Here is a 102927-nt window from a genome sequence, read left to right on the forward strand (position 1 = left end):
GTAAATCGTTGACTTGCGAAATCTTAAAAACCCACATAATTCGAAAATTGGCTAAAAAGCAATTTCCAATAACTTTTTTATATTCTAATTATCATATTTTTATTTTGTAGTATTTTTTAATCGACGTGCTATGCAATTCATCTCGAAACAGAACTAAATGAATCTACGCTAAATTAGAATGTACACCATACGTTTTGATTGACTTATTTATTTATCGCCGAGCTTCGATATATTGGATGTATTTATATATTTTTTATTTTTTTTTATTTTCATATTTTACGAAAATTGTTGGTATAGTTTATGCATGGTAATTGATAGGCACATAAATGGCCTAATTCAATATTGAATCCAAAAAACGAAACTCGTGAGATTGGACGCAAAAAATACGTATATTATGGGTGTCAAAAGGTAGAGGTGGTGCGACAACAGTTACAACTTGCAAGCAATGATTGTCGGATAAAGAATGAAAGTGAACTCAACTCATAAGTGCAAGTGATGAGTTGTTGCACCGTGAAGATGATAACAGTTCCAACATCGAATTTTAAGAAAATTTTTTGACCCTATAAATTGGAGGTATAATCGGTACGAATCTCAAAATTCCACTTGAATACATTACTCATTATTTTTTTGGTCATTAATCAGTTAGGTAGTCGCTATACGAGCATTCCCAATGGAGGTGGCGAATTCTCGGCGATAAATCGCCGGTTATCGCCGAATTATCGCCGGCCATTGTGGCGAAGTCGGCGATAATTCGGCGATAATGTTGCCGTTGCTTCGCCGAGTGGCGTTCTAACGCCGGATTATCGCCGAGCGATCGCCGGCCACTGTGGCGACGCTCGGCGATAATCGGCGATAATTAAAATTTTTTTTTTTTTTTTTTGAACCCAACGGCTATTTTACATTCCACCCCTATAAATATTTCCTCCACTTCCTCCATTCATCACCCACAATCTTCATTCTCTCCATTTTCAATCTCTTCTCCCAATCTTCAATTTTCATCAAAATTATGAGCTTTTGGAAGAAAAGTTCCCGATCGGGTAAGGATAAGGGTAAGGGGAAAGAGTCGAGTTCACAAATTCCCAACACGGATGAAGCAAACGAGCAGTGGATGCAGTCGTTGTTGGCGATGGGTTCTCCTCCCGGCCAACTTCCATACGGGGGTCCGTCTCCTTTGCAGACTCCTCCGGCGCGGAGACTTTCTCCGTACTTCAACTCTGCCGGCAGAATGCCCTTTCCAGCCGACGATGTGTATCGGCCCCAGTTCGACACCCCCGGATCAACCCCAGGCGACCAAGAATCTCAGGCCGCGACACTGAGCGCGGAGGACTTCGAGGTGGAAGAAACGCCCACCGAGCCGCCTTCTAGGAGCGGGAGGGGGAAGGCGCCGGCGTCGTCGGCTGCGACTGATACGGGTTCCGATGAGAGGCCGAAGCGGGTAAGGACTACTTACACTCTGCAAGAGTCCGAGCTGATAGCCGACTGCTGGGCGGACACGTCACAGGACGCGGAGCGCAGCAACTACCAGACTGAGATCATATTCTGGGAGCGGATTGCCGCGAAGTACAGGAGCCACAAGACTGCCTCAATGAAGGACCATGGCAGCGAGGCGATCCGTCGGCATTGGGAGCGCCTCATGAGGGACTGCGGGCACTTCAACGGTATTTATTCTAACTTGATGACTCACATGACGAGTGGCCAGAACGAGCACATGGTCCGAGATGAGGCCATCCGGATGTATAGTAGCCAGTACTTGTCGACGAAGGGCTTCAAGTATTGGAACATCTACGATAAGCTGAAGGATCTCCCCAAATTCCGGACGGGAATGCACGACGCGCTGCACGGGAAATCGGTGCGCTCGCGACTTAGCGTTTCGGAGAGCGAGGGGAGCGCGGCCCACATCGACTTGAGTGGGGATGGTCCGCACGAGCGCCCGGAGGGAGTGAAGAAGGCGAAGGGGAGGCGGAAGGGGAAGGGCGCAACGTCGGAAGTCGCGTCGGAATCCGTCATCGACTTAGAAAAAGCCACTTATTCGAGCAATGTCGCCAATCTGACCCAGATGTACACGCTGTACTTCACCGGCGGCGGGACCCCTGAAGAAAAGGCGGCCCTCTGGAAATGCATCCAACACCTGCAGAGTACGCTGGGGCTCGATCCCGACGCCCCTCCGGCCCCTCCGTCTTAGATTTTTTTTTTTTAAATCTTTGTTTATTTGCGTTTTTTATTTGTAGTTTTTTTTTTCTCGTTGTATTATATTTTCCAATGATTAATACAACGATGAATTGTTCATTATTAGTCTATTTATTAAATACATTTGTAGGGAAAATTAAATAATATAAAAAATAATGATGTAAAAATGAAATGTTGAGTTAGGGAGAAATAAGGGAGAAATAAGGGAGAAACCAATGTAGCACTTGGCTAAAAACTGGGGATAAATTTTGGTGCTGATGTGGCGCTGATGTGGCAGGAGTTAGGGAGAAATAAGGGAGTTTTTAGGGAACTCCATTGGGAGTGCTCTACTAGTTTTTATTCTTATAATTTTGTGAATAGTTAAAAGTTCTAGTGTTGACTTTATAATATTATAGAGAATTATTATATAATATGATGATGATGATTTACACGATGTGCCTAAACCAACAAATTGATTATATGTGATACATTATGTTGTTAACGTTGTTGTGTTTCTATTAGTAATATGCTGGACTACCTCTACATGTTCTATTATTTTCAAAAAGTTTGTAACAAGTGGGAAAATTACCAGTGTTGCTCTTGAATGCACATTATTGGTTAGCGTTGTTTTGTGCAAAAATATCTGCAGATGATATGAATTAAAACAAAGTTCAATAACTATGACGAATAATTTTTTTTTTTACAAATCACATAGTAGTAACTAATTTTTGTTATCAATGAACACAACTTAAGAGGTTAAGATGTATTAGCGAGATCTCAATGCAAAAATTCAACCAAACTCGTAATTTACTCGATATTGTGATCACCCAATATTAAAAATACATACATTTTGAGGCAAAACTATATCGATGTCACCACTAGTATCAATTTTAGGCATATAACTCCGTTTATTAGATATCTATTTATTAGAAAAACTATTTATTTTATGGCTTCCCATTTAAAGAAGGCATACTCCGTATAAATTTATTTCACATAGATATATCCCTTGTCATAGTAGTTCTACCAAATAAACATTCATAATTAAGTGATCGAGATTATATAGTACTCTTTAGTTACCAATTTGCCACTCCACCATCATATTGCTTCACAAGTAATTTAATTAGCTATTTCTATTCTATAATTTGATACTATTACCGACAAAATTCAAACATGTCAACGACATTAGAATAATCATTTACATCGCTTGTTTACAAATCCACATCCATTGAATCATTAATAAAGTATATATCACACGTTATAAAAGAAGGGGCGTCCGCATATCCATATAACTATAGTATAATCAAGAAGAGCAGTGATAAATTAACAAAATTTGTATATACAAAGTTGGACATTTAAGTGCTAGTGACACATAATATTTTTGTTCTATTAATTAGACATTCTAAATGAACTAAATAAAATAAATCATTACATAATTAAAAATAAAAAATATAGCACTACTATATAGTGACAATATGCTAAATAATTATAGATATAAAATTAAATAAATTTTAAATTAAACTAACATAAAAATATTTGTTAATTACGACACTTTTGGGTCTCTACAACGAAAAAAAAATCATCCGTTACAATTACTTAATTCAATACTAAAATACTATTAATATTAAATTGATATAAAATATAATATACAGCTAAAAGGATAATAATATCATCATATAAAGATAAAATGATGTATAAAACAAATAAAAAACACACACATATAAACATTAGAACAATAAAACAATAGTTCGTAAGATATGAAAAAACTTATATGTGAACAACCTTAATTGTACAATAATAAGAATAGCAAAATAAAGAAAAAATAAATAATAAAATACAAACTTCAATATCTCTTCTCAGCCTTATTTTCCCCCTTGATTCCCAAATAAATGATTTGTGCATATGCGCGAAAACAAATGTGATAGTTTATGATATTCGTCTTCTTTTCTTCCTTACGTCATTTTGTTACTGGGTGTTTGCATGAAAATTATGGAGTGACGAAGTTGACGACAAATGTGTAAAATTGTATCTTCAAAATATTATAGATAGTCAGAAGCTATATTTGTAAAATAAAGGATTATTATAGCCTGGATGGAAAAATTAAAACAAAACTAACAAAAAAATATGACAAACTAACAGAAAACATAAATATGAACTAACATATTTGTAGAAATATTTATAGATATAAAGTATTGAAAATTAATCATAATTGTGGCAGTTACAAATTACTCCTAATAAGGAACAATTAATAATTTTTAATTATAAAAAATGCTGCATTTAAGATGAAACGGTATTTTAAATTGTATTTATAATGAATCATTATTCTTAGGTCCAAAACTTTCCATTAAGCTCTTAAATGCAATGAATTTTAGACGTTTTTGAAAAGTAATGTAATGGCCATTGGGAAGGAATATGTTATTCCACAAATATTTAAATTGATCTCATAACTTATAAGTACTCTAAAATAAGCACAAAACTTATAAGTATTTTAAAAGAAGGCCAAAACTCACCTTTTATATATGTATAGATTTTACATTTTAAAATGTAATATATTACATATCTACCCTTTAATTGATTATTTAGGAAAGATTAAGTTTCGCATAATCAATATTTATGTATTTAAGGAATGATTAGTAATTGATTATGTATACTAACCGTTACATAATTTTTTCTTTCATTAACAAAAATGAGGATATTTCTTCTCCATTTAATAAAAATTTAAAATCTCCCCTACAAATTAGCTAGATTCATATGGTTCATGATTTCATAATTTTCGGATGAATATTTTGATTAGGAATAAATTAAAATAAATTTAATTAAAAATTTACAATATTTCTAGTAAGATATTATAGATTCATATCAAATTTGCAAAATACTACTACTATAAGGACTCGTTTGATAAAAAAGATAGGATATGAGAAGATATGTAAAACAAGATAAGAAATACGGGCTTCATGTCAAGATATGCAAAAATATTTTTTTTTTCCGTTGTTGTTTGATAGAAAAGAAATTATCTAAATTTGTATTGTATATTAAATAACATGGCTTAACTTGACAAATTGGTGAGATACATACACAAGGTTAATGTTATAATTTTGGTAAGATTAGATATGGCCCTGGTCTTATATTGGGCTTCGAGTTAAGCTTAACTATGATATCAAACAATTAGAAATGTCCATATATAATTCTCTATCTTGGTATTACTAACTTATCAAACATGCCCCTAAAAGGATTCCAAGTTGACTTGCATTCTAAAATGGAGAATTTTATTTAATATTCAAACAATAATATAAAAGTTTATATTCTCTCCGTCCCCAAAAAGTATGAACTTTAAGTTCGCCACGAGTTTTAATGCATTATTGGTAAAGTAAAAGAGAGATGGATAGAGAAAGTCTTTTTAAGTATTGTTAGTGGAGAATGAGTCCCACCTCATTAGAGAAGAGAATTTTCAAAATTGGAATGTTAATACTCTTTCGGGACGGACAAAAAAGAAAATAGTGCATATTCTTCAGAGACGGAGGGAGTATATCGTTTGAGTTTGCTTTAGAACTGTTTTAATTCACTCATCTAATAGTCATTAATACCAAATTACTCCCTCCGTCCCCGATTAAGAGTCACATTTTTCCATTTCGGTCCGTCTCCAATTAAGAGTCACACTTCATTTTTACCATAAATAGTAAGTAGGTCCCACATTCCACTAACTCAATTCACTCACATTTTATTATAAAACCAATATAAAAAAATGGGTCCCACAATCCACTAACTTTTTCAACCGACTTTTTTTTCATTTCTTAAAACCCGTGTCCGGTCAAAGTGTGACTCCTAATCGGGTACAGAGGGAGTATTTTATTATAAAATAATTTTAAAATTTAAAATTATAAAAGCGACTATATGTATATATATTCTTTATATTATCCTTGAACGAAAAAATGGTTATCATTAGCATCTAATTGTGTTGCTATTAAATAATCTTTAAAATTCTAAGTTTATAAAAACAAATACATGTATATATACTTCATTTCTTAGTATTATCATCCAACAAAATAATCATAGTCATACTCATCCAGTTATTTATAATTTTTAAAATTTTAAGTTATAAAACGATTGCATCTATATATACTTAATTTCTTAGTGTTATTATCCAACGAAATAATTATAATCATTCCCATCAAATTATTTTATTATAAAATTATCTATAAAAATTTCGAGTTATAAAAACAACTACATGTATATATACTTCATTTCTTAGTGTTGTTATCCAACGAAATGATCATAGTCATTCTTATTCAATTATTTTGTTTAAATTATTTAAAATTCTAAGTTATAAAACGACTACATGTATATATACTTAGTGTTATCATCCAACGAAATAATCATAGTCATCAAATAATTACTTTAATATTATGTAAAATTCTAAATTATAAAAAAACATATATTTAATTTCTTAGTGTTATCATTCAACATAATAATCATAGTCATTTACATCTAACCATTTTATTAATAAAAAAACATTATCTAAGTTATAAAAACGACATGTATATATAGTACTAATTTCTTATTGTTATCATCCAACGAAATAATATTAGTCATTCACATCTAATTATTTTTTGTTAAATAATTCTTAAACCTTAAAGTTATAAAATGATTACATGTATATATACTAGTGTTATCATCTAACGAAATAATATTAGTCATTCGCTTCCTAGAATATTGCTTATTAAATAATCAATAAAATTTTAAGTTATAAAAATGACTACGTGTATATTTAATTTGTTAGTGTCATCGTCTAAGGAAATAATCTTTAAAATTCTAAGTTAATAAAAACAACTACATGTACACATACTTTACTTTTAAGTGTTATCATCCAACGAAATAATAACAGTCATTCTCATCCAATTATATTATTTAAAAATTATTCTTATAATTCTAAGTCATACAAGCGATTGTATGTATATATACTTAATTTCTTAGTGTTATCATCCAACAAAAGTATTCCACCTCTTCTATTAAAAATGAAATATTTTTTTTGAACTGTCCCACAAAAATGACACATTTGCTAAAATAAAAATAAAATCATCTCTATTTTTTTTCTTTTTTAATTTTTTCTCTTTTTATTTAACTCAAAAAAAATAATAGTACCATCATCCTGTGAGGGAAATAAATATTTTATAATTTAATTAAACACAAAAATAATTATCATTCACATTTAATTATTTTATTATTAATTTATCACTAAAATTTTAAGCTATATAAACAACTAGATGTATATACATTTTCGAATATGATCATTCACTAAAATAATACTACTAATTTTTTTAGTCTTATTTTATTATTAATTTATCACTAAAATTTTAAGCTATATAAACAACTAGATGTATATACATTTTCGAATATGATTATTCACTAAAATAATACTAATTTTTTTAGTCTTTACTATTTTATTAGTATATAATTGATACTATATTGGAGCTTGGTTCTTGTAAACTTTTGTTTTTTCTCCCCTTAAATTTATACTACTATATAATATTGATTAAAAATTATAAAGTATTTTTTTTTTGTTTTCATCACTTTACTGTTAATACACAAGAAATAAGTATAACAATTTTATGATATGTAATCTTATAATTTTGAATTTAACTATAGATTAGTGCTAAATATTAGCAGTAGTATATTTATTTGTTTAAAACATACGTATAAGCATTAAGAAACAATCTTGGCTAGATAAATTTTAATTATCTTAATTTATGAAATTTTCCATAAATATTGTATTGATCTTCCATATATTCATAATTTTCCATATATATATAAAAAGGGTAAACTAGTAAGAAAATAATAAAACCGGTTTAAATAAAAACCGGTTTAAAATATAAGGGCATTTTCTATATTAATAAATCATTAACCCAATCAGAATTAACCGCAAAATTAAATAATGAATTTAATGATATGGTACATCTTTCTCAAATAAATATAGAATTTAATGATCGAATATTTGAATTTGTCGGTTCTAACGTAATTTTGGCAATCATACAATTCTATCCTAAAATTTCACTATTTAATTATATCACAATCTTTGCAACTTGTATTACTTTTTCAATCGCTTGAGATAATCATTTCCGAAAACTAAAACTAAAGGGAAAAATAATACTACCTTTGTCTCATAAGTGTCATATTTTATCATTTTAGTCTGTTTCATAATAAGAGTCACATTTTACTTTTACTATAAATGCTAGACTCCACGTTCTATCAACTAATTCTACTCACATTTTATTATAAAATTAATATATAAAAGTGAAATTCATAATCCATTAATTTATTAAACCCACTTTTGTTTCCAATAATAAAATTGGTGGAGTACTACTTATAAGTTCAAAAATTAGATAAATCATTGTGTAATTGTTAGAAACTAAAAATAAAATCGAGGAGTTACACAGATTAAAAGAAAATTGATAAAAACACTGAATCAAGTTACAATTGCTAGAAAAATTATACTAATAAATTGAGAAATTTCAAAGATTAAAAGAAAATTTATAAAATCACTTAAAATAGAGATTCTTAGTCCTTAAATATGGAAAAATCAGAAAACAGAAACGGATATAGAGACTCCCCCAGCGGTAAAGTGATGTATAAGTAGAAAATACAGCCGTTGTCAGTTATTCCGTATTCTACGCAGTATTCAATACTACACCGACGACGCCGACGTGGCCACGTGCCGCTTTCTCCCACGCATTCTTCAAACTAGCCAGGGGCACAAACGTCATTTCACTCCCCTCCCCCGGCCGCCCGATATCGACTTCCGTCACCAGTCACCACTCTCTTCATTCTCTCACTCCACACACTCTCTCTCACTACACTAGTGGTTAGCTGCAGCTTAATACTTATATAAATATACACACACTAATAAATATAGAGTGAGAGGGAGAGAGGGGGAGGTGTGAGAAGAAGTTGAGGAGTAATGCTGGTGCAGTTGCCGTTTGATTCGATGATTTTTTGCTGAGATCGTGTGAGGAGGTATGGTGTTTTCTCGAATGATTTGTTTACTATATATGTGGCGGTTTTGTTATTTTTTCGAGTTATGGCAGTTGAATTTGCTTTTTCGAATATTAAATAAAGTGTATCCACCTTTATAATTGATCTCGACTCTCGAGTGCTGTTTTTCAATCTTGCGTTTCACGCTTCAGCTTGTCTACTTTATCATGGTTGAAATGCAACTTTATAGGAAACATGAGCTAGAGTACTGTTTCGGAGTGTGGAAGCTTTTGACACATTTGTTAATTAGTGATTTGCTGCGTTTATTGCTCTAATTTTGTTTCTCAATTTGACTGTTAGATTGCAGTTATTCATAATGTGCGATCGGATCCTGCATTTAGTTTGTTGATTTTGGTAAGGATTGTGTTTCTTTGTTCGGGCATATTTGGAATCGAAGCTTCTCTGCCATACAATTACAAACCCTAACGCTGAGGTCTCAGTTGAATCCCTCTCAATGTAGTTGTTTGAAGTATATATATTTGTTTGTGTATGCATCTTTCTTCCTGTTAAATGGGGTTGTGGGGAGCCACTATTTTTGTTTTCAAGGGCCTTACCAGATTTGGTGTTTAAAATAATGAAGAATGGGCTACAGGGAAATATCATCATTACTTGGAGTCGAAGGATAGTTGGGGTCCCCATTAAACTAAACTTTCTGTTTACTTTTTGTTGATGCTGCCTAAAAAGATGGAACTCTTAGGTTTCTGGTTGGAGAAAGGGATTACCGAGGGCATTAAGCAAATTGGCCAATCACCACCAACTACTGATTAATACTGTTTTAGCATAAGCGATGTCATGTTAGTGGGTAAAATCATGTTTAACTAGCTTCATCAACTACTGGTGAAAACTGCATTAGAGTGTGGGTATTTCAAGCACAACTAACTTATCTCTAGTAACCTAACTGTCTTGCCTTTTTAAGTACGATGAAGGGTACGTCAAATATCTTTGTATTTATATATTGTTTGTTTGGGTTGCTGGTAGGTTCCTGAGTATGGACTTCTCATCTCTCGTGTGATTGAAGTAGATTTGAGGAGGTGGGAAAAACAATGGGGGCTATTGGTTCTGAGGAGTTGATCAATTGGGAGAAAATGCAGGGGTTTGGGAATGGGAAAGAAGAGAAGATATTGGTACTGGTGAGGTTAAGGCCGTTGAGTGAAAAAGAGAGTGCACGGGCTGAAGTTTCAGACTGGGAATGCATCAACTCAACCACCATTTTGTACCGGAACAGCCTTCAGGAGCGCTCTGGACTACCTACAGCTTACTCATTTGGTATTTCTGTTCGCATTGTCATTTACATTGGTCAAAATTCAAGCATATCATACGAAAACGAAACTGATTAATTCAGCAACATTTTATTATACACCTTTTTTTTAATCAAGAAATGGGATTTGGAGGTGTCTGATGTCTATAGTCTCCCCCATACTTCTGTTAATATTCACTATCTTAGGAAACCAAGCTATCACTACTATCTCCAAGTAGCACTGGAACATCCTAAATATATTAGAAGCATTTGAATACAACTTGCCATTTAGATCAATTTGTTAATTAACTTATTTGTGATACCTGTACCTTACTCTGTTTTTACTTTGTTTTGTTTTTCCATGTTCAATTTATGGTGGTAGATAGAGTATTTCGAGGTGACTGCACAACAAGGGAAGTTTATGATGAGGGTACAAAGGACATTGCTCTATCAGTTGTTGGTGGCATCAATTGTGAGAATTGTGTTTATACATTGCTGAATCCTTGTTCACTATGAGAGGTCTTTTTCCCTCTGCTTTCTACAGATTAACTCTTTTAACAGATTTCAACTAATTTTCATTCAGCAACTATCTTTGCATATGGTCAAACAAGCAGCGGAAAGACTTACACTATGAATGGTATAACTGATTATGCTGTGGCTGATATTTATGATAACATACAGAAGGTGTGTGAGTATAGTTAATTTTTCACTATCCTGGTGATACTAGACCAGACAAATGATTATTCTAGAAGTTCTCTTTCCACTTGGAAGCCATATTGAAAATTTTCTTCTGCCTGAACCAGCATGAAGAAAGAGCATTCGTCTTAAAGTTCTCTGCGATGGAGATTTACAATGAAGTTGTTAGAGACCTCCTTAGCACAGATAATTCTCCACTAAGACTCCTCGATGATCCGGAAGTGAGTTTTTCCTCAACTCTATTTCCCACCTTGTTTCATTTGTGTATGTATCATATATTTTATTTGTTCTGTAGAAGGGGACTATAATAGAGAAACTCACAGAAGAAACATTGAGAGACCGTGATCACCTCAAGGAGTTGTTATCCATATGTGAAGGTTAGATGAACTCCACCTTGATTTTGTCGTTATACTTCAACAATTCATTAGTTAACCATCATATATATTATTCGACTTTTTAATCTCTCTTTTAACTCATGTATAGCACAAAGGCAAATTGGAGAGACCTTATTGAATGAAACAAGCTCCAGATCCCATCAAATTCTCAGATTGGTTAGCTCCCCTAGCTCTTTGTCTTAGTCGATTTTTTCATTCTCCAGTGACATTCATGTTATATAAGCTCTTGTTGTGTGTCTTCTTGATCTAATTCCTCCAGACAATTGAAAGTTCTGCTCGTGAGTTTATAGGGAAGGGCAACTCAACCACCCTTGCTGCTAGTGTGGTATAGGAAATTTGAATTTGTCATGATTTTCCTAAATATTTAGTAGTATAATAAATCTGAAAGGTATTGGAACATGGCTCTGCAGAACTTTGTGGATCTGGCAGGAAGTGAGCGGGCATCTCAAGCTAACTCAGTTGGACAGAGGCTGAAAGAAGGCTGCCATATTAATCGTAGTTTGCTCACTCTGAGCACGGTGATTCGCAAGCTGAGGTTTGTGGATTCTTTTGGCCTGCTGAGTTTGTTAGCTGCTTGATTTCATTTTTGTGAAATAATGTGCTATAAGGGATTCATGAATCGGAGCTTTTTTTGGATCAATTTGTTAATTACTGGCTAAGGTTGATTGTATTTGTTAATTGAGAATTGATCTTTACTCTAATATAATCCACGTGTTTTTGGACAAGTAGGCAAGCTAGCAAGCATATGCATAGATGTCCTATCAGAATTTAATCTAATGAAGTAGCATGCAAGTGCTATTCACATCGTTTTATTGCAAGTTCCATTTGTATCAGCTTTTGAATAATATGATTTACTGCAGCAAAGGGCGAAATGGGCATGTTAATTACAGAGACTCAAAGCTTACACGTATACTACAGCCTGCTTTGGGAGGCAATGCAAGAACTGCAATCATTTGCAATTTGAGCCCTGCAAGAAGCCATGTTGAGCAATCTAGGAATACACTCTTATTTGCTTGCTGTGCAAAGGAAGTATCAACTAATGCACAGGTCAATGTAGTGATGTCAGATAAGGCATTGGTGAAACATCTTCAGAAAGAGGTAGCAAGGTTGGAGACTGAGTTAAAAATTCCAGCATCAATATGCGATCATGCGCCATCACTAAGAAAGAAAGATATGCAGATTGAAAAGGTAATGCCTTACTCATTAATTTAAATTGCATACTTTTGTCTTTTCCTACAGCTTCTGAATGCTGTGTTTATTGTCTTTAATAACCTAAATGTTATTCGTGTTGAGGTGAAATTGCAAAATTTATCATTTGATGTTGTCATAATGGGTTTTACCATTCTTTAATCAAACTGGCGAACTTAACCTTCCTCATTATGTTGCTTGCTCTGCAGTTGGAGAAAGAGGTCAGGGAGCTCAAGAGGCAACTAAATATTGCCAATTTGAAAATTGAGGACTTAATCCAAGAGGCTGAAAGTATCAAACGTTCAAAACAACTCAATGGGTCGTTTAATGAAAACCTTAGGTGTAATGGAGAATCGGACCTATTGCTTCCGGAAAACAGTGAGGATCAATATTTATCGGATGGTACATCTTATCTAAGTCATGTTATAAAGAGAAATCCTATCAAAGTTGAAGAAAATTGTGATGACATCAAGGAAGTTCGATGCATTGAGATGGATGAATCTTCTCAGAGTAGAGCATGCGAGTCTTTTGGCCAGTCGACTAGTAATAATGAACAAATGTTGCAAGCATGGATGGAGCCTGGTAGTAATGGTCACATTGGGGATCATGAGGTGCTATCGGCTTCACCTAGACAAGTGAGTGGTGCTGCAAATGGTTACTCATATGATGGAGAAGCACATAGAGTTCAAGATGTGAGGAATATCACTGATTCTGTTTTCCGCCCCTACCCTGATTCATCGTCTTCTGGTGCTCGATCAACTAGTCTAATGAGTTCTGGCAGCATAAAGTTAAGTAGAAGCCGAAGCTGTAGAGCTAGTTTAATGACTTGCTTATCTGATTTTGAGACTGCCGAAGAAAGTCAGAGCACACCTCCTCATGTCTTTGAAAATGATTTCACTGGAAGACCTGAAAGCGGCGCCCTCAGGAAGCACTGGAAACTTCCCCCAACAATCTATGGTGCAAATAATGCAAAATTGACGAGAAGCGATTCTCTAAACTCTGATTGTAGTAGTTTCATTGACGAAGCTAAAAATCAGAGCAGCTCCCATGGAGAAGAAGATATTCCAACTCTTGGTTCCTTTGTTGCAGGACTCAAGGAGATGGCAAAGCTTCAATATGAAAACGTAGTTATTTTCTTCTTACATGGTTTCTGTTTGTAGCCATCAAGCAGAGAACTCATTATTTGACCCTGCTTTGTTTCCTCAGGTTGAAGGAACAGGAACAGGAACAGGAACCGGAGATGAAAATGGCGCTAGAGATCTCGCTTTGGTCCAGATGCAAGATTGGCCCATGAAATTTGAGAAGCTGCAGAAACTGATTGTCGAACTATGGCACGATTGCAATGTTTCATTAGTCCACAGGACATACTTCATCCTCCTCATTAAAGAAGATTTCACAGATTCCATTTATATGGAGGTAGAGTATAGGAGACTATCCTTCCTAAAGGATACATTTTCCGGTGGCAACTCAGTCATACAGGACGGCCGTACACTCACGCTGGCCTCTAGGTATGTCTATATCCTCATTCACATTTCATTCATCAGTCACGAATTCGCCACTCTTTCGTTATGCAGAGTTAAATGGCCTTCAAATATGGCATCTAATTTCATTGAGTTTGATAATCTATACATATAATAAAGGAGCATTGTTCTACAAATTTTGGTTTGCCTATAATTTCATTGGATATAATTTTTATTTATACTGCTTTATGATATTGAATGAGTACTATATAATTTATTTATTGTGTGCATTATATATTTGTTCTATGAAAAGGGCATCGTTAGCTTACATGTTGGACTAACTTTTGTGAACTATGTGCTCTCAAATAAACAGCAAAAGAGCTCTTCATCGTGAGAGGGAAACGCTGAGCAGGCTTATGGGTAGAAGGTGTACGGAGGATGAGAGGAACATGCTTTACACGGATTGGGGCGTTGCTCTCGGCTCCAAGAGGAGGAGGCGGCAACTGGTTCATCTCTTGTACAGCGACACTCAAGACATGGGCCGCGTTAGCCGGAGCGCTGCTGTGGTGGCCAAGCTTATCGGATTCTCGGAGAATGGGGTGGCCCTGAAGGAAATGTTTGGACTCAGTTTCACACCTCCACGCATGACCAGAAGATCGTTTAGCTGGAAAAATAGTATGTCGTCCCTTTTGTGAGGTCGGCTCAACGAGAAGTTCTTACATGTTTAACGACGCCGTTGTGTGTTTAACGACGCCGTTTTCCTGGAAGTTTTAATTTTCATTCAAACTCTATCTTGATATCCTAGTTTAAAATTTAAATCTAACGAATAGCATGAATTTAGAAGATGGAATTTACTGTTCTAAATTTCAAACGATTAAGTTTATCACTTCATCTTCACTGGATAAAAGATTTGGAATATATTCCATTTAGTTTGTAATTTTGTAAAGAAAATTGTTGTAATGATATGATCTATTTAAACTTGGTATGAATTTAACAACTCCCTAAAATTTTGTAATCATTGGAGGGTTGATGTGAGTGACGCAACCTCAATATTTGTTCTTCAAATAATATCAAGTTGACATGCTAATAATCAGAATAAAACTATAGTGTCGTGTCAAGTTACAATAAATCAAAAGATGGTGATATTATTATAGTAATATTTTAAAAGTCAAGTTCAAATAAAAATTGGAAAAACCTTAAAAATTTGGAACATTAAAAGGCTTAACACTAAGAAAAAAGCTCCTATACATCTAAACAGAATGGGCCTTTATTGACACGTGATGCAGGCCCAAATGTTCCTTTTATTGAGGCCCAAATCATCGAAACGACGCCGTGCCATAAAGGACCAAAGTAGGAAAGGCGAGTCGCGATTCGAGTTTACTAGAAACTGGGTTGTATCAGAAATCAGAGAGATAGAGAGAGAGAGAGAATGAGCTTAAGTACGGCGTCGTATGTGGCTCGGCGAGCAGCGCAGAAGGAGAGGGTTCGCATCCTCTACCGGAAAGCTCTCAAGGAAACTCTCAATTGGGCGGTTCACCGCCATATCTTTTATTCCGATGTAATTTTTCTGTTTCTCTCCATTTCTTCATACATTCATTCGATCTCGGGTTTTGATCGGATAATTTTATGTGAACAATTCTTCGCTACTTAGACGAGATTAAATTTCTGCTGGATTTGGCTCTAACCGAGGTTTTTTTTTTGCTGTCTATTGGTTGTGCGTTTTTTTATCAGGCTGATGCTCTAAGAGAGAAATTCGAGGCGAATAAACACGTGGTTTGTTCTCTATTTTTATCATGTACTTTGAATTTGTTCGTTATGAATTAGAGATTTTTTCGCATTTCAGTGTAATGGTGGTTGCTTAATTTCATGAATTGAGCTGTTTGATTGAGTCTCCTATGTTCAATTAACTGTTAATAAGCTTATTTGACCTGGCTTTGGTAAGTTATTTCAATGCCATTACTATAATGTAAGGATTTTTGGTAAAAAAAGAAACTAAGAGAAATGTTGGATCTGGAAAAGAGCGATCAAGTATGTAATTCGACCGGAAACACAATGTTGGATTGATTGGGTTCCCCTCTGCTCATATTCCAGGAGGATATTGAACTGATTGATAGAATGATAGCAGCTGGTGAGGCGGAGCACAACAAATGGAGGCATCCCGATCCTTACATTGGTATGTTGATCTAAATGTTGAATTATTTTTTATCTAGGCATAGCGTGGAAAGTACATTGATGAGCACAAAAACTCCAAGTTGAAGAGGATGATATTTATGGTGGAATTTTACACTTCCATAATTTATTGTCTTTCATATAAACAGTTTTAGCATGAGAACAGATTGAGAAATTATATCTTACAATGCTATTTGTTCTTCACAGAGAGAAGGAACCAGTTGCATTAGATGTCTTTCTTGGAATGTTGATTTAATATAGTGTCATGTAAACCAGCTGCTAAAGATGATAATAGCATAGTACTAAATGTAATGGTTTGTATCAAATGGCAAAAAAATAGGAGCATTGGGGAAAATCCCAACCATGTTGAGTATCTAGGTGCAAGTTGAATTAGTCGGTGCATTCATATAACTTGTGAGCAATGTCTATTCCTTGTTAACTGAAGCTAGCATAATCTTTTGCCTTTTGGAGGGCTCAAGAAACTATTGGATGATACTAGTAAATTGTTATATCAGTCTGTTAAGTAGTAACTATCTTTTTTTGTTTAATTATTAGGCTGCTTACTTTTTGATGGTTCACAAATTTTTTTTCCTTTCTACAGTTCCTTGGGCACCTGGTGGCTCCAAATTCTGCAGGAATCCGGCACCACCTCCAGGGGTAATTGATCAAATACTGATTACTACTTGGCTTGATTTAGTTCATAGGCTATTTATTTAGTTTGCATTTTCTCTTTTCTTATCTTTTCTGCATTCAGAAAACTTATTTCCATTTCGGCATTTTCAGTTAACATTCGGTGCATTACTATGATTGATTAATAGTAGTGTTTACATAATAATAATAGTACATGTTTTCTTATTAACTTTTCACTGATCTTGACTGGTCTTAAAGGAAAACTAAGTTTTTAGTAGTATTAGTATTAGTATTATTATTATTTTTTATTTTATGCATTAGATTTCCTTTTTTTTCTGTTATAAGTGCACTGATGTCTGCCTGCTGAATGGATGAGATGATAGCTCATTATGATGCCTGGTTTGGCTCTATGCCCCCATATTCACTTGTATTGTTTGCATTATACCAAAAATTACAAACAAGAGTATGCAATTATTATACCATGTAATCGCAAGACTTACGCTCAAGTGATTAAGCAACTTGTGACATAATATTGCTGTATGGTTAATGCAGATTGAGATTATACACAACTATGGCATGGAAGAGCGTGAATGAAGAGGATCCATCATCCTCTGAAATAAATGAAGGTTGGTATTTTGATATCATTATTCTCATCAACTCTGTCATTCCTATTACTATGGTAGTAAGGTTGCAATAAACATGAATTAAACATCAGTAACATTCCTCCTTCTGTCTGGGCATTTGCTTTTATAAACCCCAACCCCATCCCCACCACGGCACCACCCACACCACCTATTCTTTCTTTGAGAGGCACACAAGAATGGCCGGGCCATAGTTATCATGATGTCCTGATGAGATCTTAATGACTAATGTTGCAGATTGGAGGTCCACAAATCATGATAGGAGGACGAGTTCTGTTCTAGTTTGTGGTCTGTGGTTTTCAATTTAAGATTTTTCTTTAGAAAGAGATGTTGGCGATCATTCTTGTATTTGAGTAGTTGTGACTCCCAAAATTGGACGTGGTTAAATTCTTGTTGGATAATCACTGCCTGTTTCTTTCCATGTTTGGAAAACTCACCGAAGCTTGCTGTCTGTAACTTTCAACCAGGACTCTTTCCTTGAAATCTGGATGACAGATGTTTATAACATGTGTTTTGCAATAATCATCTCATTTTTGTCATCAATGATGCATTTGACAGATGATTATAACATGTGTTTGCAATAAATTCTCAGTTTGTTATCAGTGATATGTTTTAGATTGCACTTGTTTTATTAATGTTAAAATGTACCCTTCCCTGGCAATTGTCAATTTTCCAATGCTTGTTGCTTGGGATGTCATATATTTCCAAGTTGCACCTCCGTTGCATATGCTCTGTAGACTGTAGCCTTCAATTTTTGGCGAATATTGGCCTTTTTCTTAAGGGAACTAGAGAAAGGGTATGTGCGTCAAAATTTGACCCTTTTCTTAATGGATGTTTGCCAACTGCAATGCACGCAAACTCGCTATGATTATGAATTTTAACATATGCATACCCTTTGTTTTTGTTAGATTGTTAATAATGATTTCTCATAGTGGAGCCCAAGTAGTGTTTGTTGTGTGGAAAAGTTTATATAAATGGAAATGGATTGTTTTTATGTGACAGACGAAACAAAAAGAAATATAGCCTAATTTTTCTATGGGGCAGAGGGAGTACATCTCCTTTTGTTTGCCAACGAAATTCTGTCGAAGCATTATATAGTATCACACTGATCTTCACACTAAATGGTTTTTCATGCGTGTTGCCATATTGCACAAGAAACAAATAGCCTAAGGAAATCCAACGTGCCTAAGCTTCTTAAGAGTAACAAAGCTTCAAACGCAAAATTAAAAGAAAGAGCAGATGGTAACATACCCCATATCCCATATGAAAACAAATCTACCTCCAAATAAGGAGTAGTACTAATTTAAATAAATAGTTAGTATGCATCATCTAACAACTTTCTTCCTCATAACTTATGAAAAGAACTGACAGCTGCAATAGATCAAATTTCTCTCAGCTGCAAATCAATGTTCAAACTTGACATCTCGTATATGCCACTTAAGTATAGCTACATGTGATAAGTAGACCAAGCTGCATAATCTTGAGGGCTATGGCAACAACTCCACAACTAACAGATGCTAAGTAGCTACATGTGATATCAAGACCAAATTGAATAATCTTAAGGGCTATGTCAACAACTCCACAACTAACTGAAGTTAAGTAGCTACATGTGATATCAAGACCAAGTTGAATAATCTTACGGGCTATGCCAACTCCCCAACTAATTGATGTTAAGTAGCTAAATGCTATATCCGGACCAAGCTAGGTACTTGCATTTTTTATTACTTTTGGCATATTCACAATAAGAAATCCATCCCAGTAAGATATAACCAGCCACAGCCCTAACTTCCCATGTGACTAGCTCCTAAGTTTCCACAGTATTTTGCAAAAGTAAAGTATGCAGCTAAAAAGGACATGGAATTGATACATTAGCACCATTGCAAGTTTTGCAACTAGTCTCAGTGAAGGCATTTTCTAAGTATTACTATCTAGTAACACACACTTGGCTCTTTCTTTCGAGATAAAAAAAGAAGCTAAAAACGTTTATGGGGAGACAAACCATCATATCATTCTCAATCAAGGAGATACTAGCAAGGATGCAGAACGCATAAAGAATCACACGCGAGAACTAGATGGTCTAACTTCTAAGCGTGTGCTAAGCCCAAATAATCCCAACACCTCAATATGTCCTTAACACTTCCTCACTAGGAAGCATCACATGCTATTCAGGTGATCAGGTTGCATATGATAAGTCGATAACTAGATGATCGAAGCACGTTCTACGCCCATATAACACAAACACCAGAGTCTCTCGCTAAAACTTCCTAAAGGAGCAGACTAGTATCAAACAATGACTAACCAAATCTATGATCTACCAACTCTCTAGCAAAATATCAGTGATAAAAATGCTAAATAAACGCAGAAATACAGCCATAAGAGCAATAATTGAAAGTTCAGAAACAATGAAAGTGGGCATATATGGTGCAGTATGCAGAAGCTTAAATAGTTTATTCCTCGTTCGTAAATTTTATTGAAGCTTAGCACATGGTCAGCTCATCAAGCAAAATAATGAATATCAATTACGAAATAGCTACTCAGGATGATGTTTGGTTCCAGTTGAATCATCGAATTATCAAATCAAACCAAAACACTAACAGAATCTAGATTCAATCATGAGCTTTTTTGAGTAAATCAGTTCAAATGAACACTAGATTTTTCCTTTTAGCTCATGGAAATGTACATTAACTTCGAAAACAACAGCGAAAAATTAAAGCGAGAATCTAGATGAGCTTGAAAGGGAGAGGCCAAGGAGTGGACCTCGGCACCTCGATCTTATCCTTGATCCTCTCGATTTTCTTCTCCTTTTTCGGCCTGCTGTTTCCGAACGAGCCTTTGAATCGCTTTCCTTTCTTCGTCTTCTTGTCTCCTCGGCCGCACACGACCGCATCCCCCGGCGGCGCCGATATGGACGACGCGAGGGAGGAAAATGCAATCCGGTGCTCAGCGGCCGACACAATTCGACTCGCTGCCGCTTTGAACGACTGTATCATCGCCATTTCTGCCGCCGATCGATCGATCTGATTTCTCGGTGGAATTTCTCAGCTCTTAAACCCTAGTGAGCTGTGGAACTCAGTATGCATTTGCCGGATTGATTGATATTTTTATGTTTTTACACGAAGGGCCTAATAATATTAACATTTTCTACTCTTAGCCCCTGAAAATTTGGAAATTTTAAAGTGGGACATTTGAGTTTCTTTATTTGATTTTGGACTATGTCTAGGCCCAAACCAAATTATCGGCCCAATATCTTGCACATTTAAATTGATTAAGTTTATTTATGGATTTTAAAAAAAGTACTTTAATTCAAGTTCCTAAAATAGCCATTGACGCATAGTAATTTACAGTATTAAATTTTAGTACTAATGTAGTAATGTATACAAAAAAGAATATGGAAGGAGTAGTAATTTTATACTTTAATACACCCTTAATTTTCATGAAACTGTATGAATTTTGGCTGCATGGGAAATTCGTAAAGTTATGTAAACGTGCAATTATTTCCATTTTATTTATCTATAAATAATTTATTTTTCATGTGTGAAAATTTCTAGAATTGGATATTGTCTTACTATTTACTAGACTTTTCAATGGTCGATTTTATGTTGTTCTAGTAGTAATTATTACTCCTAATTACTACTACTAGGTACGTAGGGAGTTTTTAAGCTTTTTTCTTTTTATGTCTTCCTTGCTTGAACACGTGATGATTTGCAGTTCTCAATTTCAATTTTCACATGTTTTAGTCCATTTGAATTTGATAAAAATATCTCAGTAAATAGTGTGGTCTAGAAATCATATTTCCCCACCTCACTCCTTTCGTAAACTTGATTTAAATTTTGGAATCATGCAATATAGTTATATTTTGCGTGGATGCCTCTTGATGTTCCAAACCAAATATCCACCAAATAACCTGCTAAAAAAGGTCACGAAGTTCTTGCACTTAAACTAATCCAACATAAAAAATTGAAACCATCACAAGATTTAAACCTGATAATCAGCTCGATGCTAGTGTTATATATACAACGGTAGCCTTGTTGTTACAATCTCCAAGTGAGTAAAAAAATTTGAAAATATTAAAAATCGATGGGAAGTGGTGAATTGTGTAAGAAATTTGATTCAAAAAAGGCCATAATTCTTGGTCTAGGCAAAGCCTTGCCTCACCAGCTAGTGCTTCAAGATTTCTTGGTCGATGCCTACTTCAAAATCACCAATCGCCACGATCCTGATCTCAAGCAGAAGCTTGTCCGCCTTTGTATAACCCTCTCTCTCTCTCCCTCTCATTATTAAGTGTGTTCGAGTAGTGTTCATTCATCAATTAAAAAAATGTATGTCTGTGATTATTATAAAAGAATATCAATTTTGGTGTGATGAATGATGTGACACTAGAGATATTATTTGGGAAATGGTGGGCCCTCAATAAAAACAAGTGTTGCTTTTTTCAGGCAAGACGACCTCGGTGAAGACGAGGTACGTGGTGATGTCGGAGGAGATCCTAGCGCAGTATCCCGAGCTGGCCATGGAAGGGGTTCCGACGGTGACGCAGCGCCTCGACATCTGCAACTCGGCCGTCACAGAGATGGCCATCGCTGCCTCCAAGTCTTGCATCGAGAAATGGGGCGGGGCGGCCTCTGACATCACCCACTTGGTCTACGTGTCCTCCAGCGAGGCCCGTTTGCCAGGTGGAGATCTCTTCCTGGCAAAGGGGCTGGGCCTCAGGCCCGACACCCAACGAGTCATGCTCTACTTCTCAGGCTGCTCTGGTGGGGTGGCGGGCCTGAGGGTGGCCAAGGATATCGCGGAGAACAATCCGGGTAGCCGTGTGCTCTTAGCAACCTCTGAGACCACCATCATAGGCTATCGGCCCCCTAATGCCGATAGGCCTTATGACTTAGTGGGAGTTGCTCTGTTTGGGGACGGAGCCGGAGCTGTCATAATAGGGACCAACCCTTGTGTGGGGAGTGAGACACCGTTGTTCGAGTTGCATTCGTCGTTGCAGCGCTTCTTGCCCGATACAGAGAAGATAATAGATGGGAGGCTAACAGAGGAAGGGATAAGCTTTAGGCTAGACAGGGAGCTGCCCCAAATCATTGAGGACAATGTGCAAGGTTTTTGTGATGAGTTGATGGGAGTCTCTAAGGTTAAAATGGACTATAATAAATTGTTTTGGGCCGTTCACCCCGGGGGCCCGGCTATTTTGAACCGGATGGAGAAAAAATTGGCGTTGTTGCCGGGGAAGTTGAGTGCTAGCAGGAAGGCATTGGCCGATTACGGCAATGCCAGTAGCAACACAATCGTTTACGTGTTGGAGTACGTTCTAGAGGAGGCGAAGCGACGGGGCGAGAAGGAGGGAGAAGAGCAGTGGGGATTGATCCTTGCGTTTGGGCCCGGCATCACCTTTGAAGGGATCCTTGCTAGGAGTCTCACTATATGAAGTGTGTGAAAAAAAATTAAAATTAAAAGGGTCATGATATTGTTGGGACACAGATTGAACAAGGTGCACAACAAATGTTGCTACACGCATGCATGTTCTTTATTTATTTATTTTATGTTACAATCAAATTACACACGATAGGAATATGAATACGATAAGAAGAGGAAAAAAAATACAAAATAAACATATTAATACAAGTGGAATTTCAAGATATAAAGAGAATTTTATCGTCGAGAACGACGTGATCAATTAAGGGCACTTGCGCTTGTTGCCGTGAGTGGTCAATGAAGCGTAGCACGGGCAGGCGTCGTAGTTCCCGTATGTGCCCGGAGGCACGCAGTTGCACCGGGCGCAACAAGTTCCGCACGCCCTCTTGCATAGATTTGGCCTGCTTGATAGCTTGCATCTCTCTGCACAAGCACTCTTGCAATCTGCAAAAGAAGTACAGAACAAATTTGATTTTTTGTAAAGGATATATGAACATCTTCTAATTGATTGGTAGACATAAAATTGTGCAAGAATAGTGAGAAAATGAGTATTTACCAATTTTTGAGGAAGATGCATCTTCTGGTGCAACTTTGCTAGTCTGCCAAGAGATTATAAAAACATATGATCAATAATTGATAAATATTTGGAAAATGGTCAAATGAGTCTTGATCAGCTTGTGCTTGTGTTGAGTGTTGGAGGTTGACTTTTAGTTGGGTGCTATGTTAAGATACAAGATAGATTGGGACTATGAGCGTGTTGTGTTGTACTCGTTATATTTCGTCTGAAGTAATATCAACCAAATTATAATAATGAAAGAAAATACTAGAGGAGTTTAACATGTTACCACTGACTATAATAATGAAAGAAAATACTAGAGGAGTTTAACGTGTTACCACTTGATTGGATTGGAGTGCTTGGACTCCATGGACTGCTAGAAGAGCAAGAAAGATTGAAGCTACAAGAAATTTGGGAATTGCCATCGAAGATTTTATGTGAAGAAGAGTTGTGTATTGTATTGGGTGTGTTTACTTGCATAGAAAATAGGGTATTTATAGGACTAAATTTATGATATAGAGAGAGGGGGGAGGGAGAGTTCATGCATGCAAATAAACTATTGGCCAAACTTAGCCTGTCGTTTTGCCCTACACACCTAAAAAAGATACTCCTATCATTCACCCTAAAAAGAATAAATTTAATGCAAGAAGTGTGAAAATGAAAAAAAGAGGTCTTTGCCAACATATAAATTATATAATAATCTTTCCTAACTACAAGATATGTGTGTGGATGATAATACATTCATTCATGTGAAAAAAACTAGCATTATCAACTTGATGCCTAATCTTAAAATCACACTTTCATTGTGGAAAAAAAATTCGCAATACTCTTATGTGACTCTCAGCATCAATTATCTTCTAGATACCATTCTCTTGTTTCTTTATTAAATGTCATTTTATTATTTTAGAATATCTTTTATAATATGTTTTATTTTATTTTATTATATTTGGTAAGAAGACAGTATACTTCATTAATTCATTCCATTCAGAGATTGAAAAAACAATATATAAAAATGAGTTTCACGATATATTAAATATGGATAACCCACTTTTCTATACTACAATGTCTAACCCACTTTTCTATAAATTTCTTAAAATTCATGCAGATCTTATATGGAGCAATTATACTGGCGGATGAGAAATAAATAGGAGATAGAGAGATAAATACTCCATGAAATACGTACTCCATAAGTAGTGAATTTAATTAATTATAAGTATAAGATTTATTTGGGGCGATTGTCCTGGATAACACTATTATCTTTCTTCTTAGATGACAAGTTGACAACCATGATACATTAAATTTTGCAAATAGCACCGTCCATCATTAAATGGCCCTATCCCTATATAGATAAAAGAGGTAAAAATTGAAACAATGATGATAGCCAATAGGAAGCTGGTGATAACATGATAAGAATCACTCATAATTAAAAATCATATATAAAAAAAAATCAGAAAATAGGAAAAGGCCAATATTTAAATTATTAGCATCAAGGGGTCCCTATTATAAACATCCATTTTGTAGAGCACTATAGAATAAAAAGTAACAGTAGCTCTGAAACTGACTTTTTGTATTTCTGCTTCACAACTCACAGCTGTATTCTTTCTGGAAATCTCGATTCTGCCAACCAACAATTATTTATTTTAAGAAAATATTTTTTTTTCGAATAAACTCATGGTTTTGATTATCAGATTAGGAAAATGTCTGAATAAAGAGGTGTGATTTTGATATGAATTTTAACGTAAATGAAAAGCTGGCAAAGGTATATTTACATATGTTGCTTTCTTCTAAATAGTTTTCAAGCCATTAGATTACAGCAATTATATGGCACACAATAGGCAATTGCAATCAAAGTTGTCTTATTACTAGTTTTGTATCCATTTTATTGGTTACATTTTTATAAATAAATTATGAAGTTGAATACAGGTGAATACAATAGTAGTATTTCTCAGATGTTATATAAAATACTCAATTTAAGGTGGCAAACCAACAAGTGTGATGCATATTTAATGATAACAGATTTTCTTTTTCAGATTGAATATAAAATTCACTGAGTATTTTTTTTATGCATAAAATGATGCACATTTCATGATAATAGATAACCATGATATACCCTTCCATCCCAACTAAATTAAGTTATACTTACTTACTTTTTTTTTTTTGAATGTCCTAACTAAGTTGAATTATTTCTTTTTTTTTTTATAAAAACAAAATATCAAAATATCCAATCACTATTATTTTATCAATTATATACTTACTCTCTCTCAATCTTTTTTACTCTATTCCTTTCTTTTCTTTTTCAGCAAAATTTCTTAATCATGCCAAAAGTTTTGACTCAACTTAGTTGTGAACTTGGGATGGAGGGAGTATTAAATTTTAGTAAACATTTTATGACCATTGTAAATCATACAAAAACCAATATTCTAGATTTGTGCCTATTTATTGAGAGGTAATGAATTTACTCAATCACCCACTTATATATGCATGTACTATTATAACTACTATAATAAGGTTATAAACATTTAGGGAAGTATAGGAATACGCATGCTAGATTTTAGGATCCTTTTGTGGTCATTATGTTCATGAAGTGGCAGTTTAATTTTCATTTCTTGATTTTCTTTTTTGTAAGTGTCACATAGAACATACGTGATGCAAATTTTATAAAATAAAAGAAGAGACTTGCTGGATATTCTTGGAATAGACGAGTACGGAATAAAATTTCAATATCAATTGTTTAAACAAAAAATCATCTTGGACTCAATTATTTGGTGCTACTAGTTAGTAGATTTTTTATTTTATTGTTTAGACTTTATAGCGCATATACGATAGACAAAGTGCAATACGACTGTACTAAACTAAAGTTTGTAATTGTTTTATCAAGACCAATTATGTTGCCATTAAATAAATGTTTAAATCATCATTACCTACCAACTCTCTTGTTGGAAAAGATAATTTGGAATCTAAGTAAAGTTCTATCAAGCAACTTTTTTAGGAGTGCAAAATTATCACCAATTAATATGACTGGGCCTGGGTCTGGTCAAATGAAGATGTGGAATTTATTGTGACTTTTTATATTTAATCCATCCCATCAAAATAAACATTCTGTCTATTTTGACACATCCTTAAAATTAGTCTATTTTTAGTTCTAGTGATTTTTTTTTAATTAGATGAACCCTCGTTCTTCGCTAATTATATTTCAATAATTTTTTATAGGGAGGAGGAAGTAGTTTGGATTTTTGATGACACACTTTCTGCACAAAGTTACTCTTTCTCAGGAAAATGAACAGATTTCTTGGATTTTTCAGGAAATAGCGAAAAATGTATTTTTTTTTTTTTATTAATCCTCTTCACCCTCCTTTTTTCTATGTACATATATAATATATTGATGAAAAACTAGATTTCTGAATTTAAAACTGCCAACCTATTAAGTCTACATATTCGACTAAAGTTCAAATTGATCATCTCTATTTGTCCGAAAAGCTTTTTGCACCATAATTAACAAGTTAATCATCATATCAGAAAAAAAAATTCAAAAAATATTTAATGTTCGTATATTTACAACATCTAAGCAAAAGCCTCCAATTTTCATGTAGGAATCCATCTCTTACAACTGAAAGCAAACAATGACACATAAATAGCTCGAGTCTAAATTTAATCCATTTTGCACAAATGAGAACAATCAAGAGCTAATAAAACAGAGAAAACAAGAAATCTACTAAACTAAACTTATGTAAAATTAAACTTACAAGGATAATTGTTAAATATGGACATTAATCTTTCTCCTTCCGCACAGTCACTCTACATTTTTCAGCTAAATATGGCACCGTTGACGAAGAACCGAAACATGCTTGCATCGTGATCGACTCTATAGAAAATTATGGTGTAACAAAAGAATCTGGTGAGTTAAGTCAATTTTGATATCCAGTTTGTTGCAACCTCTTGATTTCTGTTAACCAACCAGAACCCCCATAAGCAACACTAAGAGACAACGGGAGAAGCTTGCGTAGCAACTGGTTAGACCACTCCAGAAGGAAGGCGTAACACGAGCTGACCACCGAAAACGCTGCAGGGAACCAAGATTGGTGCATCAAATTTAAAGCACTTGGAGAAGATAAACACGCACGCACCAGCAATGATAGAAGGGATGCATACCTTTCGATATAGTAATAGCAAAAGTCGGCAAGAATGAAAGTTTGAACAATTTCAGAAATAAGAACCATTGATGGCCAAAGGCCGTAACCCAGTGCCACGAGGAGATGACCTCGACTGTCCAAAACCTGCCAAATACAATTGGGCAAATGTTATACTCCTACTGAAACCTTCGTAAACTATCCACATACTGAGAGAGGATTCTTGGAATCTGGGCGATGATGATGATGATGGAAATTGTCATAAAATACTGTGTTTTACTTCATGGAACACAAAAGGTTTAACTTTTAAGACAATATTAAAAACAAACGCTACACATATGAACTAAAGGTTCGAAGGCCAGGGATGTAATTATGTAACCGAATGAGTAATTAGGTAAGATTGGGCACGGATTTTGCTATATAAGAACCAAATGAAATACTTTGAACTAATGGCAAGTCTGAGCATCAAACCTGAAGGACCCAGTGAGCACAGCTCAAGAACCTCGCAACACCCAATGCAAAAACATAATGAGCAGTAAAGGGTTCAACAATCTGCAAACCAAACATTAGAGTGAGTCAATAGCTCATACATTCTATCTGTCCAAACTCACAACACAAATGCTAACAATGTGCCTACAGGAGTAGCATTTCCCAAGAAGATTCTACCTTTGTGTTTTGCATGACACGTAGCTGTGGTAACACGGAAACAGCTTCCAGATAGACACAGAAGGCCCAGAAAATCCTGTTAATGAGGTGGTGTGATGTAGTTGGGTGAATTACTAAAGCTAAAACAGCACAAGGGGCCAGCTGCACAAGCATGAGAATCTCTTTCAGAAGGTGAATGGTAAAAACTGAACAAACATGTAATTACATATAGACAGACATTGGATATGAATAATATGATAGTTTAATTTATACTCCTACTTAGCAATGTTCCATTTCTTAAGCTATGATCACTACAGTTTTTCTAGGCACTAAGTAGCTAAATATGAAACCATAAAGGAGTAAATATCAATGAGGAAACATGAAGCAACAAAAGAGGTGGGGAGGAAACTCCAAGTTGAATTGGAGCTGTCTCAATAGCTTCAAACTTATGCTAGGCTCATTAAGGCAGTGAAATATACGAGGAAGCTCAAAATACATCCATTTACATAATATTAGTAAGGAGGCCAAAGAAATATCCTGAGGACAGTCACAAATGACAAAAAAGGTTATTCTATCAGACATGTGAATCTCAATCTTATTTTAAGCTACAAACAAGAATTCTTCAAGAAAGAATCCTCTTCCTCATATACAAAACAACTCCCAAAGGACTAAGGACTAGGGAGTCAATGGTAAGATAAGCCTATAAAGACTAAAGAGGTCAGAATTGCTAACAGCTGCAGTAAAGAGCACACATGCAGATCTTCAGCTGAAACTAAATCAGCCAAAATTTCCTGAACAGAGAAATAGAAAGATTTCATGATCTCAATTAAAAAATAACTGGAAAAAGATAGCATCAACCACCATTGATTGGAGAGTGGAAAAACAAATGTAAAAATCTTTATTCTTGGTTTTGAAAGATTTCATGACTTCAATAAAAAAATTGGAGATAGTAACATTAACCACCATTGACTGAAGAGTGAAAAAACAAATGTAAAAATATGTTCTTGAAAATACGTAGAAAACTGGCTTTTCCATAAATATCACAAATGCTAAGATAAAGTTACTTAATGAAGTTACTAATGATAATCCCTGTAGAGTTATAGTACTAATCAAGCTGTTGATTGAACACATCAACAATTCTAGAAATGGCTTACCACATAGTATAGCAAAAAATTGTCTTTATCTTCCATATAACTTGACTTCAATTTAAATCTGATCATATAAATAACCCACAAGGTAGTAGCCAGCGTAGCCAGGTCGAGCACAGTATGTATGTCATATTCCATGACAAAGCTGCAATACAATCTAACAGCCAAAAAGATTGCTGTTAGCTCCTGTGATTTGAGTGAAATCCCTGCGACAAGATAATTTGTATAAATGAAGAGAATCAGCATCGACTGAAGTTTAGAACACAAAGCCAATGGAAAATTTTAAATGCACATAGTTGTCAACAAATAACTACAAATTTTTGAAGTCTAAAGAGACCTGAATCTGAAAGCTTCAAACAATAAAAAAAGATCAACACTTAGCATAGAGTTTGAGCAAAATTACAGCTCGTAACATTTTCTTGTTTTTTTAAATTTTTTTTATAATATCGCAGCTGCAATCAATAGCAGATATTCTTATTAATTTTTCAGGTAAAAGAATGCCGACAAAAAGATGAACAAATTAGAAACATGGAACAATTAGTTTTTAAACATTTCAGTAGCATCATAATATAACGATAAGAAGATGAACATCAATAGCATCATCACGTTGCATTCAGGAAAAGGCTCTATTTTAACCCTCAACTCAATCAACACACGGATGAGAATTGCACGTATATAAAAAATCCAAAAAATTCACCCTATTGCAACTACTTCGCATGGGAAAGGGAAAAGAAACGTAAGAAACATCAATTCTAAACGCTCCAAATGCGTTCCTCATGCGCCAATTCCACACTTGAAAGCATATAACAAAAAAAAATAACGAAAACGCCGTACCAGCGCAAGTCTTCTCCTTCATCAATTTATAGATAAGAACGGAAATTCCAACCGAGTGCACAGCTTCCGCGGCGACAAAAAGGTTGTCGTGATCGTTGACAATGGCGCGGAGGACAATGAGCACGGCCATGCCGGTGATTACAGCGAGGAACGCCTTCACCTTGGGCGGCTGCCGCCGCACCCACGCCGTTACGGACTGGATCGGCCTCTTCGGGGGCCTCATCGTCGGATAAATTAGCTGATTATCTCTCTAGGATTTGAAAATTGGGAGGATAATTTTTGGGGGAAAATTTTGGTGGTGAAGGAATGTATGAGTAGTTTTTACTTTTTTTTTAACTTGCAATGCAATAGAGTTTGATAATTTTAGGTTTCCACAGAAATTTGAATGGAGATGAGAGATTATATTTATTTTAGTGGATAAAATAATTAATGATGACAAGTGGTTTAAGATATTAATATATTTATGGATATTTATTACAGTAGTACTCCTAAATTAATTTTGAATAGTATTTGAATACCTATCACGTATACTACTACATTTTTGATTTTGCCAAATAAATCCATCTCAATCTCTCAGATATGGCTCTTACTTTTATAATTTTAACGATTTTATTTTACTGAAAATAGAATAGTTGTATAACCATTACGGATGCATAAATATTCTTGGTGGTGGTTGAACTAATAAATATAGAGTAAACTAATAAATATAGGAGTTGGAGGTTAAGGCAGCTACACCAGAGCCAATAGCGAATCCATTTTAATATGCCTATAATGGTAATATTACTATTAACTTTGCAAATAATCATTTCCTTCACTATTCATTCATTAGTAAGTTACGTATTTTTTTATACAATTCACATATCCTTCTTCCGTCCCACAAAAAATTTACTCTTTTTTTTAGTTCATCCGATTAAAATATGTACTTTCTAATTTTAAAAATTAATCTACTCAAATGGCAAATAATATTTTAATAGAGTATATAGTTTATTAATCCTAACAATTCAAATATCGAGTGATATGATAGCCAACAAGTATCGGGTATTTGACATCCATGAATATTAAAAGAGGATTCAAGATCATGTATTATTTCAGATTTGCGGGAATATGCACATAGACTACCTGCATAATTTCAATAGTGTTAACTTCTTTAATATTTTGTCGCGATTATCTCATTTTTTCACCTAATAAATTTGTACTACGCTATGCACCAAATAAATTACAATATTATTTTACATTTTTACTAACATAATTATTAGTACTAATCTATTGTTTCATAACTCAGACTATTTGGTCCTTATTTTTAGTTTCACCATTATATTCTTCATAGTAATTGTTTTAAAAATATCTATTTAGTTGTTTTCGAAAGTAGGAACGTTGTATAAGCATAGACAAAAAACCGTAATTTCTCATTTCTGAAGTGTCATTTATTTTAATGATTAAATTTATTAAATGTATCAAAGATATGAGAGAGAATAAGTTGATAGCACCTTGAACTTAAATCTAGATATTTATTGGGCTTGGGGTTCAAATTTTGAAATGCAACAATCTGCTAGTTAACATAAATTAGAAACTAATTTCGAAAAAGAAGCCCAATTAAGCTATTTTTCGGAAGCAGAAACGAAAACTGAGCTCGCTGCCAAGTGCCAACCATCATCCCGCCATTTTCCGGCGCTCGTTGCTTTCACCTCACATTGCTACTCTTTCCACTTTCTATCTTCTTCAGACATTACTAAATAGGAACAATTTCAGTTGAAGATTCAACCCGTTCGATTTTATACACAGGTAAGAATTCTACCTTTTCATTCCCTTCTGCGTGAAGAAATTTCTTTAATTAAAATTCAGTCCTGGAATGAGAATAAAAACCGTGGCTTCCAATTTGGTGATTTGTATTGACATGTTCGATTTTGTTTAAACTGAAGGTATATATATGCCCCTTCACCACTCCCCCAGTCGTTTCCCCTGACCGGAATCTACATGAAGTGGTTTTGTTTAAATTGAAGGGTTTTAGCTAGGATTGAATCTACATGAAGTGATTTTATTTATACTTATTTGGGAATTAATGAAGTGTGACAAGATTTTAAATTGAATATTTGAGGACCTGAAATTCTGGGAGTTTTGTTTTGATTCTGAAACTGTTGTAGTCACTCTACTCTCCAGTAAATCTGTAATTGTGTTATGATATGTTAGGGTGTAAAGTTAGTGGGATTGTTTGGCAAATGTCTGTGCTGTAAAATAGGGGAGGTCTGAAACCCTAAGTGGTGGTCAAAGTTAAATATATATGAAGTGCTATTGCTCAAAAATGGCCTAAACATGCCAAAGATTAGAAGGGCCGAATGATATGCTTTATAGGAGTTAGGACTTAGTGATTTTGTTCTGTTTCCTTGATAGTTGACTTCAAAAACATGAACCGGTCATGAACCATAGGGACTGATATTTAGAGCTCCCAATTTGGTGATTTTTTCCAAATTGTTGGATCATGTTTAATTTGAGTTTAATTATGTGTGTAGGAATTAATTAGTAAACATTGTCTGTGAAATAAATATCTAGTCTTGAAGTGTGATTACATGAGGCTGAACACTTTAAGGTTTTAAGTTGACGGTTACCTGAATTTGTAATTTTTATACTTGGTTTGTTAAGCAAGCATGATGAAACATCTCCTTGGAAATATAGAATATCTCAACCATTCTCTCTCGGAGTTTAGGCCTACTTATCAAGAAACTGAAAAATTATTATTTTGTTAGATCACGATCAATGAGCTAATTATGAATTTTGTGTAGTGAGCAAAAGCCATCCAAGCATATTAGTAGTCAAACTGTTTGAAGAAAGTTCGTTATATTTTGAAATCAGTTGGTTTTTTTCTTTGAAGTTCATGAAATATGGTCAATTATATCAAAATTATAATCCTAATTGAGTAGAAAAGGAATAAGATATGGATGAATCAAAATAAATTTTTTTAAAGTTTGATTATTTTTCAGAGTGCAGTATGAATGTACTATCATGCACCTTTCTTTCCTATTTATAATACTACAGTAGTAATTTTCAACATCCTTTTACACATTCATTTAGCAGCTCTGTATGCGTTATCAACGGATCAAGCAGCACCTCGGGGCATTTTACAGTTATGCAGTGCTTGTATACTAAACCAAATGAAACAAAATTGATTAATTTGTGGAGTACTTACATCTAAATATACCAAAAATCATAATGGTGTCTTTCAGATAAGTAACAGAAATAACTAATTCAAATATTATTTACGTGAATGGTGAGATATTGTGTTTTTTTGGGTGGTAATGGATTTTCATTGTAGACGACAATGTGGAAAACACTGCCAAATGTCTTGCTTTTGAGTTATTCTTTACTGTTTTCCATCTCTTCTTGTAAAAGTAAAACTACGTGCATACAATTGATGCAGTTGAGTAATATATTCTTATACTAAGTCTATTTTTGGTGTTTGTTGCAGGCTCCATAATTGGCTAGAAGAGGTTTTCACCATGAACCCTTCATAAAGAGAGAATGGTGTTATGGTTGTTAAGGATCGAAAGAATGTAGTTAATTGGATAACTTTCTGCCCTCACCGCCCAAGGCCAAACGCTCATAAGAGCTGCAAGTGATCGTTATATCTAAACCCTAGCATAATCGATATCCGTACTCGCTTCGATGTTCCGCCTCTTTTCACAGCCATGTCTCTTCCTTCATACACTTGCTGATCCGAATTTCCAGTCCCGAATTGCATCCACCATCTCCCGCCAAAAGTGGTCGGAGCTCAAACCAATTATTCAATCCTCCACTCATGCCGATTTCTTACACCAGCTCTTACAATTCAATAATTTCGACACCGACCTCGTTGTATCCTTCTTTAAATGGTCACAAAAGAGATGCGAGGCCGCCTTCTCTATTGAGGATCACGTTAGACTTTTTATCTTGCTAGCGAATGAGAAGAAGTACCCCAAGCTTCGGTCTTTACTCCACATGTTTCCGAAACAAGCAGAAGCCCTTTCAATCTCCACGTTTTGTCACTCCCTTTTGACTATCAGTGATAACGCGTGCGCAAATATAGTTGTATTTGATATGCTGATATCGGCTCTTGTGAGCAATGGGAAGGTTGATTTAGCATTTGAGGGTTTCATGCGGGCTGGGGATTATGGGTTTAAGCTTTCTGTGCGTTCGTGTAATTTGCTGTTGGCTGCGCTGGTGAAAGATGGTAGGACTGGAAATGTGGAGTTTGCATATAAGGAGATGGTTAGGAGGAGGATTGGGATGGATTTGATCACGTTTAACACGGTAGTTTGTGGGCTTTGCAAGGCTGGAAAGTTGAACAAGGCGCGTGATGTCGTGGAGGATATGAGTATTAATGGTGTGGCACCCAATGTGGTTACTTACAACACTTTGATTGATGGCTACTGCAAGAGGGGCGGTGAGGGGAGAATGTACAAAGCTGATGCACTGTTGAAGAATATGGTGGAGAAGGGGATTTCTCCGAGTGTAATCACGTATAACATTCTTATTGACGGATTTTGCAAGGATGGCAATGTGGCTGCCGGTATAAGGATTATCAAGGAAATGAAAGACCAGGGTGTGAGACCAAGTGTTCTCACGTATAACTCGTTGATTAATGGCCTCTGTGGTGATGCAAAAGTCGATGAGGCATTGAGTTTAAGGGATGAGATGGTGACAGTAGGTGTGGAGCCAAACATTGTTACTCATTCCACATTAATCAATGGATATTCGAAGAATAATATGTTGAAGGAAGCCAGGGACTTGTTCGATAATATCATAAGCCAAGGGATTGCATTGAACGTACTGACATTCAACGCTTTGATAAATGCGTACTGCAGAGCGGGTGAATTGGAAGAAGCAGTAGCTATATTCAATCTTATGTTGGACAACAAGGTTTCTCCCAGTGTATCAACGTACAATTGTTTGGTCGGTGCTTGTTATCGCAATGGACAGATGGAAGCAGGGCATAAGCTTCTGAGTGAGATGGAGGAGAAGGGGTTGAGATATGATGTAGTTACCTATAATGTTAGAATAGACGCAATGTGCAAGAGTGGTGAAACCAGGAAGGCGGTTAGGTTAGTGGATGAAATGTGTAAAAGGGGTCTGAATCCGAGCCATGTTACGTACAATACTTTGATGGATGGTTACTGCAAGCAGGGAAGCCTGAAGGCAGCTTTGGGGGTGAAGAAAAGAATGGAGAAAGAAGGGAAGCGGCCAAATGTTGTGACATATAACGTGCTGATTAAAGGTTTTTCGCAGAGGGGGAAGCTTGAAGAGGCGAATAGATTTCTTAATGAGATGCTGGAGAAAGGATTGGTACCAAACAGGATTACTTATGATGTGATTAAGGAGGAAATGATGGAAAAGGGATTTGTTCCGGACATAGATGGTCATCTTTATAGTGATTTGGTAGCTGCAGATTCCCCTTGAGTTTTGTTTACTGCTATATGTACATATTCTTTGAATTGTATACTTGATTTCAAACTATAAATTGGGACTTGTAATATGGCTCATGCCGTCCGCGAATTCGATGAAGATAGGGATTTTGGGAATGGTGCGGGTTCAAACAGATTTATAGTGATTTTTTCGAAACAATCTGCCCGTCCCGGGTTCAGGCAAAACGACATAATTAAACGTCTAGGAATTTCGTACTCAAAAATTAATTCTTACTCCCTTCGTCCGCGAATAAGGGTCCCGTTTTTCCATTTTAGTCCGTCCGCGAATAAGAGTCCTGGTTCACTTTTACCATAAATGGTAGTAGGGTTTCACCTTCCACTAACTCATTCCACTCACATTTCATTTAAAACTAATATATACATGTTAGACCCTTATTCCACTAACTTTTTTCCATTCACTTTTCTTAACATTTCTTAAACCCTGTGCCGCCTATGAATGAGACTCCTAATGACGGACGGAGGGAGTATAAACTATATAACCATGACTGTCATTTGCCATGCACAAAACTAATTCTTGCAAACTAGACATCCATGACTTTCATTGTGACAATGGTTTGTTGATATTCAACTTCCAAGCTGGTCAGAATGATTGTGGATGGTAATGCCCCAAGATGTCATGTATACAATATATAAAAGGGGAGTTTTGGGAGTATTTAAAAAAATAAGGTGAATTTTGGGGGTAATTAGGAAAATGCTCTTTTCAAATAGATATTACTATTTAAATATAACTGTTTTTTTTTATGAATAGTAGTAGTAAAATTACGCAAACTAAAGTTATTTAGTTTCATAATTAGTGGATAAGAGTTGGTTATTTAGTTTCCATAATTAGAGGATTAGTGGTATAGTTAGTGGCATAATAGCTTTCAATAATTTATTCAGCGTTTCATGGCAACCGGCTTTAGCCAGGTGAAAATCTCATTCCAACCACGAATTAACATTTTTCTATTAGTTGATTGCCATTATTATATGAGACTCTTTTTCAATTGATTGAAATGAAATTTAGGTCAAGTTGATGTTTTTTATGAACGTAGAATGTCCATTGATGATTTTCTGGTTAACTCTAGCCTCTAGGATACCTGTAGAGAATTGATCAGTCTCTAGTGGAAATGTGTGCCTTAATCAAGCAGAACCAGGTTTTGATTATTATTGCATATTGTTCTTTATAAATATTTGTAATCCTTTAGCATTAAGCAGAGAAGAATAGAAAAGTATATTTTCATTTCCATTAGTTTATCAAGTTCTTTTTCTTTAGATTATCAAGTTTTCTAAATTTCTATAATTTAGTTATGAGTAAAGGCCAAAACTGGTCCTGAACATATGACTATTTTACGATTTTGGTCCTAAACTTTATCTTTTGGATTTTTTTGTCCTGAACATATGAAACTTTTATCTTTTTGGTCCTCCGTCAATAGTTCCGTTAATATTTAACGGTCAACGGATTTAATTGTAATTTTGACCAAATTAAGTATGTTAATTCTGATTTTTTAAGTCAATAATTATTTTTCTAATTATTTTAATAAATATTAATTTAATATCAGAAATACATAATAGAATTAGGGTTCTTTATTTCATTTCCTCAACTCGACGGAGCGTTCATTTTCCCGCCTTCATCTTCATCTTCTAGCTTTCATCTTTCTTTCTCTTCCTCTCAAAGACTCAAACCCTAGTTATAGAGCGTTCAACTTTCAGCAAAGGGTCCGGCGAGAGCGCGGCGGTCGATTTGAGCTGCGATTCCGGTACGAGTCTTGCAATTGCAAGAAATTTGCTTCACTTTGTATCGTCAAAAGCAATGACAAACCTACAAGGGGGAAGCTCTACTTTGTTTGTGAGGAATGGGAGTGCACTTTTTTCAAGTGGTGCTCACCAATCGAACCAATTGAAGAAGACGATGATGTGGAATCATTGCCGACATTTGCCGAGACCGATGGAGACTGTTTAAGCTTGATTTTGGCATCAATCGATGACAATAATCGGGCCGTACAGAAATTAGCTACTGTTGTGAAGTATGGATTTACTTTCTTTGCTATTGTGATGTTGACTTGTATCTTGACGTTGAAGTAATGTTGTATTTTGGCATGAATCATTATGTAAAAGCTTTCTTTGGCATCAATGGATTTAGTAATGTATGGAATTTTATGGATTTAGTAATGTATGTAATTTTTTTGCAGTAAGGTATGTATTTTGAATGTGGAGTGAAGTTATGTATACTATGAATTTTTGGCTTTCTTTTGGTACTAATGTATGGATTCTTTGGTTTTCTTTTGGCAGTAATGAATGGATTTTTTTGGCTTTCTTTTGGCATTAATGTATGTATTTTTTTTGGCTTTCTTTTGGCAATAATGTATGAATTTTTTGGCAGTAAAATATGTATATGACAATCTTTGGCACGACAACAGATTAATAGTTCTTTGAGCACTTTTATCAGAGCAGGAATACAAGTAAAGGTTATGCACACCAGGGCATATCAAATGCAAAAAGATGGCCCACTAGTTTCTTTGCAACAAACACTATGTTGAATGGTGATGGTGAATGCCTCATTTCTTCCGCTGTCATTCTGCCTAAATATTTCTGCTATATTCCTATATTTCCACCATCCATCATCTATTCTTTCATTTTATATCCTAAAAGTAGTATGCAATTCTATTTATACTAATGAAAACAGAGAGTAATACAAAATCCAATTTCAATACAAAGCAAATTTGTTGAGCCAAAGTAGTACTACAACTGTACAACACCTTTTTCGGCCTACATAAAGCTCCATATATAGCCTTCTCACAACCACTAATCCAGTTATTCTTGCCTTCCTCCTCCGTGCTTCTTTTCCATCTTGGCGCTCATCCACTTGTTCAACTAAGTTCAGGTGATTGCTGTTGTGGGAGTTGCTCTGTTTTGAGTGAGAGATCGATGTCGCCAAGGCAAGGGAAAGTGATCAAAATTTCACCTTCACGATACGCGGTCGAGGCCCATACATTACGTCGTGGAAGCGGTGGAATTTCAGTCGGAGGTCGTGGTTGCGGTAAATTTTGAGAGGCAGGTGGTGGAATTTGAGTCGGAGATGGTGGTTCAGGTCAATTCTCAGTAGGAGGCGGCGCTTGAGGTCGATTCTCAGTCGGATTCGATTTTGAGAGGCAGATGCTCTTCCCCTTCCCCTCCCCCTTCTCGTTCTCCTTCTCCTTCTCCTTCTCCATCTAGGGTTTCTTCGTTCGGACAATAAACTAGGGATAGACGACAACAAGCTTAGCTCTCGTTCCGCTGGTCGCCGCTCGAAGAACGGCGCCGTTGAAGTCGAAGTGAGAGAATGAGCATTCCAATGAGCTTTCGAAGCTTAGCTCTGTATTTTGTTTTTTAATATTATTTATTTTGTATTTAATATGATATATTATTAAAATAATTATGAAAATAATTATTGACTTAAAAATCAGAATTAACATACTTAATTTGGTCAAAATTACAATTAAATCCGTTGACCGTTAAATATTAACGGAACTATTGACGGAGGACCAAAAAGATAAAAGTTTCATATATCCAGGATCAAAAAAGTTTAGGACCAAAATCGTAAAATGACCAAGACCAGTTTTGGCCTTTACTCTTTAGTTATTTTGTTGGAGTTCATAACAAATGCCCTTTTGTTATTCATAATTTACTTTGTACATGTAATGTTACTTTTATAATGGTCAGTTTTATTTTTTTATAGGGAGTCATATGTTTATGGGGGTTGAATGCTGATAAGGATGTTCTCCAAGCCACTGCGCTTCTGTTACGGATGTTTGCTTCCATCCCTTTGAGAGCATCATTTCCAGTGGATCCATTTATGTTAAATGCTGATAAGAAAATAACAACATACTTTGACCATGTTAGAGGAAGTTCGATACAAAAAAGAATCAATTTCTGGGAGGACGCAAAATTCTAGTAGGTTTAATTTGTTAAAGCTTCGTTTTGTTATATATTTCAATACATGAGTTTAGTTACACATTTCAATACATGAGTTTCATCAAATGATTACTAAAGTTGTTAATAGAATATACTCCTTATTTACACAAGTTTATTATTGCTCTTGGTTTATATATTTATTAATTAGTTATGTTATGAGATTTCTTAATTTTTTTTTATTTAAGTTACACACCGTAATTTAAACTAATTAATGTTTTAAATAAGTATGTGTTTTTTTGAAAATTTATCAATTTAAATAAATAAATTTTGATGTAGAATAGTGTAAACAAATCAAATGAGAAATGAAGAAGAAAGAAATTTGATATTCTTTTAATTAAAATAAAAATTAAAGTAATAATTTATTTTATATATTTATGATTTCAGATTTTATATAATGATATTTTTAAGAATTTATAAAATCATTTTACAGTATAAAATAAATTTAAATAAAAGAAAATGGATCGTGCATCGCACGTGGGTGATACTAGTTTTAAATAAAATTGGACTTTTTTTTTTAATATAACGGGCCATATAGAATTATTTAAATTTGATCTAGTTTTAAATAAAATTGAACCTTTTTTTTTTAAATATAACGGGCTACATAGAATTATTTAAATTTGATCAATCAGCGGGATTTTGAAGTACGTCAACTAATGTTTAGTAATTATTCTGAGATTATTAATGCATGTGGTTTTTCATTATTAATTTAGTTAACTGTGTAAGATAAAGAATAGAATTAATCAACAATAGTCAAAATATGTAACTTAAGTAATTAGTGTTTTGGACGAGAAAGCATAACAATCTAGATGAACTTGATGAAAACTGGATGAGAAATTTGTGAGAATATACCATCTAAAAATAACGAATTAATGAAACTACAAAAAAATGGAAATAAGAAAAGAAAAAAAAAATTATACTATTCATATTAAATTTTTAACTCTCGTTAATATTGAGAGGGCGAAAAAAAGAAAAGGCAGAGAGTTCTTGGAGACTCGAGCTTCAATTTTCTTTTTGAATCAAGGTAATAACTTCAGCTTTCAATAACTATTCCATTTCATAACTTCACCTTTCACTAACTTCTGGAATCCTATCATTCAAAGTTTTAAATGGAAGAAATTCGACTGTTAATGCATAGAAGAAAATTCGGAAAAAAATATTTAGCGAACATACGTTATACGTTAATTGTTAACTTCCTTTGAATAATGAATTTGATATATTTTCAGCTGAATATTTGTATTGATAAAGGTGCTCAATCCTAAACCAAAAGGGCTTGATTTCGCGCTTTTTATTTTCAGGCATGAGATCATAAAGAATTATGGCCTCCAAGTGTTCGATAAAATGTCGAATAGGCAAAACCAGTACAACAGTCTTCTCTCCCTGCTCCACAAGCACAGTCGTCGCCGCCGCGGCATTCAGCAAATCCACTGCCACCTTCTCCTCACAAAGCCGCTCGTCAACAGCATAATTAGCCTTCTTGTTCTTTGGAACTCCATAATCAAGCACTACGCACTCACTAGATTCCCACAAGATGCTCTCTCTCTCTTCAAACATCTCCGCAATCAAAGGAGCCCCTTTCCCTTCGATAGTATCACCTACTCCTATCTCATCAAAGCATGCGCGAATATGAAGAGAACAGATGTTGGGAGCCAGCTCCAATCCCTGAGCACTAAAGCAGGGTTTGATAGCAACGTCCATGTGCAGACCGCGTTGGTGAACATGTATGCTGATTCTAGGTATTTGGTTGAGGCAAAGAAGGTGTTCGATGGAATGCCTGACAGGAATATGGTGACTTGGAATGTTTTGCTGACCGGGTTTGTTAAATGGGGTGAGATTGCAGCTGCAAGGGCTATTTTTGACGCCATGCCAGAGAAGAATGTGGTTTCGTGGACCGGGCTCATCGACGGGTACACCCGCGCGAACCGGTTTCACGAGGCCTTACATTTGTTTCGGATGATGGTTGCGCACGAAGGGATCCAACCCACGGAGGTGACTCTCCTCGCGGTTTTCCCATCCATATGGAACGTAGGGTCGCTCGAGTTTTGCCAGATGATTCATGGCTACGGAGAGAAAAGTGGACTAAATGTGTTGGATGTTCGGGTTGTGAATTGCCTGATCGATGCATACTCGAGGAGCGGTAGCATAGGAAGCGCGTGGCGGATATTCGAGGAAGTTGATGATGAGAGGAAGAATTTGGTTTCTTGGACTTCAATGATATCTGCCTTTGCAATGCATGGAATGGCTGGAGAAGCTTCTGATTGCTACGAGAAGATGGAGAGCAAGGGTGTCGTGCCTAACTCGATCACGTTTCTTAGCGTGATGAGCGGTTGCAGTCATGGCGGATTGGTGGCCGAGGGGCTTGAGTACTACAGGAAAATGGTCGATGATTATGGGATTATACCCGAAATCAAGCATTACGGAGCTTTGATCGACATGTTGGGGAGGGCGGGGAGATTGGAGGAAGCGGAGAAGATAGCCCTAGGCGTCGCCATGGATGAGACGGGTAGAGTTGGGGTGTGGAGGACGCTTTTGGGTGCGTGCAGCTTCCATGGCGACGTTGAGATGGGGGAGAGAGTGGCGAGGAGGATAATGGAGATCGAGAGGAGATACGGCGGCGATTATGTGCTTATGTCAAACATCTTCTCTGCAGCAGGTAGGTTTGGAGATTCTGAGAGAGTTAGGAAGATGATGGATGCTAGAAATGCCTCAAAACTTGCTGGGATTACTCTCTCCACTTGCAGACATTTTTGATGGTTGGGAGAATCTCTCATTTCTCAGTACACAAAATCTAATCATTGTATTATAAATTTACAATGTAGTACTGCTGTATTTGTTAAAAAATACTAGGAAGTTTTGGCATAATCAAAAAGAGTAAAATTGATGGGATCTAAATCCTCATGTGTTTTTATTACAAGGTGTTTAGCCTATACAACTATATTTACTAGGAGTAGTATTTTATTAACCTGAGGATATCTATATCTATATATCTTACCTGTGTGGTGCATGACATAGAGTATTTTCTTAAAAATTTATATAATATCAAATTAGTATACATTAAAAATATAAAGTCAAAATCATTTATTAAAATAAGTTTATAATAGTTGATTAAAATCTATTAGAAATCTAACAAAAAAAACTGTACACACACATCAACAATACTTCCTAAGAATATACATAGTTGACTAGTGAAACAATGGTCACAAAAAAAAAAAAAGAAAAAAACATCACATGAAATAATAAAACATTAACTGATAAATTCTGAAACAATTTTTTTTTTTTTTCAGATATGACAACAATCATATAAAAAGTTTCACTAAACTGAGTTCAAGTATAACTCACATAAAACATTACACTGAAAAGCAGAATCTCATATATGCTAAATAATTATGTATTCAATAATGATAATGATAATGAAAAACAATTAAATTAAACTAAAATCTACTAATAATGAAATGAACACAGTGATGGCAAATTAATTACAAGTTGAGAATGTTAATTCATGGAAGCAGCATAGAAAAAAAGAACACAAAATTGAGTTCATGTTAACATAATTTTGAATTTTGGAATTTTTGTGTATTACTATGTAATTACAGAAAATTATAGGAGTATAGTAGTAGTCTAATTTAGTTTTTACAAATTTGAATTGAAGCTAGTAACAGTTAGCACCCAAACGGCCCAACTCCAAATAAGGATTACTAATTTCTCTCACGCCGCCATCGCCGCTCAGACGCCGCGCCGCCTGGCATCTGGTATCCCACTCCACCCTCTCCGACCACCTACACGCTCACTTGAAGGTAAAATTTTGTGTTCTATTTTGGCTGTTTTGTATAAAAATTTCTTTTGAATGTGGTGTGGCTGTTTTATACTTTGTCTTCCAAAATTAGTGTGTTTATGAAGTTGTAATTCATTGTGCCAACACCAAATATAGCATCTAAAACACCATTAAAACCAATCCCAATTGAATATCAGTGACTCTGCAATCTTCTTTTATTCATTGTGATTCTGCAAAACTCAACCATTATTGTGTTGTAAGTATCAGTTACCATAACTTTACACAAAAAGCCTATCTATCTTCTTCCCTTCCCCTACAAAAACCTACCACCCCAACCCTCAATTCCTTTCCTAATTCATCATGGCTTCCTCTGCAGCACGTTGCCAATTTAATTACTACTTTTTCGCAGCCAGGGTATGAAAGAGAAAATATGGGTATAGGTTTGCAGTTTCTCAATTGTATTCCAGAAAAATCGGGCCCAGTCTATGTTCTGTAGTCATTGATATATAATACACAAGTTCTGTTTCTGATTTTTTGGGTATTTTGCTTGTTGCTGGACTGCTCAAACCCTAATCATTATTTTGTGTTCAATTGCTGGATGGAGTTTAGGGTATAAGTTTGATTATCCATGCTTGTATCACATTCTTTCGGAGGGTTTATATTATTTGTGCAGAAAGTGGGGTTAAATTTGTACGTTTTGTTAATTTACTTGCTGCTGAGATACTTGGGTGTTGTTGGCTTGAATATTTTCAGTGTCAAGGTCTCTATAAAATATTACTGAAGCCTTTTTTTTCTTCTGCAGTGGAGAGGTGTATAACTTTGTTTTCTTTTTTCGGACTGATTGAGTGGAAGAGCTCTTGATTGACTAGCTACATTACATATATTGGATAGAGAGAAGGACAAGTTGCATGTATTGTGCGTGTCAGATTTAATCAAGTTGCACAAGATTCCAGCGTTCTCACTTCATAATGGACAGCGACGTTCCTTCTTCCCGCCGGAGTAGCTGCAGTCATGGAGGAGCGAAGTCACACACTAAGAAAAGGAAGCTGAGAAGCGCGGATATTGTCGAACAAGTGCCAGAAATTTCAAAATCTGCTCGCTTCGATGAATCGCTCGGAGGTGTGGAAGAGCATTTGCCGTGGAAGAATTTGCAGCTGATTCTGTCGCTACAAGACAAAAACGTTGATATCAGGAAGTACGTTTACTATGCTTTTATTGTGCATATGTTGTTTTAATGGATTGAGCTCGTCGTGTTTAGATGCCTATAAGTTATTGCTATTACAAGGATTTATGAGAAAATAGTTTGAGGCGTGTGAATATTTAGTAGCATTCATAGAGGAAATTAGATGTGAGCAAGTTGAGAAAACTTGTTCTAGCGGCGTGAAGGTTTTGAACGGCCAGTTTTGAGATGTAATTACAGTTTATGAATTCATTATCTATAAAAATTTATAAGTAGTCGTTGCGAATTACTTTGTTTTTGTTCTATTGAGTCAAGTTGTGTGTGTGTGTGTGTGTGTGTGTAAACATGTATGATGATGAGAACTCAATGATTGTTTTTTTGCTCTGTCTGAAAGTTGATATATTATTCTGCTTAACTATATTTAGTTTATGCAATCCTTTGGAATCCAATACATGTTTTATGATAAAGAGGTCTACTGCAGGAACATTGATTTGGCATTTGATTATGCAAAATCAAGCAATAATGAAGACATGGATGATATTGGCCGGAGGTCGCAGGTGTTGGATACATCAAGAACGATAGTTTTCGTAAGCAATTGGATCCAATCATGTCTCATTTCTTCAGAAAAGAAAACAAGGCATGATGAAGGAGCACCTCAGTTTGAAACTTCTGGGTCAATTATGGATCTTAGATGCTGGAAAGTCTTTCATTTCTGCTTGGAAGAGTCGAAAAAACTTAATCTTTCATTGACATGTTCTAGGGACTTTTTACGGGTGATTCATGCAATTGCAAGGGATGCATCATCTTTTGTAAATGGAACGTCCTCAGCTGTTAAGGAATCACTTTCAGGAGAACAAATACAAATTTATGATGTTGTGCTTGATTGTGTCTCGATGATATTCTCATTCCATGGTGGAATTGCTAACAAAAATTTAGACCTGTGGATTTTACTCATGGATAAAGTGATTGACTCAGCCTTGAAAGTTTTAATGGGCCAGCATGACGGAAGCAAGCTTGGGGATTTCATCTTGCGGTTAGCTTGTTATTTGTTTGAGCCATTTGCTAAGTTTCTATGTGTTCACCCGACACGTAAAAATGGTTTCCAAAATTTCATTGATAAGCTTCTTGAGCCTCTGCTGCACTTGCTACATGTTTTGCATTCTATACCTTGTGACAGTGGTGATGAATGGAAAGTTAATATAACTAAATGGGTGGAAGAAGTTTTGGCTCAAGGACTATTTCACCCCACTCATATTGAAGGATTTCTCAGCTTGCAGAGTTCTGTTAGATATAGAAATTTGTCTGATACTTCCATAAAAGATGGAAAGCTGGTGAACAAAAGTTATCACAGGCATCTATTTGATGAAGTGGAGAAGATAGTAGCAAAGAAAAATGACTTCGCATTAATTGGTTTAGGAAAGTTGCTTCACTTGTTTGTTTGTTGTGTTATGAAGCAAAATGGAATTTCAGTTGGTAGTGGAGTTCCTAGGGGGCCAAATTTCAGCTCGACCACTCATGTTTCAAGTACCCCCCATCGTAGCCAGACAATGGTTTCAAAAGTGACTTCTTCAAGTCACAGTCAGAGCATGAATACTGAACTTCGGAGATCAGTATTTGACTTTTACATACAGATCATGGAATATCTATTGGCAGATATCAATAAATATCTCCAAACAGAAGGGGAATTAGGTTCTGCATTATATAATGTTTGTAAAACACTAAGATCCATTAATGGTATACTTTTTAGCCTCATTTGTGACAAACTGTACCTAAGAACTGAGGATACCTCTGAAGGGGCTTCCCAGAATTTCTTGAGGTCTGTCCATGCTGTGTTGATGTCATTATCTGCCAAAACTGAAACATCATCTTTTGGCAATGATGAAAAATCAAATGGGGAAGTATTGATTTCATTGAGGACAGAGCTTATGGTTAGTATACATCACTTGTTAAATATTGAGTATGAGGTTGTTGGAGATGATCTAGAAAGCTTATGGATGATGATTTTCTCCTCTGCTACCAGCTGCTACAGTTCAATGGATATGCCAAGTCAGCCTTTGCTGTCCTCAGAGATATTGAATCTGAGCTGCAGGCTTATCGACATATATAGTGACCTTCGACAGGTGAGAGACCATACATAGTATGTGCTATTATTTCTTCATATAACTTTATTTGCTTAGTATGTCTTTGATAAATGATCATTGGATTTCCGTTGTCCTGACATAAAAGTTTTAACATTTTTTTAGTTGGGCGAAGGGGGGCAATGAGGATTGAAGCCTGGACCTCTCTCTTTACAAGGAAGAGGTTCATCGCTTGAAGTTTCTCATGATGCCCTTAGAACTAGACATAAGATCGTGGCACTATTATTTCTTATTTCTTTAACGTAGTTTTCTTTTAGTGAATGAATAAGTATGAATGCAGACTATTTGTTGAATGGAATATGACCAGGCATCGTTCTTTTACCTTCTTCAAACAAACAATTCATTCAATTTAGCTTTTGGAGGCATGATTTTAGCCATTTCTTTATGGGAGCTGACAGCAGAACTATCACAAACTATGTTGATTTGCATGAATTGAAAGTTTTATGACTTGTGTATTAAACTTGTGTAGGTGGATTCTGCTATCTATGCACTATGTAAAGCAGTGAGGCAATCTTTGTTACTTGTGAGGGATAGTGAAGCATATTCAAATTCATTGAGCGTGCTGTTCTGCTCTTCAAAATTTAGGCTCTCTCTTAGCAATGCTATCAAAACCATACCCGAAGGGCAAGGATCTGCTTGCCTTAGGCAGTTCTGTACAGATATTAAGGAATCTCTGGAGTGGGTGAGATTTGGAGATGAGCCAGCTGGTATAGGTGAAACAGTGAAGTCAAATTCATATAGCTCTGATTCGCTACAAGGCCATTTGCGAGCAGAACTCCTGGGGAAGATATTGTGTGAAGTATATGCAATCATTCTCGACTCAATACCAGTTACTTCTGGTAATAGCTATTCAATTGGCGCTTCTTTGAAGATTTTCATAGAAATTATACGCCCGAGCTTGGGTAGGCTGTTTACCCTTCGGCTGGATAGTGGCATAGAAATTTTGAGCAAGAGTACTGGAACTGACAATGTAACTATATGCTGGTTCTTGGTGCTCTTATTGCGTTTGATAGTATCCTGCAGAAGCTTATTTCGGCAAGCCATCAGCCTTATGCCTCCTGATGCTTCAAAGAAGATGTCTGGAGTAATAGGTGATTCTTTAACTGTTCACTGCGGAAGGGATTGGTTGGAGATGACCGCGTCCACTGGTGAAGGCTTTCTTTCCTGGATCCTGCCACCTTCAGTGTCCCTCCTTGATGTTATAAATTCTGTTTCAGATATTTGCATTCAAGATTCTGCTGTACTTTGCCCACCACTGGTGTATGTTTTAAATGTAATGGCTCTCCAGAGACTTACTGACTTAAATAGACTGATACAGTCTTCTGAGTATATGCTACAGTGGAACCAAATGAAGGACCAGACTAAGCTTAATGATGATGCTGATCTGTCTTTCAATCGTAAGCAAATCCGGAAATGGACAAAGTGTGTCACAAAATTGAGAGAAGAAGCTGCCAGTCTGACAGAATTTATGTTGGAATGCCTTCTGTCTGTTGCCAAGGACAAAGAGTCCTCATCCTTTCAGGGTGGTGATGCAGATGGTTCCCAGATTCGTGGTCTGCATGATCATAATTCATCAGACATTGCCTCAGGCTTCTTGGATGAGAAGTCATTGACATCTGTTCTGTGGCAGTTATTTTGTAAAAATGTTGATATATGGTGCTCTTATGCTAGCAAGAAGCACTCAAGGAATTTTCTTACACATATAATCAAGAGTTCCCTTTCCTGTTTAGTCAGCTTGCAAGAGCACGATATAAGTACAACTGGGCACCTGAAGACAAGAACTGTACCGCAGATAGCATTGGAGTTTCTAAGCAACATCATATCTTATGAGCAAAGAGTAAGATGCAATTAAATACTGCATATAGGAGACATTCTTCTCTGCTATCCATGTTATTTCGTTTCATCCAGTGCTAACAGTCTTAATTGAAATGTTAAGGGGACAGTACATGCTACTTCATAAGAAAACAATCTGATTAAAAGATCCATAAGCATGAGTTGGGTGAGAAACATATGATTTGATGAATGATTACAGAATATACGTGTATTGCAATCATGGCCACCAAGGTTAACATATCAAGGCCCCCCATCCATGCTAAAAAATGAGAAGAGGTGTGCGCAATGTTTAATTATGTAAGAACTAGTCCCAATGAATGATGAATAAGAAGAAACACATATAGCTAAGCTAAGTACCCTTCATGTTTTGTTTTTCAGAGAACCTATGTTAGGCCACTTAATATTCGAATGAAATGGGATTAACCACCTGGTCTGAAGTCATGAGAAATTAGTGCATGATCTTTAAGGAGTCAATATGTAGAAATTTAAGTCTTCGTGGCCATTTCATTCACTCATGATAGATATCTACTTAACTAATTATTTTTACCATTGCATCTTCATTTGACAGTATATACTTACTACCTACTCGCCTTTTCTAATTTTCTTCTTCAATATTAGACGTTGACATCTTTACTTGCCTGCTCCTCTCTGACATTTTTTCTCAGTTTGTCCGCAGATATATGGCGTCAATGTTCTGCAGAATTCTGCAGAAGTCAGTTCTATCTTTATTTAATACTTCTGCAGTTGATTTAAGTGAGTCACCTGATTGGCTCGAGGCAATCGCTGCAGTTGGAAATACATCTGATGTGCAAAGACAGACAAGACAAAATATGGTACCAGATGAATCTAGCGGTGAGCAACTTGATGTTGAATTTGCTAGGTGTCAATGTCTGCTCAATCTTCTGATGCGGATGCCAGAAGAATACCTAAGTTTGAAATCTTCATCATTGTACATAACGTACATTCTCAATTTTGAAAGGTAAATTATGCAATAGTATATCTTGTTTCCCTTCTTAAAACTTATATACTGTGTAATTAAACGTGAATTGCATTTAAGAGGTGGCATATTCAACTGAACAATAAAATTGCGTTTCTACTCTGAATCCTTCTGACTTACACCTTGGAAATTGTATATTCAGTTATTCACACATTGAATGAACATATACATCTCAGCTTTAATTTTGTGATGGGCTTGCTTCACATTTTTCTCTTATGTTTGGTGATTTATTCTTTAGGATTCTGGTTGGGAGCTTGTTAGGCGAGCACAGCCAAACATGGTCCCTCAATTCTTATCAGATATTGCGATTGCTTGTGACCTGTAGAAAGGCTCTTCACATTTTAGCTGTAGCTTCTAGCAAAAATAATGTGAATGGGTGTCAATCACTATGCTTATTTCCTTTGCCATGGCTTCTAAAATCATTGTCAGTGGCAATTGAGTTTCAACCTGCATTCCCCGAAGATGTCGCTTTCGAAGCTAGAGCTGCACTTTTCTCATTTTTGGATTACACATCTCGTGTGTTGCTGATGGTTACTGAAAACCAGTATCAACATTCAATTAGCTCTGCTGTATCTGTTAGGAATACCCACACAAAAAGAGAAAATGCAGATCGGATCAGTGAACAATCTGGCCTTCTATCATCTCCAAAAGAGACTTTGGTTACATCTCAAAGTATCTCAGAATTAACAAAGGCATTAGAAGAAGACCTGCAAAAGTCTTTGACCACTGCCAGGGAGGCATCTGGTGATAAGAAAAGAGAGTGCATGACTGGACCTCAGAGTTTGAATAAGTTATCATCCACAATTGCTTCTTTCCAAGGACTATTATGGGGCATAGCTTCTGCTTTAGGTGGCCAAAAAGCAGGTGCTAGTAATTCCAGAATGAAGTCTTCGAGTTATGATATCGAACTGATGAGAAGAATTAAGTCGTGTGTAGAATCATACGTGGAATTTACAGTAAGTTTTGTGAAGGCGGTGTTTATTGAGGATAATCTGAATCCCTGCATGACTGCAGGCAGTGATGAATTGAGACCAAGAGCCTCATGTAGACAGTACAGTGCTTCCAGAGATGGGACAAATGAGGGGTGCCCTAATGAGGAAATGGCGCCGTCTGATGTAATCAGTTGTCCTACAAAATGTGAGCCTAAGGGAAAATCCCGTTTATCATTTCCAGACCTGGAAGCTTTTCTGAGTGAGGTTCCACATAAGAAACTTCATCTTAAGAAATCATTGCTGATGAAAGTTTTCGAAGCTGAGAATACTGAGGCAGCTTTTTTTCTTGGACAGCTGTTTATTGCATGTTCAGCTATTTTAAGACTCAACATGCAGACTGAATTGACTTCCTTATCTTGGAGCTTGTTTCCAATTGTGCTAGACATTTCTGAGTTTATGCTGATGGAATTTTCCAGAAGTGAATTGCCAAATCAATTCGCTTTGTTTTTGTTAGATGGTGTTGTGAGATTCCTTGAAGAGCTTGGAAATTACTTTCCGCATATTGATCCTTCCTTGTCCAAAGATCTTTACATCAAGCTTATAGTCTTGCACCAGAGGGCCATTGGAAAGTGCATCTGTTTACAAGGAAAACAGGCAAAGTTAGCTTCCCAAGAGAGAGGATCACTGACAAAGCTGGCTGGTCAAGTGAATCCCCAATTTTCTTGGGCAAGAAGTCGATTAGTTGAATTGAAGGAAAGGTTGATGATATCATTTAGTACGTATGTTAGGAAATCATCTGAATTTCACTTGCTATCTATCATTCAGGCTGTTGAGAGAGCTTTAGTTGGGGTATGGGGAGACTCAATGACAAATTATGAAATAGTTTGTGGAAATTTAGATGGAGGGGAGGTCTCCTCTGTAGTTTCCGCTGGTATTGTTTGCTTGGATTCAGTTCTTGAATATGTAACAGGTAAATCTTCATTTTCTATACCTATGTACCACTAAAATTTACTATACTATTTTGTTTCTTTGCTTTATTGCATCCATTCTACATATTCAACTAATTTACCATTGATTTACCATTAATTTTTGTTTCTTTGTTCGTTTGTTCCTCATTCTAGTTCCATTTTATTAGATACAGTATTCTCAGTTTCATTTGTGATTTGCAGGGCCTAGGCGTTTAAATATGATAAAAAAACATATCCAGAACCTAGTTGCTGGTCTTTTCAACATCATCCTTCATTTGCAGGGTCCCAGAATCTTCTATGGATATGTCGACGATTCTGACGTACCTGATTCTGGAGCAGTTACTCTCATGTGTATCGAATTACTAACAAAAATATCTGGAAAACCCTCTTTCTTTGAAATGGATGCCTGCCACATCGCACAGTCCCTGCGTATACCTGGGACACTCTTTCAATACTTTCTACAACTTCTGATATCTGAATCTCCTCTCTCATCTGCTCTGGATCGGAAGGCTTCGATGGAGCTTTATGATTATTGTTGCCGTATGCTATGTACTGCTCTAAAGCATCGTAAAAGGTATCTTTCCTTTTTAGTATTGGCCAATTAAATTCGAGCAGCTGAAAATTTTATAATCTTTCTTTTTTCCCGTATTGATGTTCCTCTGAACCATCTCATACTAACTTTTGTTCCTATGCTTCTTGTGCGCATAGCGAGACTCGTCAGTGCATAGCTCTTCTTCAAGATTCAGTGAGTGTACTTCTTCATTGCTTAGAGACGGGAAATACCAACCATGCTGCTGGGAGAGAGATGTTCGCATGGGAAATTCAAGAGGCCGTAATATGTGCGGGTAGTCTGCGAAGAATATATGAAGAGGTGTGCTTTTATTTGCTCCTCTCCTCAAGCCTGTCATTTGACAGTATATTTAGTTATGAAATACTTGTCACTGCTGATATATATCATGTGAACTTATTATTGTTTCTTCGTCTCGTAAAGTTTTCCATATGTTGTTATCAGCATCTGCTTACAAGTTCTTAATGTTTTAATTTCATCGACACGTGCCATCAGCTTTTCCTCAATGAAACCTCTCTTCAGGTACGTCAACAGAAGGATGTTTTTGGGCAATTCTCGTTTCAGTTCCTGTCGCGTTACATATGGGTTTACTGTGGATTTGGCCCAGCTAAAACTGGCATCATGAGGTATTTTCATGCCACAGTTGATTTCCAATGCCTTCTTCATAATCTACACAATCCTCGACACCTTACACAACTCCGGATCATTTTTCCAGGGAAGTAGACGAAGCTTTGAGACCCGGCCTATATGCTCTAATCGACTCATGCTCAGCCGATGATCTTCAACTACTTCACACTACATTTGGAGGTATCTATCTACCTCTAACTCAGATCCTAGATATTGATTTCGAATCATTTGATCTCATTTTCGCAACGGCTCTTGCTTTTGTCAGAGGGCCCTTGCAGAAGTACACTGGCTGCTCTTCAGCATGATTACACAGTTAATTTCCAGTTTGAAGGGAAGGTTTGATTATTAATACATCTATCTCTGGTGCCTCATTACCATGTTCTGTCCTCAGAAGCTTCTAGAATCATCTCCTACACCTCCCAAGTCTTGATTTGATGACATGTTTTGTTTGAGTAAAAAGATATGCATGTAATCTCAAAGTTTTGTTAGCGATAGAATTGATTCTATTTTTATCTTTTTCGTTATCGATTTTGGATATGTATTAATATTGTATTATTCATTCAGCCTTCAGGCGTCAAAAAGCAAATCATTATAATCAAAGCATATTTGTTCTTTAACTAAAGGAGTCTATGATAGCTTGATAAGTGGGATAGTGGGCTTAAAAATGATGTCGAGCATGATTAATGAAATTAATTAATGGTGTACCATACTGACCCCAGCTTAGAAAGAACTTCATGAAGAAGAATATAGACTAAAAATTTACTATTTTTGAAAGACATTTGTCATTCATTCAAAGGACAAATGTGTTGTTCATTGTATGTTACCTATATAACTTAAAATAGACATCCGATTAAAATATTGTGTTGATGGTCTCGATGATTATTGATATTGCTGTCTTATTTTCTGCCCCACCAATCAATATTAGTATTAATTCCTTTTCACATATGCACTCAAATCCGTATTAAGAAAACTGCCTTCACACCGTCTCAATTTTAGATGAGTTATTTCAAACTTATCTCCAAATTTTCTGATGTAAACTTATCTCTAATTTTTCTGATGTTTATAATTGCAAAATTCAATATGAATTTAAAGCCAGAGTTAGGAAAGTCAATTACTCTATACTATCATTTTCAATTAAATCAGGAATAATTTTAAACAAAAACAAGTTTAAGGCGTTATTCAGATTCAAATCCATTTTACCTCAAAACATAATTCCGTTTATGTTTCGACAAAGTTCTAGATTTAAAATAAAAAAAATTAGTTGAAAAACATATTCTAAATTAAGAGAAAAAGTCTAAAAATAAGAGATTCGCATTTGTAAATCAATAAAAACTTTAAAAACGAATATTTAAATTTGCAAGCCCTTATATGGAAGAATCAACGGCGATACACGTTAAAGTCAGTATTCCGCACCACACCCAATAAAAACCATTGGTTTCAATCACTCTCAACAATAAATCAATTAGGCCATCATTCTCAACTGCCTCAGTCAATCACTGCAACACACACACCAAAAATAAAAAACCAAATACCCAAAATCAAATACCTAATTTCCTCGCAATTGATGGCGTATGGAAGATTCCAATCGCCGACTTGTTCAATTCTGGACGCCTTCTCGCTGAATCCGGTGCCGTACCCGGTGCTGCTGATTCTGGCGGTGGTGTCGCTCTTCCTCGGCTTCCAATGGTACGTCTCCTACGAGGACGTGGTGGAGGCGACGGAGGAGAGCATGGGGTGGGTGCTGATGGCGGCGCCGCTGGTGCTGCTCCTGGCCGTGCGGTGGATGTCGGACCGGGAGTACCCAGGGGGGCTGATCTTCGGATCCACGCCGTTTGATCGGCGGAGGAGGGAGTATTACCTGTCGGCGGCGGGGGAGGGGGCGTCGCCGTGGGGAGTGCTGGCGGTGATCGTGCTGCTGCTGGTGTTGGTGCAGTTTCAGTCTACTTTTCTCGAGAGCTGGTTTGGATAGTATTTCTATAAAACAAGTTTCTCGAATTGCTCTATTTTTGTGTTTCTAACTTTGTATTATTGTATATAGTGAGTGTGTATTCATTTTCGTTGCTCTGTTTTTTCCTTTTAACTTAATTACTACTTTTACATATATTATACAATTTAGAGTTTGTTTATACTAGAAATTAGGAGTAGTATTTTTTGAGTTTTAACCTTTTCAAATTTCATAATCAATTTAAAAGTACGACAGCATAACTCAATGACTAAATCCAATTCAAAGGCTAAAGCAATGGTAGTGTACTCCTATGTTCGACTCCAAGGTCTCAGGTTTAAACCTAAACGGCTAAACCCAAAGCACAATATTCACTACTTTTAATACTGGAAATTAAGTCGTGTGAATGTAAATATGATTAGACTCAGATGCTAAAGCTCTCCTACACCTAAGTAGTCTTTTTTTTATGTTTATGTATATTTTACTTTATTAATGGATACTGTATTAATTTATTATGTACGTCATTAATCGTCTCAATGTTAATATGATTGCCACACTAATAGTACTATTTTTTGCTATTAGAAATTACATTTCACTATTTTTTTTCATTTATTTTTTATTAGTATATTTTTTAAAATTCGAACAGAATCAAAATGAAACTTTTAAGTACTTATTAACGGTGTAATATTTATAATGTTAGTCGGGCATACACCAAGAAATTAATTTTATTGTGATAAAGTTGGTACAGGTTCACTTTTCTAAAATTTATGATAAGGTAATAACTGATGTTAATGTACTATTGAGTCATTGACCTAGCAAACGCCTAAATTTAAATTTAGCATATTCACATTTCACTATAAGTGGCTCACCCTTGTTTGCGGCTACTTATATTTAATGCCTTTTTCCTTTCTTTGAGGACTATGATATGCTTGTCTTTTTCTTTTTTGGGGTGTGTTATTTTAGTGATTATAGTATAATATTATTATTCCTAAAATAGTACTTCCTCCGTTTCATAGTAATAGAGGCGTTTCATTTTGAGCACTCATTTAAACAAAATAATAATAAATAGTTAAAGTGGATAAAGAGTAAAGTAAGAGAAAGAATAGTGTAGATAAGACTCTTCACTACATTGTTCTCTCTCTTACTTTACTATCTCTCCACTTTAATTATTTATTATTATTTTTTCAAAATGAGAGCTCAAAATGAAACGCCTCTATTACTGTGGAACGGAGGGAATACTCCGTATAATTTTTTATTTTAAGAATTTTTTAATAATAATAATATATATAGACAGAGAGATGAATGTTAATATATGGAGTATTTTTTTCGTTTTGTTCACATATATATATATGGAGAGTGAGATTATTCCCATTTAGCTCACATTAGCATCAAAAAAATTTATTTAGTTGTTTCTAACATCTTAAAATTATTATTAACATCATTAGTTTTATAAGTTATATAAAAATCAAATATTTATTTATTCTTTTATTCATTAATTGAAATTATAGAAAATAGTTTTTAAACTGTACAATCCATTTACATAACAAGACAGGTAGCCCATCCTCTCATCATGAAACTCCATAACGATTTGTGGTTTTATGTGACTTTACATTTCAGGATCATTTAAAAAAATTGGTTTTATGTGATTTTAAATTTCATGCTCATTTAAAAAAAATCATGCATTGCTAACTTTATATTTCATGTTTATTTACCATCTCGCTCTCATAAAGATTTGTACTTTTAGTATGCAACTTTATATATCCATGCTCATTTAAAAAAAACGCATTACCAAGTCTCTCTCTCATAAAGGTGCTGTAACCAATTCTATAATAACGAAGGTGGCCGACATCGCATTTCTTGGACATTCTTTACTATTCACTTTTCAATTTCACTGTGCTTTTATGGTCGTAAGCAAAACGCAATAAAAATATCGATATAATATGTTATGATTTAATCATTTTTCCACTAATTAATCTACTCATGTGTCTTTACAAGAAACTACAAAAAATTGCATATCCAATTTCGAAACCGTCGGTGTACAAGATAAAACGTGTAGTTTGTCTAACATTCACTAATGTATCACACTAGTACTATACTCAATAACAATAGAGTTGGGCTTTCTTACTATGAATATTGGGCCAAATTAGCATGCACAGGCTAAATGACGACGACAATATATTTCATTTCCATCTTAATGTACATAATTATATTAATGCATGATGAAATTTCCAAAAGAACTAATCCCAAAATTTGAGGAATAACGCCCTCCCTTTTATTTCAGATATATAATTAAAGTTACGAGGTAATGTTACAAACCAACCATGGAAAAATGATGATCCTAGTATGGAAGTCAATAGTTTATCATAGTTTCGGGAGGACAAGGGAAGATATCTACCGCGAGACGGTACGGCCCGCAAGATACTTGTGTTACAGTTGATTCTCTCACTCATTTTTCCTTCCTTTTGATGTGAAACTAGGCAGCCACCTTCTTAGCAGTGACAGAGTTGATGATAGTAGCAAACTCAGGACCCTGCAACACGATGTGAAATGAGAAAACAAAAATTAATGCTCTTAGTTTCGCCTACAAGGGAGGGACGGAGGCTGGTTACCTTTAGAGATGCACCACCAACGAGGAATCCATCAATGTCTTCTTTCTTGGCAAGATCAGCCGAGTTGGCTCCGTTGACAGAACCTGTGGAAGATTTAGGATTCTTAGGGAATTCGATTCACCTAGCATGTTATATTTAAGAACTTATACTTCAATCTAGTAGCTGTTTTCAAGAAATCCAAGTGATCATGACGTGTGCGTTGGATAAATCACATATTTGAACTTATATGCAAATAAATAATTCGCTACCAAATTTCCAAAGTGACAAACTTTGAACTGATAGGAAAATACCTCCGTAGATAATACGTGTTTTAGAAGCAACTTCTGCTGATACATTCTTACTCAGCCAATCCCTAACAGCAGCATGCACTTCCTGGGCCTGCTCGGGTGAGGCCACTTTACCAGTTCCAATTGCCCATACAGGCTCATAGGCAATGACGATATTGTCCCAGCTTGAGACAGCATCTGCACACCATAAAAGGAAACAATCAAAAGTGAGTTGATAATCAATATGCACCATAAATTGAGTTCAAACAACTTTCTTTCGTAAGTTTAGTTTCCTTTTGTGTGTGGCATGTAGTGGTGGGGTAGGGAGTCTAAACTTGCCAGCATAAGCCTTTAATTGCCGAAAGCAAACATCAAATGTTTTTCCAGCTTCTCTTTCTTCCAACAACTCCCCAATGCAAGCTATTACTCCTACACCTTGGCTCAAGGCATAAGCAGCCTTCTTTCCTATGAACTACAAAAACATAGTACTTTATCAGGCTTTCAAACATTTAAGTAAACAGGGTAAGAGTTACAGCAGCACATTACAGCCTTCTTGTCAAAACAATCTTAGCTATGTTCAGTTGCTCTTACTTGATCATCTTCTCCTATTACATGTCTCCGCTCAGAATGCCCAAGAACGACCCACTTGCATCCTAAGTCTTTCAGTTGCTCCACGCTGCAATGAATGAAAAAGAGCACATGTTATGACATGTTACAATAGTGCTACTACATTATTACTGTACGAGAACCAACAAATATATACTGTTAAAGTGTTTCAATAAGACCATCAGACAATATACAACCAAGAGAATTGTTGCATTTCTGAATGTAAAAGATAGCCATGTACGAATCACATGATAAATAAATCTATTAAAGACGAATATTGTAAATATTGCAGAGTTCAAAAAGGGTAATCAATCTGAGGACCACATGAGCAAACAGCACACAATCCAATTATTTTTCATGTCACAAGCACAAAAATTCCTGGTTATTTCAGGGTAGCATTTGCAAGTTGCAACCACACACCTGATTTCTCCAGTGAAAGCACCACCTTTTCCAATCCAACAATTCTGGGCTGCTATATCAATCCGATCAGTCAATGAATTCTTGACTTGATCAATGTAGACGAAAGGAGGCGATACAACAACATCTGCATATTATTCAATGTAAAAAATATATAAGGAAGGCTTATAATACAAGACTGCTTATTCAAATGATAAGGACTAATACTTTTACAATAACTTACCAACATCAGATTCAAGGGTTGCACTGTTCAAGTCCGACACGAGCTTGCTGATGGACTCTTTAGTCCCATTCTAAGTATATTGTTCAAAAATGTAAGGTAAAATCAGAAAACAAGAAACAAGATGCTACAAAGAATTGGGAAGAAAGCCATATAATTACTTGAGATTAAGATAGATTACTTGTGTGGAACACAGCCCAGTGAAACTTACTACGATTCAGTTCTTAAACTCAGTTACTCAGGACAAGGCTAACGAAAAATATGGCTTGTATAAGATGAGGAAAAACCTATTACTCCTACTATAAATTTAAAACCACATTGTGCCCACAATGAGCATATGCATATGATCATCATATTCCCAATTCAAGATTTTTAATAAAATTGTTACTCTGAGACCTTCCAGTGTGATCACCATCTTCTATATAGATCTAGTCCCAATTGATTTCAGCATATGGCTAAGATTTGTACTCAGTTCACTATAGTTTACAAGTAAATAAGAAAAATCCAGCGCATGGACTTTATCAACGATTCAAATTTCACATGACTCGTTTCCAAGAGCAGATTTTAGTTCAAATTGGCATAACTTACAAAGAAAAAGAATTTTAATATGCAGACGTCATCTCACAAGAAAAAAGAATATATGTGAGCTGTTTGTTTCTAACAGCCAACAGTTAAGGAATAGCACAAAAGATGGAAATTGGGCGAAAAGAGTGCTTACACATTTCCAATTCCCACCAACGAAGAACTGCAAGGAAAATGGAAAAAACAATCACTCTCTGAACAAAGAAAGCTCATGTAACCTTCACCTAAACATAGATAAAAATTCGGAGATGACAACAACAGCTAACGACATAGTATTAGCAATAATCAGGTAGCATCATAATACACAAATGGCCAAAACTTTTATAGTACATAAAATTTAAAACAATCAAAACTATTTTTTCAATCTAAAAGTCAATAGCTTAAATTTTATTACTATTAACATTAAAATTTCCCCTAAATTAAAGCCTATTATCCAAAAACACAGTTACTGAAATTCATTCTCGAGACCAATTTGCCATATCAAACTAGCTATTCAACAAAGTTGAAGTTCTCAATCCACAATAATCGCATAGACACTCACAAATACAGAAAGGCATATCTGCAAAAATGCAACTCTCTCCTCCAAAAACCTATAACAAAATGCAAGTGATTGAATATTTTCCAGATCTGCAATAACCGCATCGAGAAAAAAAAACAAAAATGCAAGTCACCTTTCCGGATCCTGCCATGGCGACGACGCCGCGGCAAGCTTTGGCGGAGGAGGCGAGGCGGATGTGCGAGGCGACATTCTGGAAAAACGATTGATTGGAGTTGGCGGTGGAGGCGTCGAGCTTGAGGAAGGATTTTCGGAGGCCGGAGAATTGATTGAGCTGGCTGGTGACGGCGCCGGCGAGAGAGGTGGAGACAACCGCCATTTTTGGGTGCTTGTACGTGGACTACAGGTGAGTGAACTCGGTGTTATCTCTCTCTATCTCTATATATCTGGATACCGTAATTTGCCAACATGTGGCGTCGCGTTATGTGGTAAATCGCCTTCACCTACCACGGCTTCCCACGCGATGACGTGGAGCGTGGCATGCACATGCCCTAATGTTTGGTGAATAAGGCCCATCGAGCCCATACATATTTTGTAGAATGAGCTTATCATAAATGGCGACAACTTTCTAGGATGACGGATGACCCTAGGCACACCATTCCATTATTAATACTTGTGTTTAATGGTTTGAAATAAATTAATGTATGAATAAATAAATGGAGATAATTTTTAAAATAAAATATATATATTTTGGTTGGATAAATGAAAATAGAAAGTGTATATATTTTTACAGGAGGAAAAATTTGAAAATAAAATATCTTATAGGCTCAATCATCAAAATACGTATTTAAATAATTGGAACTCTGTTATGAAGTTTCATACTTCCACATCGTATTTGACTTTTTTAAAGAAAAAGATGTTTTTTTTTCTAAAACTCAGTGGGTGAGTTTCGATGAATGCTTGCTTGCTTTATAGGCTCAATCATCAAAATGTTTTTGTTTTTTTTTTTTGTATGTAATCAGTGGCGGACGACGCAGTGTTTTGATATTGAGAGTTCCAAACTACTAAGTACTTCTTTCATCTTAAAAAATATTTTTCATCGTTTTTTCGTCTGTCTATCAAAATTAGTCTCGTACTAAATATGAAGTCATTCATAATTTATATAGTTCTCTCTCATATTAAACCTATAACGAATTGAAACCCGTGTCGCCCACTAATGAGAATATTTTCGCAGATGAAGGAAGTACTAATGATTGTTGTTTTAAGTGTCAATGATGTCATAAATGTCCCTAAAAAATATTATAGAGCTACAAATAATGATAAATGATGAGAGATAAATAATTTGAAATGTGCAATATATATAAAGAACATTACTTAATAATTTTACATTAATAATATTTACATAAATAAAAATAGATAAAATAAATAAAATTGCTGAGAGTATGAAAATGTATAAACAAATTAATTCATTGCTAGCACATTAACTACAAGAATCATAAAATAAATTGATTAATTGGCAAATGACTCGTAAAATTAGCTAATGTATAAGATTTTTTTTTTTTTTAAAAGGCAACAATCTTCAAAGGCGCCGCTAGAAGATTTCGCTCTCATGGTCTTTTGGTTGAAAGACAACGCAACTAACCAACTAAGCTACTGAGTGAATTTATATTTTGTTGTATGCATAGTACTAGTAAACCTTGAAATGACTGGGGTTCCAAGAAATCCCATGCTCCAAACCTTGAAATGACTAGGGTTCCAAGAAATCCCATGCTCCAACGCAGGTCCGCCAATGTGTATAATAAGAGATGTTATTGGTGATCCACATTGCCTGCATTGGATTCCAGTAGAAGGAAGGACTGTAATAATCAAATGAGAAATGAGAAATAAGAAACTTCGGATTTGGTTTGTCAAAATTGTTTTTACAGCTGTGGACCTTCATATTAGATAAATAAAAGATAGCAGTGCTATTATTTTGCAAATTTGAAGTTTATATACGTGGGTGCATGCGAATAAACTTCAATTGTTTCCAATTCTTTGCAGGCCTTACTATGAGATGAGGCACATAAATGAAACAGTTGTTGTAGTCTTGTAGATATAGGTGCTGGACACTCGAGCTACAAAAATAATTCCATCAAATCAAACATTACATGCAATATTATCAGAAAAGATTGGTTGAAAAAAAAAGAACAACAAGTAACCAAGACATTGAAAACATCTTTCCATCCACCTTCACTAGCATCTAACCATCTAGACATTCAGCATCCAACAAGTAACACCATAATTTTTTTACAGCCACTAACCTTACCCTTTCTTGTTGCAAACAAAGTAGCAGTGTATGATTAATACATCGTATCATCCACTATTTTTGATACACCATTTCATGACATTATCATTTTTCGTATTCATATCTGATGTTCGATCCACCTTCAACCATTGGAGTAATTAATTGATGTGGTCAACATCTAAAATATTTTACTAGCATAGAATATTGGAGAAGAACGTACTGTACTTGAAAATTATATGTCAGTATCGATCATAAAGAGTACTCCAGTTGCAAAGTTACATACAACAAAAAAAAATTGAAAATCTATACAATATATAAAAGGGGAGTTTTGGAGAAATACAAGATTGCCATTTAATTTTAAAAATTATTTAAAAATAAATATATATAATTTAAAGTCTATGTGTGATTAAGTGGATCTAACTGATAGAATAAAAATAAATCTCCATTACCTAAATAACCTTTCCCATCAGCTTGTAATTACCACCCCACTAATATGTCACACTAATGACGAACGAAACAAACCCTATAAATGAAGACTTTCGTACTACACTTGTCTTTCTCATGGAATAGCAACATGTTTCAAATCTTTTATAATTTCCAATGTGATTGTGATTGCTATCATAATCGGTGAGCTTTGCTTAGATGAGCAGTATACGATGCTTGATTACTCTCTTCCGAATTTTGACCAATTCGAGCTCTGCCGCACCGGAAATCTCTGCAGAGCATTCTTAGTTTTCCGCCTCCGCAGCATGCACAACGGGCATATGGCGGTGGAGAATGAAGATAATGGGCAGCTTTGGGAAGGTATTAAGTAGGAAGAGAGTGGAAGAAAGATGCTGGAGAAAGAGGGATTTGGAGAAGAAGTAGCCGCTCATCTATCATTTCTTCTAACACTGTTTTCCGTCTATATTATTGGGTTGTTTCATTGTTATATAGGATTAAATAAATAGTGATTTTATGTTACATTTTATTGTTTAATAATTTATATTTTGGATGTAAAATAGTTTATTGCCTTTAGTTAAGATTAATGAGATTTGTTGAACTCCTATAGTTACGCTGTATCCCTATTTAATCTTTCATTCCCAAAATTTAAAAGATTGGATATATATACAAAGTTGTATTATTCCATGGTTCTAGCTTCTAGGGAGTATATATTAGATTACCACTAATTGTGATACGAAAGCATGACACACGCTTGAACTTCATATTAATATTTAATTTTATTGAACTATCCTATTGTTTGCTACGTCAATCGTTTTATTAGAAATTTCATTTTATATCAATTATTGTTACACTTCTATACATGTATAAAAGGCGAGTTTTGGGTCATTTTTAAAAATTTATGAATTCTAAGTATAGATTTAAATATTTATAAATATAAGGTGTAAAAATGAAAATATTGATGTGAATTTAGTTTCCTAATAATGATAATAATTTATTTATTGTTTAAGCATAATTTAAACATAATAAGTCAATACCGTTACGACTCTATTTAAACAAAGGAGTTACTACCGTTACAAACATAAATTGATATATTATTATTATAGTAGTACTTATAATTATCAAATTTGGTTGATACTAACATTTTATGTTATAGAATCCAAAAGACTTTTATTGTTTAGGGTGGAAAATACTTCCGATTTTGACCAAATAATATACCATTACCACTACTAAAATGAATTTAGACATTAACTACAACTAAATCACAAAATAATGAGCCAACTATTTTAGAAGTGACATAATTGCATGAGCCGTTACATGTTCAGTGTCCATTTGAATTCACTAAAAATTAAATTTCTAATCATAAATGGATGAAATTGAAAGGTTTTAGAATAGCCCCCAATTCATTTGTTTGGACTATATATATGATTTGATAGTTTATAATTCACCCACTCGATGCTTTATTTTGTGCAAAAGTTTTGATTGGTTTTAGGTATTCTTCTAAATTTTTCAACGATATTATTTTTGCTTTTAATTTTAATATATATTTATACATTGCTATTGTGGCAAAAGTTCATGTTCCGATCAAACAATTTTCTAATTTAGCATCAAATTTAAATATATGTATTATACTATTGTTATTTTTTGTTGAAAGTTCTTATATAGATGGAGGCAATCTGACCGGAGAAGATGACACCGGCAAGGGCGATGAAGTGCTGGAGATTATGACTGGAAAAGATGAGGCTATTGGAGATAGAGACAAGCGGATAAAAAACGTTGGGATGGATACTGAAATTCCAGAAGAGAAGATGGAGACGAATTTATTCTTAATTAGTAATTTTTTTTTATTAATTCTAATTAGTTGGTCATATTATTTACAGATTTTTTTTATTGAATTTACTGAGCAATATATATTTTTATTTGGTTTCATATATATTTATATAATGAATTTTTATTGCATATTTTTATGCTTTTAGATTTCGTACGATGATATTGTTTATAATTTCATAAAATTATTTCACTATGTAAAATAAGTTGAGGAAAAATAGAATGAATCGTGCAACGCACGTAGGTGATACTAGTTGTTTTAAAAGCTCAAGTTATGATGAGAAAGGTCCATCGATAAAATGGATGATATCTATAATTATACAAAGAATATTAATATAATTTTGAAAAATTGTTAAATTATCTTTCATTTTGAACCCATTAAATTTTTTTGTTAGTGTTTTAAAATTCAATTTATTATTGCAACCGTTACAATCTAATAACTAATCGTAAAAATCACTTAATTTACCAATTTTTGTGGTATGGGCTTATATGTTCGATCAGTTACACTAATTAGTTTAATAAGCCTGTATAATTAAACCATATAATCAGCGGTTACAAATATTTAATCAGGAATTTTCAACATTCAGGAGCTTTACCATGGTAAAAAAAACATGTGGCGCAAAAATTTAGGATTAGAATCCCAATAAACATAAATGCTTAAAAAAAACTTAAATGCTTAAAGACATTTAAATTGGCCCAAGGAAGAAAACAGTTGCAATAGGGTAGAGAATTGAATCAATAATAATTTAGTATATAAATTTGAATTAATCTATCTTTATACTTTTTTGCTATAAATATGTAATATTATCATATAATGAAATAGAAATGTCGTAAAAGTATTATGAATACATGCAAGATCTATAGGTGAGAGATGTCGTCGATTTTGATAAAGTTCTTATGCACATCGGAGTTTATAGGGTAGTCGGTTGTAGAGAATCCTTTAGTTATTTCCGGTTGAAATTGATTATGTATGATGATGATATGTAGAAATTGGAAGGGAAGGTGAGTTGTGTTTGTGATGCGAAGTTTTTTTATGTTTCTCATTCGCCGTCGGCCAATTTTTATGGCAATTCAGATAGGGCACCTGAGTCTTTTTTAGGGTTTATTGGGGCGAGAATAATTTTTTAGCTATTATAATTAGAATTTTTTGTTATAGGTGATGTAAATGGATTCATTTTTTCTTCTTAGAGCTTAATCAAATGATGTTTTAAATGTCACTATTCATGTATTGTGATTCAGTGCTCTCTAAATTTTTATAATTTGTTATTAATTATTTCAAGCTTATGGTATGTTTTAGTTGTATAATTGATAGTTATTTTGTTTACAATTTTAAATAATGATATTGTTTTTAATTTCATTTAATTAATTTATAATTAAAAATCAATGTTTAAAAGTTTCTTAATCTGTGCACCGCAGGTGTGAAACTAGTTCATAAATAAACTCGCGGTTTTGTAAAAACCTGAAAGTCGGAACAGTAGTACAGGAAAGTCACTCCAGAAATAAAGTCGCATTTTTGGCTACAGAAGTTGCTAAGATTTAGCGATTGGAGCCCTGAGTCTGAGTATCCCCAGTTCTAAGAAAAATCCCTCTTTCTACAACTCTGCTTCCGATCCCTCACAAATTCAAACCCTAGTTTGCCGCTACATTCATTTTCTTATTCAGCATGGCGGGTATGGGCGATGGCTACGTCGGCACGGCGCAGGACGCCGTCAGGATCAGGCGCCTGGAGAAACAGAGAGAGGCGGAGCGCCGCAAAATCCAAGAGCTTAAGAACAAAACTGCCGCTTCTGAAGGCCAGCCTGGCCTCCTCCAATTCGGCTCCAGTACCTCCGAGGTATGATGTCGCGATTCCTCTTGAACCCTAGATAATTCTGCATCGTGATTGATTCGCTGCTCTCCACGCATATAAATGATTCGCTCGGAACTTTAGCCATTAAAGGTGTCCTAATGCTCAGGAAAGTATGATTTAGCCAGATATGGAGAGCTTATTAAGGTTAAAATTTTTGAGCCACCAGTTAAGTGTGTTGTCGAGAAAATATGAACGGATATGAAATGCTGGCGCCTTCTGTTTTTGGATGGTTTATTGAATTTGCGCATTCGTTTATTGTTCAGATATTGGAGACTGCATTCAAGAAGGAAACTGTTGGTCTGGTCACTAGAGAGCAATATGTTGAGAAGGTATGATAATTTATTTATCTTTTGTGTTTCCCCAACCCTTTCAGAAGAAAGGGCAGTTCTGTAAAGGGTTGCTTGTGGTTAATTCTATGCTCCATGCGCGGGTTGCTTCTTCTTGCTGCTTTATGTAAATATACCAGCAATATGTATTCCCTCTCGAGGAAAACGACTTACCACTTACCAGTCAGGCGAAAACTAGATGGTTGTAGTGGTGGAGAGGAGGGAGTGGTGCTTTTGATTATATAGTTAAGAGGATGTAATCACCTAAGGAGAAGCCTCTTGTTAAAGAATTTGGTTCTGAATTTTGTAGCAGATATTATGTTTTTGAATTTTAAAACCTCAAATTGTAGGAGGGAAATTAATTTTTATTTACTAAGGTATCTATTATGCTTGAAAACAAACATAGTTGTGAGGTGTGGTTGGGAATTGGAAAAAAGGCTGAAGAACAAATAGGACATGAATAGCTCTAATGAGAGGAAACACCTTGCCTGTATATGCAGCATCAACTAACCGTTTTTTGTGCTGCAGAGAGTAAATATTAAGAATAAGTTTGAAGAGGAAGAGAAAGAGAAGCTCCTAAAGTTGCAGCAAGAGTGAGTAATGTTTTTTCTGTATAATTGATTTATTTGCTCTGTTAGTTCTATTTTTGATCCATTTTCTTTGGTAGGGAGGAGGAGCTTCAGTTACAGAAATTGAAGAAGCGGAAAATAAAGGCAGACCCAAGGCTATCATTTGCTGATGAATTTGAGAATGACAATGAGGAGGAAGATGAGGAAAATCGTAAGCATCTATGAATGAAATGTTGTTGATCTTTTTTCTTTGTTTCTTGGGTTTATTGGCACAATCGCACTTTTAAATTGCAAATTTTGACATAGTATACTGTCTTATCTTTGAAGAAAACGATGATATCCGCCAGAGATTTGGAAAATATGGAAAAGATCCTACAGTAGAAACCAGTTTTTTGCCTGATAGGTTGGAATTTCTCTCCTCTCATTTCTGTTGAACATGTCTATTCATGCTCCCTTGGCCTATTTGAATCCCCATGCCATGCTTTTCGATCTTTTACTTATAATTGGCCTTTGGAGGTTGAAGCCTACTCTTACAGTGAAAGAGAGGCGGAGGAACAAGCTGAGCGTGAACGGTTACGAAAACAGTGGCTTCTTGAGCAGGAGCAAATCAAAAGTTAGTAGTAAAGTCTTAAACGCTTCCATTTGTTCTAGATTTCATCATATACAATATTCTTAGTTTAACACCTGTTTTATGGTTTCTTTTATAGATGAGCCTCTTCAAATCACTTACAGTTACTGGGATGGTACTGGCCATCGACGGGTGATCCAGGTTTGGGACTGCTTTGGGTCTTAATTCATTGACCCCTGGGTTCAGCTTTTTGTTTTTTTACCTAGATGATTAGTGAACTTTATTCACATTGCTTGTTTGCATTTACCAGGTACGAAAAGGTGATGCCATTGGAGAATTTCTTCGTGCAGTTCAGCAGCAGCTTGCCCCTGAATTTCGAGAGGTTCGAACAACTTCAGTGGAGAATTTGCTCTATGTTAAAGAAGATCTCATTATTCCACATGTAAGGTCTTGATGGGAAGAACCAACATGCTTCCCCTTCTCTGACTATAATAGCCCAAAAGATCCGAAATCAAAATTTGTGTTTCAGTTTATACTAATTATCTTAATATGCTATATGGAAAAAGAAACTAAAAAAGATATTGAAGGTTTCCTTGATGTGCTGCACTTATGCATGCCTTTTTTTCTCTCTCTTTCTGTTGCAGCAACACAGTTTCTATGAGCTGATTGTAAACAAGGCCAGAGGGAAAAGTGGACCGGTAATGCCCACTTTCTTATCACATTTCAGCTTCGTCGTAAATTAGCAAATTCATAAGAAGTTGATAATGATTTTCAAAATCATCATCATATATTTATATGATCTGTATTTAAGATGCACCTTTAGGTTATAACCCTGATAGCGTACTCATACAATATCTTAGATTTACTTAACTTGATGCAAATTTCTAGTCAGTGTATTGGGTTCTTGTTGCAATACAATGGGAATCTGCTAATTTTATGAACACTGAATCTTCTTGCCCTAGTACATTGAATATTTACAAGATTCTTTTGTACCTCTCTTCTATTGCTCAGTTAATACAAGCAACACATAACACTCAATTTTCTTACCAACATTTGCACATCCAGTATATTGGTTGGAAACATTTGTACTTGTGAAAACATTTATACGAAAGATTTAGATTCGCGCCTGGACTCACAAAATACAATAAAACAACACTAATATCTGTTTTTGGTTTTACTCGCAGCTGTTCCACTTTGATGTGCATGAGGATGTTCGAACCACTGCTGATGCAACAATTGAGAAAGATGAGGTAATCACTTGACCTTTAGATTGGTTGCTGGAGCTGTAACTGGGCCTAAAGTTCAATAAACTTAGTGTTTTCAGTCTCCCTTTCTATCTGCCTGTGAATTCTATTGTTTACTTGTTCTATTATATATGTGCATGGATAGTATACATGTACATTATTCAGGTTTCCTTGTACAGTTATCGGGTGATAATATGTGTATGGTGTAATTCATCCTCGTCACAGAATCATATTTCATCTGATTAAGAAACTGAAATAATTGAATTTTTTTTCAACAGTCACATGCTGGTAAAGTTGTGGAGAGGCATTGGTATGAGAAGAATAAACACATATTTCCAGCTTCAAGATGGGAGGTTCTCTCTCTCTCTCTCTCTCTATATATATATATATATATATATATAGGGGAGCACTAGGGCGCATCCTTAATTAGAGTGCTAACATACATCCAACCACGTGCTGCCATGTGGCACGAAAAATGCAATATTGTATATATAAAAATGCAATACACATTTGTGAAGTTGTTCATGCATTTCCGCAGATTGCATTTTAGTTATAGGAAAATTGCATTTTTAATTGTTAAGTTTTGCATTTTCACAAAATTGCATTTTATATTGTTAAGTTTTGCATTTTCACATATATAAATGCAATCCGTATAGATATAAAATGCAAATTAAACAGTCAATATCGAAAATGCAAACTCAACAATAAAAAATGCAATCTTCATATAACAAAAATGCAATCTGTCGAAATTCATATTGCATTTTTCTGTATATAATATTGCATTTTTCGTGCCACATGGCAGCACGTGATTGGATGTACGTTAGCACTTTAAAATTAGTTAGCATATTAGTACATCCCTATATATATGAATTATATATATATATATGAATTTATTCGGCATGTGCATGTGTATCTGCTACCTCTTGATGAATCGGTTGCTTGCTGTTGGCAAGCAGACTGTAAATATTCTTGAGAACTTTATTTTCTGCTTTAAGAATAAAGCACAAGCAACGGTCTTGGACTGATGGCAGCGGATGTCTCTTCTAGTAGTATGTGATTATTCTTATAGATACGACACACAAGTTGTGCTACTATTACATGAGTACATTGAAACCGAACAATGAGTTTTCTTAGCTCACCTGAACTACATATTCTGGTTTCTTATGTAGATATACGACCCAACAAAGAAATGGGAGCGATACACGATCCATGGCAACTGATTCAGACAACATGCAAACTTTCGTTCTACTATTGTGGAAGAAGACCTTATGAGTTTCCAGGGTATCAACTAGTGAAAGATGTTGCTGACGTAGGCTTAAATTGTGGAGAAACTCAACTGGAATTAGTGCTAAAATTGTGATTTGTTTTGCCTAGAGCGGAGGGGATTTCTGACTATTCCTTTCTCTCCTATTCTGATGATTGTTGGATTGTATCATACTCTTATTTTTGAAGGTGACAATATAATTACTACAGTACTTTATATGGTATTGTAAGGATCTATGCTGTAAAATATGCTTTTAAACCTGGTAGACTCATTATTTGACATCGTCTGCAAAAAAGAAGACTTCTGTAATTCATAGGTAATGTCTAGGCTGCCTTATTCAAATATTCTTAGAAATCTATCATTATTCTATGAAATATTATAGAGTTTGATATAGTAATAGTTATTTATTTATTAATTTTTTTGGTTGAAAATTGAAATCGCATCTTGCACTTGATTATCTCAAATTTGTTGAAATTTCGTTTGTTTATTATGGGTATTACTCTTAAACTGGAATAAAAGAGCTTCGATTTATTTTCGAAATGCGTATTTATTAAAGAATATATACTACTAGTAGAATATAACATTCGTTCTTACCAAATTACGGACTAAATTGACAGAAGAAAAAATTATAACGCTTCATCTATACAAAGTGAACAAGGGAAAATAATCCACTGTAAAATTTCAAAATCTTGCCAACTGATTATAATTAATTAGTTTTAATAGCTAATTATTTTTCTTAAAATTGCAATAGTCTTTATAAAGCTGCGTTAGTTCCTCTTTTACTCAGACGCAGGTAATAAGAATTGAAACTGTGGCACGTAAGCCGAATTTACGGTTTTGTCCTTCGGTCCACGCGATAAAAAGTCGTTTCTTCCTTCTCGTGCTTCACGCTCTCAATTACTCCTCTCTCTCACATTTGGGGCAAAACCATTAATAAAGGGAATCCAAAATGACAATTAGGGCTTTTCTGATCCTCGCGCTGCTCGTTTTCTCGTCCTCACTTCTGCAAGGTAAGATTCTCATATCCAAATTCATTTCATTCTCGATTACATCGTGTAATTGCCATCCTCGATCCTGTTCGACTATTTTTTTGTTTTATTACTGGTAAAGTGTTGGTCAATGCCCTTATGCATGCACATGCACGGGAATTTTGAGCTTTAGCTTCAATTTTGCAGCTGATTTATGGGTTTTTATATTGCATTGACGTTTTCTCGTTGCGAGATTTAACTAGATCGAGACTGCATTTTCATGTTTTTGCGTCGATTTTGATCGCTAGGCTATTTGATCTATTTATTAAATTTGTGTGCGGTTGTATAGATTTGAGTAAGCGTCAGTGGTTGTGTTGATGCTGTGATGATTGAGATTTGAATTTGTGCTAATTTTTTTCCCGTCGTAGTTCTCCTTCAGCATTTTAATTTCGATGCTTTCCAAAGTCAAACATGGGTTTTTTACTCTTTGCTAATTCCTTCGTCAAACCAGTTATATAGGAGATGTCATTTTCTGATTTTGCTATTGTTCTCCATTTATTGCTTGCAGTTGCTCATTTTAGTAGAGAGTTCCCTTGGTCTATATTTGTACTGATTGCCAAATTATGGATATCTGTTTATTGGTTTTACCTTTGTGTCTATTCTGATCTGTGAGTTAGTTCTTATGGTCTCTTGTTTGATGCTCTGCTGCAATAAGTGCCATACTTCAAGCCCAGTTTTTTTAATGTGTATATGTTTGTTATCCTTTGTAGTTGCAAGATGTGAGCCAGACATTGATAATGATGTTGATTCGGCGGAGGAAGGTGGGGATCTCGGGATTGTTAATGAGGATGTCCAAGATTTTGGTACTGGGAGTTATAGTCCAGCTCCAGAGGTGGAAACTGTTTGTGTTTTCCCTAACAATCCCTCAAAAGGTTAGTTACCTTTGTTGAGATTTTGTCTTGGCCTTTTATGTCTTCGATATCCAAAGTCAGCATATGTAATGATTTTTTTGAAGAGCAGCTGATGTACTTCTATCTATTGTTTGTTACTTGCTTTCTGAAATTTTTATATCTTTTTGCAGCTGTTGTAGCTGGGGAAGAAAGTGAACTTCTTGCTGGAATTAAAAATGATGGTAATGCTTTGTCTATGCATGACTTTTTAAAGTGGTTGTATGGTGTGTGTTGTGTGTATATATTGCCTAGCTTTCTGAAATTTGAATGTAGCTGCTTAGTCTATAAATTCGTTCTCGTCTAGTGCTATTCCACATTTCCATCATCCTTGCCTCCATTTTTCACTTGCTCTATGATGGTTCTTGCAGCATATATTTGATTCTAGACTTGATGTAATTTTATATAATGCAGGGGAATCAACTATTAATGTCATTGCCATTCAAGCTAGTGTTCATCTCCCTTACCAGCATCAGTACTTGCTCCAGAATCTTTCCACGCAGGTATATATTTTGTGCCATTTAAACTTTTGATGTTGTAAATTTTGTCTGTGGATAGTCTGTCTGGTATATGGAAGCATATACTGAATCATTGTATCACGATTATATGGATAACCTGTCAGAAACCCATCTTACAAACTTCTTATGTCATTTTATGGTCATGGCTTATAGACATGCCACTGGAACTTTATTAACCATCCAATTTTTAAATTTTATTCTAGTTTGAGTTAAGACCTCTTTATAAATGTGGAGCAGATTACTTATGGAAAATGCTTGCAACTCTGTATAATCTCATGTAGAATCAGATGTTAATATATATGTGTGATTTGATACTTATTACTGTAATATTCTTGGTGCCACATTGAATGGTGAGAGCAAAGATATGCTCAGTCCGATACATGAAAGCTAGGTGTGATATCTTTACTAATTTCTCCCAGGACTTATGTTGATGATTTAAATATTTTGATTTGCTAGACTTTTAACAATGCATCGGTTCCTCCATCAGTTCAAGCAACTTACCCTTATATGTTTGCCGTAAGCAAGTTCTTGCAAGTAAGTCTGCTGAATACTTAAGGGTACCTTTGGGTCTACCATTGCATTTTGAGGTTGGATTTAATTGGCATGGCTTTGTGTTTCCTTAATCCTGCAGTCTGGTGAGTATGATCTTGTGGCAACTATTGTTTATGAGATCAACCAACAGCTTTACCAGAGCGCATTCTACAATGGGACAATTGAAGTGAGTGAGCCAGGTGGCATATTCAGTGTTGAATCAGTGTTCTTGTTTAGCCTTGGAATTGCCCTCCTCGGATTTCTTGGATTTTGGATACGTGGCCAAATTCAGAATCTCTCCAAGGTGAATACTGGATTTTCCCCCTAAAGCTGTATCTGTATTACACCCACTATATATTTGTGAAAACATCTATTAATTATTCACCAACTCTTCTCAGAAAACTAAGAGGGCACCAAAGGTTGAAGTTGGAACCGGAACAACTGATGCCTCGAGGGATGAGTGGTTGGAGGTTTGTCTGAAAGCTCTCGTATTCTTTGAGTTTGCTATTAAAGCCTATTTTTCTTTCCTTGAAAAAAGACGGAGGTTCCTAATACGTCTTCATGTGTCCAGGGAACCGCTTATGCTCAATCTAACTCGAACAAGTCGAAGAAGAAGAAGTAGATGTGTACTTGCAACGAGTCCAGTATAGGTGGCATATACACACCAGAGGGAGGTGTGCAGCCGCGCTTTGGAGAGACGGGCTCAAGTTTACAAGGAAGGCGAGGGACAGTTTATGTTTTTCTCTTTGTTAGAATTTGAGCTATCGTTCAATGCCAAACCAACTGAGTTGACTTTGCGAAGCTGTGGATTTTTTTGTAAAATTTTGAGAGTTTGTTAGACTATGGTTATTCTGTTTGTTGTTTTCTTGAAATTTTATACTCCATCTGCTAAATCAATTTGGTGTTCACACACACAACTCTCTCTCTCTCTCTCTAGTTAGGCTAAAAATTTCTGACTATAAAATTACAACTTGATTTATCCCTCATCGAATTTAATCCGCAGCCCGAATAGAGTTGACTCTAAATCCAATGAGTTTGTTCGATGGGTTGGATCTATGTGAACTATATAAGACTTATGATGATTTTAATAATATAAATAATAAATAAAAAATACTCACCATTTTATATTTAATATGCAAAATCAATATACATATATGTTAAAGTTTTATTAGTATAACAATAGAAAAATGAATTAGAAAATTTAAATACTAGGAGTATAAGAAACATTTTGAATTTTAAAACATACTTTGAATTTTTTAACACTAAGTTTATTTAGTTTTAATTTTAATTTTAAATTAGATATTTAGTGTCATAATTCATCATCACTTATTTTTGTATGTAAAGTTATTCAGTAATTCAAGATTTCTCGACATCATTACTATCTTAAGTCATATTTTTTACATTATTAATTAATACTCCAATATTAGTTATGTTTGAGTTTAAGCATACATACTATTTTTCATTCTATAAATACATGAGTAGTTTTTATCATTATGCACTAGATTACATATGATTTTATTATTAAAGTTTTACAATTGGGCGGGTCCAAATCGGGACGTTTAGAATTAAAGTTGAAAATTTTATAACTCGATAAAATTATAACCCTGCAACCTCCTAGGTTGACCCGGTTTATATTCCTACTTATTAGACATAGTATGTCTTATAATAGTATTTTCTTATAATAATTTGACGTCCGTCGTTGGATTTGCATTATTTTCTCGATTTTTTTCTTGATTCAAATGGAGGGTTTCATGGAATATGTCAATAGGAAATAAATTGATTTTTGAAATACCATTTGCGGCGATTAATCGACTGTAAATCACGTAAACAAATAATAATACTACAAAAAGAAATATGGGTACAATTTAATGCTCAACTACCTCACCAAATCACAATGAAAAGAGAGGTTCATCATAATTGCATCTTACAACTCAGAAATTTAATAGATATTTTTAGCTCTGATGGGTAGACAAACCTCATCCACATTTTATATTTTCTTCTTTTTATATTATTGAACTATGACCTTGTTTCTCAAATTATAAAAAATATAAACAATTAAATAAAATAGATATTTTCTAGAAAAATAATATCTTGATAATGAATTAATGATACAGAAAAGGGCGACAATTACGCGCCTTCATTTCAGTTAAGTGGCAAATTTAAGGCCATGAATGTGAATCGTGATTTAAATGACTGTGAAGCCGACAATTATATTAAACTTGACATTTGTAAATCATGCAAATGTGTTGAATAATATAATGTCATCTATATGATTTGATGTCCCAGAGAAATTATCCATGCGTTTTATTTTACTTTAATATTTAAAATTGATGGCTCCTTTTTAGTTATGTTAATATTTATATTGTGCTATTCTATATTGTGGTTTATTTTTATAAATTATGAATTAGACGAATTAAGAAAACGAATTACCTATATTATCGTGATATTAATAATAGGAAAGTACTGTAAATAATCAAAGAAGATTTTCTATTTTCTTGTTTTCAAACACAATCTATGCATATATGTGTCCTTGAAGTAAAAAGTTTATTAAAATTTATTTGAAAGGTAACTTTATAAACAAAAAATTAAAAAAAAATAAAAAAAAATAAAAATAATAATAATAATAATAATAAAAAGAACAATTTGCCAGAAAAACCACGAATTCTAGTCAAATTCTCTACCGTCCCGCAATTTTAAAAACCAAGTGTAAAAAATAATGAATTTAAACAGGATTCTCAAATTTCCCATGACTTATAAATGTAGCATTATCGTGCGTGTCGGGTCGTTATCGTGTCGACACGATAACGACACGAACACGATAACAACAAACACGAACACGGTCCGTTAAGAACACTTCAAACACGAACACGAACACGACCCGCTATCCTCAGACACGAACACGGCACGAACACAACACGAACCCATTAATGACACGAAAATAAGTATTGAAAAATGAAAATAATAAGAATAATAATATTAAAATATTATGTGTTAATAAGAATAATAATATTAAAATATTATGTGTTAACGGATAACACGAACACGACACGAAATTTTCATGTCCTTAATGGGTCGACCCGATAAGGACATGAACACGATAAGCTCTGACCCAAACCCATTAATTTCGTGCCGGTTCGTGTCGTGTTATCGTGTCGTGTCAAAAATTGCCAGCCCTATGCTACATGCTTCGCATTAAAGACGTGATTGAGTTATTTGCTAAGTTATTATTTTTATTTGGCAAAATGGTTGATTCAATTGCTTTGAGTCGAAAAGAATAGTTTCGCAGATGGTCTCAACCTTGGAGTAAAATTTTCAGATGCCACACAATTGATAAAATTTTACCCAAATTGTATCTGTATCTATAAGAAAAATGTTAAATTTACAATTTTTCTTTATACGATTAATTAAAGTTATGGAATGAAAAAAAATCTGACCAAGATTCATAAATTGTAAATGAATTTACATTAATACTGACATGGATTTTCCAATGGTCAAGGCCATTTAATTTCATGGAGTATTAATCGACATGAAATTTGAGGTATTAAAAGGCTGTGATAGAGATTTGAGACACATCTAAATCGATAATTTCCAGTCTTTAGTCAAATAGTAGCAACTAATTTTTTGAATTAATTGGATATTTGAGGTATTAAGTCCATAATTTGTTGCTAACCAATTCCGACAAGGTTGTTAAAATATTCAAATTACGCAAATTAAATCCGTGAAATATTGAGAAATATATTAAAATTGATGATTTTATTTTCTACAGTCAATTTTAAAGTTGTGGGATGAACACAAATTTGACCAAAATTCATAATTAGTGCATAAAAGTATATAAATACCGACATGGATTTTCCAATTGTCTAGGCCATTTCATATCGAAATAATTAACTAATTCAGCATATCAAATTGCATGTTGCAATCGACATGAAACTGAGGTATTAAAAGGCAAATTTCGCTCTAAGTCAATCATCATCACTCATCAGTATGCGACCCCATTAATATCTCACTAATTAACGTTTAGTTAATGGACATGCCTAGACAAAATTTGTGGAAAAGGGAAAATATATTATGTGATAAAGATTTGATACACATCCCAATCGATAATTTTTAGTGTTTAGTCAAATAGCAACTAAGTTTTTTGCATTAATTGAATTTGGAGGTATTAGGTTCATAATTTGTTGCTAACCACTTCCGACAAGATTTTAAAAATATTTCTTTTATATTGTAGTAGTACCAATTAACGAAATGTACCTAAAACATATTTACACATATTTATGGATAATAATTTTGATTTCTCCTCCTTGGAGAAGACTATATATAATGCTTTAAGGCCACCATGATTCTTATTCTTGACGTGCTATATTTATTGCATCCAAAGATATATTGCACGATACAATAAATAATTATCTATGATCGTACAACTCAAAGAATAATATGATGTGAATACTCGCGTAATTTTAAAAGATAGGATAAAAGAATATAATTCATTAGTTACTTCTACACAAATTTGTTGGTCAAATTAATTAATTTATAACTGGTGGAAGTAATATATAGCTAGCCCAAATTAATGTTTAGGATGAAAGTGGAGCAACATATAATGTGGGACTTGTAACAAGCATTTAAGCTTAGCAACCTTAATTAGTTGAAATATCTCTTTCTCCAACCCCCACTTTTAGTGCAAACACATGCAAAATCGCTCACATTTTCAATGATCTATTTAACCTTAATATAGGGTTTTGATTTTTTATTTAAAAGTTATTCCTACACAAATAAAATAATCGAATAGACCTATTGGGTTGGAAGGTTTTGGATCTCAATCCATTAATTAACCAATTAATAATGTACTATTCCATATTTACTCAATACTACATCATTACATTGATCAATTAAAAAAAACATCATTACAATGTACTAGCTACTACCATCGTTTGTACAAAATATGCGCACTATACAATTAAAACTTGAGAATGTCATCATAGTATTTATTGTACATTATGATTCAAACTATAACAAAATTTGGTGGGAAAATGTAAACATTTAAGTTGATTCATGTGAATTGCTGATAGAAAGAAAAAGAAAAAACCATAGAAATGAGTTTTTTTTTTTCTTTTCTGCTTCCCAACCGTGTCGATTCCAAATTTATGTATAAAAAATGGAGAAAATTGCTGTCAAATCATCAATGCTACAACCCCACTACCAATGACCTTCTACAAGAATAAAAAAGAACAAAAAAAAAGGTTTTTAGGTGAGAAAATGGGGTAATTAAATTGGTTAAGAGATTTACAGAAAACAGTTGAGGCCTCATTAAATAGTGTGATAATGTCCTCTGCATGTGGCCACATTCTCATGCTAAATAGCTGGGTTTTTTTCTTACTTAGATTTAAACTAAATTTACCCAAGAGCCCAATAATCTCAAATTAAATAAGTTCTTTATAATAACATACTCCTGCTACTTAATTAAAATTTACCTGAGTCCAATAATCTCAAAATCTAAACTTCTGTATGCTGAGATAGCTAGTGATTTTGAAACACTAATTACCATGAAATGATATTCAAATTTATTGAATTTTATGGAAGGTTATTTTATGCTTTTATTTGGAGTCATGATCAATGGGACCTGATCTCATGTGATGTCATTAAAGATTACTGTCGGTTTGATTAACTTAACCAAAAACAACTGGCCAGAAGAAATCACACTACTACAAATATGTGTATATATACATTGTCATTTGTGCTTCATTTTCATTCAAGAACTCATATGGTTCAAATATTTGTGGGTTATTTCTAATCATTTATTTGAGTTGAGAGAGGTCCCAAAAAATGGGGGTTCATTCCCTATGTCAGAGCTTCTTGTTCTTGTCTTTAATATTGTTTGGTGCAGTGAATTTGTGCAGTGCAGATGACAAGACTTTTGAGGTTGTTGGAACCACTGAGTGTGCTGATTGTAGCCAGAATAACTTCAAGTCTTCTCAGGCATTTTCAGGTTCCAATCTCTCTCTCGTGAAATGTGTGTTTTTCTCTCTTTATAAATTTGTAGTTCTTCAATTCATGGACTTAGGTTGGTGGAAGGTAAATAATCCCATGATGTTTTATTTGACTGCAACCTTTGACTTATTTATTAAATAGAAGAGAAACGTCTTACTAGCTAAGATGTCAGAATACAGTAAGTCACGGTATTTGACTCGAGTAAACATGATGCAGGACTTCGCGTGACCATCGACTGCAAGCTCGAAAACGGCGACGTCAAGCGGTTCGGATCCGGGGAGGTCGACGAGCAAGGCAAGTTCAAGGTCGCCCTCGCCCAAAAGCTCAACGACAAATGCTACGCGCAGCTCCACAGCGCGGCCGCCCTCCCATGCCCCGCCCACAACGACATTGAGGCTTCCAAGATCGTCCTCAAGTCAAAAACCAACAGCAAGACGACATTCGCCCCGGCTAAAACCCTCCAATTCTCAGCCACATTGTGCTCCTCCAAAACATTCTTGCCCTACTGGAAGCACCCTCCCCTCCCTCCCCACCCATGGTTCAAACCTCTCCCCAAACCCACCCTACCCCCTTACACCCACCCCTGGTTCCACAAGCCCACCCCATCACCCGTCCCCGTCTACACTCCCACTCCAAAACCACCCGTTGTTGAGCCTCTCCCGCCACCCGCCCCCGTCTACACGCCCACACCACAACCACCCGTGTACAAACCTAAACCTAAACCACCGGTCTACACGCCTACGCCCAAACCACCGGTCTACAAGCCTAAGCCAGAACCACCAGTGTACAAGCCCAAGCCCAAACCACCAGTCTACAAGCCCAAGCCCAAACCACCAGTCCACAAGCCTAAGCCCAAACCACCGGTCTACAAGCCTAAGCCAGAGCCACCAGTAGTGAAGCCCCCGGTGAAGAAGCCATGCCCGCCAGTCGTGGTGAAGCCACTCCCGCCACCAGTGCCCGTGTACAAGCCACCGGTGAAGAAGCCGTGCCCACCACTCCCGCCAATCCCGAAGATCCCGCCAAAGTACTTCCACCACCCCAAATTCGGGCACTACCCGCCGCTGCCTCCAAGCATCCCTCACCACCCTTGATCATTTTCAACAATTAAACCGAAACTGTAATTAGTAATGCATATCAGCTAGCAAGGTGTTATGTCTAAGCTGCCAAATAAAAATATGCGTTTTCTTTAATGAAGGAATTATGTGTTTGAGATGAAAGGAAGTTTGAGTGATAGATCATAGGAAGCACATCATTGATCATATTTTATTGGGTTTTCACCCTTTGTATTTGTTTGATTTGGTTTGATATCAGATGTTTGTGTATTTTCAAATTTGCACTTTCCATTTTTTCTAATGTTTTAAGTGGAATGTATATATATATATATCTGCATCACAGAAGTAAGGAACTCATGTGGAAGTTGGACCTGTTAATTTACTATACCATGCCTAATAGTATAATAATACAATCTCAAAATTCTCTTCACATTCAATGTACGTCTGGAAAATTTGCACCCAGCATTAGATTTAGACATTTAGTACTTACTCTTCACAAAATCCAAAAATTAAATACAAAACTTTTGAAGCATGACATAGAATAATTTAGAATTTAAGTGATTAATTCCCAAGCTAAACATACGTGTCAATGCGCACAAAGATCTTAACTCCGGCTCTAAAATGCTCTATTTCCGTATATAAGACTCAGTCCAATAATGGATGCTATTTCCTTCATGATATGATCAAATCCTTCTTTGATCTCCATAAAAGTATGAATCCATTAGTTTCATTTAGGAAAGAAGTCCATAAATTGAGGTAACAAATGGCCCCACTCCCATTTATTTCCACGTACTTCAAGTGCACAAATTAGACTAGTAGGATTATATTATGCAATCTGCAGATATGCTGATACATTTGTTTCACTCATCTCAGTTTATGAGGATTATGCATATATGTTACTCCTCTATAGGATCTAATAAAGTGTGAGCCATGCATGTGGGCAATAAATAAGGGGAGACCCATCCTATAAAAAAGAATGACAAATTAGGAAATAATACTCTCTCTCTGTCCAAAAAAAAACAATATTATAAATAACATGAGTTGATTAGTGAAAAAATTTCAAAAAATGAAAGTTGCACAGTTTTTATGAATGTCTAGTAAGGTGGTTGCATATTTTGTGCTAGACGAAGGAAGTACTCATTATTATGTATTCCATGATGAATGATAAGATGGTTGTAATACTTGGGAAAAAGTAGATAGTATTGTACTATCTCTTTGGTGGTAAACTAAATAGTAGGGTGGTTATATAAATATACTTTGAAAAGTTTTGTTTTATTACTAAACGAAGCTGCCACAATCTAAAAAATTTGAATAAATGGCACTAGATTATTTCTCTAATTGGGCCGGGCCAATAAACTGAAATGGGCCCGTTTGATATTAAGGCCCAAATACAGCACCAACCTTTTTTTTTTTTTTTTCAATTGCAGGAAGTAAAATTGCGACGGTTTATGGTCACTTGTCCAATTATTTATCAAATTTATAAAATCCTAAAAATATTATGTATATGTATCAGTTATTCCTGGATGAATAGATCCACGATATTTTTAATTTTTAAATTGATCGACAAATTATATTTGGCGATAAAATAGAACTCATTATTCACTCGCTCTGTCGCTTTCTTTCTTTGTGATCCAAACACAAGCAGAAATTGCTCGTGATTTTTCACTCTGAATTCGATCTGAAACGAAGATGTCGTCTACCTTCAGCGGCGATGAAACTGCTCCCTTCTTTGGCTTTCTCGGCGCCGCTGCCGCGCTCGTCTTCTCCTGTAAGCCCCAACCGCAATTCCTTGATTTGTTTGTTCAATTATCCCCACTCACTTTGAATTTCGATGTGATTCATTTGATCGGGATTGTTTTTCCACGGATCTCTCCCTATCTATACGCTCAATTGTGTTTCAGTGTTTTTAATTTTAATTTCCCGTGAATTTGGAGGTGAATTTGTGATCTCTTTTTATTTTCGATTGAAGGTATGGGCGCGGCTTACGGAACAGCGAAGAGTGGAGTTGGCGTGGCGTCGATGGGGGTGATGCGGCCGGAGCTGGTGATGAAATCCATTGTGCCGGTTGTTATGGCTGGTGTTTTGGGTATTTATGGATTGATTATTGCTGTGATTATCAGCACCGGTATTAACCCTAAGGCTAAGTCGTACTACCTCTTCGACGGTTATGCTCATCTCTCTTCCGGATTGGCTTGTGGCCTTGCTGGACTTGCTGCTGGGATGGCTATTGGCATTGTGGGAGATGCCGGTGTTAGGTATGCTTTGTTTCATGTTTGCTACTATGATTTAATTTTAGTTTTTTGTCTGCTGTTGTTTTGTTTGATTTTGGTGGATGTCAAGTTTAAGATCAGCTACCCTGTGAGTTGGTTTGGGTGGAAGTGGAAGTGGAATGTTTGAACTTCTGGGATTACTTGATCAGTGTGGAAGGTTTCTTTAGTTTAATTGTTCCACGTCTACTTTCGGTGATGTAATAGAGGATAAAAGTATCCCTTTGCATACTATAAGGAGGTGATTGCTCATTTGCTCTAAGTTATAGAAAGATTGATAAAACATAGAATTGAGTGCTTGAAGTATAAGATGGTCAAACAAGTTCAAAATTAATCAATCCATCAATGTAAACAGTAGATTGGTTTCAATTTTGAACCCTCCATCACTGAAAGTGAACTCCCTCGAAGTGGAAGGAACAAAGACAGAACTTTCATTGGCCAAAATATAGGATAGGGGACTTGTAATATGAGAATTGTGTTTATCTCAAAGTAGACTTGAAATATAAGATGGTCCCTTTTGGCTTGTTTTTTCTACTAGTGATGATTTTCAAGTTGATAATACTCTTTTGAATTCTTGGAGTGTATTTAAACTAATAAACTTGGTTCATACTTATTGAGTCCTGCATTCATCAAACTTGGTGAAGGGATCATCATTTGCACAGCCAGTGATTTCTGCATGCTCTTTTTTCTTCATCAACTAATTGTTATTCTTGCTTGCCATAGTAACCAGACACCAACTGTACCCCTGCAATCTTCCTCTTTAAAAGATTGTTCTTGATTTCATCGTGCACTCAATAATATTGCATGTTGCTGAATAGATGTAAAAGCGTCTTGTTGAATACTTATAAGCAGTGGAACTAATATTCTAGATTTTGATTTATCTTTTAAACGTTGGTCATGCATCTAGATGTTTATGGTGAAGGCGTCTAGTTGCATCCTTATAAGTGGAGAGAGAGTAAAGTAAGAGAGAGAATAATGTAGTGAAGAGTCTTATCTACAATATTCTCTTTCTTACTTTACTATTTCTCCACTTTAACTATTTATTATTATTTTTTCAAAATGAGTGCTCAAAACGAAACGCCTCTATTACTGTGGAACGGAGGGAGTATAATATAACATTTATTCCGCTAAATATGTTGTAGCCTGTAGTTATGCAGCTTTGATGATTCAACATTCTTGCAGTTAAACTCCTCATAAGCAATTCCTGGGAGAAACAATGCCTACTTTATGGAAATTCATTAGTTGTTTTTGGTTTGTTTTTCATTTTGAATAATCAATCATTAATTTTTTGCAGGGCTAACGCGCAGCAGCCTAAGCTTTTTGTTGGAATGATCCTTATTCTCATTTTTGCTGAAGCTTTGGCGCTCTATGGTCTTATCGTTGGAATCATATTATCTTCACGAGCTGGCCAGTCCCGAGCTGACTAGGGCAGAAGCTAGCGATTTAAGTTCATTGTTTTGGTGAAATTTATGGTATTTTGGCAAAGTTTGATCCTGAATTACTACTAATGACCTCCTGTATTTTCATCCACAAAGTTACTTGTGGGTGGTTGTTTTTATAGTGTGGTGTTTATTTGTAGTAGAGTATTAGATGAGGATTTGGTTTTATTGAATAAGAGCCTGAAGGGGTTTTCCATTAAATTACTCGATCTATATTATGTTTGGAAGACTGAATTATTCTCATAATCACTCACTTCTTGCCTTTATATTCTTCATTTTGTAAATTTTGCACAATTAGATCCTTCCAATAATATCGATTTACATACTGGAAAACCAACAGAAGAGGTAAAAATCGAATAATGGTGAAGGCACATAATATGTACTACTTGGAACTGTATCTGAAGCAAAAACTTTAACCTACAAAAACTTCTACTCAATGAGAGAGTATTGTATCCTCGATACTACCAAAACGAGCTATGCCCTCCACCTAGCGGCAATCTAGGACTAAAAACAGCAAAGGCCTTCAAATGAGGGCATTGCGAGAAGCCGATGCTCTGCAAGAACGACATATTACATGCTTGTTAGCACGGTATGATGGAATGAGATAGGAATCGAACAACAAAAATACGAGCATTTCTTTGAATGTGGTAAAGCAAGGAAAAGGGAGTTGCCTACCGGAATGCTTACTAGAACTCCCTCAGAATTCACAAGAACAGGCAATGCTCGTCGCGCTGCGACTGGAATCGACTTCAAAGTAGTCAGTGCTTTACCAGCTGATAAGTTAGCATAATACATTCTCACCATGCCATTTTCTGATGAGGCATCTCCCATATTCGTCGTTCTGGAAAGATCATGAAGATACATCCAATCTGCATCGACCATGCAGCGCACTTCAGCCACCATCTCATCACCGAATATGCAAGAACTGCAAAAGCAACGACCTTCTGCGCCTAGCTTCTCGACAGAGACATCCGGCACATTCCAGTCAAGTAGAAATCTGTTCATGAAATACCCTACTTGCCCAGGACGAATTAATCTGCTTGGAGATGATATGCTATGTCCTGACGTAGGGTCAAAGGTAGCTTCAGTCACTGCCTTGAAATTTTCACTTTCTTGCTTCTGCAGAGAAACAATACTCTCGTAGGAGGAGTTGCTAAGAATGCCATGTATTTTAGCTTCAGTCAGGACAGCCTCGGAGGATGTTGCATCCAAGAATGGAATACTAGAAAGGTCTGGCATTGATTTTTCTGCAGTTTCTTCGATTTTCAGTGCAATCTGCTCTAACTCGCTTGACTCAAAGCAGTTCTGGCTACATTGCTTCAAAATCGTATGTGGAGACGATTCAGAAGAGCAGCATACAAGAACGCATGTTCCTTTGGATCCTGGAGCTGGACAGAGGTAACAACCAGCTACAGTCAGAGCAGCCTGTGGGAATGCAGTAATAATCTATTAGTGCTTACACTTTCCCGCACAAACATCTGAACCTTGCTAGAGCAAATAGAGGAGAAACCTCGACAAATGAGATAATACAGTGATATGCTTGCAAATGAAAGGCAGATTTACATTATACCTTGCATGGGGTAGTATGAAGGTAGTTCAGCAGCAACTTCAATCCATTCCCTCGAACTGGCCTATGCCTCTGTGATATGAACTAATGAGCACAAAAGAGAAGGCATAAGGAGTTAAGCCAACATTAGAGCATCACACCTCATCAAATTATGAAACGAGGAAATGTTACTTAGCAAATACCTGCACCACTAGAGTAACAAATTTCGCAATGCATATTTCCTTGGCTTCTATCAAATGGAGAACTCCTAGATCAATCACCGCATATCCATGCTGCATCGGTGTTGAAAGAGGGGTGGGAGAACCAAGTCGTCAGGAAAAGCAAGGTTTCCTCGTATTACATATACTATATGTTTTCATCAAGTTCTTGGTAATTTTAACTTTAGCATAATATACCAAATTATGTACAAACATTTTTAATTAAATTAGCTTCATGATATCTTTATAAAGACAGAAAGCATCCTAAATAAGGAAGAAGCATACAGGTGCGATTGTTACAGCCTTGTTCAGCAAGAGGCGACAGACTCTCTCAACATGCAATCGTGTTATTCGACATGCTGATATAGTAGCTTGCAACTCTGCCTTGAATACAGCTGCACAAGATAGAGCACCATAAGAAGCTCGCTGGAATTCAAAACACTGAAAATTGGTGTTTGCTAACACAGCACTTGATTGAACCAACAGAATCGGACTTGTTCCACAACAACACTTGTGCCATCATTATTTATTTTGATGAAAGATTAGCACATGTAAAAGACTTACACGACATGTTACTCAATGACTCCCGGATCCTGTTACGTGCATATAAGTGACTCCTATTCGTTGGATCTTCAACCCATTGTTGATTTCCACCTCTACATATCTGCAGCACAAAAACAAATCATTCTATGACTATTTCAGAAAGTAAACAAGACAACAACTAAAATAACTAGACAAGTTTGACTATTTCGATAACACCAACAAAGAAGATGAAGACTTACATTATACATATTTTCTTTTGAAAATTCTAGAAGTGGTCTCACCAATAACATGCTATGAGCTTTTGATTCTTTTCCATTAAAGTCAGGAAACTCCCAAAACCTTTGCAAAGTAAAAGCCATGCCTGCAAGCCCAAGTACACCACTGTTTCTAGATAGTCGGAGAATGAAAAGCTCTGCCTGCATCATGCATGTACCTCAGTTCGCAATAACATTTTGTGCTATAATAAATTAGCTCAAGTTGTTGTGCCTGATCACATAGCTAGGAAATCAATGCCTTAAAACAAGGGTATTAATTGGCACATTGTATTGAACGAATAGTTATTGGACTAATTTTAGAGCTTAATTTCTTATTTTCATTACTGTTATCTTGTACTCCTATAAAAACTTTGATAGTTAAAATATGCAAACTTAGTCCAACAAAAATTGATTAGATTTCTCATCAGAAATAAAAAATTCCTGATAAAGAACAACCGAGATTGTCACAAAAATGCAATCTCGACCATAAAGATCTGTCAGTCATTTTTTATATAACAATGTTCACAATTTACTATTAATGGCACATATGAGTCAATAATTAAGACTATATATATGCCTGATAGTTGAGAGTTGAAAGGTCCTGTTAAAGAAACAATTGATAAAGTAAACTAAGAACAATAGCGATGCTGAAAACCTGGTCATCTGCATGATGTGCAATCAATAGTACTCCAATCCGCTGCTCCATACATATCTTCTGTAAAATTTCATACCTGAGTAGTTAAGACCATATATTAGAGTAAACTCTGTCATTAGGGGGTTGCTGCTACATGTCCAGGAAAGGAATAAAACAAGGAAATTTAGCTAATAAGAAGACACCTTTTATCTCGAGCAGCTTCTTGCAAGTGACCGAGCTTGGGTTTCCCGTCCAACCATTTACAGGAAGCAACTTCACATTTGATTCCTAAAGACAGCCTACATTATATATCCATCATCCAGTGACATCAACTAGAGCTTCATTCTCTAATCCCATAATATCCACATACGAAGTGAGAGAATTACCCATATCTAAAACTCGACCGCGAACAAGATCTGCTTCCTCCGCACTTTCTGTTCGCAACCCATGATCAACAACAATTGCTAAGAGGCCATCAATGGTCTTGCTTTTTCCTTTGTTGGCAGCATTAGAGTTGCCAGATTTCCAATCAACGGTTAATACACATAGAGCAATGCTATCAGGACCGCCAGACACAGCAATTGCTGGATGAAACAATCAAAATACTTTATGAGCAACAGCCCCATGTTACAGCAAAAACAAAACCACATAAATTTCAGTGTACCATAATGAATAAGGTGAACAGTATTCCTCAATCAAAACTTTATATAAAGAGAGCACATACATAGCACCAACTATTTAACCCTTTCGCTTTGTAAGATGATAACTTTGGTGTTTGAAGTTCAAACAACTAAGGGCACCAGGGTTACTGATGTATGACCTCCAAAATAAATGGAAAAAACACTCGTTTCTATTAATTTCATACTCCCTCCGTTCCAGGGAAGATGACCTCTTCCTGATGTATGATTTGGCAAAAACAATCCTTTCTATATAATGTGTCTATAATGACTTGTGGAGAAGTTATATTTACTATCAGTTCAGTCATTCTGTTTTCATTGGATAGTATAGTTCATGGAAGCACTGCAATAAGTCTGAAACTAATCCTTTTGCCATCTAATTAAACTTTGATATCAATGAGCAATAAGAAAAGTATATTACCGATATCAGAGGAACCTAGCCTTATGAATAAAAAATAACGACTGATGATATGTTCATGTCGCCGAAGTTAGTAGAAGATCTGAAAATATATAATTGATCAATAACACTGCTTTTGTGCACAAAATAGTGCTCTAATATTTCATGAGACCAGCTCAAGCTCAACTATGATTATTATGAAAAAAAAGTGAGAGAAAACTCGGACAAGTGTAAGCTCGTCGGAAGTTCATGTTAAGCTCAACTATACGCATTGATTGAAGAGGTAGATAAAAATAAGCAAATTGCAAGGGGCATAGCTACTTACCGATGCGGTGATTTGGATTGAGGCCGGCCATCGCCATTTTTTGGGCGAATTGAAGTCTGTAGTTGGAAATGTCCGTTTCCGGAGGCCGGCTGTGGCTGCAAAAGAAAAGAGCATGGCGACAGCGTCGGAGGGAGGTTTCCCGGAGCCACGAAATGCAGGTAGGCACGGGCGGCGCTGCCGGGAATTTGTAGTGAAAGTGGAACGGCGCTAGCAGGCCTCTCGCCGCCATGGATATCGCTCTGCTGATACTAGTATTATAACAAAATGAATACATCTATATAATCTCATTAAATACAAAAATTAATACATTTATTTATAACTTTCGTCTCAATTCTAACTCATATAAACTATTACAAATATAATTATTGTGTATTTTGGATCATTTTATCACAAATTATTTTGGTTTTATTATTGTTATTTGTGGTTATGATTTATTAGATGGCTCATTTGATATTCACACTAACATGTTAATTTGGCTTTCTCAAATTTGCTGCCATGGGTTCATCCATGAGAAATGAAAAAAATGTTGGAATTAATAAAATTTAATTAGAAATTCATAAGCATCAGTTAAAACTTTGAAATTAATATACCCGTATTGTAATTTATGAATATTATTTAATAGGTTGGGCTTTAGCTTGGCCCACTCTAACAATGGCCCGAAATATTGGATATTACAACTCTATAATTAGAGTATTTACGATATACCCACGCGGCCACGCAATATCTAAGCAAGTGTATATTAATGATACTTTCTAGATCATAGAATTAGAGATTATGATTAGAGTATAATGCATTTTATGGCATAGATTAAGCATTTATAACGTTAATTAGTGAAGTTCAATCTTTGTATTTAGTTACATCAAAATATTATCTGCAAAACCAACTGGTCGCAGTGCGGAGCTGTAGTGACCTTAAAGTCCCAGGCCTCGCCACTCATTGGGAGACTTTCAGCCTTAATCGGCAAACTTGGTCGAGCAGGATTAGTCAGGTCACACCAAAGACGTGTTTGGTACACCTGCAGTCGAACCAATTAATTTATAGGAACCAATTAATGATACAGATTACATATTAAATATAAACAATATAAAAATGAAAATGTACTTATGGTTCATGTCGTCGATGAATCTAAAGTACAACTCTCTCCGTCTCACAAGAATATGCACTTTCAGTTGAGCACGGATTTTAATGCATAATTGATAATGAAGAGAAAGATAGATATAAAAAGTAATTAAAATGTTGTTAGTAGAGAATGGATCTCACATCAATAGAGATAAAAGAGTTTCTAAAATTGGAAAATGCATATTCTTGTATGACGGACTAAAAGAGAGAGAGCGTATATTCTTTTGAGATATAGGAAGTATAATTGATCACATCCCAAGTGCAAATATATGGATTTTTTTATAGAGATTTGTTGCATTCAATCTTTTGTTAAGCTAAGATTAAATAATCATGTATACTTTACTAGTTCTTGTGTTATTAGTTCAGCGGACACATTTTTTTTAATGAAAATAGCCTTTGGATGGTCTTCATCTTATTAGAGAAGGTCAAAGATCCCAAACTTTAATCCTACTCATAACACCATTATTTCCCTCTTTCTTACTACTCTACTATTGGATTTATTGAAATATTCACAAGAAATAAGAGCGTCCACTATAGGAGAGTCGCGGCTCGTGGCTCTCCCGTGGCCCGGTTGCGGCTCCCTATAGTGCGAAACGTGGGCTTTGGGGTGTGTGTGGGGGGGGGGGGGGGGGGGTTGCCCACGAGACCGCCACTCGCGGGCCCAGCCACAGCTCTTGGGCGTTGGCCGCGGCTTCCCTATTGCAGCGGCCACGAGCCGCGGCTCTCCGTATTTTCAATTATTTTTTTTCTTCTTAATTCTATAAATATACCCATTTTTTTACCCCATTCCTACACAAATTCTATTTTCCCTCATTTTCTTAGTTAAAATATACACAAAATGAAAAAAAAAATTTATTTGATGGTTTGGGCATGTCCACCATAGTGTAAAATATGGGCGTTGGTGGCCCGACCACGATTTTGTGGCTTGCCCAGCCAACAACAGGGGACACTCTAAGTGTTCGAACATTTTATATTTCTTTAATCTACAAGATTCACCAATTATTTCAATCTCTCTTAAAATGGCGTGTCATAGGATTCATTAGATTGAATTGAAATTTTAAAATGGTGTATTATATTCACGACGGGATTCACTCTAATGAAAGTTTGATTGCATAAAGTAGTGACGTATAGTGACATATATCGATGTATCGTAGATCGAATTCTTTATACATAGCTCCACAGAAAAGTTTTTATTGGCCTTTTAAGAGATGGAAAGACAAACTACTTAGCAAATTGCATATTTTATTTGTGAATAAATCGAAGAGTCGGAAACTTGAAATTGAACTTTGCATTAATTCGTGGACCAAAAGAATTGAATTCGGAATGGAACAAATTAAATATAATGAAAAAGAAGGTCTAACAGAGAAATTAATTCCAATCAATTCTTTATTATATTAGTAGTTTGAAATTTAGTTGAAAAGAAATGGCTTACATATGTTGACTATGAATGGATCTAAATAAATTAAAGGGAATATAGGTGACGCATGATTTTAATAAACAAATACCGTGAGCCGGTGTGCGTAGAGATGTCCAAGGTTTTTGCTTCGGACGGTTAACCGCGGAAACCGTAACCGGCAGTTCTGGTTCCGAACCGAAACCGTGAGATTTAAATCGAACCGAAACTGTCACTTTTAGAACCGTGGTTCGGTTAAGGTTCCAAAATTCCGGAACCAAATAAGGGTTTTATTATAGTAGAGGTATTAAGGGACGAGTACATATTATGGCCAATTGTATTGTGGCCAAATAATTTTTCTAAATATATTTAAGCATGCATATTTAGTTAATTAATTATTATGTAATTGATAATTAAATCAAATTAGGGTAGTTTTCGATTAGCTGTAATCGAAATTATCGAATTTGGTTCGATATCCAATTCCTATTTAAGAAAAACTTTAGTCTATCAATTACAGCCGGAGAACTAAAAAATAGTACACCATGTTTGCTATTTGTACAAAAAACCTATGTAGCTCATTGATTGAAGTGTTTTGTGTGAGAATTATAAGCAATTATATGGTTTTCTACTTGCCTCATAGCTTTGTGCTATTAACAAATCGATAGGTTAGATTAAGGAGGATAGTATACCACGTTAATTAGCACTTAGTATATAATAAAATGTTCTAACATGCTATATTTGTAGTAGTTATTATAGATTGATTACTCTTCTCGTAACTATTTACGCAATACTCTAACTTACACGGCAAGAAACATCAATATGGATGAGACTATTATTGGAATTTGGAAACATGTTGTGGAGATATTCCAGCGTAAGTACTACGATAAGTCAATTTTTGAAACTCAAAATGAAATTTGATTCCTTATTATGCTAGAGTCAAAGTCAAAGTCGTAGTCAATAATGCGTCGTTAACATTCAATTGGACTTAGTATTTGGGCAACTGTTAAACTCTACTGTAGTTTATAATATAGTGACTCACAAACTCACAATCTCTCTAGTCTCTATCTATATTTCAAAAATAAAAATGTAAATACCCCATGCTACATCAAAAATTATAGTAGTATTATTTTTCATACGAAGTTCTATGCCCACTATATTTATTTTCAATCGATTTTTGCCATCTTTAATTGTCGTAATTTAATTTTACTCATTCCAATGGAAAGATCACATTAAATTTGCTTATAAATTGAGTGGAAGGGACTCATTATTGTTAATTAAAGATTAGGAGATCGATCTTTCTAGTGAATTTTATCCAAACTTATCACATTAACCAATTCGATGAAATTGTAGAATTCAGAGAGTGGGTCCAGTAAATTTGCAATTAAGGTGATGCTATATAAAGCCTCTTCAAAAACTAATCTGCTGTAGTATATTTGCTTGTTGAACAAATTACACTTTTCAGCGAAATTAAGTGATTTTTTATTAGATCTTTTGTTGTAATAGATTCTTGCAGTGACGGATCTAGGGGGCAGGAGGGGGCAGTCGCCTCCGTGCGACTAATTTCCTCTTATTCGGACGTAAAATTATCATGTCCGCCCCCTCCGTTTGCCCCGATGTCGTCCCGAAAATCGAAAAATATTCTCATTTTCGCCCTAAATCAACCTACTAATATATATTTCGCCTCCTCCGTTTATGAGTCCTGGATCCGCCACTGGATTCTTTTATATGTTATTTTGTTTCTTTATTAAGTCCTCGTTTTAACGGATGTCATAAGTTTTGGACTTTGTTCGGATCAAATTATATAGGTGATATATATGTCTAGCAACGTTAATAGATGAAAGTGACTCCACACAATGTGCAAATTTTGTAAATGAAATTTGCTTGTAAAGAAGAAAATATCGTTTGTAAAAAGGTTAATTTCGTAAAATGGCTCTCAAAGTAATTCCTAAAATTGAGTCCATTGTATCATCCAACTTTTGTGTGCACGCCTATAATTTAATTTACATCAATTTCTACTTTCTCTCTAATAGTACTACTAGTATATTTTTTATAAGGAATCAACAATTTGCTTCCTATCTTGACTGGGAACCTTTTATATTTTTATTTAACGGAGTCTTTTGCATGTGAGTGGTGTGGTTAGTGGTGAGTCTAGTGACACATAATGGTCGTTGTTGTTGGTACCTGATGAGACTTGAATCAGCGATTCCTCAATTTGTGTTTTCCCTATACTTTTTTTCTTTAGTGTTATGTCATCTTTTATATTTGAGTAAAGAAGCAAAGTGTGATTAAAATGGTTGACTGCTAAAAATTAACGGAAATGTTGACGGAGGACCAAAATGATCAAATTTCCATATGTTCAGGACCAAAAAATCCAAAAGATAAAGTTTAGGACCAAAATGATAAAATGAACATATATTCAGGACCAATTTTGGTCTTTACTCTTTATATTTATAAACAAATTAATATAAATTTAAAGACCGCCGCACGATGATCTTGAACCTAAGACTTTTGGCATGCATTACCCATTTACCATTAGACCAACTCTCTCACACACACACATGCTATATCATCTTTGTTTGCATGTGTTTTTATTTTTTGGCCTTGGGTTTCGGTAGGAGATTTGGTTGCAATGTAGGTGTTGTTACTTACATATCGACTGGTTAAGGTCTAAGGTGTCGTTTTTTCCGTGTAATTAGAGCCAATTTGGGCTAAATTAGGAAGGTTAATTAGTACTAGTGGTTAGGAATTTTTTTCATGAGTGAGTAATTGAATTTGATGAGGCCAAGCAGTTAGGTCAAGTCAGAAAAACCAAAAAATAATTAGGTAAAGTTAATGGAGCCCATTTCTAAAAGTGTTTACACACATTGCATGTGCTAGGAATGGATTTGTGTGCAAATCATTTTAGTTTATATTCAGAGTATTGAGCTAAGCTTTCATTTGCACCCTTATCTACTTGTCATCCTATCCAGATTATGCATTTCATTTGCCCATACCTTTTCTCACCTCTTAAATGCACCATCTCTATCTCACACAAAACCAAGTATCTCTGCCCATGTTCCTATCTCTCTCTTATACAACTATGAGATTAGTATTAATTTATATCATTAAAATGAATGACATCTATAAAAATTAAAACCCACTTGTCAGTGTCACACACTCAACTGCTTAATAATCTTTTACTAGTGGGTGGCAATGTCATAACTAAATGTGCAGTAGTCTTCAAATGATTGGCCGAATTCTTTAAGTTTGTTGATTCTTTTGCTTTCTTTTTTTCTCTTTCTCTTTTTTCTCTTTTCGGTAAAATTCAATAAAAAATGTTACCTGCATATATTATTTTTAAAAGTTCTCTTTAGGGTTTCAATTTGCAATTAGATCCCACTTTACTAGGCTACTGTGTTTTAGCCGGCACTTTTAGTTTAATTTATTTAAATTTTCTCTCACATTAGTCTTTCTCAATACCATTGATGACCATCATGACCTAATGAACGAACGTTTGCCTGCCTTTTGCCAAATAATTTATACTTTTATCACCCTAAAATAAAACTATACAACAAATGTTTGAAATTAATTAAGTTGTATGAACTCAAAGTATGAAAAGAGCAATCCCCCATCAAGGGTTTCTTTTATGTGTCTGTTTCCAAAGCATCACAATCTCTCATACAAAACACTAACAATTTTCCACCAAACATCTCCAATAACTCTACATAAGATTGATCCAAACACTAATGAAAATTTTCCTATCAATTTCAAAACCAAAATTATCTACGGTTTAGTTTGATGCCATGTGCCCCATAGCCATATATTACTCATTTTGTAGTAAGAGATAAGGTCCCAACCACTTTTTGTCTTGCCACACTTAATATTTCATAGCATCTTTAATCTGATGGTAGGACATGAAGAGGAAAGCAATTAGGTTTGCCATGGAAGATTGGCATAGATAAAAGTTGCCTCATGACATGCACGATTCATGATGTAGCTTATTCTTTAGGAAAGACTCAACATTAAGGACATATTTTTTAGATTCGGGTTCTTCAATTTAAGCAGATTATGTGCCTTTTGCAAAGAGGAATAAGAGACTGTTGATTATGTCATTTTCGGTTGCAAGTCTTTCAATAGTTTGTGGTATTTTAGTTGCAGTCGTGGAAAGTTATCCTTTTTTGTTTGCATAATGACCTGGTCTCGTGCTTTCTTAGCTAGATGGGCGTATCTTTATCCAAGTATAATAAAAATTTATTGAGATCCCTCTTCTACGAGACAACATGGTCCATCTGATGACTCAAAAATTTATACTCCTATTTGAAAAAATGGATACAAAATGAGAGGTCGAGAAGAGGTTATTATTGTTGATGCTAGCTAGGTGAATCAAACGGTGGTGTCCATAGTTTCCCTTCCCAAGGGGAAAAATTTATAAGGAATTGAAATCAAACCCACTAAAAAGATGACATTTTCTTGTCTTCGGTTTGTAGTTATTGCTCTTATCCACATCGCGTCTAGCTTGCTTTGTGATTTCGATGCATGTTTTCCATGTGCTTCGTTTAAAAGAGTGTTTGCCCTCTTTATCTATCTGCTAGTATATGTGTTAGCATTAAATAGTTAGTTACTTGGTATGTGTTAGGTTGTGAACTTTTATGTCATCTTGCTAGATTCTTGACCACCCTTCTTCAACTTAAGCTTTTTTTATCTAAATATTACTTCAAACCGATAACATATAAATAGCTGGTTTCAATACGTTTCCTACAATTAAAATATATTAGTGCAATATAAATTGCAAATTGTGTATGTACGATTTATTGGGGTATGTACCTATGCATACACATTTTGCTAGAGTGAGTCAGTGAGTGATGACGAATTTATAAGATAACTTGAGTGAGTTTTTTTATTATCGCATTTGAGACTCGTCAAATATGATCATTGCTTCTTTTGCTATTTTAACTATACAAATTCTCTCATGCACTAGGAACTCTTCATTAAAATAAGAATTACAAAGACTATGAAGTTTGTAACTTTGTAGGTAAAGAATAGTGGGTTTAAAAAATTAGTGAATCATGTGATCTATTTTTTTATATTAGTTTTATAATAGAATGTGAGTGAAATGAGTTAGTGGAATATGGAATCTACTCATTATTTATAGCAAAAATGAAATATGACTTATTATAGAATATACTGAAATGACAAAATATGACTCTTATTGTTGAACGAATTAGCACCCGTAATAATTTTAAGAACGACTCTTGCAAGACGCTCGCGAATCATCCTAATATTTAATATTAGGAAAAAACACTTTCACCAAGGTCATAATGTATGTTTAGCTATTTGCATATGTCATTCCAACAGTTTTTGAATTAGGATTTTTTCTGATTTCTACATCCTATAAAATGAATGGAGCAGAACTCAACATGCTAGCACGCCAATCGAGTGCGAATAAAACAAATTACGAGTATGGAGTATAACTATATTCGTATATCTTACTATTGGTTCGATTAGATATTCTAACTAGAACAATGAATTCAGCCTGAACTAATATTCAATCAATATTAAAACTCTTAAATCTTGTCACACGTCGACTTTGTGACGATCCTAGCTCCTTTATATAAGTATGAAGAATCCTTCCTCTTAAAAGGTCTTTTAAAGGGTGAGTGACTCATTTCTAATATGGTATCAGAGCGAGACCAAGTTGATGATGTATTTTACTAATTACTATCTCTTTTATCGATCTCCTCTTGCCTACCCACGTGATGGAAGTCATATGTGTCATTATGACCCACACTATAGGGGTGTATTAAAACTCTCTAATAATCAAATTTCAATAACTAATCATGAATCATGATATCCATCAGCCAATCACACAAATTTTCTCGACCCCAATTATAATATCATGGATAAGTGAAAAATAACTAGCAAACTTGATGTACAAATTTTAAGATTTCAATTCTCATTGTCCCAACTAAATATGTATGCATAAAATGAACATGGGGAATTATATAATTGATAGTATATTTGTTTCATGTGATTACAATTATGCATCACATGTCGCTTGTTACTACAACAGCCAACATTTGCATATTCGTTTTGTTTTTTTGCCTATCAACTGACTCCCAACATATTGTCCAATTTTTGTGGATCTAATTATATTGTTCTAATTAGTTCTAACAATGTCCATAGTAGTACTAAATATTCAAGATCTTTCCTACTAGTATCTATTATAGGAGTATGTGCTACTACTTGATAATATTTAATTATGTATTTTGTACTCATATTTTAAATGTAAAATGCCACTTCGTGAATCAAGGAGCCACACTGCCGAAGTTGAACTACAAGCTAATACCGCATAGGGTGAAATAATTCAATATTTAACTTAATTTTATCCAATTCGTCATATTCACGAGATTTTTACAACATTGCAATTGCAATTTTATACTATGATTATTTTTGTAACACAATATTTTCCAGAAAATGACATTATTTTCCCAATTAAACAGCATAATTTTATTACTATATAATAACCATACGATATTAAACTTTGTGATTCTCTTTGAAGAAAATAGCAAAATCAACGGAAAGCAATCATGGAATACAAATCAAGCTTTACTAGCATATTCTCCACTTTATAAAAATTCTAACCTACGCTCACGTAAAATATACTATTAATCGATATGATATGATTATTTTAATGAGTAGACGACATGATGTTCAGGACATGCAACCACAAAAAATATTTAATAATAAAATACTAATTGAAGTGATAAATTTATTAATAAAAAATAATTGGATGACATCCCAAAATTTGGTCAAGAATCTAGATGCAGGCCCACCATCTTCTCTAGTATCGGAAAGCATATCCCAATGCAACGGATCCAACAAAACAATTAACTACGTTTAATTCCGGAATAATCGCCGCTGAGCATGATTGATTAGATTCTCACTGTCCCAATCATATCATGCCACCTAACAAACCCACCTTTTTTTATAGTACTTGGACTAGAAATTGTGTGCCACCGTTTAATAATTTTAATTAAAATACAGTATCCTTAAATTTATATGCAATAAATAATTTAAATGGGAATCTTTATATAATACGATAACAGATAAAATGTGCATGCATATTTTTTGAAAGCAATGTAGTACCAGAATAGAATCTCACGGATTACCAATTTTTTTTACCAGGAAACTACAAAAATAGTCTATGAGTTTATCTTGCCCATAGTACCTGGACTTTAAAAATATCGCTAGACATCCCTGGACTAAAGGTTTATATCGAAAATAGTCATTTTTTCACTGTTTTCGGTCGAAAAACCCCTTTTAGGGGGTTTTGGGGATTGGATCTATTTGATCATTTTACACTTTTAACATTTTAAATCTGATATTATTTCAGTCATGTACTAAATCTGATATTATTTCAAAATTATCATTATTTCTAAAATATACTACTAATATATTTGAAATGTAATAAAACACTTTATTTTCTTAGTTATGATTATCCGTGATCAATTTTATATTTATAGCCTAGTAGACACAATTTAGTATTTATAACTGAATTTAATTGAAGTTATTCTGGTATACTCCCTCCGTTCCGGCTAATATGACACATTCCTTAGCTGGCACGGGATTTTAGGAGTAATTGGTTAATGTGTTTAATTGGAGAGAGAAAAAGTGGGTGGAAGTATTAAAATAGAGAGAGAAAGAAAGGTGAATATTTTAATAGGGGTGAGAAAAAGTGGTTGAGTGTATTAATTATAAAGAGAAAGTTTCCAAATAAGGAAATGTGTCATCTTGATTGGGACAAACTAAAAAGAAAAACGTGTCATCTTAAGCGGGATGGAAGGAGTATATTGGTCTGCATACAAATGTTTTCCATATCAAATTATAAAGTTAAATTATTTTTATGGGATTAACAAAAAAGAAAATTCACTCTATATTTTCATTGGACAAATGAGAAATACTACCAACTACCCTAACCGATTCCGATTACAATTCCCAACGCTTCTTTTCCATTTAATTTTACTCCATGTTTCATCAACTCTAAAGATTGTCTCATTTTTTTCATTTCCATCCGTCTTATAAAGATTATCCCATTTTATTTTTTACCATTTTTAGTAGTGGACCATATATTCCACCAACTAATATTCACATTTCTATTCACATTTTATTATAAAACTAACTAATACTCATATATAAAAGTATGATCCACATTCCACTAACTTTTTCAACTCACTTTTCATTACATTTCTTAAAATCTGTGCCCAATTAAAATGGGACAATCTTTGTGGGACGGAGGGAATAAATATTTTCTAACTCTTATTTAGGAGTAGTAATTTTACTGATTTACTTTATTTTTATCATTTTGTACCCATTAACTTTTTATATTTATTTTGTATGAACTTCTATATTTAACTAGTATCACGCTTGTGTTGTGTACAGATATATTTTTAAAAATATTAATTTTAAATTTTAAATTAATTAAAAAAATAGAATTAATATTAACAATAAACAATATGAGTAACAATTTTAGTTATATCAAAATTAAAAATCTATACAAATCAACATAAATTGTTTAACATGGATCAACTATAAGTAACATAGATGGACTAAAAATCTAATCATTACTATTGAAAAAAAAATTATAATTATTAAAAATAAAAAGAAAGAAAATGGTGGTAACATTAATATAAATAAGAAACATAGTAATAAATAAAAATTGGATGGAAAGAATAAAAAATATAACTAAAAAGAAAAAAATACCAATAAGTTTATATAATATTAAAAACAAATACGATGTTGTATCAAAATTGATATATAGAAATGATGAAAAAAAAACAAAAAATACAATTGAGAAAATGTTAAGAAAAGAAAATTATACTTAATAAAATGTAAAGGAACGAAAACATAATTAAAAAGAACAAAATTAGCCAATCAAAAAAATTGGGGAAGCCATTAAGCATGGTGTGGAATGGTTTCATGACGTCAAGCTGTCCTCCTATGGTAAGAGCAAAAATGATATGCTTGAATACTATAAGGTAAGTAGGTATGTGTGAATGACATATTTATAGGCTAAAATATACAAATGTACTATTATAGTTGACCATTACATCATAACTGAACAAACCTGATCATTTCTAATTTGAGGCTCAAAACCCATGTCTAACATCCGATCTGCCTCATCCAACACAAAATAAGTCACCCTTCGCAAATTTGTATGGTGAGATTCCAACATATCAATTAGCCTTCCAGCTCCAGTTCCAGGCGTAGCAATGACAACTTCAACACCTATAAGTACATTAAGCCAGTGATAGAGACATTGATTATGGAATTTCATACTATAGTTTGAATGAAAAGGAAGAAGCAGAAGGGAATACCTGATCCATGAACATCACGATACAGTAGTAAAGTCACCTTGCCCCACTAATTTTAGTTTATAGTTTTTTTTTTAAAAAATATGACAAATGATCTCAATAACTTAATTTTGATTCCCACGTTTACACTTCATTGTAAAACCTCCACTCACTCCACTCTTATAAATTTCCCAAAAATACTCCAAAACTCTCCTTTTATTATATATATGGTATAAATTTACTAATTTTCTTCCACCTTTATTTTATTCACATAAACGTTTTTTACTTTTATTTTTTTATAGACTTCCTCTTTTTTTTTTTCATTTATTTACATACATGAATTTTATTTTTCATATATTTTTCTATTTTACATTAATTTTTATTTTTTATTCCCAATTTTATATTCTGTTTATTTACTCATGGTTTTCACCAACATGCGTTTATTATTTTTCGTTTCAAACAAGCTTATTATACACTTTGATTTTTTTAAAAACACAATTTGAACCATAACCACTAAATATATTTCTAATTATAATTATTTATGCTTATCTCTCGTAGCCATCTTTATCTCCACTATTTTAGTAATGACTTAGACCCTATCATTGCCGACGGTCTTGTATCGGAGTTTCATCCATTCCATTCTATTTATATTTATCCAATCTATTTTGTTTAAACCAATTAAAATATATTAACAATAAAAAAATTTGTGAGGCATGGCTGAATGTGAGTGAATAAATTTTTTGTGATTGGGATATAAACTAGGCGGACAAATATATTTTTTTTTTTATAGCTGAGGCGTGGCTGTTATAGCATCGTGGACACTCTTATGCGCACCAAATACATGGGACATGACCGAGTATTCGTACGAGAATCACATTTTCTTTAGTAATAAAATATCTACTCCATAAATGTAGTTGTGGTCCTCTGGAGTGACGGTTATAAATTAAAAGTCACGTTTTTTTTTGTAGTGCAAATTAAATACATCCATTTGTTCATATTAAGAGAGGGATCCTGGTTATGCCAGTAAATATTCAGCGAAAATGGACATGTTTAATTCGGAGTTAAAAAAGTGATGTTATTAATACTATTGATTTTGCATCGAATTTATGTAATTTGGTATGAATGCTGTGGTTCTTTCTTGAATTAAAATGTTGAAATTTTTGTGAAGTTATCTATATCCTTGGTTAGACACGTCATTATATCAATTAGTTGAATATGTATTTGGTTAAATGTAATTATGCCAGGTTTTTAAGCACATAATGAAACTAGTGTTTTAAACTTTTAATGATAAATTGCAAAAAAAAATTAAAATTAATACGTAGATGGTGTGGGCGAAGGATAGACAGCTCAATAAATAAATGTGAATAACATGCATGCTTCTGATTTAAATTATTCCTCTTACTACTAATGAAAAAAGTGGGCTTTCATCAAGTACTTACTATGAATCTGTATAATATACTACTAGTACTTGTATAATATATAGTCTTTAATCTTTGTCAAAAAATGATAGTATTTAACAATTGAATATGTAGTAGGAGTACTATATTTGGTTAATACGATTTAATTTTATAACTTAATTCTAAATGATAATTATATAATAATAATAAGTCATAGTCACCTATCATCTCACTAAAATAATCTCATAGCTTTATTATAGATGGATGTTCAATTAATGATGAATAATTTCAACCGAAAGAAACTTATACCGATAGACAGTATCAAATGTTTAAGATATACCCCCTCCTCCCATAAAAATATGTGCACTTTTCATTTTGGTCACGTCCTATTAAAATATGTGCATTCCATTTTTGGAAAGTAATCTCAATTTATTACCTCTATATGTCAATTTATTTACAACTTATACCACCATTAAACACTACTAGCAATATGAATCTTGCTATCCACCTACTAACACTAATTTAACTACTCCCTCGTCTCAGTTTTATAGTCACATTTTGCCATAAAAGTTTGTCTCATATTTATAGTCACATTTAGAATTTTTCATATTTGGACATAAAATTTTACCCCATTATTCACTAAAATTACACCCAAATGTCATTATCAACATAAAAATAAACCAAAACAAAAATAAAAAATCAAAAAGTCAACAAGGGACCCACCTTCAACCAACTCACTTAATTTATCACACACTCCTTCATCTCACTTCATTTATTACACACTCCATCATCTCACTCTTCCATCTCACTTCATTTATTACACACTCCACCATCTCACTTCACTAATTACACACTTCACCAATTCCTTAAAACTCATGTCCTAACTAAATGTGATTATAAATGTGGGACGGAGGGAGTACTATTTTTCTCCTTTATCTTACTTTACCAATTTTATATTAACTCTCCTACTGTATTAATTGCCTATAACAGAGGGAGTACATGCTTTGGCGCCCTTCAATAAATGAATTTCATACACGAGATTTCACGTCCTAACGACCAGGGTCTACCATATTTATAACCAGTATATATTTGAAAAGAAAACGTGTCTTAAACTAACTACATCACCTTCCCCAAGTACCATCAATATTCGAATATT

The 102927-nt window shown here is 34.8% G+C and overlaps 16 protein-coding genes across 22 annotated transcripts; 11 read left to right on the forward strand and 5 right to left on the reverse strand.

The window, feature by feature from the left end:
* The first annotated feature begins 8918 nt into the window (after window positions 1–8918).
* Window positions 8919–15162, forward strand: LOC125188546 (kinesin-like protein KIN-7F). 3 transcript variants are annotated; one of them, XM_048085476.2, is made up of 14 exons: window positions 8919–9171; window positions 9490–9622; window positions 10168–10455; window positions 10809–10898; window positions 11010–11110; window positions 11230–11343; window positions 11418–11499; window positions 11606–11673; window positions 11777–11842; window positions 11928–12052; window positions 12378–12705; window positions 12915–13829; window positions 13912–14213; window positions 14539–15162. In XM_048085476.2, exons 3-14 carry the CDS (start codon window positions 10233–10235, stop codon window positions 14858–14860), a joined length of 2736 nt encoding a protein of 911 aa, XP_047941433.1. In that variant the 5' UTR covers window positions 8919–9171; window positions 9490–9622; window positions 10168–10232; the 3' UTR covers window positions 14861–15162. The 3 variants fall into 3 exon arrangements, with proteins under 3 accessions (XP_047941433.1, XP_047941435.1, XP_047941434.1); XM_048085478.2 differs by having other exon boundaries at window positions 9490–9543; XM_048085477.2 differs by lacking the exon at window positions 9490–9622.
* A 374-nt stretch (window positions 15163–15536) lies between these two features.
* On the forward strand, window positions 15537–18207 carry LOC125186439 (NADH dehydrogenase [ubiquinone] 1 beta subcomplex subunit 9-like). The gene is made up of 6 exons (XM_048082805.2): window positions 15537–15723; window positions 15897–15938; window positions 16257–16338; window positions 16936–16991; window positions 17517–17590; window positions 17843–18207. Exons 1-5 carry the CDS (start codon window positions 15595–15597, stop codon window positions 17556–17558), a joined length of 351 nt encoding a protein of 116 aa, XP_047938762.1. The 5' UTR covers window positions 15537–15594; the 3' UTR covers window positions 17559–17590; window positions 17843–18207.
* Window positions 18208–20101: 1894 nt separating this feature from the next.
* LOC125190303 (30S ribosomal protein S31) lies at window positions 20102–20693 on the reverse strand. Its single transcript, XM_048087574.2, has one exon. The coding sequence runs from the start codon at window positions 20599–20601 to the stop codon at window positions 20326–20328; it is 276 nt and encodes a 91-aa protein (XP_047943531.1). The 5' UTR covers window positions 20602–20693; the 3' UTR covers window positions 20102–20325.
* A 902-nt stretch (window positions 20694–21595) lies between these two features.
* On the forward strand, window positions 21596–23115 carry LAP5 (Chalcone and stilbene synthase family protein). Its single transcript, XM_048083981.2, has 2 exons — window positions 21596–21851; window positions 22042–23115. The coding sequence occupies exons 1-2, from the start codon at window positions 21683–21685 to the stop codon at window positions 23028–23030; spliced, it is 1158 nt and encodes a 385-aa protein (XP_047939938.1). The 5' UTR covers window positions 21596–21682; the 3' UTR covers window positions 23031–23115.
* On the reverse strand, window positions 23085–24067 carry LOC125187397 (snakin-2-like). Its single transcript, XM_048083982.2, has 3 exons — window positions 23912–24067; window positions 23574–23616; window positions 23085–23461 (listed from the first exon to the last, which is right to left on the reverse strand). The coding sequence occupies exons 1-3, from the start codon at window positions 23996–23998 to the stop codon at window positions 23280–23282; spliced, it is 312 nt and encodes a 103-aa protein (XP_047939939.1). The 5' UTR covers window positions 23999–24067; the 3' UTR covers window positions 23085–23279.
* Window positions 24068–27085: 3018 nt separating this feature from the next.
* Window positions 27086–30698, reverse strand: LOC125186953 (ER lumen protein retaining receptor family protein). Its single transcript, XM_048083443.2, has 6 exons — window positions 30328–30698; window positions 29500–29699; window positions 28367–28507; window positions 28172–28252; window positions 27723–27847; window positions 27086–27633 (listed from the first exon to the last, which is right to left on the reverse strand). The coding sequence occupies exons 1-6, from the start codon at window positions 30548–30550 to the stop codon at window positions 27585–27587; spliced, it is 819 nt and encodes a 272-aa protein (XP_047939400.1). The 5' UTR covers window positions 30551–30698; the 3' UTR covers window positions 27086–27584.
* A 1246-nt stretch (window positions 30699–31944) lies between these two features.
* LOC125187455 (Pentatricopeptide repeat (PPR-like) superfamily protein) lies at window positions 31945–35876 on the forward strand. Its single transcript, XM_048084051.2, has 2 exons — window positions 31945–32109; window positions 33788–35876. The coding sequence occupies exon 2, from the start codon at window positions 33985–33987 to the stop codon at window positions 35752–35754; it is 1770 nt and encodes a 589-aa protein (XP_047940008.1). The 5' UTR covers window positions 31945–32109; window positions 33788–33984; the 3' UTR covers window positions 35755–35876.
* Window positions 35877–40628: 4752 nt separating this feature from the next.
* LOC125187328 (Pentatricopeptide repeat (PPR) superfamily protein) lies at window positions 40629–42615 on the forward strand. The gene is made up of 2 exons (XM_048083893.2): window positions 40629–40731; window positions 41006–42615. Exon 2 carries the CDS (start codon window positions 41049–41051, stop codon window positions 42456–42458), a length of 1410 nt encoding a protein of 469 aa, XP_047939850.1. The 5' UTR covers window positions 40629–40731; window positions 41006–41048; the 3' UTR covers window positions 42459–42615.
* Window positions 42616–43353: 738 nt separating this feature from the next.
* LOC125187916 (Urb2/Npa2 family protein) lies at window positions 43354–53322 on the forward strand. Of its 3 annotated transcripts, none has more exons than XM_048084577.2 (11): window positions 43354–43501; window positions 44282–44674; window positions 45141–46779; window positions 47267–48634; window positions 49296–49609; window positions 49866–51529; window positions 51729–52101; window positions 52236–52398; window positions 52618–52721; window positions 52811–52902; window positions 52988–53322. In XM_048084577.2, exons 2-11 carry the CDS (start codon window positions 44448–44450, stop codon window positions 53062–53064), a joined length of 6021 nt encoding a protein of 2006 aa, XP_047940534.1. In that variant the 5' UTR covers window positions 43354–43501; window positions 44282–44447; the 3' UTR covers window positions 53065–53322. The 3 variants fall into 3 exon arrangements, with proteins under 3 accessions (XP_047940534.1, XP_088914119.1, XP_088914120.1); XM_089057993.1 differs by lacking the exon at window positions 43354–43501 and adding an exon at window positions 43636–43913; XM_089057994.1 differs by lacking the exon at window positions 43354–43501 and adding an exon at window positions 43636–43893.
* An 845-nt stretch (window positions 53323–54167) lies between these two features.
* LOC125190544 (uncharacterized) lies at window positions 54168–54802 on the forward strand. Its single transcript, XM_089058528.1, has one exon. It carries the CDS (start codon window positions 54287–54289, stop codon window positions 54689–54691), a length of 405 nt encoding a protein of 134 aa, XP_088914654.1. The 5' UTR covers window positions 54168–54286; the 3' UTR covers window positions 54692–54802.
* Window positions 54803–56902: 2100 nt separating this feature from the next.
* On the reverse strand, window positions 56903–60307 carry TIM (triosephosphate isomerase). The gene is made up of 9 exons (XM_048087571.2): window positions 60036–60307; window positions 59501–59527; window positions 58786–58855; window positions 58566–58689; window positions 58131–58215; window positions 57879–58011; window positions 57564–57737; window positions 57274–57356; window positions 56903–57194 (listed from the first exon to the last, which is right to left on the reverse strand). The coding sequence occupies exons 1-9, from the start codon at window positions 60237–60239 to the stop codon at window positions 57138–57140; spliced, it is 957 nt and encodes a 318-aa protein (XP_047943528.1). The 5' UTR covers window positions 60240–60307; the 3' UTR covers window positions 56903–57137.
* Window positions 60308–65911: 5604 nt separating this feature from the next.
* XCT (XAP5 family protein) lies at window positions 65912–70448 on the forward strand. Its single transcript, XM_048088062.2, has 12 exons — window positions 65912–66246; window positions 66525–66590; window positions 67116–67180; window positions 67255–67367; window positions 67484–67559; window positions 67693–67769; window positions 67864–67925; window positions 68035–68166; window positions 68369–68422; window positions 68909–68974; window positions 69247–69321; window positions 70138–70448. Exons 1-12 carry the CDS (start codon window positions 66076–66078, stop codon window positions 70186–70188), a joined length of 1008 nt encoding a protein of 335 aa, XP_047944019.1. The 5' UTR covers window positions 65912–66075; the 3' UTR covers window positions 70189–70448.
* A 641-nt stretch (window positions 70449–71089) lies between these two features.
* LOC125186508 (Translocon-associated protein (TRAP), alpha subunit) lies at window positions 71090–74068 on the forward strand. Its single transcript, XM_048082879.2, has 8 exons — window positions 71090–71242; window positions 71971–72132; window positions 72282–72332; window positions 72562–72650; window positions 73122–73199; window positions 73297–73500; window positions 73595–73666; window positions 73768–74068. Exons 1-8 carry the CDS (start codon window positions 71182–71184, stop codon window positions 73816–73818), a joined length of 768 nt encoding a protein of 255 aa, XP_047938836.1. The 5' UTR covers window positions 71090–71181; the 3' UTR covers window positions 73819–74068.
* Window positions 74069–78927: 4859 nt separating this feature from the next.
* Window positions 78928–80511, forward strand: LOC125190536 (uncharacterized). Its single transcript, XM_048087862.2, has 2 exons — window positions 78928–79179; window positions 79398–80511. Exons 1-2 carry the CDS (start codon window positions 79017–79019, stop codon window positions 80270–80272), a joined length of 1038 nt encoding a protein of 345 aa, XP_047943819.2. The 5' UTR covers window positions 78928–79016; the 3' UTR covers window positions 80273–80511.
* Window positions 80512–81773: 1262 nt separating this feature from the next.
* LOC125190537 (V-type proton ATPase 16 kDa proteolipid subunit) lies at window positions 81774–84140 on the forward strand. The gene is made up of 3 exons (XM_048087863.2): window positions 81774–82001; window positions 82203–82488; window positions 83795–84140. Exons 1-3 carry the CDS (start codon window positions 81923–81925, stop codon window positions 83925–83927), a joined length of 498 nt encoding a protein of 165 aa, XP_047943820.1. The 5' UTR covers window positions 81774–81922; the 3' UTR covers window positions 83928–84140.
* Window positions 84141–84262: 122 nt separating this feature from the next.
* Window positions 84263–88831, reverse strand: RSY3 (Adenine nucleotide alpha hydrolases-like superfamily protein). Of its 3 annotated transcripts, none has more exons than XM_048087861.2 (11): window positions 88534–88831; window positions 87521–87718; window positions 87338–87422; window positions 87156–87231; window positions 86528–86662; window positions 86268–86367; window positions 85989–86098; window positions 85689–85778; window positions 85510–85590; window positions 84615–85364; window positions 84263–84493 (listed from the first exon to the last, which is right to left on the reverse strand). In XM_048087861.2, the coding sequence occupies exons 1-11, from the start codon at window positions 88805–88807 to the stop codon at window positions 84401–84403; spliced, it is 1992 nt and encodes a 663-aa protein (XP_047943818.2). In that variant the 5' UTR covers window positions 88808–88831; the 3' UTR covers window positions 84263–84400. The 3 variants fall into 3 exon arrangements, with proteins under 3 accessions (XP_047943818.2, XP_047943816.2, XP_047943815.2); XM_048087859.2 differs by having other exon boundaries at window positions 85510–85578; window positions 86486–86662; XM_048087858.2 differs by having other exon boundaries at window positions 86486–86662; window positions 88534–88829.
* Window positions 88832–102927: the final 14096 nt, after the last annotated feature.

The sequence above is a fragment of the Salvia hispanica genome, chromosome 5 (assembly GCF_029641045.1).
Source record: "Salvia hispanica isolate PSC_SH4W2 chromosome 5, Shi_PSC_v1, whole genome shotgun sequence".
Classification (NCBI taxonomy): domain Eukaryota; kingdom Viridiplantae; phylum Streptophyta; class Magnoliopsida; order Lamiales; family Lamiaceae; genus Salvia; species Salvia hispanica.

Excerpts from the sequence above, each read along its gene's own strand:
- LOC125188546 (XM_048085476.2), top strand. The coding sequence starts at position 10,233 with ATGGGGGCTATTGGTTCTGAGGAGTTGATCAATTGGGAGAAAATGCAG. Across the intron at positions 10,456-10,808 it reads ACCTACAGCTTACTCATTTG|ATAGAGTATTTCGAGGTGAC; the intron begins GTATTTCTGTTC and ends TTATGGTGGTAG. Across the intron at positions 11,344-11,417 it reads GACTCCTCGATGATCCGGAA|AAGGGGACTATAATAGAGAA; the intron begins GTGAGTTTTTCC and ends TTTGTTCTGTAG.
- LOC125186439 (XM_048082805.2), top strand. The coding sequence starts at position 15,595 with ATGAGCTTAAGTACGGCGTCGTATGTGGCTCGGCGAGCAGCGCAGAAG. Across the intron at positions 15,724-15,896 it reads GCCATATCTTTTATTCCGAT|GCTGATGCTCTAAGAGAGAA; the intron begins GTAATTTTTCTG and ends TTTTTTTATCAG. Across the intron at positions 15,939-16,256 it reads TCGAGGCGAATAAACACGTG|GAGGATATTGAACTGATTGA; the intron begins GTTTGTTCTCTA and ends CTCATATTCCAG.
- LOC125190303 (XM_048087574.2), bottom strand. The coding sequence starts at position 20,601 with ATGGCGATGATACAGTCGTTCAAAGCGGCAGCGAGTCGAATTGTGTCG.
- LAP5 (XM_048083981.2), top strand. The coding sequence starts at position 21,683 with ATGGGAAGTGGTGAATTGTGTAAGAAATTTGATTCAAAAAAGGCCATA. Across the intron at positions 21,852-22,041 it reads GCAGAAGCTTGTCCGCCTTT|GCAAGACGACCTCGGTGAAG; the intron begins GTATAACCCTCT and ends TGCTTTTTTCAG.
- LOC125187397 (XM_048083982.2), bottom strand. The coding sequence starts at position 23,998 with ATGGCAATTCCCAAATTTCTTGTAGCTTCAATCTTTCTTGCTCTTCTA. Across the intron at positions 23,617-23,911 it reads CACTCCAATCCAATCAAGTG|ACTAGCAAAGTTGCACCAGA; the intron begins GTAACACGTTAA and ends ATCTCTTGGCAG. Across the intron at positions 23,462-23,573 it reads TGCATCTTCCTCAAAAATTG|ATTGCAAGAGTGCTTGTGCA; the intron begins GTAAATACTCAT and ends CTTCTTTTGCAG.
- LOC125186953 (XM_048083443.2), bottom strand. The coding sequence starts at position 30,550 with ATGAGGCCCCCGAAGAGGCCGATCCAGTCCGTAACGGCGTGGGTGCGG. Across the intron at positions 28,253-28,366 it reads GTGTCATGCAAAACACAAAG|ATTGTTGAACCCTTTACTGC; the intron begins GTAGAATCTTCT and ends TTTGGTTTGCAG. Across the intron at positions 27,634-27,722 it reads TGCTATTACTATATCGAAAG|CGTTTTCGGTGGTCAGCTCG; the intron begins GTATGCATCCCT and ends GGTTCCCTGCAG.
- LOC125187455 (XM_048084051.2), top strand. The coding sequence starts at position 33,985 with ATGTTCCGCCTCTTTTCACAGCCATGTCTCTTCCTTCATACACTTGCT.
- LOC125187328 (XM_048083893.2), top strand. The coding sequence starts at position 41,049 with ATGTCGAATAGGCAAAACCAGTACAACAGTCTTCTCTCCCTGCTCCAC.
- LOC125187916 (XM_048084577.2), top strand. The coding sequence starts at position 44,448 with ATGGACAGCGACGTTCCTTCTTCCCGCCGGAGTAGCTGCAGTCATGGA. Across the intron at positions 49,610-49,865 it reads TACATTCTCAATTTTGAAAG|GATTCTGGTTGGGAGCTTGT; the intron begins GTAAATTATGCA and ends TTTATTCTTTAG. Across the intron at positions 52,399-52,617 it reads TGCGAAGAATATATGAAGAG|GTACGTCAACAGAAGGATGT; the intron begins GTGTGCTTTTAT and ends ACCTCTCTTCAG.
- LOC125190544 (XM_089058528.1), top strand. The coding sequence starts at position 54,287 with ATGGCGTATGGAAGATTCCAATCGCCGACTTGTTCAATTCTGGACGCC.
- TIM (XM_048087571.2), bottom strand. The coding sequence starts at position 60,239 with ATGGCGGTTGTCTCCACCTCTCTCGCCGGCGCCGTCACCAGCCAGCTC. Across the intron at positions 57,738-57,878 it reads GCAATTAAAGGCTTATGCTG|ATGCTGTCTCAAGCTGGGAC; the intron begins GCAAGTTTAGAC and ends TATGGTGTGCAG. Across the intron at positions 57,195-57,273 it reads TTGGTGGTGCATCTCTAAAG|GGTCCTGAGTTTGCTACTAT; the intron begins GTAACCAGCCTC and ends ATCGTGTTGCAG.
- XCT (XM_048088062.2), top strand. The coding sequence starts at position 66,076 with ATGGCGGGTATGGGCGATGGCTACGTCGGCACGGCGCAGGACGCCGTC. Across the intron at positions 67,770-67,863 it reads TGAGCAGGAGCAAATCAAAA|ATGAGCCTCTTCAAATCACT; the intron begins GTTAGTAGTAAA and ends TTTCTTTTATAG. Across the intron at positions 69,322-70,137 it reads TTCCAGCTTCAAGATGGGAG|ATATACGACCCAACAAAGAA; the intron begins GTTCTCTCTCTC and ends TTTCTTATGTAG.
- LOC125186508 (XM_048082879.2), top strand. The coding sequence starts at position 71,182 with ATGACAATTAGGGCTTTTCTGATCCTCGCGCTGCTCGTTTTCTCGTCC. Across the intron at positions 71,243-71,970 it reads CTCGTCCTCACTTCTGCAAG|TTGCAAGATGTGAGCCAGAC; the intron begins GTAAGATTCTCA and ends TATCCTTTGTAG. Across the intron at positions 73,200-73,296 it reads CCGTAAGCAAGTTCTTGCAA|TCTGGTGAGTATGATCTTGT; the intron begins GTAAGTCTGCTG and ends TTAATCCTGCAG.
- LOC125190536 (XM_048087862.2), top strand. The coding sequence starts at position 79,017 with ATGGGGGTTCATTCCCTATGTCAGAGCTTCTTGTTCTTGTCTTTAATA. Across the intron at positions 79,180-79,397 it reads GTCTTCTCAGGCATTTTCAG|GACTTCGCGTGACCATCGAC; the intron begins GTTCCAATCTCT and ends AACATGATGCAG.
- LOC125190537 (XM_048087863.2), top strand. The coding sequence starts at position 81,923 with ATGTCGTCTACCTTCAGCGGCGATGAAACTGCTCCCTTCTTTGGCTTT. Across the intron at positions 82,002-82,202 it reads TGCCGCGCTCGTCTTCTCCT|GTATGGGCGCGGCTTACGGA; the intron begins GTAAGCCCCAAC and ends TTTCGATTGAAG. Across the intron at positions 82,489-83,794 it reads GTGGGAGATGCCGGTGTTAG|GGCTAACGCGCAGCAGCCTA; the intron begins GTATGCTTTGTT and ends AATTTTTTGCAG.
- RSY3 (XM_048087858.2), bottom strand. The coding sequence starts at position 88,807 with ATGTATTCATTTTGTTATAATACTAGTATCAGCAGAGCGATATCCATG. Across the intron at positions 86,099-86,267 it reads GTCATTGAGTAACATGTCGT|CTGTATTCAAGGCAGAGTTG; the intron begins GTAAGTCTTTTA and ends TATCTTGTGCAG. Across the intron at positions 85,591-85,688 it reads TTGTTACTCTAGTGGTGCAG|TTCATATCACAGAGGCATAG; the intron begins GTATTTGCTAAG and ends TGTGCTCATTAG.